The 144,179-nt window shown below is 42.6% G+C and overlaps 5 protein-coding genes across 8 annotated transcripts; 2 read left to right on the plus strand and 3 right to left on the minus strand.

The window, feature by feature from the left end:
* Positions 1-432: 432 nt before the first annotated feature.
* Positions 433-7,610, minus strand: apool (apolipoprotein O-like). 2 transcript variants are annotated; one of them, XM_030739323.1, is made up of 10 exons: positions 7,512-7,610; positions 6,766-6,864; positions 6,565-6,690; positions 5,981-6,035; positions 5,588-5,686; positions 3,676-3,767; positions 3,481-3,591; positions 2,859-3,081; positions 2,504-2,716; positions 433-1,107 (listed from the first exon to the last, which is right to left on the minus strand). In XM_030739323.1, the coding sequence occupies exons 1-10, from the start codon at positions 7,521-7,523 to the stop codon at positions 1,019-1,021; spliced, it is 1,119 nt and encodes a 372-aa protein (XP_030595183.1). In that variant the 5' UTR covers positions 7,524-7,610; the 3' UTR covers positions 433-1,018. The 2 variants fall into 2 exon arrangements, with proteins under 2 accessions (XP_030595183.1, XP_030595182.1); XM_030739322.1 differs by having other exon boundaries at positions 2,504-2,719.
* Positions 7,611-8,500: 890 nt separating this feature from the next.
* Positions 8,501-71,729, minus strand: LOC115787289 (connector enhancer of kinase suppressor of ras 2). 2 transcript variants are annotated; one of them, XM_030739917.1, is made up of 24 exons: positions 71,666-71,729; positions 58,892-59,055; positions 51,656-51,858; positions 51,348-51,435; positions 50,207-50,248; positions 45,399-45,518; positions 43,682-43,741; positions 43,459-43,527; positions 37,781-37,927; positions 30,125-30,252; positions 29,803-30,014; positions 26,834-26,920; positions 25,876-26,084; positions 21,749-21,786; positions 21,604-21,646; positions 18,784-18,832; positions 18,407-18,579; positions 16,955-17,028; positions 16,758-16,829; positions 14,774-14,844; positions 14,550-14,650; positions 13,260-14,013; positions 11,672-11,934; positions 8,501-11,552 (listed from the first exon to the last, which is right to left on the minus strand). In XM_030739917.1, exons 1-24 carry the CDS (start codon positions 71,727-71,729, stop codon positions 11,343-11,345), a joined length of 3,441 nt encoding a protein of 1,146 aa, XP_030595777.1. In that variant the 3' UTR covers positions 8,501-11,342. The 2 variants fall into 2 exon arrangements, with proteins under 2 accessions (XP_030595777.1, XP_030595778.1); XM_030739918.1 differs by having other exon boundaries at positions 11,343-11,552; positions 13,260-13,857.
* Positions 71,730-73,497: 1,768 nt separating this feature from the next.
* On the plus strand, positions 73,498-81,739 carry hdx (highly divergent homeobox). The gene is made up of 11 exons (XM_030740222.1): positions 73,498-73,668; positions 76,471-76,632; positions 76,911-77,057; positions 77,324-78,478; positions 78,557-78,613; positions 78,714-78,860; positions 79,569-79,767; positions 79,846-79,925; positions 80,797-80,898; positions 81,058-81,180; positions 81,263-81,739. The coding sequence occupies exons 2-11, from the start codon at positions 76,567-76,569 to the stop codon at positions 81,521-81,523; spliced, it is 2,337 nt and encodes a 778-aa protein (XP_030596082.1). The 5' UTR covers positions 73,498-73,668; positions 76,471-76,566; the 3' UTR covers positions 81,524-81,739.
* Positions 81,740-82,423: 684 nt separating this feature from the next.
* Positions 82,424-99,988, plus strand: rps6kal (ribosomal protein S6 kinase a, like). 2 transcript variants are annotated; one of them, XM_030740223.1, is made up of 22 exons: positions 82,424-82,824; positions 85,297-85,356; positions 85,456-85,572; positions 85,655-85,736; positions 85,848-85,928; positions 87,881-87,960; positions 88,708-88,814; positions 89,768-89,805; positions 90,839-90,981; positions 91,112-91,182; positions 91,294-91,382; positions 91,567-91,631; positions 92,050-92,152; positions 92,326-92,450; positions 93,294-93,416; positions 94,205-94,294; positions 94,380-94,538; positions 94,619-94,780; positions 94,913-94,989; positions 95,241-95,358; positions 95,549-95,689; positions 98,667-99,988. In XM_030740223.1, exons 1-22 carry the CDS (start codon positions 82,798-82,800, stop codon positions 98,790-98,792), a joined length of 2,184 nt encoding a protein of 727 aa, XP_030596083.1. In that variant the 5' UTR covers positions 82,424-82,797; the 3' UTR covers positions 98,793-99,988. The 2 variants fall into 2 exon arrangements, with proteins under 2 accessions (XP_030596083.1, XP_030596084.1); XM_030740224.1 differs by lacking the exon at positions 82,424-82,824 and adding an exon at positions 82,978-83,110.
* A 6,316-nt stretch (positions 99,989-106,304) lies between these two features.
* On the minus strand, positions 106,305-108,565 carry LOC115787021 (POU domain, class 3, transcription factor 4). Its single transcript, XM_030739581.1, has one exon. The coding sequence runs from the start codon at positions 108,511-108,513 to the stop codon at positions 107,425-107,427; it is 1,089 nt and encodes a 362-aa protein (XP_030595441.1). The 5' UTR covers positions 108,514-108,565; the 3' UTR covers positions 106,305-107,424.
* Positions 108,566-144,179: the final 35,614 nt, after the last annotated feature.

Consider the following 144,179-nt stretch of genomic DNA (forward strand, 5'->3'; position numbering starts at 1 on the left):
ATGGGATAATATCTCTACCACAGATTTTGCCATACACCACCAGAGTATTAGAGATTGTAACAAAGCTTATTAACGAGCTATTAAGTAAATTCTGGGCATCTGTTGTTTTGCACCACTTTTGATGTAGGATTAGCAGGTGATAAATGTGACCTACTGTGTAATTTTAAACAGACTTGTGAGTGTCATCCATGTTTTGCCAAACAGACTTCACAAGTTGTTGTTTCTCAGTGGCAAATAATCAGTGTGAAACGTCTGCGGTTCTCTCACTATGTGGAGCATCTGCCTTTAGAGAGAGGGGGCCGGTGTAACGGTCCCCTTTAAAAGAAAATTCTTGCTTCACATGGTGCAGATGAGTGCTCATGCTTAGCTTAGCTGCTCATTACATGATGACTAAAACTGCCGTAATCAGTAGCAGACAAGACCCAACATGAATTCATGAAAAATATAAATTTATTCTGAGTTCCATAGTTAACGAGTGAAGACAATTTCCCGTGTTGCAAAGCGAAACAGCACTTGTCCATCTTGTAATCATCACCAGCACATGTGCAGATTTTTCAGTTCACTGACGCACTGGGATAAATTACAATAAATAAAAGCAACCTGCATTCGCGACTGTGAAAGTTGTAGCACAAAAGGCGGTATTTGTCAAATGACACTGAAAAAAAAATTTCACAATCTGCCATTTGGGATGTAAAAGCTTGTAGTAGTAAATCGTAGTGGGTGGTTTTTTTTTCAATTTTTTTCCAGTTTTCTGTCCCACGCAAGCTGATTCAGTTATGTGTGCCCAAATTCACTGCCTCGCTGCTGTAATGCAAATGAACTGGGATGTTTTCTGTGGAAACAACTGATGTGGGCAGACGAAATGAGAATGGAAATGTTGATTAAAGTCTTTCTATCTGCGATTGCTTGCAAAATGGCCTATTTACAACGCGTAATGACAGAGCATTTGTCAATTAGAATGAAATATGAGATGGCAGTGTGTGGGAATGAGGCTTCTCCTGCGGCTGGCAGCGGTGTCTCAGCTTCGCGTGCTGTACAGGTCTTCATCCTCGGGGCTGGATTGGCCGAAGTCCATGAGAGAAGGGTCAGGCTTGAAACTGGAGCCCTCTGCAGGGCGGCAAGAGAAATGCAAAGCACAGAAATATTAGTACAACACCCAAACACAGAAAAACAGGACATTTCTCCCTAAAAGAAAATTACCCAGATTCCAGGTGATCCAGAAAAGTGCAAATAATCTAAACTGTGTGTTTAATCTTTTCCAATTCTGACATTAGATCATAATAATTTGGTAACATAAGAATCTTTTGAACAATATGGTACAAAGATGTGAAAATTCCTATGAACTGCTAACCGAGTGTTTATGGAAAGTGGACTGGCTCTTATATACCTGACCTCCAAAACATAGCTGGTAAAATACTAACGAATTTAACCCACATCTCATCTCCCAACCAGCCCTACTGGGACGATAAATATGTTACATCCTTCAAGCATTTCAAAGTTGCTCCGGGTGCTACCTTGTCGAAGACATCTGCAGCAACGTACAACAGGAAATGTATTTTCTAGGCAAAAACACAGATCCTCTTACTATGATTTTACTGGAGAAAATAGTATTATGCAATATGATATCACTTCTTGGTAAAACTGGCTTTCTGTTCAACTTAAAGGCAGACTGGGTCGACTGTAACTGCAGCCTTTGCAACTGCAATTCTTTTTAAAATGCATATTCCCCATACTGAGTGCTACAAGTTCTGTTACATCAGACTGATCTCTGTTCTTTGACATCACTTTGTGGAGAGTGAGTGAGTCAAGCCTCAATAAAGTCAAACGCTGTACAGAGAAATTCTCCAAAAGGCGACATAAGCTGTGCTGAAAGATGAGATGTTAAGAGCTAAACTGTCCTAAGACCAGAAATATATAACATAACAATAATAACAACAACTTCGTAGAACACAAGCCCCAAAATGAGTAAGTGCTCGCATTCTGGTAACCACATAATTCTCAGAAGAGGTCTAGTGTGTGAGCGTCAGGAAGTCGAGGCTCTTCACTACGTTTTCAGGTCACTGAGGATTTTTTAAGGGGACATTTGTTTGTGCTTCTGCATGTCTACTGAACATATGTAAACTCCCAAACGAGTGCAGTAATACATGTGCAGCAAGTGTTAACAGTACAACCATTAACAGATTTTTGCAGCGGGCTGTTGAGAGGTGGTGATGGTGTGAGTGCTGTGGCTGGTGTCTCATCCACAGCAGGAACTTGTAGCTGGCTATCTGAATCAGCTAATTCAACAAGTGACACTTTAGAGAAATCTAAATGCAAAAGTTTGCAGCACGCATTAAGTGTAGAGAAAGAGCTGTGCAGTGATTTGTACATCACTGCACTCTGCTGTACGTTACATTACATGGGCATCAGCGGTAAGTACTTGATGTACTGTGTTTAAGTATGAGATCCTTATTTTTCACCTCTATTTAACCTTCTGCTCTCTGACGTGAAAAATCTTTGGTACCTGCTGGCTCATCTGAGGCCTTTGGAGCAGATGTTACTTCAGAGAAAGAAGCCGACTCGACTGGAACAGCCTCTGCTGTTTCGGGTTCTGCGCTCGCAGGCTTGGATGGGCTCGTGTCCGAGGATACATCCCCCGAGGCTTGTTTTCTATCTGAGGCTTCTTCACCTTCAACGGGGGCTGGCAGTTCCATGGATGGAGGTGCGGATACTTTTTCTACTAACAGAGAATTTGCCAACGGAGCCGGAAAGAGTGGGAATTAAGCCACCACTGTCAACACAAGTCTTTGTGTGATTGTGTGTGAAATGAAGAGATGGAGACAGAGAAACAAGAAGACAGGGATCAATACTGATAATACCTGTGCTGGTCTCTGTGGGGGCCTGGTTGGGGGATATTTCTCTGGTTGTTACGGATGACTCTTCCTCTGTTATGACAGCGACAATGGGCTCATCAGAGATAGGATCAGCTGATTTCACCTCTGTGTCTGAGACTGTAGAGCTCTGGGCTGTGGTGTCTGCAGTGGAACTGGGCTGGGAGATTTCTTCAGCCACTGGAGACTCTGGATTTGGTACTGTAGCTGACTAAAAAAAACATACAGGTTACAAAACTTAAAAAAATGTAATAGTGCACAATGAAAATTTTCAATTTTGAATCTTGAATATTTAAGACCTAATGTTTCAGATTTGTACTCTCACAAAATGTGTAAATCATGTGTGAGGTGCAAAGAGTAAATTCCAGTAACAAACCATGATGAAAGGCAATGTGCTAGGAAAGGAAATTGAATTTAACCTGTTTACGAGACAGAAGGGATTTTTTTTTTCTGAGAAAGTAATACATGTAGAGAAGGGGAAGGCACTGAGTGGAAAGCAAGTTCTATGGGTTTAACTGCTGTTTAGGTTTTAGTCACACAGTAAAACATCTTCATAGTTCTTTCTATTTAAAAACAAGCAGAGATAATGTTTGCTTAAAAGTCCGTTAACCTGTGGCTGTGAACCTGCAGTCTCTTTGGCAACCGGTTCCTTGGAGGCGAGCAGTGAAGACGCTGCAGCACGGCTCCACTGCCCTGCAGCGTAAACCTTCTTCCCCGTCACCTTGGGTGGACAAAACACAACACTAGAAATAAACATTTATAATGCAAATTAACAAGATATCCATGCTCGAAGAAGCAGTGTTACCTTTAACACTGCCACTGCTTGTGCAGGGTAGCACACTGATGCTCCTGCACTCATCAGGCCCAGCGGAATGGCTAACCTCTTGAAACGAGAGCCTGAAATAAAATCGTGCATAGCAGGACAGCGATCAATACAAGTGGGCAGAGGTTAAGTCCTGGAGGCCAGCTACTGAACTGCTATATTCAGAAAGGTCATGTACACACAGTGTGCTGCATATTCAGAGAAACACAACACATAGGTTAACTTAAAGATATTAACATTTTAATGCACTTTAAATGACTCTCTAAGGTGGTAGGAAGAAAGAGGGTAAAACAATAACAAGGAGTGATGAGAAAACTGAAACAGAAACTTATTGTTTTTAATGTGGTTACAACTTTCTTGCAACTCTAGACAATCAATTATAGGTATGTAACTTCAGCGGCTGTGGTCTCTGAATCCTGATCACAGAGAGAATGGGTCACGCTGAGGTTAAATGCACATAAATAGATCTGTAGCATGTGTGTAACTTTTTAGATACTGGGGTAAACCAGATTTGCATGTTTATTAAACATGGAATATCTGTATGCACATTCATATACGCTGTGGCAGGAAAAGTGAGAAGAAATTCTAAAAATGTTCAGCATTTAAAGACAAACTGAAGGTATAATGCATTGTTTCCTGTGCGGTTGTGAGATGAAACACTCTCTTCTGAGACACTAAGGTAACATAAAACTCTTGTTCTTGCCTTTCTGAAATGACTTCATATTTTTTTTTCCTATCTTCAGTAACACAAAGCAAAATATTTAATGGTCGCCTAAGAAAGAAAGCAAAGTCCTGTGATCATTATAGACAGATATCACATCTTAATAATCTGTGACTATTAACAAAACAAGCTGCCCAGAGGTCAGAACCTGCTGGTCAAAGTGTCGAGCCCACTGGATGTTCTTTCAAAGTGAGAACTGTCCTTAATAAATGCTACTGTGACACAGTGACAGAACAGGAGTCGAGTGCTACTCAACACTGCCGTTGTTGAGTTCCAAAACACTTATCATGTGATCATTTAGTGGTTTTGTGGACACACTGAAGAGTAATTTATGGTGTCCATCTGCATACACGTTTCCATTCGGGTGGGGGTGGGGTGAGAGAGAGGTTTTCACCCACCACAGAAACACTCCTGTACAGTCCTCCAAAATCCTAACTGAACATCGCTGGAAGCAGATGATGTATGTGCCTGTTGAATTCTGATTGGTTGACAAGCCTAATAGGGAAGGAACTGATACTGGGAACGGGAGAACCGCGAAAAAAAAAAAAAACTTTAAAAAGCTCAAAAAAATACAGCATTAAAAGTGCAGACAGTGGCTACAGTGGACACTTTTCATTGTTTTAAAACTCGGTTTGACTTCAGCTCTTTGTAGGTTAGAACTTCTCCGTGGGTTACTGACGAATCAACAACAGCGCAAGCAAGAGCGGCCCTCAGACAGGCTGTACCACATACTTCGTACACTCACTTTGGGTTATTTATTCATTTATTTGTTTATTTATTTGTAAGATTACTAGCAAAAAAATGTTTTTGCCATGTCTGTGTTGCTCAAGTATTAAGACATGTTAATTTATCATGTTATTCCTTTGATCTTCATTATATCATTGTATATAGTCAGACGGCAAAAACAGCTGCTCACTGAAAAATGAATAAATACATATATTTATTCTTCTATTTGTCTAGGCAGAGTTTGAAAACAGACATACATACACAGACTATGATCATTACAGTAAGGTGCAATGGTTTTAATGGTCCAGGTCAAATCGGCCCGTGTGCCCCACATGCTGACCAACACACTTTCAAATGTTTTCTTTTATTTAAGGTGAAAAAGTGTTTAAAACGTTGTTCCTTGAAGGCCTAAACTGTTTGTGATGTAGTGATTGAGGGTCATGTTACCTTTCCGTGCCAAGAACATGCCTAGCAGGCCAGCCATGGTGATGGTGCCAAATCTGGGTAGAAAACCCGGAGGAGGGTCTTTCAAGTAATAGAATACATCTGAGGAGTGGATAACAGAGGTCAAGATGCTGACAAATATATTTTCAGCTTCCTGAATTCTATAAAAAAAATTTAAAGTATTGTTCACATTGAGAATAGCAGGAGAAGCCTTAAAAGTGAAACAGCGATTGTGTTGAGAAACCTCCTCAGTCAAAATCATAACTTTAGGGGAAAAGACTGAAATGGAACCATCTATTTCATATCTTGGCACTTTGTAAGCACTGCAAGATTTTTTTTTTTTCCTCAGGGAGGTGCAATATAACTAAGACTGTTGTATGCCTGCTGTTTACTCACCCTCTCCAGCATGGTACAGATCTACACTTCCCCTTTTCACAGAGATACACGCACCCTACAGAGAACAAAGAACAAAACTAAAACCACTACAAAAGATCATCAAGAACACGACTGTCTAGGCAATACTGAAATGGATACATGTGAGTAAGTGCTAAGTCCCACACACACACACACCCTTCCACAGTATCAAACTGTCAAATCTTTTTGCAGCAAACCTCATAATTGTGAAGTTAACCTGCATGAACACAGCTTCCTGTCTCACTCCTAAACTTGCGAGAACCGTTCCTGCACTGAGCTCTTGCAGCATATGCGATCGTGCTCAGTAACCACAGACACGAGGAGCAAAAACAACAGTTTGCCAACTAAACTTGCAGGTGCAAGATAAGAGTTTTTCACTGTATTTAGCTGTCATTCTTTTAAATATGAATTCACATTTCCATTACATACAGGCTTTTCCATTTACATTAAAAGTGCAGAAGAGGATGTGAAAGCATGCGTTAACTCTGCAGAGTGCAGTGACTGTGAATTTGATTTTTTTTTTCCAATGTGCAGCTTAAGAGATACACAAAGCAAAACGTGCATACCTTTACAGCCTTGACAAATGGTAGCACGCTCTCTCTGGCTGTAGTCACTCCACTCTCAAAGACCCCTGGGCTCTCAGGGACAAACGTAGCCTGGTTAGACTGCGGCAGTGGGGTGTAGACATTGAGCTGGGGAGAGGGAGGCAGAGTTAGTGTGTTATTATGAATGACAATTTCCCATACAAGTCATGCATACATACATACCCTTTCTCGAGTAACCAGCCCATCAGTGGGCGCTTCCTTCACAGTGTACACACGGATGGAGGCTATTCCCAGCACAGTCGGGACGGCCACCATTACCACCTATCAAGGAAAAAGTTATACCATAGTGTAGTGCTCATGTGGACTTTCAGTGGAACAATTAACAATAACACCACCATATATTACAAAGTAACACAAAAGCGCTCAAGCACCACCTTCCCAGTGTCTAATATTTATGTGCACTACATTCATGAAGTTTTCAGTATACATAGGGAGTGCACCCCCTTATGTGCAGCTTCTAATGCTGCAGCTGCAGGTTGAGCTGTCATCTGTGGGGTCCATTCGTTTATGTGTAGAGACTGCTTGCAACTAGTTATGCTAACTGCTGTTAACGCTAGCGTTACCTCTACCGGCTGTGTTTGCATTGTAGCTTAATGTGTCTCAGGGCTGACAACTACTGAGGTCTGACAGCTGTCGCACACACGCTCAGGAGGGATTTAACATGCAACATCTGCTCAAACTGTCCTCGCTGTATGTTTTTAGGAGTCATTCAGTGAGGCTAACACGGTACACATAGTTAGCAACGTTACTGTCGTGCAGCATAATAACGCCCGAGAGGTGACAACCGGTACAAGCTAGCATTAGCGGCTCCGGTACACTTGACACCAACACAGGACCTCTTCTTTCATTGAAAATTCATTATTAGAAACACTAAAAACTTTGCCGAAGAGAAAATGTGAGGGATTCACCTTGGCCGCCATGACAGCGTTCTCCCCCGCCTTCTTCTGTGAGCTGACAGCCCCGACCGGCCCCCCAAAATCGCGGTCGGCTACTGCCACCTAATGGACTGACGGGGGGATTACAGTTTGGCTGTGCGGTCCCAGTCATCAGGTATGTTCACGCAGTGCTCTCACACTGTGCGAGCAGGTGACCTTTGTTTTGTAAATTTGCATGCGTGTAATTAAAAAGTAAGATAAGAGATTTTGTTTTTTGCTAATATTTCAAGTCCTGCATGTGGTTTCACATGTAAATGAGTTGTTGTTTATGTTGCTGAGACATTGCCAGCATCAACCCTGGGGCGCCAGTACTTGTGGTGCACCAGAAGCCCCAGGGATTTCTAATGAAGTGAATATGTATAAGAAAATTTGCACACTTATATTTGTGATCATGTCTTCTAAAGGACATGTAGATGTAGTTGTGTTCAATCAAAAATCAGCCTACATACACAAAGTTCTCCAACAGCATACTACAGGTGCACATGCTGTACTGGATTTGATAGGAACGAGTGAGTCTAGAAAAGTCGTCAGACAGTAGCTGATAGCTATCTGATGCATTTCAGCTGTATCTTTCTTTTGCTCTCCCCCTGGACTGTTATCCTGCAGGCAACTAAAGCCTGCTCAAACCTGTTAGGGTAGCAGGGATGCTACAAGCGGACTATGGACCAAGGATGGAAAAGATAAGATGCATGGATGCCATGGGTTGCTTATTCCTTGTGCTCAAAAACAATTTCTGGATATTTGGAGCATAGCATATTACACAGCTTCCTGGTAATGGAAATTAAACCCAAGCTTAACTTGAAACTGTTACTAATTAGAAGACGCAGCAAAACTATTTCAATAAATCAGAGAAAAGGTACGCATTAACCGGACATAGCTCATAGTGCAGAGGATTCAGTTTATTGAAGTCAAAGTTTAACAACTTAGGTTTACAATCTGTATTTTTTGTAATATATATTCATATATATGAAACCAAAAAAGGCTACTTTAGGAAGAATAAATGTCATTTTCTTTCTTCTTTAATATCATCTTTAGTCAGTTTAATGTACAGAATAACAGTAAGCTAATATTATCCTTGAAAAAGAGCAATATGTTCCTTTTTTTAATGTCGCAGTGCAACTTACATCTTACACACCTGTGCAATGTACCATGAGGTGTACACCCCTGAAAGAACACACAGTGGAATCTCCCTTTTCGGCCTGTTTCTGCAGGTTTACACACACAAAGATTTGGGAGGAATAACACAGTCAGTGCCTACAAATGAAAACTCTCAGAACTCCTTAATCTACAGTATGTCACCTGCTCGGCGGAGCAGCGGTTGGAGAAAGAAGACCAACACTACAGATGACAAACAGAGAGAGGTCTGCAGACTAAAACTGTATTGTAACTCTTCTACAGCTGCGTGTGTGCGTGTGTGTGTGTGTGTGTGTGTGTGTGTGTGTGTGTGTGTGTGTGTGTGTGTGTGTGTGTGGAAACACCGGTATAGTCAGTCCTTCGTTGCCAAAGAGAGGATTGGGAGGCACAGGGAAAGTGCTTGCATCATTGAGTTTCTTTGTGTTACTCTCAAATGAATCATTAAAAAAACTAAACAAAAGGAAAAAAAGACATAAGCTATATCTCTGGGGTATGTTTGATATTTCACTACAGTGTGACATGATAAAAAAAAAAAACCCGCACAAGAACAACAGTAAAAAATGAAGAATTAAGTAAAGACAGTGCTGGATGCAGCAGGTGCTACACGTCTCTCAGAGTCCTCGACACTAGGGGGCACCGTTGAGTCCTTGGCCTGATATTGCGGATGAAAATGATTCATCCAAGTTTCACAGACATCACAGACCATTTAGTGCAGAGGTTATGATATCAACTGTATGCTTGGAGGGAATGTCAAATTAGCTTTCATTTTGGAAGCAACTGCAGTGATGTCTCTCGGGTGAGGTGTCAGAAGCTTTTGGGGGCACGTGTCAAGTCTTCTAAGTAAACCAAACATCAAATTGAAACCTCCTGTTTGGATGTCAAAGGAGGATGTGAATTACTTAAAAAAAAAACGCCTCCTTTAATTGTTACGGTACAGTATGTGTCTTCAAATGCTGTTGAATGGAGAGAAAAAAAAGACTCGAAACCTATAACCACATGAATACAAAGTCACCTTTCAACCGTACCTTTGCATGAATCATGCGCTACAGGCAATCGTGAGAAGGAACAAGAAGAAGAAGAGGAGAAAAAAAAAAAAAAAAGGAACACAAATGATCCACAGTATTTTGCCCTGTCCATTCAAATCAGCCCCAGGCCTTTTTTCTCATGCAACACACCACCCAGAGAATGGTCAGCCGTGATGTAAACCAGTAAAGACTGTCAATCAGCTGTCAGTGACGGCGGCTGTTGTCGTTCACCTCCTATTTGTTCAACTGCTAAACACCCTGCATCTACAGAGTGAAGAGGGGGACACTGCAGAACCTTGGCATAGAATACATCATACTTTACATTATATCTATGACACAAAACGTAAATAGATTTTATATATTTTTTCTATGTTTAAATATATTTGTAGACTGTACACAAATCTTTAGAAAATGAGACGGCAAATGCTTTTACCTGATATTCGAACAGCAATGGTAATGAGGCCGATGACACGTAGACCCTGTGATGCAGCCGATGAGATATAGAGATATAGAAAGTGCATTCGTTGTAGTGAGTGACTGAAAAGAACTCTCTAGCTCTTGCATTCACTGTTTAAGGAAAAAAACAACAAGAAAAAACAAACCAAAAAAAAAAAAAAAAAGTTGTTTTGCACCCACACAAATACATCCTCTCCGTCTTCCCTCCGCTACCTCTAGAAGCCTATCACAGTGGTAGTGGAACGCAAACATTTACATCAGTATACACAGCAGTATACACATATACACAAGTCTTTGAGGACTAGAGAGAGAAGTAATTAAGAAAAGAGAAGGTGATGGAGAGAAACAAGAGGAAGAGAGGATGCAAACAGAACTGTACTCTTTCAGAGGAGCCTCCTTCCGCAGATGAAACTGGGGGATTTCTGAACACTTCACACTTCACAGTTTGAAATAGTGCGCATCCTGCCGGCGCAAAAGGCTTCTCAATGCTCGCTTTTGGAACGGATAAACCAACATCGCTGGCTACCTCTCACAGTCTTACACCGAAGTTGCTGCCCTTACTTTCCCCACACTGTCCCGTGAGATCAGGCTGAAATAACAGTGAGGTCCCTGTAACTCGAAAAGAAAAAAAAAAAAGAGAGAGAGAGAGAGAGAGAGAGAAAGGGGGAGAACTGGTGGCTCTGGGTGCAAAGTTCATCAGTACAAAAGTACAGTGCTGTGGTGAAAAGGGTTTTCCTCTGTATTGCTGCTACATAGCTCCCCCTTACCCCTAAAATAAAGCAAAATAGAAAAAAAAAGAAACCCAAGAGAATACAAAGGAACAAATGTGTTAAAAAGTCTCCTTTTTTCCCGTTTTGCTTGACAAGCGTGTGGCATTTATGCTGAGATCCATAGACAAAGGAAGATTAATGCTTTCTGTTCAGGCATGCAATAGGCACCCTGTGGGGTCCTTGGGATTATCAAAAGTTCATACGCGCAGGTCTCAGACGGTTCCCTCTATGATATTTACACATCTTACAATGTGTGTGCATGTATGTGTGTGTGTTTGTGTGAGTGCATGCTCAGAGTCGTGACCAGGAGAGAGGGGTCGGCTAATGTAAAGCTCTGTGATCCTGTGTGTGTGTGTGTGTGTATGTGTGTGTGTGTGTGTGTGTGTGCATCAGTTCAGTCTTTGCTTCTCATCTCTTTCTCACACGTGTGTCTCGATGAAGGAGTGTGTGTGGGTCATGAGAGGGGCGGCCAGCGGGGAGAGGTCGTCCTGGCCGTTGGTGCCGGGGCTGAGCTGGCAGATGTCTGAGTAGAGCTCGCTGTGCCACTGCTTCCATTCTCTGAAGGTCTGGGAGCACAGGCCAGGGTCCTCCAGGAGGGAACAGATTACTGCTAGTTCCGACTCTTTGGCCTGTGGGAGAAAGAAGTGACCGCATGAAATCCTCACACCTTTTTTTATCTGTGTGTGTACATACATAAAAAAACAAAACAAATCGTTGTTGCGTTTGAGACAGAAATTGTCGGCGCTACCTTCAAGGTGCTACGGAGTGCTCGGACCCGGTGCAGCCTGTCGTTGAGCAGGGGGTCCCTGGCTCTCTGGGTGAAGCAGCGTCGGAGCTCCTGCCTGCTACATGGTCTAGGGTCTCCTAAGGCCGTCACGTTGGCTTGCTCCAGGGCCCGATACAACTGCTCTAGCCCATCTAGTGGCTCGGGCTCGCGGCACTCTGACACTCTCCGCTCCCTCCCCTCTGACACTCTCCTCTCTCTGCTCTCCACTCTCAGCTCCCGCAGATCTGAGCAGACAAGCAGCGAGAGTCAGACCGATCGTGTACACCTGACAGTTAGAGAAAAACTACCAAACAAAGTTGCCTGTTGTCCCATGCTCCTCGGGGGCATTCTTGTTTTCATTTTTTACAAGAAAGTCTAGTTTTTATTTTGATTCCAGTTTCTTGAAATGTTTTTTTTTTTTTAAAACACCATTTCAGGTGCATTCACAATACTAGAAATACTCAGTGGGGTTTAGGCAAGAGGCCTGTCTAGCACTGAATGCACTGGAATATTAGCTGTATTATTCGCATGTCGGCACAACGTGCTTTATCCTAGGAAGTTCCCCAAAAAGTTCAGGGCTGCAGTGCATGTGTAAAAACAGCTTAAGGAACAAAAAGCAAAATGCTCTAACACCTGGCCCTATCATCTGGACTTTGACTAAAGCTACTTTCAGCTGCTCCTTTATTCACAAGGGGTCACCACAGCAGGTAGCTCCACATGTTTGATTTAGCAGATTTTTTCCACCAGATGCACTTCTTGATGGAATCCCATAGGGATTTGTGTCTCCTCCTGGGATCAAACCGGGAATCTTTCACTTTTCATAGAGCCTCTTTTATTACTTTTAACTCCTTAATACAAATAAAACATGAAACCACTGAAGACTGAGTTTCTCTTTTGGAGTGTGAATCTTTTGTGGAGGTGTACAGTGGATTTATGCTTTTGTGTTAAGCCTATGCCATAGGTATGATGTAACTGCAAACCCTTTAAAAAAACCCTACGCCATAGACTAATATGCACCTCCCTAGAAATGTAACTACACATGACATCAGCGCAGCTCGCACAGGTATAAATGCTGGCAAATGGAGTTGGACACTTGTGTGCAGTTGTGGTCAGAAGTTGACATCCACTCATTGTGGGCATGAACGTCGTGGTTATTCTGGGCTTTTAATGATTTCTTTGAGCTGTTCTTTTCCCAGGATGCTACGATTGTACAGCGTACATCTTTAATGACTTAAAAAAAAACAAGAACTGGGTGCACAAGTTTGAATTTATTTGGATTTTCTGTAATCCACGCAAGGTTCAAAATATACAATGAGGGCCAAATATATACATACTGATATTTGCTGTACAATCATTCCACCCTGGAACAACAACAGTTTAAAGGAATCATTAAAAGCCCAAAATGACCACGACATTGAAATCACATTTAATTCTAGGGGAATTACTCCCTTTAGTCACAGGCCGTATTATTAAGTGCTACCTTGTGATTATTTTAAATTAAATATATGATCTACATCCTTCATCTAACCGATACAACACTAGAAAAATATGAGCCTTGTAACGTTCTTACCCTCCTCACCCTCAAGCATATCTGCGGCCTGCTCCTCTGCCTCCTCATCTTCACTCCTCTCCTCCATATGAGCAGAGGTGTGTAACAGCTTTCCTGGCATCGGGTCTCTGTTCCTGGGCAGACTCTGGCTCCGCTGCTTGTGGGAGCGTCTGTGCGTGTGGCTGTGTGTGTATGGCCCCCGCTCCAGAGGGAAGGGCCCGTCCCGTTCTCTGTCCCTCTCTGCGGCGTGGTGTCTCCGTACGGGCAGCGTGGCCTGCCTGCGTCTCTCTGGGGACATGCCTTGTCTGCCCAGCCCTCCGTAGAATCCCATTTCTCCAGCCATGCTCCCCATTAAGCCGCCATACTCACTCTCCCCTGGCGCTGTCTGGAGGAAGTGCAGCCCTGCGCTGGTCAGAGGCGTCTCAATGAGGTCCTGCCAGGAGCGGCGTTCACGATGGGAGGAGCGGCAGCCAGATGAGTGGGTACTGGTGCTCCCTGTGCCCGTGCCCATGCCCATCCCATCTCCACGCTGGTCCTCGGCTGAGGAGTGGGAGTGTGTGGACTCGCTGGAGAAATGTCGACCGTGCTTAGGCTCAGGGAAGGGGCTAGAAGAATTAACCTGTGGAGGGAGAGGGGAGGTGGAAGAGACCATCTGTGGAGGAATGGGGGAGGTGGAGGCACTCATTGGTGGAGGGAGTGGGGATGGAGTGGAGCGCATGAGGCTCATGGAGCTCACTGAACGGGGCAACTGGTCATAACTGTGAAGGAGGTTAACCTGAACGGAGCAAGGGTAAGAGAAGTGAGCAGGGATAGATAAAAGGGGTGAAGAGTGATAGGCGAGCACAGATACAAGGAAAGAGTGACCCGCAAAACGAGGAGAAGGAGAAGGTGTGCAAGGGTGGAGAGAGGACAGGAGAAGAACGGAGAGGGAAGTGTGAAGGACAGAAAGAGACCAACAGATGAGAGTAAAAAAGCAATGAGATGGCAGAAGAGTAACTCCGAGAATGACTGATGTGTGTGTTGTGTGGCTTAGTTAAGATATTAATGACACTGGTGCCACTGGATGTAATAAGCACTGGCCATGTCGCCACCTAGAGGTCAGATTGAGTACATGTACTGGCAGCCGAACACAGAGAAGCGATGGTCTTGGCTGCTTACAAAACCCGTTAGGCTCACACTCTGATGTTTTATTAATGCTGAGAGCTCTGGTCTATGCAGATCTGAAAACTGTGGGGCTTTTAAGAATAAAATATTCTATCAGAATGAAACATTGCAAAGGAGATGCAGAGTGTAGTTGAGTGCGTTACTTACTGATGGTGTGCGATGGTAAGTATCACAGAGGGATGAGGGTCCCTCCTGTTTGAGTGTCATGGAGCCATCGACCTCATCTTGATCACTCTCGCTCCAGTAATCTGGCAAGAAGATGAATACATGCGCACACACACACACACACACAAAAACAATGTCAGTAATTCATGCAAAAAAAAAAAAAAAAGTCAGAGTGAATCGTTTCTAGTCTCGTCAATCCATCTCACCTTCATCGGGGCGAGGCACCTTATCATCTGGTGTGTATCCGATAGCAGCTAGCCCCAGCCGGTTCATCCACCTATAGTAAACAAGGAAATTTAAAGGTGATTAACAAAAATAAGGTGAAGCAAGGCATCACAGGATAGATGAGAATATGTGTAGACAGGATGATGAGAAGGAAGGCTGGGTTATACTTGGTAAATGGTAAGTGATGAATAAAAAAAACTTTCCCTCTAAATAATTTAAGTTGTTTCTCTTAACAGCTGATGTCTGTCTAACTGACTCTATTGGCCCAATGAGGGGAGAACGGCTTTGAGATAATAAGTGAGACGGATGCAGAAAGAGAGACAGACAAGAGAGAGAAAGGACCGTTCGCTCTGAATAGTGAGTCTCAGATGCCGTCCTGCCTCCACACTTCCTTCTGTCTGTCTCCATACAGATCCCAGCTCACCCCACGTCTCTCTACAGTCACCTAATAACAAAGTCGTGACTAAGAATAGAGTCCCCGACTTTACAAGAACAGGAAAGCTGTCGAGCTCTACAGCAAGGAGCACCTCCAACAGGAAGTGACATGTGCATTACATTTTTTTTTTTAATGAAAAGACCAAGAAGCAACCTCCGGGGGTGAAAAATGAAAAAAAAAAAAAATGCAGTTACTTGAATGGCCACTTGAGACGTCCTCCTAAAGCAAATAAATCTTCATTAAGTTCCATGTTAAAAATTTTACAGCACAAATAAAATTCTTTACAGTCTGTACAAAATAAAATGTTTTTGGTCTTTATGGCTTATTTCCCCTCTCGTGACAGCTTAAGAGTGGCCAGTTTTTATATAACTCACCTGATTGTTTACTTTATCCGCTTAACCGTGTAAAGCCTGAACCATAAAATAACTGCCAGAAAAAGAGTTTTTTGTTTATTGAACCGTCTGACAAATAAATAATCCTTGAATTAAATATCAATTTGCATGTAGGAGTTGTAATTTGTATCATTTTTTTTGCTACATCTGTCATTTTTGCACAATTTATTGTACATAGTATAGGATCCCAATGTTATAGAAATAAACCTATTATATATTATAACCTCAGCTAAAAATAGTTCCTCAAAATTCAATATTTTTCCTCTTGCTTGATAAAAACTGTAGTGCCAAGCTGTATTTAACCCTTATTATGATATACACTATGTTTAATGTATACTTTGGGATAATCAGTCCGGTGTTATTAGGAAACAGATTTTCTATTGATGGGATTTTATCGTTGCTAGTTTTCAGTGTTAGTTTAATCCTGATTAGGTGTGAATGTGGGCGTGAATAGTTGTCTGTGTCTCTCTGTGTTAGCCCTGCGACAGGCTGGCCACCTGTCCAGGGTGCACCCGGCCTCTCACCCCATGACAGCTGGGATAGGCTCCAGCTGCCCTCCAACCTTGAACTATATTTGGGGTGAAGGTAGATGGATGGAAATTTCCGAGGGAAACAGGAACCTTTTAGAACTACCACGAAGAACCAGGATCTAAATTTAGCTTCACTGTAAGTGCTGCAAAACGCTAACACCCACCTTTTCACACATAACGCCCGAGAAAATGTGCGAAACAACAGTTTCACGCAGGAACTCTGCAGATGAAGTATGGAAGTCAAATATAGCTGATTAATTACTCTCTCCCAATTATCTCCCCATGTCATTGAGGAGAGGTGTGGATAATTAGTGCTCATCAGATAGCACTCCTACAAATCTCTACAATCTAAGTCTCACAAACACACATATGACCCCCACACACACACACACATATACACAAGAGCATTTAACAAAAGAGGGCCAAGTTCATGCCTTATTCATGCTCAGCGTTGTGTTGGTGGGCTGTTGCCTGTGTAAACTTGATTTACTCCATTAAAATATTCATTAAAGGACACGTGACGTCCCCCGTCTCTGACGTTTGTCCACATTGAAAGAAAAAACACACACACACACATTGAGAGACTTACACATTCGCAGTAACTCACCTGTTCATTTCCTCAAGACAATCTGTGGCGAAGAAGAAGCTCTTGATTTTCGGATGACAGGCTTTGAAGGCACTGCAGTCGTCCAGGGAGAAAAAGGACTGATTAGCGTTTTTGCGTATGCGCACAAGGTTTGCGCGCGCTCCCGGCGTGTGGGTGAGCGCAAATGTGCTTGATTAGTAATTTCTGGCGACACTCACAATTTCCGTCTGCACTCTATGGCTCGGTCTATTCTGAACTCGGGGAGGCTGATGAAGCCCTCAGCCTTCTCATCCTGCAGGCAGAGACAGATGGAGAGTGGTGGTACATCATCAACACACGGAACAAAATGTCATGCATACCAATTTTATTTGGGATAGTAATACTGTAGTCAAGCATATGAAAACAACATATGTTGTCTACATTGGCTGGGATAAAGTCCTTTTCCCACTTAACATTAAAAAGATAAGCTATGCCTATCTTAGCCAGAACACTAAGATAAAATCATCTGCATAAATCAACTCATTTACTATTTTTTTTTTCTAGATGAGGTTTGTTTTTTGTTTTTTTTACTGCGAAAACACCAGACATGTGTAACGAACAATTTTTATAACTTAAAATGCAAACTTAAGCTGTAATTTTCAAAAACTTAGGTGCAAATTTAGTAAACAACAAAGTTATAGACAACTATTGACATTAAAATGCAGGCAATGCCTCAGCCACACTATTCACAGAACAATCAGGCATCACAATAAGATGCCACACAAATTATTTGTGCCACTCCAGAGGGGCCCATCGCAGGCCTGACACATCCAGGTGTGTCACTCCTCCCGTTGTACACCTGTACCTGAGTCTTACTTTGGTGGCTTTTTGGCTAGCATTTGCCTTGTCCACAATTAAACAACACACTAAACGCACTACACTACACACTCCAGATGTCACAAATCTCTCAAATTTCAAAAATTGCTACATCAGTCCCACAACTTTCACCTGTTGCTCTCTAGGGTCTACCGAGAAATATCCGATGAGTGTCAGCCGGAGAGGCTTACGTCAACTTTGAACTGAGCTTCAGCTGTGATAAAACAGCACGGACAGACAGACCGTCCACAGCTATCACCTCACAAATCGCTTGTCCGTGTCAGAGCTATTCCTGTGGTCTTGATGCACTTCTGGTTCTGCACGCTGTCTCGCTGTGTCACTTGGCTGCTTGTTTGTTAATTAGGATCCCCATTATCACCTTAGCTGGTTTTGTAGCCAAATGACACATCAACACAACAGTCCAAAGACACGTACACAACAACGCAGCAAAATGAAGCATGGGAACATAATTTGGGCGCAAATGGAGCCTCATAAATAAGAACAAAACAAAACAAAAAAAAAGATGTAAACCCGAACAGAAAATGATTTGTTAAACACTACATTAATACTCTGCAACACTCACGCTTACATGCTGTTAATAACACCTCGTGTGGTGTTTTTGTTTTTATTCAAAATTCTAATCTGGTATCTAATTTGAAAGACAGCCATTATGGTCATTTTTATGTCACAATTTATCTGCTTGAGACTATTTTCCTCTATATGCACCTCTATATCTAGCTGGTGTTCACTAGTTTTGGCAATAATATTGTGTAAAAAGCACATCAGAATGGACACGCTTAAATGGGATGCCTTACATTTTGGTTGGTGTACCAGTAGAGACACGACTCTTTGAGGATAAACCAGTACTTCCTCCATTTTTGGGTGAAGTAGCCTTTAGCGTCCTTCTTTTTCCATAGCCAGCCCTCACAGTCGCCATGGCCCAGGTCCTTACAGGAGATTCTCCTTCGACTGGCACTGGTGAGGGAACCTAGTGAGGGGGAGAAGAAAGACCCAGAATCCTGAAAGTCTGATAAAGAAAATAAGTTAGCATGTAATGGTGTAAGTTGCTAAGGTGGGTGTAAGTTGCTAAGGTTAACAAATTCAATCCAAATGTTACGACTCTTTTGTGGCATACATTCATTATTGCAGTGTGAAGATCCTACACAGGAAGATAAAGGAGAAAAATACCTACCTTTACTTCTCTTTTTGGTTTTCGTTCTTAGAGAGGTGTAATGGAAAGACTAGATGGGGAGAAAAGAAAGACATTAGCTGAGAAAAAACTTGATGGTGCGAAAGTCTGTGGGCATGTAACTGGTCTGTAACACACAGCAAAGCAGCTGGCTCACTTCACAATGTTTAACTGATTTTTACATTTCGTCAGGCAGACACCAAAGAGGATTACAGGCACAGGGCAATCACAATGCTAAAACTACTAGAGAGCAGGAAGTGACCTACAATCTGTAATAACCTGTGTGCCAAAGAGATCAGGGCTGTTCCTTTTTAGGCTTTTATTAATTTAATAAAATACAACCCCTACTCCAAAAAAGTTTAAATTCTGCATAAAATGTAAATAAAAAGAGAACACAATGATTTACAAATCTCATAAACCCATACTTTATTTACAATCCAACATAGAAAACATGTCAACTGTTTCAACATGTTTATAAAAAATGCTGTCTCATTTTGAATTTGATGGCTGCAACACATCTCAAAAAAGTTGGAACGGGGGCAGCAAAAGGCTGGAAAAGTAAGCGGTACTGAAAAGAAACAGCTGGGGGGGACATTTTGCTAATTAAACTAATTAGGTTAACTGGCAGCAGGTCAGTAACAATCTGCAGAAAACTGTGTCTACAAATTGTGTTTGGAGATAATGTTCTTCAAGACTTTCGAATATCTCATTATCTACAGTCTATAATACCATCAAAAGATTTAGAGAATCTGGAGAAATCTCTGTGTGCAAGGGACAAGGCTGAGAATCAATACTGGCTGCCTGTGATCTTCATTAAAAATGCACTGAGGCAAAATGGAAAACTGTTCTGTGGTCAAACAAATCAAACTTTGAAATTCTTTTTGGAAAACACGGACGCTGCATCCCCTGGACTAAAGAGGAGAGGGACCATCCGGCTTGTTATCAGCACTCAGTTCAAAAGCCTGCCTCTCTGAAGGTATGGGGGAACAACATCAGTGCTGAAAGGTCTATACAGGTTTTAAAGCAACATGTGCTCCCATCTAGATGGCATCTTTTTCAGGGAATGCCTTGCATATTTCAGCAAGATAATGCTAACTGCAGCTATTATAGCAGCATGGTTTCACAGTACAAGACTCTGAACCGGCGTGCCTGCAGTGCAGACATTTCACCAACTGAAAACAAAAAATATGATAAAGAAGACCCAGGAATGTTGAGCAGGTAGAATCGTCTATCAGACACGACTGGGACAACACTCCTCCCCCCAAAAAGTCCAGCAGCTGGTCTCCTCATTTCCCAAACAGGGATGTTACACAGTGGTAAACGTGGCCCAGTCCCAACGTTTTGAGATGTGTTGCTGCCATCATATTCAAAGAGAGCTAATATTTTGCTTAAAATGGTACATTTTCTCAGTTTAAACAATAGAGCACATCCGTGTTCTGCTGTGAATAAAATATGGGTTCATGAAGTTTGCAGATCCCTTAACCTTTTGTTGGATTTGGGGTTGTACATCAGAAGTAGATATTTATCACACTTTATTAAAAACGCACACCTGATGGGAACAACCCTCTGATTTTCTGTGTTGACAGTAATGTGTCTTCTCTTTTAAATCAAGTTGCTAGCATGACATTTTGCTCAGCAATGCCTGCTTTGAGCAGGTCCTACACAGCAATATCTAAACCAGTAAACAAAAGCATCCACATAGATTATATCAGCCCACATGGGGCTGTATTGCATAAAACACCTACTCAGGTGTATGCATTTAAGTGTGCCCCTTATAGCTTAAGATTGTAACCTTTCATTTGAGAGCATGAAAATGTTTTATTTCTTCGTTGTGACTCAGATTTAGAAAACCTGAGAGGCAATTTGTGGTGTAGGACAGAATATTTGACATAAATCAGACAGCCACAACAACAATCATCTAACACAGCAATTATAAAGATCATCAGTCCAGGCTTTTAAAGTGCATGCTAATAGCTGTAAACCATGATTTGCATGGAGTAAAATGCTAATCTTTTATATATCTATGCCCCCCCCCCCCCGCCCAAGTATGACACCAAACTCTCCGTGGCTACTGCAGCTAACTGAATTATTGCCTTGAGAATAAATGAGTTTTCTGCTCTTTTGGTTCTGATTCTTGGGTACCTGCACCTCTGACCAGAAGGCAGTGGCTCAAACTCTGAAGCTCAGAGGAGTCAGGATTTATCCATGCAGACCTTTGTCTGCCTTCTCAGTCAGGCTAGTCAGGTATAGGTGTTTAAGGTCAGCCTGCTGCTCCCAAATGATTTTTCCACAGGAATATTCCACATGAAACTGCATCTCTAATGTGAGTGGATTTACTGACTATAGGTGTTACCATTAACACTAGCAAAACTGAATGAGCCTACTGGCTTTTTATTTGTCTGTTTACAGTCAAACAAGCTTAGTCACTGCATACTACAACTCAGAGAGAAAAGGCTGGGGCTAATGACTAAGACAGCTCCCTGTGCCACAATAACCTAAATATGGAAACCAATTTAACTTATCCGACTGTTATCTTTTTATTTAATTATCAGAGTGCTCAACTGATTTAATCTCAGGAATCTCTCCTGCTCCTGTCTGGCTGTATGTTCACCGATTAAGACACAATCGATCTCGATGTAACAGCAGATGTGGTTGCTAGGAGATTGTTGATGAAACTGTAGCTTCATTAAAATGGTGCTGGAGTCAGAATCACTGCACTGAAAAGGCGGCGCTGTTTGAAAAATCCCATCAGAACTAATATGAGTTCATAAAGCATCTTAAGAAATACACAGCCAGTCCCCTTAGCACTCTCTTCTCCCCTACCTTCCTCATGGAGGCGGCTCCTGAGCTTCCTGAGCCAGAGTACCTGCAGACAGAACTCAAAGTCACCACAAGCGACTCTCGCAACCTGCCCCACCAATCACAAGCATGCAGTGAAACTGCTAACCAGCCACAGCCACAAACTCACCTGTCTGTTGTGTCTGCCCTCAGTGTGTCTGCACCTCGCTGAAAAAGAAAAAAAAACTCCATTAAATTACCTCTAAAACCCTACATAATCCTGCACAAATATATACTGTACTGTATAAATTCATGAATTAACTAAAGCTATTACACTAGACCTTTAAAAATGGCTTAAGCAGTATTATATGAAGGATAATGTCTGTCACTCTTTTGTCACGCATTGCTCACCTAACTTAATGTTAATGCTCCTTCTTTTGATGATGATAATATAATTTCCTTAATGCTCACAAATGCCTTATATGACAAATTACTTAACTAATAATGCAAACAAATGAACGGCAAGAAAAATGAACACAATGCAATTACTAGACTGTATAATGTGAAGATAACAGCAGAATAAGGCTTTTCAGCTGACGTTCCAAGAGTTATCAGTACTGCATTCCCTTTTATTTTAATTATTTATTTATTTATTTTTACTAAATTGTTTAATGTTGCAGTTGAGTCTCCAGGCAAACTATCTGTGACTGTGACTGTGTGTTAAACGTACTTTAAGAAGTTTGTATTGCAGTAAAAATCAGATTAAGGTAGCACGACAGGCGATTACTTTGATTACACAAACATTATGTAGGAGTAGGTGATGGATAATAGGCACTGATTTGTGAATGACTAGACATGAATAGCCTGAGCTTATTGTGTAATATTATACTACTGTATATTTCTAACTAACTAGGCAGCTCATTCTCTTGACAGTACTTTAAAGATATAACACATTTTGGGTGAACAAAGGCAGCAGAATTTTAGGCAGGGTTTTAAAAGTCTTCCTTTAAAGAAAGAAGACTTATGAATGTTTGACTATATTTGTTCTTGAAGAAGAGGTCAGAGGTCAAATTTTAAATCTTCCTCTATGTTGACAATACACACCACACTTATAAGAGTCATAGTTTCTAAGTTATAAGGCTTTTTTTTGGTACCAAACAACCGCTTGCTCGTGCTAATGGCCACACCTGCTAGCAAACTGTGATGATAGTGATCCGTTCTGCTGGCTAACAGCTGAAATTCTCAGCTTGGCGTGACGGTACCTCTGCCAGGCACAGCACCGGGTGATCAATCACTAGCTGGAACCCTGTTGTTAACATGACTCCACTCTACATTCCTTCTTTTAAAGAATTACAACATTGTGCTAGAAAGTTTTTGCTGTCTCTCCGACAGGTTTGCTTAGGGTTTTTTTTTTTTCATCCTAATGACGCCCTCCTCCTCTTTGAACCTCATATTGAGAGTTCCAGTGAAAAGCTACCAAATACAAGTTAAACTCTCAGAATCAACTCCAGGTCTTTCATCTGCTTAATTTGTTATGGAATAATGAAGGCAGTGCCCAAATTCTTTTGAACCTCTGAAAAAGGAGGCCTGCGTATAAAAATGTGTAATTCCTAAACAGTTAACGCAGTGCTTTTGTAGAAGCCCTTGAATTAAAGCTGAAGGTGTGCACTTCAATTGCATCTTGACCGTGTAGACCGTGGTGTAGAAAGGCAAATTAATGTGTCAGTGTCCAAACAGTTAGGAGCCTAACTGTAACAATTTAGTTACAACTCATTTTAGTTACAACAAGATAACTTTCCTAAAAAAAAAAAATGAGACTACTCGTGCACAGTTTTGGGTTCTCAAGGGATTGTTTGATCCTGAGCCATAGTGTGAAGAGATCATTAGGAGCATTTGTTGCTGGAGAGCAGGGGCTCAGTCAGGGTTTCATTATCTCATAATCCATGCAGGCTTCCAGGAGATTTTGCAGCACAAATACTGTTGCACGTTCCTTTGCTACTACTACACAAGTGCAAAAGATAGAAAAAGATAGGACACATCACAAATCTTCTAAATGCTCACAATTAAGTTTGTGTGACATTTGCCAAACTGTTGCACTGACAGACAAGAATCAGACAGAGGAAATGAGAAAGATGAAACCCACGGTTCGTTTAGGTTTGTATATGCTTGTTAGTGAAGGACAGTATACTTCATGTACCACCGAACAGATATGAGTCACCACCGCGAGGAACACGCAGCTGAGAGGGTCAGAGAGGGCCGGTGTGAGCTAAGCTGTTAGCTAGCCGTGTATGTGTGTGTGTGTTTGCGTGCGTAGTGTTTTAAGCACAGTCTGTCAGTTGCGCTTGTAATTGGTCTAGCTGATGCTGAGTCATACACCTACTCACAGGGATACGTGCTCCTGTGTGTGCACGAGTGTGTGTGTGTTTATTCAGAATAAACTCCTATTTAGACTCAGGCGTGTCTGAGGAGATGGGGATATTAGGATGAGTTAGGATGAGTCGTGAGATGGCTACCCTGCATACAAATGCCCTCCTTGGATGCCTGTTTGCTTGTGTATAGCTGTGTGCGTGTGAGCATGTGTGTACCGACGTGCGCTTGGGAGATACGTATGAGCTATAGAGGGGAGTGCCTCAGTGTCACTGTCTTTCTCATCACTGGTGATGCTGACAGCCATGCAATAACGCTTATCATTCTCACTCTCCTTTGTGTCCTCTACCTGACATGTACACACACTCACACAACCGACAGTACGTGAGACTGTGCAGACACCATGACCTATCCTACAACCCTTCTCAGAGGCCCAAAATGTCTGAACGCAGTCTGTTAAAAGTATGAAATGTTGCCACTAATAATGAGAACAAGCAATTATATTTAATACATATGATCAGTTTTATGATGTGTTATTCACTGATAATAAAGCGTCAGATACACTCAGTGGGTCCTCTGAAGACTTTTCATTTGCATTTTTAATTCTTGTTGTTTATTTTTGTCTTTTAATTTCTTCTTCTTCATCATCTTATTGTCTAATAATTTCCGTACTTCATAACTAATTTCCACCTGTATTTGGTGTCTGACATTAACCGCAGAGGAGAAAGGCTCTGCTAACATAGAGACATTAAAGTTAAAGAATACCGACTTCCTGATGCTATCATTTGTTTTGTTTTTTTTAATATTAAAAAACTTAAAAGGACCAAGGGACAATAAATTGGTCAGTCTTTCAGTGCTTTTTGTTTTCTTAACGCTGTCTTAGGAAAACCTAGCAATACGACCAGTAATTCTTAATGATGATAAACCTTTAAAATTGGGTCTATCAGTAGTTTAGCTTCTAAAAATGACTCAGTAAACTTAAACTGCTGAACACTATAGTCATTTACTGGGAAATATTTAAACTTGCATAATATTATTGAATGAGTGCCCATGAAGACAGTGTCACAGATACAGTTCATGGTACCTAGGGATACAGACTCATTTTTGAAGGCCATCAATGATTAAATGAACCATAAAAAGCTTTGCTGACCCTACAGGTGATGTTTGTTTCTATCATGTACAACCCTATTTCCAAAAAGTGTTGGAAAATGTCTTTGGAAATACAGAATAGCAATAATTTTATAAATATTTAGACCCTACGTTTAACTGAAAATAGAACAAAGACAGCATATCAAGTGCTCAAACTTGTTTGGTTATTTTTTGAACAATATCTTCTCCTCTTGGAGATGATAGAGCAACGTTGGTTTGCAACATCGTGTCACAGCAAGAGGGGCGTGGGTTCAAATCCACTGGCCAGCTGGGGCCTTTCTGTGTGGTGTTTGCACATAGTCTTCTCCTACAGTCTAAAGACATGCATTTAGGGTTAACTGGTGATTGTAAATTGTGACGTGAATGTGAGGGTGAGTGGTTCTATGTCTCTTTGTATTTGTGTGCAACAGACTGGCGACCTGGCCAGGCTTTTTTGGTGTTGCTGCCTCTTGCCCCTTGAAGCTGGGATAGGCTCCAGCATCAATTTTGAAAGGGGAATGTTTATAAGGTAAAATGGGTGACGCTTTGGACTGCAGGTGAGTTTGCCCCCACTGGTCTTTGGATGCACGCTGTTTTAATAGCTGCAAAATGTGTTTTGGTATTGTCTTCCCGTCAAATGGCATTATCTGGATGACAGCATGTGTTGCTCCAAAACTTGGATTTAGGTGCCTTCACAGATGTGCATGCTGTCCATGCCATGTGCAGTAATGCCCCTCATATTTGTGTCCAGATAGTGGTGCGTCTAATTTACGTGTCCTGTATTTAAAGGCAACAATCTTATTTCAAAGCCGTTGTACTTACAGGCAAAGCTTCAGGTGGCTGGTCTAGGCGCAGGGTGGAGGACAGCATGGAGGGGCTGATGGGAAAGCTAGGGCTGCTGGGATTGCGGCTCTTACGTCGTGAACGTCTGGTGGAGTCCCGCCGGCTTTCTCTACCCGGACCCTCGGGTTCTTCCTCGATCACCAGGATCTTGTCATCACTAAGGTAGCGCAGGAGGGAGTTGTCTGAATCTGTATAGAAGAGGAGGGGGATTGGAGGGACATGGACATTAGACGATGGACGGGATCAATAGACTGGATGACAGAAAGAGAAAAACCATTGGGGGGGGGGGGGGTAGACCCCTGTAGACCCTTACAGATAAAAACCCAGCAGAAAGGGATAAAAGTGCCTCAGAGCTGTTGTATCTGATATGGATCCACAGCTGGGGATAGACATATCTGTTGGCAGTGATTATGTTGATTTGGGAGGCACCACAGTAACTAAATCTTGTTGGTCACAGAAAGTTTTATCCAGATAGATAAGGCATCTTACCTAATTTACACTTAAATATTAGAAAACTAAAAAGTTACAGAGCGAACGAGAAGGAGAGGGAGAAGGAGAAGGGCAGAACCCCAACATTAGTATTGTGCTTTAATATTATTCATAGACTCTCTGATGGCAGAGTTGTGGCTCCCCAGCTGAATACAGATCGAGTCTTGCTGCAAAAAGGTGAAGCTGGGCAAAATCGGTAACATGGAAATATCCACATTTCCAGGGCAGCTGTATAAATGCAGTCGCTTTGCATTTATGTTTATTTTTTCACCCTGTCAGATACATACCTGGTAGATATGTATCTTCACACAACCACACCACCATGGATAACCAGAAAATGAGCTGAAATGTGTTGAGCTGAGTATGGAGCAAAGCACCAATCTGAACAGTGTGCGTTATGTGTGTGAGGGCTGTGTGTTAGCATGTACATGTGTTTGTGTGTGTGTACCTCGGCTCCCTCTTTTGCCCATGCTGGGTTCCTTGGCCTCGGCCATCCAGTTATATTCGGGAGGCATGGAAACGGGTCTGAGGTCACCTGGAAGTACCAATCATCAATCAGATAGTCTGCTGTGGGGGAGGGAGTGGGGGTGGGGTGTTGTGGGGGACGCAGTGACTGAGAGACAGCGTGGGGCATTGCTTGTGGGGCGGACAGGTGAGAGCGAAGATGTGTGCAGGTAGTGGGTTCGGCAGACTCTCGGGAGACTTTCGCAGCTTGCAAGGCGATTGTCAAGTAAGGCCCTATAATTAGACTGAATTTATATTTTCTTGTCACTTAATTGCAGCTTTCCTTCATCAAAGCCAGGTGGATGACTGTGTCAGAAATCACAATGTATTTACTATATAGTTACAGTGTTGTGCAAAAGTCTTGAGCCACCCCTTTTTTCTTTCTATTTTGCTTGCAAGGAACCAGAATTTGTTGGAATTTTTAAAGTGGTCTTGCACAATAGTTCTCCAGGCTTTCTGAAGGTCTTTCAAGTTTTTCTTAGTACTTTGGCTGCTTTTTCACTCATTTGTAGTCCAGTACTTATACCTGGTCATTTTCAGAGGAATGTTTTTTTGTTTGTTAATCCACTTGAAACTGACCTATGAATCATTCAGGCATAAATGTAAAAGGCACCTAACTCAAGGGATGGACCAGTGTTGCGTCTATAAATAACAGGCAACTTAGCAAAGAACCCATTTTAAATTGTGCCTTTAGGCATTTTGTTAGTGTTAGGAGTGGTGGTGGGAATCTTGTCACAATGGATGGAATTTTCGACACAGAAAAGTACCATCAGATTTTGATCCACCATGCAATACCATCTGGAAAGCATCAATCAGCACAGATCAGTGTGGCAATGATCCCAAGCACACTTTCAATGCAGTAAAACTGTACCCAGATAGAAAAACAAACACTATCAGTCATGGATTGGCCTCCCAAGAGCCTGGACCTCAACATTATTGAAGCAGTGTGGCATCATCTTAACAGAGAACAGAACAAAAAGCAGCCAACATCCAAAGAAGAGCTTTGAATGTCCTTCAAGAAGCCTGGAGAACTGTTCCTGAAGACTGCTTAAAGAAATGAGAAGAAAGCTGCCTCAGAGAGTTCAGGCTGTGCTGAAGGATGAAGGTGGTCATCCCAGATATTGACTTTCAAGATTATTTAAATTGTACAAACTCTGTTTTTGCCTTATATTCTGTATTTCTGTTTGTAGTTCGCATGTTTCACTAAATCACTGCACTCCCCATTTTCCTAGCAAAATATAAAGAAATAAGGGCTGGCTCAAGACTTTTGCACAGTACTATACTTTACTATATCTTGCTTTTAGAAAGTCCACCATGGAATGAGGAAAGTTGTCCACAACAAGTAGCCTTCTCTACTACTACTTCTGCTGTTTGTTCCACAATGCAATACATCAGCTTTAATAAATTACCAAAATCTCACTTTACTGTTCACTAATGAATCTGTACTTTGCATAGAAATATGAATGAACAAGGGAATGTTTTTGAACACAGCCTAAAGAAGAAACAATTAAGCCATCTTAATTATATTTATCCCAAATAAAATATCTTAGCATCCACTGAATGAAAATCTTGTCCCAAAAGTTGAATCAAAATGCAAAATGTCCTGTAAAGTTCTGGAACTCATTCAATTCATCAACCTGAGAAACCTTTGCAGCTCTGCTCAGGTGGTTTGCATCAAGTTTTACAGTCCAGGTTTATAGCCTTACCCCGGAGGATGAATTCACCTTGCACAGCCTAGTGATTAACAAAAAAAAAAAAAAAACCCAAAACAAATCAAGGAACTCCTGGTTGCACTTTGAAAACTTGTACTCTAATCAAACGCTGCTAATTGGTCTCTGAGCTGTATCACCAGTCACAATTTTCACCTGTGACAATCCCTGATAGAAGGCCAGTTTGAAGCAAAAGTTGATGTTTCCTCTCTGCACAAGTTGAGGTCCATGGTGAAAGCGCAAAGCGCACAGTGCAAAGGGACAGAATAGAACTCCCACCGGGTGATCTTAAAATAGCAGCAGCACTGGAAGTGGTCCAGAGGTGCACATGAAGATGACTTTGAAATGGAAGCTGGTTAAATTCAACATCCTGGAACTACTTACTTTGGTGATCCCCTCACTTTGCCCTTAGAGATACAGAAAATACTAGCATATTCTACTATAGTGGTAGTATCCACACTGGCATTTAAAATAATCTGTTAGCATGTTGACTCTTTTTGACAATAGTGAAATATATATTGTTGCACTTGAATCTGACATTACTTTCCAAAAAGTAATTCTAAATTCTCAATAGAAAATATTAAAATTCCCAAATGTTATCTTTTTTATTTTTTACAGTGGTACTACTGAATCCGTTATTCCTTCAGTCCTGGAGAAAATTTGTGACACTGTTTTGCTAGGCACAAAGCTACACATTAAACATACAAGGATAATTATTCTTGCATATATAAGCACACAGGGAGTAATGTCTAATGTTGTGAAAGGAGGTTGTCAGCTTCATTTAGCTGCTGCTAAAGAGGATACAGAAAAGCAGCCTTCTGATTCAGTTTCCATGACCCTCATCCTGCGTGTCATATAGCAGTCCCTGGATAGACTTGCAGGAGGGTACATTACAGGATGCTTTGGAAGTGATCTGGAACAATGGTGGACACAGGTGGTGGGGCAGACAGGGAGCTGGAGACAGTTTATTTGGATTGACTATTTGGCGTGTGATTTTGTTTGTTTTTGGCACATGTGCATGCCAGAAAATGACACAAGGGAGCAGAGCCATGAAGCAGGTGATGAACAAACATATAAGGAGGAGCTCTGAGAGAATGGTGAAAAGAAAAGGTGAGAGAACTTGTGGAAGAAACCATGACTTTTTTTCTTTTTTGCATCACAAACACATGCCCGGAGCCATTCCTGCTCACACTCATCATCTTACCATGGGTAGGGGTCTTGTCTCGTCGACGAACCCCGGTATTGCGGCCCCTGTCATAGTCAGGTCCCGGCGGTCCATCTCCTTCCAGCAGGGAGAAGTACTGACCGCTGTCCTGGTCCAGGTAGTAACTGATTGCCTCTGAGCCTTTAGAGCCAGACTGGGAGCTAACGCTGTAGCGGCTGATGTCATCACATGACATCAGACCCATCTCCTCTCTGGGGAGAACAGAGCTGTCATCACCACTGTCATCAGCGCACTCATCACTGCTGTATCATAATAATCAATATAATGGTCATCATCAGGCATCTGCTTGTGTGTATCTGACCTGGTGCTATAGAGTCCGGAGACGGGGGAGAGGATGTAGACATCCTGCATGCTGGGGGCATCCATTTTGGACATGCCCAAAGTTCCACCGGGTGTGGGGGAGGTGCTGGTGGGGCTGGTGGGGACCGGCTGAAGAGAGCAAGCAGAGAGAAAGGAGGAGAGAAAGAGTGTTTTTCAGAGTTCTAATTGGAGGATGGTGAGGGATCTCAGTGCACAACCTGCAGTGAGCGAGCATTAGATCTTTCCCTGCCTCACAGTAAAACAAACAAGCACACAGTTTACGGTCTTACAAGGGAATGGAGCCTTTTATTTGTGATATCCTGCTTGCACTGCACCTGGCGTTTGTTTTAACAGTGAATCGCAAACAAGAGAGTTATTTCCACACCGCTGTCATGTCGTGTATGTTGTTGATTTTTTTCTTTTTTCTTTTTAAATACCTGCCTATCCCAAGTTCAGTCGCTTCACTATTCTGTCATTTTGTCTCAAGCCTCTTCACTCACACAGGGCTCTCCATGTCTGTTCCCATGACAACCCCTCCTCTCCCATGCTCTCTTTGCTCTTCCTCATTTCTCACCCCTCTCTCAATCCCCCCCCCCTCCGTCCCATGCTACAAGAAAAAGAGAGGACAGAGAGAAAGTAGCATAGCCTTCTACCTATGCTTGACTCAAGGACACACACATTCATTTGTCATGAGGTCCTCTGTGAGGACAGGATGCCTCGCTTCTGATGTCACTGCAACTTGGTCCAAATTTTAAACGAATTGTATTTATTCTCAGACAAAACAGCTGGGGCGATAAAACACTTAGCTCATGTCGTCAACTTCTCCCCCGAGGAAGGGGTTTCCGGATTTTGAAAAATTGAGTGTTTTAATGTCGGAGGAGTGCGCTCCATTTTAGAGAGAAGATACAAGTGAGGACAGAATGGATAAACAGATACAGAGCCTGAGCAATGGCAAAGCGGGTAGTGCTCTCATTACGAAAGCCCAGTGTTTCATCATTTCATCAGCGGTGCATTAATCAAATTCATTTCATATTCCAAACTTTCCATCCTCGCACTCCTCTCCTCTCCTCTCCCCGCCCTCGCCTCTATCCCCCGGGCTGCCTCTGTCTTCCTCTCTTTCTCCCGCACAGTCTTCCACTCATAAAGGCAGCTTACAGTAAGACAGCTTCACAATAAATAATGAAGGCGAGCTGGAAAGAGAACGACATGAGAGAGTAAATGAAATAGGACAAAGAGAGAAAGACAGAGGGAATGAGAGAGAGAGAGAGAGAGAGAGAGAGACAATGAGGGAAAGAGGTGGGGGAGCTGCACAGTTTGGTGACTCGAACTGAGTCTGAAAACAGTAATTTAGTGATTACAGCCCACTGCTCCCTGCATGGAAAAGGGATTGGGGGTAGAAATAGGGAGAGATGGGAGTAACACAGCAGGAGAAATTCTAGTCTGTTAAAACAACACTTAAAGCATTTGACCCCCACTGTGTCCACAGTAGACACAGTAGACTACTGTACCTAAGAAGCTGCTGCTAAAACCTTTCCCAGACCAGTATTCCTCACCCCACACGTACACACACACACACACGCTTGACAAAGTAAAGGCCTTAAACGTTTAAGAACGCCATAAATAAGACACTGGGATTCTTTTACTGTTAAGTCCAGTGAGATTTTTGGGTATAGACCTTATTCACCACACACATTTTGGTATGTTGAAGTATAAAAAAAGCAGTCATGGTTTGTGGGTTGTGTCACAGAAAGCCAAGATGGTGTGAAATTATGCAACTCAACTCATCCAGGGTGTCAAACTCTGCTGCTATGTCAGATACCGCTGACATCTGATCGTCAGATACCGCTGACATTTATTTTGTGTCTGTTCCTTGGTTAGAAGTAGACACTAAAACCAAAACACACTGCTCAAAAAAATAAAGGAAACACTCAAATAACACATCCTAGATCTGAATGAATTAAATATTCTCATTGTATACTTTGTTCTGTACAAAGTTGAATGTGCTGACAACAAAATCACACAAAAATCATCAATGGAAATCAAATTTATTAACCAATGGAGGCCTGGATTTGGAGTCACACACAAAATTAAAGTGGAAAAACACACTACAGGCTGATCCAACTTTGATGTAATGTCCTTAAAACAAGTCAAAATGAGGCTCAGTATTGTGTGTGGCCTCCACGTGCCTGTATGACCTCCCTACAATGCCTGGGCATGCTCCTGATGAGGTGGCGGATGGTCTCCTGAGGGATCTCCTCCCAGACCTGGACTAAAGCATCCGCCAACTCCTGGACAGTCTGTGGTGCAATGTGACGTTGGTGGATGGAGCAAGACATGATGTCCCAGATGTGCTCAATCGGATTCAGGTCTGGGGAACGGGCGGGCCAGTCCATAGCTTCATTGCCTTCATCTTGCAGGAACTGCTGACACACTCCTGCCACATGAGGTCTAACATTGTCCTGCATTAGGAGGAACCCAGGGCCAACCGCACCAGCATATGGTCTCACAAGGGGTCTGAGGATCTCATCTTGGTACCTAATGGCAGTCATGCTACCTCTGGCGAGCACATGGAGGGCTGTGCGGCCCTCCAAAGAAATGCCACCCCACACCATTACTGACCCACTGCCAACCGGTCACGCTGAAGGATGTTGCAGGCAGCAGATCGCTCTCCACGGTGTCTCCAGACTCTGTGGGTCTGTCACATGTGCTCAGTGTGAATCTGCTTTTATCTGTGAGGAGCACAGGGCGCCAATGGCGAATTTGCCAATCCTGGTGTTCTCTGGCAAATGCCAAGCGTCCTGCACTGTGTTGGGCTGTGAGCACAACCCCCATCTGTGGACGTCGGGCCCTCATACCATCCGCTTTCTAACTGTTTTTGCAGACACATGCACTTTTGTGGCCTGCTGGAGGTCATTTTGCAGGGCTCTGGCAGTGCTCCTCCTGTTCCTCCTTGCACAAAGGCGGAGGTAGCGGTCCTGCTGCTGGGTTGTTGCCCTCCTACGGCCTCCTCCACGTCTCCTGGTGTACTGGCCTGTCTCCTGGTAGGGACTCCAGCCTCTGGACACTACGCTGACCGACACAGCAAACCTTCTTGCCACAGCTCGCATTGATGTGCCATCCTGGATGAGCTGCACTACCTGAGCCACTTGTGTGGGTTGTAGAGTCCGTCTCATGCTACCACGAGTGTGAAAGCACCACCAATATTCAAAAGTGACCAAAACATCAGCCAGAAAACATAGGTACTGAGAAGTGGTCTGTGGTCCCCACCTGCAGAACCACTCCTTTATTGAGTGTGTCTTGCTAATTGCCAATAATGTCCACCTGTTGTCTATTCCATTTGCACAACAGCATGTGAAATTGATTGTCAATCAGTGTTGCTTCCCAAGTGGACAGTTTGATTTCACAGAAGTTTGATTTACTTGGAGTTATATTGTGTTGTTTAAGTGTTCCCTTTATTTTTTTGAGCAGTGTATATAAACACTTGCCTAGTCTTAAGAAAAGATTGTGGTTTGGCTTAAAATGTGCCGCTTCACAACAGTGCCCATGCAGGTTGAAAAAAATGATGACAACACAGTATGTACACCAAGCAGTCCTTTGTAAAGAGATTGTGGAATGAAGCTGGTCATGTTAAGGCCCAAACCGGGTGAGTCAGGCACTGGCACAAAGACACCCTGTGTGTAATTTGTATATTATGCAATTCAGTGAAAGTCACCGGTGATGTATCAACATATCATTTTTGACAAAAGCCCATTGGATCGAGGGAGATAATGCCATATTGTTTTCAAATGACACATAAACTTTGAACTATTATAGATCTGAATAAGTCTAGAGTAGATTTGAGGGGGTGTCACGATTTCAGGAATGTCTGAAGCATCGTGCCCTGTGGAGCCTTTTGGGGGCATGATGACCTGACCTCGAGTCTTCTATTTAGCATCATCTATTTTGCTCTTTGTGGCAACCTCATGGACTGCTTATTGTGTAGTTTCAGACTGTGCACATCACAGTGTTCTCTTACCTGGAAGGACTTCAAAAGTCCAGAACTGGATGACCGTATCTGCTGCAACACACGTGCTCAGCTCTCTTGACCTTTATCTAAATTACTTACCTAATAAATGCATTTATATTCTATCACATCTGTGCCTCCTGAAAGGTTATTCCTACCCAAGTAATAACCCGGCCCCGAACAACAACAGCAAGTATAGTGGCAAGCTAGTTGTCCTCCAACACTGGGTATGCTGCTATACACTCAAAACGCCAAAGTAGCATGAGGATCCACCTGGAGTTTCCAATATCTTTCCGCTGAGCTTCTCTCTAAGGACGACTCATTGAAAATATCCAGCCTGTCCTTGATCTGCATACGACACAGCCATACAAAACCTTTGCTGTCCACTATTTAGATGAGCCAACTTGATACTAACTACTCTTTATCTCTGTGCCTGTAAACTGCCTAAATAAAAAAAACAGCATTAAGCATTAATATACAATAACAACCGCTCTACCCAAGCAGGACTTTTTAAATTTATTGCACCGACAATAAACAAATTATTCCAATAATCTAATTCTCATTACTAAGTACAGATCTACACTTAAACTTATCTATAATATTTATAGACAAATATAGCCCCTTACAGTCAGCTGAAATAATAAACTTAAAATCATAAGCAGATCTGAGTCACATACCTGATAAAATTATACTGTAAATAACTGCAGCGACCAGTTGCTGGTGTTTAATCCAATAAACCATACTATAGTCCAGAGGGCCAAATTCTTTTGTTGTACTTGATTTCTGACAGATACACTCACCAGCCACTTTATTAGGTACACCTGTTCAACTGCTTGATAATGCAAATAACTAATCAGTCAATCACATGGCAGCAACGCAATGTATTTAGGCATGTAGACATGGTCAAGGCAACTTGCTGAAGTTCAAACCGAGCATCAGAATGGGGAAGAAGGACAATAGAAGACTGGAAAAATGCTTCCTGGTCTTATGAGTCTTGATTTCTGCTGCAACATTCAGATGGTAGAGACAGAATTGGTGTGACACAACGTGAAAGCAGCCAGTTACGTTAGCTTAGCATAAACACTGAAAACAGGGGGTAACGCCACACGGCACAATAACAGACCAGAAGAATGACCTGTGATTATTTAAAAAAAAAAAAAGAAAAAGAAAATCAATAATTGACCTCCCACTCAGCAAGGCAATCAATTAATAGCTTAACTGCCAATACATGTTGCTCAAAATAGTAGGCATTTAGCAAGACTAATGATTCATACATCTAAGCATGTAACAGATTTATGACAACAACATGTCTCACATATGTGATGCTGATGCTGCTCAGTAACACATACATGCTGCAGCAGCCCAAGAGTATCACAGTAATCATCACAGTAATCCTTGTGTTCTTTGTTAAACCCATTTCCAGCATCACTGTAATGACGGTGAATCATCAAATTGCTTTTACTCCTTCCTACTGTTGACAAACTGACGCACATGCAAACACACAGACACACACAGAAAAGAAAGAAAAAGAGAGAGTAAAGGAGACAGATATGTCATTATTTAGCAGAATAAAAGACGTTGCCATGGAGGGATTTGGGCTTGGAATCACGCGATAATGTGCAGAGATAAATTGTTTCCTTTGTGGATTCAGTTATAATCCAGCTGTACATTTGCCACATTTGAGCTAAACTTCACAGCGTTACAATTCATCCTCCAAAACTGGGCTTAGAGGTGTAAGTGTGCATGTGTTCTCTATGTATGTTTGTTTTGGAAGTGTGTGTGTACAGTATGCATCCAAAACCAAGCTTACAGAGTGCAGTGACCCAGTTCCTTCGCCTCTCAAAGGAGCAACGGGTCTGATAACGGGAATCATCTCTCCGCATGCATGCACAAACACGTACAGTAACACACTTGCTTCGACACCCAGATGGACAATCGTGGATACGGCCGAGCTTGGCAATGTGTGCACACCCACCTCTCTCCACCACACACACATGCACACACTTACACACAAACAGGCTGTTTAGCAAGATATTTTGGATTCAGTGAATTATCTCCAGTATTTGCTGAGTAGCAGCTCTTGTTTCAGAGCCAGTGGAGCTGCCTGTAGTTGCTTATGAATAATTAAGAGCTCCAGTCTTTCTGAGAGAGAACAAAACTAAAACACTCCTTTCTTCTCTTCTCCAACAGATATATCTCTGCGCTCTGATCTGGGCCCCTCATGGCGCGTTTATGTCTTAGCAGTCCATGAGCGTAGAATTCCCACAATCCCCTGCTATTAGATAAATATAACAATAAGCTCCTGGTGACAACTTGGGGCTGTGATGACAAGGCAGCAACCTGGAAACGAGAACGGTCCTTTACCTTGTTGAGATCTTTTACCTTGTTTACCGTGCGGTGACGAAGTTGCAGCTGCCTTGATTGCTCTTACACAGTTTTGATGGTTTCTAGACAGAAGCTGCGAGTTCTACGTAAAAACATGCATTTGCATGTGCGCCACTAAATAATGCAATTATAGGCTTACATCCATGTACAAACCACAGTTTGAGGAGAGAATAAAAAGGGGCATTAAAAAACCCTCAAAAAGCCAAAGAGCGGCTGAGCAGTGAGCAGAGATCAAAGCATACATGTAGCATGTAAATGAATTAGTCTGACGCTAAGTTAAAAATAGCAGCCATGGAACACAGGAGCTTGGCAAAACATTGGGCGCTTCACAAAGCACTCAGGCAGCATCAGACTAGCCCTCGCCTCACCCCTCCGTCCGTCTCGGCACAGCTTGTTCTTCCTGTGTGCCTAAATTGCTCAGTGATATTTCTGGGCTGCGAGTGACAGATTAACAAAGTATTTGCCCTTAAGTGAAATGTGTACACCCACTCTGAACTGCAAGACTTCAAACAGGCGTTCCACCTTTAAGATCTACAGTACATTAAAAATTTACTCGCCTTTGAAAATGAGATGTTCTCTGGGGCAAAGGTTGAATGAATCAGGACTAAAGTCTCAATAAATCTGAATGTGAGTGGGAAGGATGGGATGGGCCCTTTGGTGACCCTGCGCTGCCTAAACCCGCTCTCTTGAGCATAAAACTTCAGGCCTCGTTGCACTATTTACATCCTTCACACAAGACTGAAATTAAGTGCAGATTTAATTAGCTAGTTTACCCACCGCTGTTATGATTTTGTATTATCGCTATTTTAAAAAGAAATTTTCTTCTTCAGGTTGAGAATTAGCTGCCTACACATTTGTGAATGGCTTCGAACCGTGCCAGCAATGTGGCAAACAGTAAAAAGATTTGTTGAATGCTCAACAGGAGCACTGATACAAGGTCAGTCAGTGAATAAGTTTCTTTAAAGAAAAAAAAAATATTTGTTTAAAATGCCAGTAGCAGAATGCAGAGTGTGGGCAGTGAAAACAAGAGCTGAGAGTGAGTCAAAGATGGAGGTACTACACAGGTTACTACATGTAAATTTAGGTAGTGTGCAGATAAGGATGCACAAGGCTTTGTAGGAGGGGGTAACACAAGTCTAGATGTCCAACTATCTATTTCTTGCATCCTTGGTCACGCTTTAGATACAGTGATTCTTGAAATTGAGACTAACCATGTGCCTGGTCAGCAAGTGAGGCATTAATGCATCCATGAGTTGCGCCGGTGTTTACCTGCAGGCCCAGTGGTTTCCAGCGGACGTTCCTGAGCAGCGCTGGGGTGGAGCTCAGGGTGTTCTGGGGCCTTTTCTTCAGCGTGAGGATGACTCCACATGGGTCCTCTCTTAGAGCATTCACCAGGTTCTTCAGCTGCCAGCCCACCTGAGAAGCACACATACCAGGCTACCGAAACAACTGCTGTAAACACCTACGCACAATGAATTGGGCTCAACCGAATCTGCTGAGAGAAACCACCACGCACAGCAGCAGTTACCATTACACCTGAGTGCTGCTGCAAACCACCACACATGCTTCTGATACTACTTGTCCAAAACAGTCTTTGTTTCTAAATTTTGTTTCTTGGGCATCTTAAATATATGCTATTTATTTTTGAAAACAAAAGTTCCTTTTACTCTATACACACATTTTCCCTACAAAGAAAGCAAGAATCATCTAACATGCTAACTGCAGGCCTACCTACACAGAGTGTCTCCTAGCTTTCAAAAAGTAACCTCTACCTTGTGAGTTTTGTTAATGTGACTGGTCAAAGTTAGTCAGTGGAACATGACGGATGAGACAGAAGGCTCATCCAGTCATGTGTCTTCCAAGTCAAGTCAACTTTCAGTCCATTTGCTTCCATTTTTCTGTCCATGTTATGCATTTCTTTGGACTGCGGGAGGAAGCTGGAGTATGAGGAAAGATATTTAGTGCATTGTATTTAGTTGAAAGCCTGCATATAATACCACTTTGCTGTAACTGGTTAAAAAATTAGTTGACAGTTCATTATTTAACTTCTAGCTACAATTTGATACTGTCTAATACAGCAACATCTAATCCAAAGGTTAAAAAACTTCAGATATAATGTAGGAAACGTACAAGTTGCAACATCGAGTCTTTGAATACTAAACTTTGTAGCTATTAGTAAAGCAAAACACTGACTATGTACCACAGTGGTTCAGGATCATTGGTCTAAAAAAAGTGTCATATTTAAATAGAGGATTGCTTAGTCAGTATGCTTAGATCTAAGAAATAGAGAGAAAAGAGGGCAAAAGGAGTGCTGACTGCAGTGATTCTGGCCAGCCTGTCTCCAGATCTCGAAGCAGTCGTCAGGCTATTGATTGGCTACACTGGTCTCAGCCGCTGGAAGTGTCCGCAGAGGCCACATACACTCGCACACACACTCAGCCACACACAGAGACAGAACTGCTCTGACCTTATTCCTGATATAATGATGACCTGCCTGTGTCAGCCTGTAGTATCCCCTTTCCTGTTCTCCAGTTTAGAGCTCGGAGTTCAGTCAGTGTTCATCTGCAGGAAGAGCCTGGGCCAAAGTAAGTTACTGCTGTCTGTTCTCTCCTGCCACTTAAACCAAAAACCGGGTATCCCTGGACACACTAAAACCTGCTACCATTTATTTGTGCTATAATTTAGCAATGTGAACTGTTCAACTTAAGTTGAACTCCTTGTGGAAGAGGTAAATATATTTGTCAAACTGAAGTATGGGAACAAATACACAGCTCAAAACAATTAAAGGAACACCTTTAAAATCAGAGTATTGCATCAAGTCAATTAAACTCCTGGGATGTTGATGTGGTCAGTTAAGTAGCAGAGGGGGTTGTTGATCAGTTTCAGCTGCTTTGCTGTTGATAAAATTAACAACAGGTGCACTAGAGGGGCAACATGTGAGACAACCCCCCAAAACAGGAATGGTTTGCCACTGACATTTTCCCCTCCTCATCTTTTCTGACTGTTTTTTCACTAGTTTTGCATTTGGCTAGGGCAGTGCTTCTCAATTATTTTCTGTTACGCCCCCCCTAGCAAGAAGAAAACTATTCGCGCCCCCCACTCCCCACTGTGACTATCCATCTCTGCATAACATTTTATCCTTATTAACATTAAAGAAAAAAGAAAGACATATGGTCAAACTTACAAAGAATAACTTTATTAAATCGTGTTTTAAGTCTGCAACAGAAAAGATTTTAAGTGCATCATTGCCTGAAATTAAAAATAAATAAATCCTTGTTTAAACTGTAAACATGTTTGACCAACTAGACACAGCAAACACACCGGTCTTTCCTCTTCTCCAACTGTAGTGACAGTGAAGCCAAGCGCTAAATACGCTTCGTCGTATTTCCTCGTCTTAGCTTTCGGGTGACTTTCTTTTGTCTCATTATCTTTGTCTCTCTCCGCTTTTCTTTTCATCCCTGTTAAAAACTTTTTCATGTTGGGGGTTGTTATGTTGAATAACGGAGGCTATAGGCAGAACGCAGTCGGAGCTTTCTGTTGACTCAACACTGCTAACCAAGGCAAACCTGTTGTCTTGTAAGTCGTAAAATGTTGCACTGTCGCAAACGTGACAGAAGTAACAATGACAGCACCACTGCCGCCTACTGTACTGGATGCGCAATTACACTTTATACTAATACGGCCCCCCCAAAAAAAGCCTGTTCCCCAGGGTCACACGCGCCCCCCCAGGTATCGCACCGCGCCCCCCAAAGGGGGCGCGCCCCACTATTTGAGAACCACTGGGCTAGGGTCAGTGTCACTATTGGGCCCTGTGCTCACTGCCTGGCACCATGCAGCACGACTAGCATTTGCCATAGAATACCTGAATGGGCAGGTCCACCACTGGCACTATGTGCTTTTCACAGATGAGAGCAGGTTCACCCTGAGCACATGTGACAGACGTAAAAGGGTCTGGAGAAGATCATGCTGCCTATAAGATTGTTCAGTATGACTGGTTTGGTGGTGGGTCAGTGATGGTCTGGGGAGGCATATCCATGGAGGGGTCCACATATGTCTACAGGCTAGACAACGGCACCCTGACTGCCATTAGGCATCGGGGTCAAATCCCTGGACCAACTGTCAGACCTTACATTGGTGCAGTGGGTCATTGGTTCCTCCTGGTACACGGCAATGCCTGGCCTCATGTGGCAAGAGTATGCAGGCAGTTCCTGGAGGATGAAGGGTTTGATACCACTGACTGACCCCCACACTCACCTGACATAGATCCAACATAACATTTCTGGGACATTATGTTTCGGCCCATCTGATGCCGCCAGGTTGCACCTCAGACTGTCCTGGAGCTCAGTGATGCCCTGGTCCAGATCTGGGAGGCGACCCCCCAGTACACCATCCATCGTCTCATTAGGAGCATGCGCCAATGTTGTCATACGAGCATGTGATGGGCATACAAACTACCAAATTCCATTTTAAGTTGCTGCAGTGAAATTTTGGCAAAATGGACTAGCCTGCTGCATCACTTTTTCACTTTGATTTTCGCGGTGTCTTTGAATTCAGCCGTCTATTCGTTGATAATTTTGATTTCCATCAAACAGTGTGGCATCTTTTCATTCTTAACACATTACCCATTCCATATCAGTATAGATATCCAGCATGACTTTTTTCCCATTGAGGTCTGATGTGTTTTCAAAGTGTTCCTTTAATATTTTTGAGCAGTATAGTTCCTGTCATCAGAACTCAAGTCTCTAAAGCTAGCTTTGAATCTCTAGTCAGATTTTTAATCTTTAAGCTCCTGATTTAAATCCTGATTTCTATGTATGCCCACAGAACATTTACCATTTAAGCATTTTACAGAAGGAAAACTTCGGTATGTTCCATCCAAAGCTTTTCATGCCGAACAGATTGCTGCAACTGAGTATCTGTTTAGCATAAAGTGACAACCACACAACAATTAGCAAAGCTTAGCATAATCACCTGGACAGTGGTGGAAAATGGTGGAAACAGGTAACTCAAGTCTGATGAAATGTTAAATAAAACTTTGTACCAGTGCTTCTGAAGTTTAATAATTAGTGCAGTATCTTGTTTGGTGAGGCAAACGCTGCCCCTCTGCTTAGCTATGCTAAGCTAAGCTAATCCTTGTCATGGCTGTAGGTTTGAAGTTGAATGAACTGATAAGGAGGTGGTTCAATTTCCTTATCGAACTCTTGGTAAGGAAGTTAATTTTTATGCTGCAGGGAGGAAAATCCTGAAATAACTAAACTGAAAGTGAGCTGAGTTCGACCTTTATCAAGCTAAACTTTTGTTTCATCCATCATACGATGCTCACCAGCAATGTAATGCACATTAAAAGGAAACACAAAGCCAGTCTTAACCAGCCCAGTTTAGAACTGCTCTCTTATACAAATAGACAGAGAGCAAAGGGAAGCAGGGAGAGACCTACCAAAATAATAGAGCATAAACTGCTGCTGGAGAGGTTTTTTTTTTTGCAAATCCCAGGGGTCTTCATTATTTTCCCAGATGCTATTACCTCCACATAATTATGCTGCCTCTTCAAACAATCAATTTTTTATTTGAGCAAATTCCACATTTTACCTCAGAAGACAAGCTGAGCTGAAAACTCCCAAGTCCTGTTTTGAAGTGGGTCTCCAAAAGGACAAATAAATAAATAAAATAAATAAAACTCATGCATAGACATGAAGCCAGCACTGTTACTTAATAGGCCCACATAATGATTCTATAATGGACTGGAATTTGTATATTCCACATTCACACTAATCTAATTTTTAAATTTGAAGCCTGATGAGATAAACTTATCAACTGCTGTTGACAGTTACAGTTTACTGGTAGTATGTATCCGTCTTTACTCCTTAGCAGCTCAATTTGGGATTGAACAAAGAGCTATGTTGACTGGAGACTTCCCTCTGCTGTCTCTCCCCCCCGCTCCTCTCGTTTTCTTTTTATCCGCTTCCTCTTCTCCCCAAGTCCCTCTTTACCCCCCTCCACACACACACACACACACACACACACACACTCTTCCAGCTCTGCCTCTCCATCTCAGCCTCCCCTGACTGCTTCAGCCCCCTGCCCTACCATACACGCACACACACCTCTGTTTCCCCGCTGCTTATCTCCTACCCCAGAGTGAGGTATCAAAGTGGTGAGGGTCTAGCTGAGGGAGTAATGAAGGGTTGGAGCTGAGAGCCTGGCAGGGAGCGATCTGCACTGTCACCCCGAGGAGAGAGAGAGACAGCGATAACACGCACCTCCCTCACGTGTCAATCAGAAACGCTCCCGAGCCCCTGCATGCATGCTTTCGCATGAGCAGCACCTATTGAGACGTACAAGGAATTTCTTACAGAAAGAAGGCACACAAAAGAGGTCTGCACAGAGACGCAAACCTTTTTTCCACCCCCCTTCAGAAATCTCATATAAACACTGGAACAAATTGTTTGTGCCAGAGCTGACAGTACAGGCAGTAGATAGGCGCGCTCAATCACATGCACTCACAAGGCGTCGTTCCATTTAAAATGGCTGCCCATTTTTGTGCTTTCCTCTGATGTGATGAGTTATAGGCAGAAATATTCATGCATGTAAGTGGAACATGGGCTCACATTTCGAACCGGATGCCTCCTTCAGTTTTTTTTTTGTTTTTTTTTCTGACAATGGAAACAAATTCCAGAAAGAGTGAGCTGATAATCACACTGGTCTGAATAAACTGAAACAACTGTCCCATAATCTGCTCCTGCCTCAGGCCTAATTAGCCTATATAGCAACACAGGCACAGGACAGGAAGCATCATGGTGATAGCAGTGGTGGTGGTGGCAGACATTATGTTCCTTGGCACCTCCGTAACGTAGCACATAATGGAGAACAAAAGGAAACACATGGAAAGGACCTTCCCTGTGATTCTTTATGCCTACAGTGTTGTGCTTGGCAGGCCTTTAACTCACCACTGTCTGGTGGTTGACTTGGATCACCTCATCCCCTGGATGGATCTTCTTACACTGATCTGCTGGAGACTGCAAAGGCAGGAAATGAAGAACAGAAAAAGACAATAGGAACAAATTTAGGAGGGTTACCGAGGCAACTGAATCATTGTTACAGTGGAATGAGAGTCTGTAAATTGGGGTCGGTGGAGTATCAACCTTTAAACGGAGTGAGACAAAAACTCACATTCTCTGTGGTTCCGGTGATAACGTGGAGTCCATCATATGTTGATTTTATATACATCCCCTGAAATGCAACCAAACACAGGCAGGGAGGATTTAGTGTAAGAGTAAGCAGAGAAATACATCACATACACAGTACTGAGCAGTCTCGAGTCGCCTCTGCACCTATTTCCCATTTAAAATGGGAAATAGGTGCAGTGATTTATTGAAATGTGCAAACATACATGGAAATATACATGGAAGTTTATGAGGCAAATAGAGAGTTTGTGCAATTCTGACAAGCTTGAAAGTCAATATTTGGCGTGACCATCTTTAATCTTCAGTACAGTCTGAACTCTCTGAGGCAGCTTTCTTGTCATTTCTTTAACTAGTTTTCAGGAATAGTTCTCCAGGTTTCTTGAAGGGCATTCAAAGCTCTTCTTTGGATGTTGGCTGTATTTTGTTCTGATCCCATAGTGTTTCAATAATGTTGAGGTCCGGGCTCTGGGGAGGCCAATCCATGGCTGATAGTTTTCCATTGTGTGTTTTTGTATCCAGGTATGCTTTCACTGCACTGGCAGTGTTTTGGGGATCATTGTCATGCTGAAAAATGAAGCTGTTGCCAATCAGACTCTTTCCAAATGGTATTGCATTGTGGATCAAAATCTGATGGTACTTTTCTTTGTTCATAATTCCATTAATTTTGTCAAGATCTCCAACACCACTGGCTAAAATGCAGCTCCAAACCATGAGAGAGCCGCCACCATATTTTACAGGTGCTACAGACACTCACTGTTGCACCTCTCTCCTGACCTCCTCCATGCATACTAATGATGATTTGAACCAAAATTTTCAAATTTGGACTCATCACTCCATCGGAGCTATTGCCACTGATCTTCAGTCCAGTTGTTGTGTAATGTGGCATACCTCAACCTTTCCTCCCTGTTTCCCTTCCTTAAGAATGGCTTCTTGACAGCCACCCTTCCACTGAGACCATTTCTGATGAGGTTTCAGTGAACAGCAGTTGAATCAGCTGAAGGGCCAGATGCATCTCTCAGGTCCTGTGTCAGGTCTCTGCTGATTTTTTTTTCTATTTCTTAAGGACATGACTTTCAGATTCTGATGATCTACAGCAGATGATCAGGATCTCAAAGTCATGATCACCTGCTGTACTCTTTTTTTTTTTGCCTGTAAAATTGCACTTTCTTGCCTGTAAATTTGCACTTTCCTCAAATTTAAGGACACACTGCACAACATGCAGAGCTATGCCAAGTCTTTGTTTAATAGTTGTTTGGGAATCACCGTGTTGGTGCAAAAACGACTATTTTATGCCTGTCTTATAACTGTGTTATCTTTGTTATTTTCATGACTTTCATGTTTATATTTTGGTCAGAAAATTGAGAATTTTATACCTGGCTTGGAATCGTCTGCTGTGAAACTTCACTTGTACAGATGGGTGTCATTTTAAAGGAAAAGCTAACACGAAGATTTTGGGTCAGCCAAGAACCACCAAAACACTCAAACCACTGGTCCAAATTCTACAGTCATGGTTGACTGGGCCGGATTTGAGGGCTACAGTGCATGATTCACATCAGTTTTATACTCGCCAAAATGCTAATATTTGCCCCATAATATTTAACGCTGTGAGTAATCCCTCTGACAGTACAACTATCATGTAATCAACTGTTAAAACAGCCTTGGTTTTTATGTTTGAGTGTGTGCATCCTCAAAGAGCTCCTCACCAGGCCTTCATTTGGCATGATGCTGGTAAGGTGGACCACCTCCAGATGGGCAGACTGAGAAACCAGAGAGTCAGACGACAGAGAAATGATGTGGTCGCATATCCCTGCTAAGGTCTTACACTGAAGATGGAGGCAAAGAGAACAGAGAAAATGACAAGAAGAGAGAAAGATGGACAAAAAGAGAGAGACAGAAAGTTATTGAGATTGTTTTTTTGGGCCGCAAGGGATGCTGTGACCTAGCTGGAGGAGGTGAAACAGACATTATTTCATCAGATTGTTCCACATCGCCACTTCCATCAATCCAGCACACAAACTGTTTCCTGTCACAGTCTGTCCACGGGCATGCCCACAAGACACCGTCGCAGACAGAACAACACATCACCCGTACTAGCCAGCCTTAGGTGCCCAGATGACATTTTCTAACATCTAAATTACAGAGCACAGTTTTCATTTGTTTTTAATCAGTAATATTTGCCTTGACATCAACGAAACAAAAAACACACAGATTTTAAAATTGCTGTTTTTTCCCCCACGCTGCACTTACAGCATATTCCTGATACATACAATAGTACCCTATCCAAGCACCTCTGAATAAAAGCATTGCCTCACCTGCCTTTGTTCTAAATAAACCTTGACTGTTTTTCTGGCTATTTGTGTGCTTGGTCACGCACGCGAGTTAATTTATCTTCGGCAACATCTCTGCCTTCTAATCTTAGCTGATTGACTGCAGTGGGTTTACAGACGCTGTTACCCTGCTTATCCTGCCTCATAGCATCTCTGTGTGGCGCACACACACACACACACACACACACACACACACACACACACACACACACACACACACACAAACACACACACGCTGGAATGTAACAGGTATATATGCAAGATAAACTACAGTATGTTTGTGAGCAGCATGGCAGTGATGAACCCCGTATAAAATAATCTTCTGATCTCAGTCCTAATGAGCAATTACCAGATTACGGTTACGAAATGAACAGAAGAGATATTCAGTACACACATATGACACACACACACACACACACGCCATAGCTCACAGCCTATGATTCATTCAGTGTGAAAGAAAAAGGTGGAGAATCTTCAGCGAGCTGGATGTGTGATGCTGTCTCTCATTCTGTCTCTCACACACATACATCCACAAACACCTCCATCTTTATTTTTCCTGAGTCACTTATTTAAAGATTGCCTTGCCTGCTTAGGTTTATGTTTTTACAGTAATATGATATTCTAGTCAGCGTGTGCACCTTACACAATGGGATACCCAGCTCATTTCATGCAGGCACCAAACAACATTTGGAGCTTTAGTCTTAAAAGCAAACAAAGGGGGAAAGTGGAATAAGTCGGGATAAATATGTGGGAGAAAAGCAGAAGCAGTGCCTTTATAATCCCTCCTATACAGCCATGTGAAGCCCCCAGCTGGATACAGCAGCGAGTGACAACATTGTGGCCGTGCTTGTGCTCCTCTTTGATCATTAGAGTAATAGTCCTGACCTGGGATTAACACAGAACAGAGAGACAAAAGGCCAGCCACCAGTGCGGATACTCTCAACTCCTCCAGCTCTGACACACTGGGCCTTGATCTGACACGCCTCCCGAGCATCAGAGCACAGATTATAGGGAAGTTAACTTATGTGGCTGGCTGGCGTGAGATTTAAGAGCAGTCAAACAGAAAGCCAGACACAGTGCACTGCCAAATGGATTAAGCTCTGGCGGAATCCCCATCTTCAACACCACCACCACCACCACGTTTCTTATTCTCATTCTCTCCTTTGCTTTCGTCCTCGTCAACTCGCACCTTCTCTCTCATGCGCACCCCATTTACTTGCTAACACACACACATACAAGTGTGGTTGCATAATGCATCGTCTGCACATGCATGGTCGCACACACACTGCAGCAAGTATCAACCAAGACAGAGTGAAAAATGGAGAGGAGGAGAAGGGAAGACGGAGAGAGAGAGAAGCAGAGAGGCAGGGAGGTGGGAGAGGGAGTCCGGGAGGAAAGGGGAGAAAACAAGAGAAAGAGAAAACACACAACTAGGACAGTCTTATGTAATTCCTCTCATCCTTATGCATGCATGCACAAAAAACACTCACTCATACACACTTCATGCTCCATCAGACACAGACTCACACATATTCATATCTTATAGCTCTTCTTTTCTATCTCCCTCCCTCCCTCACACACACACACACACACACACACACACACACACATACACACACACACACACACACACACACACACACACACACTATCCTTGTCCATCTGATTGCTGCAGGCCGTAGTCTAAAAGAGAACAGAGTAGCAGTGAGTTTTGCATTATTGAGCAGAAGCTGAGAAAGGTACAACTACCACTACAGTAAACAGTCTCTAATCCCCATGCTGGCTATACACTGGAGACTCTTAGATACTGTATGTCTGTCTGAAACAAACTGCATACAGTATAATACTTGAGTAAAATTGTAAATCCAGCTATGTGAAACGACTGCTTTATAAGTCAAATTTCAGACAGAAATTAAAGCAGAATTTAAAGAGGATTTCCTTTTACCGTATTCAAGTATGTGTATGCATTTCTGCATTGTTATGATATGTATCAGTATGTAAGCAGCATTTTATGCTGCTTAAATTGGAATAATTATGTCGTATAATTAAAAAAAATCTACAAAAACTATGAAAATACTTTGTATTTTATAGCATCATGAAAATCTGGAGTGGACTGATTTGAGTACAACAGGCCTGATGCTACTCAGGTCTGTAATATTTACTTACCAAACATATTTATATGAAAACAAGAAACATATCTATCTGTGCTATGACAGCTAGCCACAGACCATACTATCTGAAATAAACATTAGCAAATATAATCATAATCATAACCTAATAAATTTCCATGATTATCATGGTTCTGGTATCAGTGTGCTACAGTTGTGAAGCTGGTATGCTCCAGCGTTGCTGCTGTAGCTACTGCTGTGGTTAGCTGGAACCCATGTCACTGTTTTTGGAAGTGTGGATGAAACTGGCCAGTTGGACAGTTAATTAATCAAGTAATTAATCAACCAATGCTAACGTTAGCTGTCATAGCTATATTATCTTACACATGTTGCACGCTTGCTTGGCTGCTGTCAATTGCTAAGATGCTCTAATTCAAATTTTGAAGAAGCACCTGTAAGCTGAGAACAGCTCCCTTACACTGTAGGGTGAGGCCTGTTGAAGAGGTGAATGATGTCATTGCTCCAGCCAAGAAACAGGTAGCTTTAAGCTTAAGCTGTCACGCAGAAACAAACTAGCTTGTTGCTGGTTATGAGGTGGAGGAGATGCTAGCAGTAACAGCTTACTATACAAGGAGGTAAAGTCAAAATGCTCTGAGATACATGCACAGCAGGCTACACACCAACGTGAACAATATAACTGATATGTGCAAGCTAAATGCAAATTCAAAGTTTGCAATGAAAAACACTCTTAGCAGGTGACTTAACAGATTACTTTTTAAATGTAACTTTTTAAATGTAAGTCCCATTCTGTTTCAAAAACGAGAGCTAAAATGTGTTTGTGTTTGTTGCGTTGTGGGTTTGCATGGGTTAGTTCACCTTCGCTTTATCTTTGCAGAAAACACACAGTAAATAAGAGTCTGCAAGGAAACTGCATCTAAAAACAAACAGCTCCTCCACTCTCTCACTCTTCATGCTGTTTCCCTCTTTCACACATAAACCTCCCACACATAACAGACTTAATCATGTGTAGCCCTTTAGTCTGGCATCAATAGTTGTGTGTGTGTGTGTCTGTGTGCACATGTGGTGCCATTTAAATATTTGAATTTGCCTCATGTCATTGTCCTTTGTCATTATCGGGTCTATAACATCGGAGGTAAATGACAGCTATGTGGCACCTCAGCCGAAAAGCTTAGGGATGACTAATTCTGAACCGTGCAGAGAACATCTAATGCCAACCGTCCAATGGCTTGTTTTGTTTGTAAAAATATGTATTATAGTTGCATATTAACCACTGTACTGAGGGATCATCTAGCTCCAGCATTTTCTTTGCCAAAAGATGTGTAAACATTTTTTTCTGTGAGCTCCCCCTGCTAACATTTCATTTGGTTTCCTCCACCTGACCTTGAATGGCAGCAGGAAGTGTCCCAATCCAACTGTCAACCCAGATCAGACACTGGCTGCTCAATCCGTTTCACACGTGGACGCAGACAGTTCTCCATCATTCACGCACACATTTGCACAGCCATGCACGCACACACACACACACACACACACACACACACATGCCGTGTACGCAGAGGCTTTTAGAAGGCCTCCGGCTCATTTGCACTTTAACATGCACAAATTTGTGCCACACACTCCACTAAAAACAAACAGTACTCTGACATGCGCACACACACACACACACACTTCTAACTGAAGCGTACTCAAACGCACCAGTTTAGCGAGTGCTTTTTTGTGTCACGCAGAATCACTCCAAATGCTTTTATTTCTCAGAATAAGCGCAAACGTCTGCCAGGAGATTTTATCCATGAAAATACTAGATGGCAAGTTTGTGCAATAAGCTAGCTGCTTGGAAATATGTGGATTATCGTGCGTTGCAGCTTCTTGCGTGATGTAACCACATATGTAACAGTGCCACAACAAAGTGAAACCAGTTGAGCTTGAAAGTTCATTCTTGACCCTGAAAATGGGAGCTCGACTTAAAGGCACTCTTTTGTTGCTTCCGGAGCAGTACACGTGACAAAGGCAGACCAACAACTTTGAATCATCGCTGATATTAGAGCAAAAACTTACCACGTGAAGAATTTTATTCTCCGTCTCGTACACCGTGCAATCCTATAGGAAAAGAACAAAGAGGAATACATGAGATGAAGAAAACATCAATGCGAATGTCCGCACTCGAGCTCAAATATCTCTCTCTCTTCCAAATATAACATTCAGGAGAGAAGGGAAATGAGATAAATAAACAGGAAGAAATGGATGGCATGTGGAGAACATGAGCAGTCAGCTGTTTTGTTTCAAACCTTCCGCATCATGTGCGTTACTTTACAGTGGAGACTAACACGGTGGACTGATGAGTTTTAGAGCTACTTTGGTGTGTGGAGCCTCACCAGTCTCCTCTGGATTTATAAAATGACATCATTTGAAGCTGACAGCTTGTTATTTAACAACAGCTGATAGTTAATTTCTTCCCACTGAATCCACCAGATGTGCAAGGTAGCAGTTAATTCATCTGTTTGACGCATTAGTGCGAGCAGTGCTGCCACCTTTGTCTGTCTCGCTGCGCCCTGGCAGCCACATGCTCATTTGGCCCATTGTGGACTTAAGGTGGTCCCTTTCTCTTCGCTCTCCTTTGGCCCTTGTAACAGGGGATGGGTGTTATCTGCTCTGCTCCAGGACTCACTCTGGGCACAAGTACAAACACACTCTCACACACACACTCTAAGCAGGCTCTTACTGGGAGGATATGAATGGGGTCCAAGAGAGCAGGCATAGTTTCTTTCCAAACAATGAGATGGCTGCAGTATCAGAGTGAGTATGCTGGATGTGTGCACATGTGTGTGCAATGTGGTGCATTAACACGAGAAATCGAGCCAGAGGGGAAGCAGGAGGAGGACAGGGAATTATAGGGATGAGAGACCTCTAGTTCACTGTTCAACAGAGCCTAAGTTAGACAAGGGGTGAGGTCTAACAGAGAGTCGATGAGTACGTTGCTTAAGGCTGTTATTGAGAGCCACTCGTCCCATCAGCCATGCTGCAAACAGCCTGGGGCAATGTATGTATGTTGTGCACATGGTCAAATCTATAGAAACCAGCTGTAGGCAACATAAGCTCTATCCATATTGACATTTCCAATAGAGTTACCCCTTCAATTCAAATCATGACCTTTATTGTAATGGATATGGAAACGGCATGAATGTGTGCGTGAAAGCACCTGTTGTACAATGGTGGTTAATTCTAGGCAGAGCTGCACAATGTTGTTCTTCAGTAATGAATACTCTGTCACACTGGCAAATGGAGACCTAAAAAAAAAATGGAGATCATAATCAGATAAATGCATCCACTGTATGTTTCATTTTTATTTATTTGTTTTTACATAGATCTAACAGCTGTGACAGGTGGGAAACTCTACTATAATATATTTGGTTTTATATCATGGTCAGAAGGCTATTAAACCCAGGGATCTAAAGCTCAATACTACTTTGCTTTAACATTCTCAGGTTCATGTGGTATGGCACCCACCTGTCAAGCCAAGCTAGCAGGTTCTTGGCTGCACCAATTAGATCCACCACTGAAGTGAGAAAATCATTGGGTAGCCTTCGGGAAGCTCGCCCATCATAATGGCCGCCCCTCCGTCTGCCGAGGATGAAGTTTTGGAGGTTCTTTGCTGAGGCGTTGAGCTTATGGGATAGAGTCCGGAGGTTCTCAGTCTCTAGGCCATAGTTCTGCAGGACAAACAGAAGCATTCGTTTGGAAAGTAGAATTAAGTATGCTGATGTTCTCATCCATGGCTTAATGTACTGTAGTACTGTTGCAGTTCAGACTTCTGAGAGTATTTTTTTTCCTGAGAATTAGTTTATTCACAGCTCTCTTAAAGTCCATCCATAGCATTTCACTCTGTTTGAGGTCTGGACTTTGACTGGGCCATTGAAACTCCTTCATTTTTTTTCCTTTTTCAGTCATTGTTGTAGATTTGCTGCTGTGCTTGGGATCAGTTTCCTGAAGTTTAGTCAAGCTTTAGCTGTCGGACAGATGGCCTCACATTGGACTCTAGAATACTTTGGTATAAAGAGAAGTTCATGGTCACATACTGGTCATGTGCCCAGATGCTGTGGCTGCAAAACAAGCCATCACTCCTCCACCACCCTGCTTGACAATTGGTATGAGGTGATTGTGCTGATATGCTGTGTTTGGTTCGTGCCAAACGTAGTGCTGTGCATTACAGTCAAACATATCTCATCTTTTGGTCTCATCTGTCTAAAGGACATTGTTCCAGAAGTCTTGTGGTTTGTCAAGATGCAGCTTTACAAACCTAAGCTGTGCTGCCATGTGCTTTTGAGAGAGAAGAGCCTTTGTACTGATAACCCTTCCAAACAAGCCATACTTGTTCAGCCTTTTTCTAATTGTGCTGTCATGAACTTTAACATTTAACATGCTAAATGAAGGCCTGTAGAATCTGAGCTGTAGCACTTTTGATTTTTTGTTTGGCTTTTCTCTTGCTCATACTAGCTGATAATCAGTTAATCAAGTGTATTTGATTAGCAGCACCTGGCTGCTTCTTGTATTCTGAATTCCTGTGGCTGTAAGGGTGTACGGAGTGTACTTAGTTGTTCACTGGGTCACACAGATTCCTGTGAAAACGTCCTTTTCACATGACTGTAGCTAGTGATAGATTAATCTAACTCAAAGACTAAGAGCATTTCTGAAAACATTCAAAGGTTTGTAAATGTATGGTCTACATTTATGAAGAAACATTAAATGTTGAATATTCTTATTCACATAGTATTTATATTGTGTTCTTATAGCATTGTATATTGTATTAGTGTTAACTGCTATATATTGCTATAACAAAGCAATTTCCTGCAAGGGATCAATAAAGTTCTATTCTATTCTATTCTATTCTATTCTAAAAAAACAGCCCAGTTATTTTTGAAATAGACATATTATGACTTGCATTTATTTCTTTTTTTGGATAAAGTATTCATTTTTCCACAAGTTTTAGCTGAACTTGTGTAACGATCATACACAACCAGTTTGAGAGATGAACAAAAATGTGCCTGCTGTGATTTAAACAACAATAATTCTGAGTGGAATGGCCTGAAATTAGAAATACTATCCAGGAATAAATAGTAATAGTTTCATAAAAGAGCCACTGTCTATACTAATAGAGGAACACCAAGTTGGCTGAGTAGCCCATTACTGCACTGTGACCCTTTTGAATAAACAAACACACATACACACATCCACTAATCCACACTGCGCTCAGCATCCCAAGGCACCTCAAGTCATGTCCTCTATGACAGAGCCTGATTCCTGCTGACACAAAGACTACACACACACACACACACACACACACACACACACACACACACACACACACACACACACACACACACACACACACACGCACGCACGCACCTCCTTGTATAGTCAGATGCACAGGCTGAGCTAGACGTATCCATTCCTCCTCTGCCTCTAGATCTATTCTACACAGTCACGACCACAGTGACTACAAAGGATGGAGGGTTTCACAGTGGCAGCAAAGAGAGAGGGAGAAAGAGAGCGATGAGGCAACTGAAGAAGGGAAGAGGCAGAAGACAAGAGGGAGGGGGGGCAGAAAGAGTGCCCAGCTATGCATCTTGTTGAAACTGGGTCATGCATACACTGTGTTCTGGATAATCTCCTGTATTCTGTGTGAATGCAGATGCATGCATGTACACAGAGTGAATGTGTTTGCACAGCTGTAATTAGGCTGTCATATGATTCAGTCTAGAGCTGCGGATTGCTCTTTGCAGGCTACAGAGCGCTGAGATGAAGCAGGGGAATGAAGGCCTGTGAATGACTTTGACTTTGGAGAAAAAGAGAAGTAATTTTTAGCAATGCTTGCATGTGTGTGTGAGAGAGTGTGCGTCAGATCAATACAGTAAGAGAGCGATGCCATTAGAGCACCACCCGTTCCCACCCCCCCTATTCATGTCAATGTGGTTACCATAGCAGCCATGTTTGGAGTGGCCTCTTCGCTATCCTGGTATTTCTGCTATTGTTCATACACTGAGTCACAATCACACATCATTTATGACATGTTTGGGCAAAAGAGGATCTTGACTATATAATTCCGCTGAAGAGTAAAACATTGCTCAGCTGTGGATTCAGGAGACCTCAGCCAAAGCTTGTGCACAGCGCTTACACCAAAATGTAGAATATCTATCAATCATAAAAATATTGATTGTGCCTCTGTTGCTTTCCGCAAGAAGATTTGGCTTCAATGCTCAACTCAGGCAGATGGATTCTCTCAAACGATTGAATTTTAAATTTATACTGCAGGCTTTTTGTATCTCCACAAAATAAGTCCAGCTGCACTTTTCAATTGTTGGGGACCGGATTCAAAACAGCAGTTTTTCCTTGATTTTCAGGGATATCTATTTACACTTTGGGAGTTAAATACATTTTTAAAATAGGGCTGTATATGTGACAGTTCCACAGCACTTGGAAAAGGAAAAGATATAAAAGATCAGACCCTAATAATAAGCAAAGGTAATGTGTCAGGGATGGGCTACCCAAAGATAAAATTTCCTATATGGATAATAAATATTATGGCTAACTTTCAAGTAACTTTGGAGTCACAAGGTAGTACTGACAAAGACCCCAAACTGAAAGAAGTGAGATGAAAGCAAGATTGACTTTGTCAGAATAAAAGCAGGTTTGGAGAGTTAGCAACGAAAACTAACAATAAAAATATCATTAGCTGTTCTAACAAGATGTTGTGAGGTTTCAGAATTTTAAAGTTGCTTGTAAGATATTTGTAATAAGTAAAAAGCTAACTACAATTCCAAAAACTGACCCAAGGTATCAGTGCTTGTAACAAGTCAGAATGACAAGAATAAAGTTTTGTTTGTTGCTTAAAGCTGTTTTTAGGAGTCTTTCCTCTGAGTTTATGAAGTACCTGCAGCATCAGACAGCACCAGGATCCACCCACAAGTGTCTCCAAAGCAAGACAGATAGTTAGACATGTTTACTCATATCATTAATTGGTCTTAATTATTAATTATTCCCCACAAAATCAAGAGTTAGATCAGGACCCAGTACTACCCAAGAGGATAATTATACTATGCATTTTTCTACCTTTTAGACAAGTGAGTTGTCACACATAGTCAGTTTATCGCTGTCTTCGGGATCAGTCCTGAACTCCATCACAACTAAAAGTTGATTGGTTAAGTAAGTCAAAAAAAGAAAGAATTCTTTTTTTTCCCCTTTTTTTTTGATTCTTTAAACTGACTGATGGTTTTTACAGGACAGAAAGGGCAAAGGTTGAGAAGTGCAGGATAAAGGGCGGAGGGGAGGTCTTGGAAAAGTTATAGCACTGGGCCTTTGGTTCCATACTCACAACTAATTTACATCTAATTTATTGCAGTAATCAATAATTTAGTGCAAAAATCTGGCCGGGTTGTAAAAGTTGATTTAATTAACCACTTAAAGCAGAACAGATTCATATACTACAGAATAGATCTTGCTATTAAATGTATTTTTTTTTTTTTTTTTTGCCCAGTTTTAAATTTTTTTTCTGTAGCTTCAATGGCTAGAAGAAGCAATAACTTTATTTTTAAGTTATTTCCAAGCACATCTTACTGAAAATTCACTACACACATAGACTACTTAGTATACATGCTAGGGGCAAAATTTGATTGCACGGGCATAAAAGAAGGGGCTTTTCCACATTTCAAGCGAGACTGAAAGCTCAGTCAGTTCTTGAAACCTGCTCTGATCCAGAGCCACAGAAGCTCCCCCTTTTTAACACCAGGAAGACCAGAGAGACACAACAGTTGAGCCACGGGAGCCAGGTTTATTTTTTCCTTATGACCAATTATATTGCTGACAACAGTGCTTTACCTTTAATTACCCAAATATTCACCATCTGCAGGTACCACAGAGCTACAACACCCAAGGAGTACAGTTATTGATAACATGTTTGAGAGTTGTTTTTCCTGACCAAATATGTTGTTTTAAGACCTGGGTGATGTTTTTTGTGGGAGGCGGGGGTAATGTATTCACAAAACAATTGATGTGATCTGGAAACATGGCAACATTACTGCAAGAGACTGGGCAAGGACTGAGCAGTGGCATGATGAGACATGCTGTACACCTGCCAACAGATTAGCCAGATTTTCTAAACATACCAAAAATGTCGGCTCTAATCTCTCTGCACAGCGTGTGCACAATGAAACCTGTTTGTAGTGTGAGCATTACACTTGTCAGTTTGGATCATACTTTTGCGCTGTTTTTAAATATACTGTAAAAACTGGTAAATGTGGGCTATATTTAAACATGCCTGTCTGCTTTTTCCCCTCAGAGAGTTGATGTATTCCTTGGCCTCATAATTAATGTGTAGCATCAATGCAACTGATTGGAACGACGCCAACCCTATAAAAAGTAAGACCAAAGTTGTAAAAAACTTGCATTATCCTTTTAAAGTACTCACAGCAGTAGTTTTAGTGATTCATGTTGTCTATCTGATACTCAGAACTGAGCAACTGTGTGTGTGCATAAATGTGTGTGTGTATAAATGTGTGTTTTCAGTTTCAGGACGTATGGTGATTGCTACTCTGGACTATCATTCCCATGCTGGAACATTTGAATGAGAAGAGGTGCCGATTAGCACGCACACACAAGGATGTATGCATAGGCAGACACACACACACACACACACACACACACACACACACACACACACACACACACACACACACACACACACACACACACACACACACACACACACACAAACAGCCCCAACTAATCCAGCCATGTGTGCCTGGGAGATAAGGTGCATCCTGCATACTCTTTCTACATTCTCTCTCTCTCTCATTCCCTCTCACCCTTGCTTCCTCTCCCTCACTTTCTCTCTCTGGGAGAGTAGCACCTAATTCCCCCTAATTCTCTAATCCTGAGCAGGGCCACTGCACAGACAGTCAGCAATGACCGAGGAAGTACACACAAAGCAAGACCCAAATGATAGTTGCCCCCCCCCCCCAGTCATTTCTTAAGCCAATATCAATAACTGGTGGAGAAAAATAAACAACAAACTATATGTATATGTACACTTTTGAACCTTTGGGTATTTCTTTACTGGTTACGAAACAAGAAAATTCATGGTCACATCTTAAAGTAACTGGCTTATTTTATGCAATACCCCAATTTTATCACTGATAAAATAATGTTTAATCTGATATCTTTTTTTTGTTTTGTTTTGGGTTTTTTTCTAGAGAAAGCTTTGTTTTATATATCTAAACAAAACCAGAAGGGCCTGTAAGATGCTGGGCTCCTTAAAGTGGCCACACCAGAATGAGCCTCAGTCAAATCTACATATCTTTGCAGGAGGCTTGATGACATGGTGGCCACTTGCAGGTCTTATCGACAAACCCTTTATGTTTAAATTAATTGATTTTGTAGATGTTCTATATGTTGTATGTATTAAAAAATGATGGTTCTTTAATACATAAAATGAAAATAACAAGTACACATACGCTCACCAGTCACCTTATTAGTGACACCTGGCTAGTACAAGATTGAACCCCCTTTTAACTGCGTTAATTCTTCATGGCATAGATTCAGTAATGTGCTGGAAACATTCCTCAGAAATTTTGGTCCATATTGACATGATAGCTTCACACGTTTCTGCAGATTTGTTGGCTGCACTTCCATGATGAGAATGTCCCATTTCACCTCATCCCAGCGGTGTTCTGTTGGATTGCAATTTGGTGACTGTGGAGGCCATTTGAGTGCAGTGAACTTGTTATGTTCAAGAAACCAGTTTGTGACATGGTGTGTTATCCTGCTGGAAACAGCTAACAGACGATTGGTACATTGTGGTCATAATGGGATGAACATGGTCAGCAACTATACTTAGGTAGGCTGTGGTATTTAAATGATGCTCAGTTAGTACTAAGGGGCCCAAAGTGTGCCAAAAAATATCCTCCACACCATTACAGCACCACCACCAGCAGGATGGATCCATGCTTTCATATTGTTTATTTATGTATATAGATACACTATCTAGACAGAAATGTTGGGCCATCTACACATAACACCTACAAGAGCTGCTCAGCCATGGAAACTCATGCCATGAAGCTCCTAATGCACCGTTCTTGAGCTGATGTTCATGCCAGAGGAGGTTTGGAGTGCTGTAGTTATTGAATCAGCGGAGCGCTTCTGACTTTTATTTCACTACATGCCTCAACACTCATCGACCCCCGCTCTGTAACGTGGTCTGCCACTTTGTGGCTGAGTTGCAGTGGTTCCTAAATGCTTCCACTCTGCAACAACACTATTTACACCTGACGTGGAATATCTAGGAAGGAAGAAATTTCACAAACTGACTGGTGTCAACGATGGCATCCTGTCCCAGTACCACACTCAAGTTCAGTGAGCTCTTCAGAGTGATCCATTCTTTCAAAATGTTTCTAAAGGCTGACTGCATGGCTAGGTGCTTGATTTTTTTTTTTTATACACCTTTGCCAAAGGGACTGAAAACATCTGAATTTAAAGATGGAGAGGCATGGCCCTGGCTTTTGTCCATATAGTGTATAGTGTATTTGCGTGAACAAACAGCTGATCAGGTATGCCTAAAAAAGTGTGTATTTCTAAGCTTATTTTGTCTCAACACTAAGACCCACTCATACTATCAACAAAATAACAGCATATCTAGGAGCATATTGACCATCACTCCTTCCAATGTACTATGCTTTAAAATCAGAGGCTGACCAGGGCACAGAGGAGATCAACTGCTTCAAGGATGAGCTCCTGATGTCCTATCCTGGTGACACCCAGCTCCTCCAGCTCCTGATGGGTGATGTGAAGCAGCTGCTCTCCCCCCATCTGCTCCCGCTCGAAACTCTTGATGTACTGCTGGAGACAGTCATCCAGACCTAAGGAGAGTGGAGACAGACACAGATTAGGATATGCTGACATCTATCACTTTGTATAGCGGTATATAGCAAAATATTTGTATTGGCTCAAAACAGCGATTTAGAGGGCTTTCTGCTCAAAGACAAAGTGGGAAAACACAATTAAGAAATATTGTCCCAGACATGACTGAGTGGCACAAGTATGAGTTCCTTTCTCTAGAACGAATCCCAGTTTATTTTGATGCAACACTGGAGTCAGGCATGAAAACATGCAAATTGGGTCTGCCAAATAGAAAGTAAAGATAAACAGCAGCCTAAAGCCAGAGAGCTTTCACTGATCTCTGAGCAACTTACTGGCAGCTAGAAAACACATCTGTTGATACACCTTTTCTGTTTAGAGCTTGATGAAAAAAAAAAATCCTTTTCTTACTACTGCTTTTAACATTTGAGACAATTAAAGATATTTAAGAGTGAAAATAATCTATTTCACACATATTCTGCATAATTAAATTGGAATCCAAAAGATAACGAGGAAGGTGTGAGTAATATATTGACGTATGACTTTCCGCTGCTGCGCCGCGGCTGCCTGCTTTGCAGAGAGCCAATCAGCTGCACAGAGGCGTGGTGGATAAAATTGATCAGTAGGAGCCTCTGGCTTTGAATCAAATGAAGTCAGCAAAAAAAAAGCACATCTCCCCACAGACCTAATGAACAAGCCTGCTCAAAATTGAGCAAACACAGAGCAAAAATCGCACAAGAGTAAGCAAATCCATGCGCGCACACATGGATGGAGCTACAGTGAAACACATAAGGTGCGCTCTGTCCCTCTTCAAACACAATGTGATTACAAGGGCACTCTGAGAGCTACCAAAAACATAACCTCCTTGGTGGAGGTAATGACTGCCGGGTCTTGACGCCTCTATGGATGCCCGTTGTTAAAGCCTAGTGGAGCTGGAAGGAAAACACTGATGCCCGAGGGAAGCAAAGCTTGAGGGCAGACAGTGTGGTAGCACCTTAACAAAGTCACCACATATGCACACTCAGTACACACACTCAAGCAAGATATCTCTTGGTCTGGTATGCCATGGGAGATATCAGGAAAAAAAAAGCCTACTGTTGATCTGTGTGACATGCAGATACAATGTTGTTGCATACAGCACTTTTAAAAGTAACACATTAGAGAGAGCTGCGGCAACACAAGTGAAAACTGTTTAATAGAAAAAGTTCCCCATGGAAAAGCCCCAATGGCCCGCATGTAAGCATGTGTTTCACAAGTAATGATACAATGTTACAATGCTGCAACATGAAAAGCTTTTATCATACCCAGTCTGCACATGATTTATATACATGCATAAAATATACCTTAGAAAACTGGGTGCATATGATGACTCGTTTTCATATAGGCAAATATGACATCATGCAATATTACTTTAGTATATATAATTCTATTTATTTTTCACATAATACAGAATTGAGGTTCTGGTGCTTCTACCAGTTGTGTGTTTCTCTTGCAGGCAAAAGGAAACCTTTTTATTCATATCTTTTAAAAAAAACTGTGTTGTTATGTTATTTATAACATTAAATGCAAAACATCTAATTGACCTTTAACATATAAGGCACTGGCAGGTCAGGTATGTAAAATGTTTTGAACTTGAGTCACTGCTCATTTTTTTTAATATTTTGAATGGAAAATGGGAAATTAAAAAAAATAGAAATACAGTATAAAAAGGCAGAAACAGAGTTTGTGGAATTCTAACGAGCTTGGAAGTCAATATTTGGTGTGACCACCTTTATCCTTCATCACAGCCTGAACTCTCTGAGGTTTCCTGTCATTTCTTTAAGTAGTCTTCAGGAAAAGTTCTCCAGGCTTATTGAAGGACATTCAAAGCTCTTCTTTGGATGTTTCTGCCTTTTTGTTCCCTTCTCTGTCAGGATGATCCCACACTGCTTCAATAAGGCCAATCAATTGGCAGTGTGTTTTGTCATGCTGAAAACATAACCGAAATCTTCTGCATTCATAGTTCCATCAATTTTGATAAGATCTCCAACACCACCGGCTGAAATGCAGCTCCAAACCATGACAGAGCCTCCACCGTGTTTTACAGATGGCTGTAGACACTCACTGTTGTGCCTCTCTCCTGAGATCCTCTGTACATATTGATGATGATTTGAACCAAAACTTTTAAATTTGGATTCATCACTCCATCAGACCTGTTTCCACTGGGTCCGGTTCATGTGTAATTTGGCATACCTCAGCCTCTGTTTCCCTTCCTTAAGAATGACTTCCACTGAGACCATTTCTGATGCAGCAAACAGTAAGTGAACTGAAGGGTCAGATGCATTTCTCAGGTGTCAGGTCCTCGCTGGATTTTTTTCCTGTCTTAAGGATGTGACTTTCAGATAGTGTTCATCTGCTGAAGATAGTTTATTTTTTTAGGTTTGTCACTTCCTTTGTCCTCCACCTGCACAGTTTCTTCACATTTTGTAAGGACACAATGCACATCATGCCAAGATATGCCAAGTTTTCAGCTAAAAGCTCTTTAAGAATCGCTGTGTTGGTGCAAAAATACTATTTCATACCTTTGGCAGTTTTCACAGATTTTAGTTTAGTTAGGTGCCTTTTTTATGCTTGAATGATTCACGGGTCTGTTCATTGCCTTAACAAATAAACAAAAGATTCCTCTGAAAATTGTCAGGAAGGAGGACTGGAATGAAAATGTGTGAAAAAGCAGCCATTGTCCAAAGATTAAATTTGAAAGACCTCCAGAAAGCCTGGAGAACTATTGCTGAAGAGCATTACAAAAATGACAAAAAACTCTTGCTCTTGTTGACAAATTTTTGAGTAAGACCAAGTGCAGTGTTACGTTCTAGTATTATATTCAAATTAGCTTCTTTTCTTTTAATATACCCTGTTCATTGCTGTGGGGAAATAGTCTAGTACAGTCTCATAAATCATTACCAGAGACATGCACAAGTGGACTCGGTCTGCAGTCTCCTTTAGCTGGCCAGCAGATTTAGGAAGAGAGAACATGGAGATAAAGCAGAAAGATGGCCTGAAGCTAATAAATAAGGTGCCTGAATATTTTACTCCTGACCCTCACTATGAGAGGCAGGGGAAGAAAAAAATATGATGTCTATCTCACAGATGGAAGTCTTTATGCCCATAAGAAAGGTGAGCCTTCTGTTCCAAACTAATACCCCCCTATCATTTATTCAGCCACTCCCTCCCTCTCACACTTGTCCTTCCCCCCGTTTCTCCTTCTGAAACAAGGGAACCACTTTTTAATAGGGGCCATCATGATGCAAATGCAATTTCTCGAGATACTTTTTGAATGATGACAGCATAATATCTTCATTGCACATTTAAGATTGTCTGCAAGTGAGAGAAAGCGTTTTAAGCACTTAAGATTATCTCAGCCTGGGATTACATGAAGAAACGGAACAAACTGAGGCGGCTTAAATCCACACAAGACGTGTGGCAAGTTCTCCAAGATGCTTGGATCACCCTCCCTGCCAAGTATCCTGAAAAAAAAAAATGTGTGAATGTACCAAAGAGACTGGAGCAGTTTTAAAGGCAATAGGTGCTTACATCAAATATGGATTGGATTTTTTTTATTTTTTATTCTGCACTGTGAAGCTAATTGATAAATAAAAAAATATTAATGACATTGCTTTTGAAAGCCTACTCACTTTACTTGAAATGTGTAAAGCTTATGCACAGTACTGTAAAATATATAAAGATGTGATGAATAAAGAATCGGCAGTCTGGGCCGACCAAGAGCGCCTCCTCTGGGAAAGCCTCCTGCTATACCACAGTTATAGTATTTCCTGCCTCTGCAACACACACATTTAGATGAAAGCGATTCTGTGCTGACATTCTCACATTGTGAGGGCATATGATTTTTTTTTTTTTCAAATATATGCACTTACACACACTCACGCTCGCATATGCATTAAAATGCACACATACATAAACAGGCACTCATCCGCAGAGTGACACGCAGCTGTTAGCCAATCAGATGAGTCAGAACGCCTCCCCTAGAGGACAAACAGCTGATCTGGGTTCATCTGCTGAGTTCATGTGCCAGCTGGAAATAGCACATGGCGCTCACAAACACTCACACAAACCAGCACTATAGGGGTGAGCTTCCTCAGTGCTGCAACCTCGCCAGATCGTTAATGATATTAAAATGTTGTAGATATTATTAGTCAAGCAGCGCCACAGCAGTTGTTACTGTATCAGAGCAAAGACAGTTACTATTTGTGCCTCTCAAATGCATCCTCACATCAGACAGTCTGAGAAAGAAATATGAAAACTGACCTCACTCTCCTGTGTAGCTCAATAAAAAGGCAAACAAGCCCTGGCGCATGCTGGCAACGGAAATAAACAAAAAAGCTATTTTGAATGTGAGATGTCTTTTGTGGTCATAAACTTGTTCTTATATCCTCTGGGAAATATTCTAAGGAATAAGATATTTTATCATAGTTTATTTATAATTATTCTGCAGTGGGCTCAGGCCACTCGGTATCTCTCCAATAAATGTTGTTTTCCCAGCTACAGTTCAGGAACTGTAGTTGCTGAGTCTGAGCATTGCTTGCAAATCTCTCGTTTCTGCACCTCAGACAACATCTGGTAACAGAAATGTGTCAACTGTCAACAGTCTGATTTCTCAGACAGTTCTGATAGATAGTTGTTGTTTTTTTTTTTCTTCAAATCAAGGCTACTGCCTGCAGCATGACATGAAATGACATCTTAAGTATTCACAACAGCATAAATTCTCCTGTGAAAGGCTGTGAACTAAAGTCTGAGCAGTGCTTTTTCACTTCTGGAGAATCAGAATTATGTTTTTTCTTTTTTTTCTGAATCATTATTGAACTACAGGAATGGGAGGACAGATATGGCACCATTGTTTCTGCATCCAGTTTCAGGCCGTCTTGGAAATATTGTTAGCATTACTGGTACCATCACATTTATGCATATTTAAAGTATATTTCCGTATCACGGTGAGCTTGTTAGTACTGGGCTCTGGATGGTTAGTTATCTTACTGCGTTTCCAGTACAACCATTAAAGCCCTGTGGTGTGACAGGGTTCAGTGGATAAAATGAGTATATCTGTGGGCTCAGATGGTGCTTTGTTTTTTTTTTTCAGCAGAAAAACTTCTTGGAGGCATTGTTATGTCCACTGTTCTCTGTCATGGTCTCGTTGAAAATTCTGGCCACTTTTCAGCACAAAATTCCATCAGTTGCATGAGGGTTTTCTTGTATGCGCTGCCTGGTTTAAATCCCCCGACAACATTTCAGCAGGATTCAAATGTGCCCTTTGACCTTTTGCCATTTCATAACCCTCAATTTGTTCTTTCTGAGCCATTCTTTGGTGGATTTGCGATGTGCTTAGGATCATTATCCTGCCAAATCCTGCCAAACATCTTTGATTCGTCTGTTCAGAGCTCTTTGCTCTTTGCCTATATGTTCACCATAATGTGCAAAAATGCAGGTTTGATCTATTTTTCTTTTGGTTTTTTTGGAGCATGAATGCTTTTCCCCTACTCACCTGTTTACCTGCCCATGATGCCAACAGTTGGGAGAGTAGGCTGCAGCTCTTGGGCTGGATTCACAGTGACGGCCGGTCCCAAATTGGCAGTTGCTTGAAATGACTCTCCTTAAAGTGTAATTATTTATTTCAAATACTTAGGAGATCTTTTTAAATCCTTTCCCAGACTCATAAGCATCAATGCCCTTTTTCTCTAAAGAGAGCTTTTTAAATCTTGGCATGATGGCACAGCACACATCAATAGCAAAGAGAAGACCAAACCCAAGATCTCTGGACTAATTAAGACAGGTTCCACCGTTCACTCAAAATGCTAATTTCCTGTTGTGTTTGAGTATATTACCATTATCAGCAGACACTGCTTCAAAAAATGTCTGCTTGTGTAAATATTTTTCTCTGTACTTATCTTTTTTTTTTTTTTTTCGGCTCTGTTGCCGACAAGGCCATTTTTCTTTCTCTGTCTTAGACGTGCAGTACTCAAAATATTCAGCTGGTCATAAAGCTGAGTAGAGAATATGCAACCTGACAGAGAGAGTTATAAATTACACTTATGTTATTACAACCTTAACTCAAAGGCACTGTTTTGTTTTTGCGTTTATCCAATTTGGGACAAATCCGTTAAATAGCTCTCTATAGGAAACACTGAGGGATCCCCTGATCCTGACCATCGCTGAATCCCAGAGTGCTAAGCCTTGAGCAAGCAATTCATGTTGACAGCTTCATCCACATTTCATGCAGTTCCCTCCAATCTTTTCCTCTTTCCTGGGCAAAAATAAACCCCTCCCGTTCAGAAACACAAGGGTTGCCAGGCAACCAAAACAAGAGAAAGGCCTCGGAGCCGAAGTGAGCGATCAGCAGTCGCTTCCCCTCAAGACCCTGCACTGATGCTAAGCTAAGGATCACACATACACAAACACCGTAGACTGTATATGCCTGTGAGGCCACACACACACACACACACACACACAGTCACAAAAAGACTGTTCTTAGAGCTGAGTATGTCTCAAATTGGAAAAGACCTGCAGAAAACATGTTTTGCTGCCTGGCTGTCAATGTCAGCTGAAATCAGTCAAACCTGTGTTCTTCTGTGAGACAATGTTTAGGTCAGATTGTGGCCTCGGCTAAGAGTGGTGACAAGCACCAAAGACTCCTGTCCTGTTGCCTTACCCTCCAACTGTGAGATTTGAGCTGGTGTAAGTGCATGGGCGAGCGCGAGGAAAAGACAGCTCGCACTAAAAATATTCCTACTGTGAAATATTCATCACATCTTGACAGAATATTCTTATGACTGTGGCATTTTAGCTCCCCTGTATATTTCAAGAGCACCGCGACATCTTCTCTGAAATCCAGCTTGCAGGGAGGTGTCAAGAGGCAATCTCACGGAACAGGGTCAACCAGAAAAGTGCGAGGAGTTCACAGGGAGAGCTTTACTCTGAGGATCTGACCTACCTGAGAAAATCTGAAGTGACTACAGTAATACTGGAAGTATGATTATAAGTTAGCATGAACTTTAGTTTTACTTCTCAAGCGCTGGCTATCCCTGTTCTCACCCATTTAATCCGTTTGTCGCTGTAATTCGAGATGAGAAAAATATGAGAGGAATGCACAGAGCTACAAACTTGCACATCTTTTGACACACATGGTGACATTTAAGCTGCAGCTTTACATCAAAAGTGGATTCAATTACTGTCTGTAAAGGGGGCCCACGTATAACTATGCGCTAACTCAACTCTACTCAGTTTGACATAAAATCTGGAGTCTTTGGTAGATTTGGGAGGTTTTCTAGACCTGGCAACATAATTGTTTTGGCTCAGTCTTAGACTTTCCAATCACAGCAAGAAGTAATTTTGAGCTGATAAAATGTATGCTAAATATCCAGCTCTACACAACAGTCATAAAAAGTTAGCAGCAACAGCAGGTGAACATAGCTGCTAATGAGGAGTTGGTGGAGAACAAAAACAAAGCTAAAATAAGAGTTGCTATTTGACTTACTTTTATTTAGAGCCCAGATGATTTCTAACGTTATGGTGACAGAATGTTGGTGAAAAATAAGCTCACCGTTAGTATGATAATGTACAGTATTTTCCAGAATATAGCTGATCTTTGACAGAGTACCAAATAATGACCAAAACAAATGACTCAGGAAGCATCAAAACTCTGTAATGCTTATGTTTTAAATGTTTTTATGATTCTGAGTCTGTCTAGACCGTTACATTAGAACAAAGTCCTGGCCGCTCTAGACCAACCACTCTAAATGATTGAATATAAACATTTATATTTCAATCAGCTTTTGTGATCGCCAAAGAAAAAATACGGTATTATACTGTAAAAAACAAAAAACAAAAATGTAGTTGCTGTCAAGAGTTTTACCTCAAAGGCATCTTCATCAACAGCAGGCAAATGCTTTTCACAAGGAATGTACAAAGCCTACTGCATTTTTACAGCAAGTTATTACAATTTACTATAAAATGACTTTATAGTACACATTTGCTGAAATGTTTTAGATATATCAAGTGATACTGTTTGTATATTACAACACCTCATATGAAGTCTTGGCCCCTAGGTTGAAAACCTTCATTTGATCCTAAAATGTATAGTTTTAAAACATCAGCCCTGGAACAACAGGTGCAAAATCAATCCAGTAATGCACATGTGAACACACTCACACACACACACACACACACACACACACACACACACACACACACACACACACACACACACACACACACACACACACACACACACACACACACAGGCCCCTCTGTCTGAGCGGCCGGATAGAGCGGGTGCTTTGATATGATGCCCACTGCATCTCCCATTCTATGCACCACTCTGCCATCGCCTCTGTGCTTGCCCTCTCTTTCTCCCATCATGCCCACCGTTCCCCTTGCACGCACCCTCATTTCCTCCCCCATCTTAGGCTCCTCAGCCTTTCTTTCATTTCGCTTTGCGCCTCCCAATTTCTGAATTCATGTCCCTCTCTCTTTTTTCTCTCTATCTGTCTCTACTTGAGGCAACGAAGCAGGCGGGGAAGCTGCTGAGTATATGTGTGTATATATTTGTGAATATGCACATGAGTCTGGATGTGCAACTGGGCATCTGTGTGTGTGTGTTGCTGCTTCCCCATCTTATGACATGTGCTGTGACTCCAGCATGATCAGATCTGGTTTCCATGACTACGGATGCCCCACTTAAAGCTGCTGCTCCAGAGTTTTTGCATCTATACTTGTGTGTCAGCGTGCATGCATCCTTATCATATATTTTACAGTACACGTGCGTTCCACTCAGTGCACGTATGCATCGATGACCGTATGTAGCGCTTGCATTTCAGCATTTCTTTTGTGAGTAATGGAGGACAGGAGGAGTTTCCGCGTGAGTTTTCCCATAATAAGGCGCACTCTTCAATCTTTAATGCAGCTGAAACTACGACAAGCACACAGCCGGAGCCGGGGGGGAAGTGTTCTGCAACACAGACTTCCTTACCATGTCAGCAGGAGACTCAATCAGGAGACACAGTATGGAATGATGCTAAACATGGTCCTTAACACTCCAGGAGACTTAATCTAACACATAAAATTAAGAGCTCTGTTTCAGCAGAGTGCTAAAACGCTGTCCATAAGATGACACTGCTGCACATTTCTAAGTTGGAATTTTCACTTCATCTGAACACAGACATAGTCCAACTCATTCACATCGCTATTAATATTTAGATTGTTCCAATACATTAACACATAGAGAGAGTAAGAGGGATTACTGCAGAAAAAGTGAGCTGCCTTATTCATTCATTTTCCTGTCAATGTATGCATCAGCAGGCTGCCGATACTGTGTGCCTGAAAGCACACAGTGAGCTTGCGAGATACAGCACAGAGAGCAGAAGAGATGTCTGTTTTTTTTTTCCCCCTTTTAAAGCCCAGATTCAACCACGCCATACTTAACGCATCGATTGCGTCTGCACACACCCTAGGAGAGACATCATACGCTCACACGCACATATAGAGGAAACTCCTCCGGTGTGGGTGTTAAAATCAAAACAAATGCTGATGAGTCATCTTTCTGTGAGCCTCACCAGTGTTCTGCTGCTGGAGCAGTCCTTCTACAGCAGCGGGAGATACAGTATAGTCTGCTTTGCCTGCTAGCTAGCTGTGTCAGGTCTTCTTGATAGGGCTGCAGAGTATCACATCTCACCGTCGTGCATCCTTTCATATTAAAGGAATGGGCTGTCGAGGAAAAAGACACGCTGTCCACAGAAGAGCAGAGCTTGTGATTTGGTCTTTATTTGTTTGTTATTTGTTGCGCTGGTAAAGGATGGAGTCACAAAAATGTAGAGCTTTTTCCACTGATTAATGCCCAAATGATCATCCATGCTCATAACAGCTACTAACTTTGTGCATATTTTATTTATTTTAATTGATTTTTATTACAGTATATCTAAACCTCATGTTTCGCAAGTAAAAGTATGCAAATATTTGATTCACATAATTATCTTTAAGGATCTTTTGAGCCTTTTGTGCAACAAACACAACACAAAAGTAACAATCTCATTTTTCCTTCGCTTCTTGCACCAGTCACTGGCTCATCACAACTTTAGGTATTTTTTTGTTTCTCTCACATAAAATGCTACAGAAATAATTTAAAATAACTGTAAACACATTTCGTTCAAAAGTGTTGGTGCTATCCTACAATTACTGTTGTACTCCAGCAAAAAAAAACCCGACAGCATTTATACTATGAAAAAAATGAAACACCTTTGCTTTTCCTCATGCAGAAAAATAGCAATTTATCTAAATGTTTGCTGTCAGCCGCCATGTGTTTGCTAAATGTTCCTTTATTAGCGAGGGGAACTGGGACTTCTAAAGAAGGTCTGAGAGTCACTTCTCTGTTAAAATGGTACAAGGCTACTTGGATCAGCGTGAGAGAGACGAGGCGCTCCCAGCAAAGAGGTTAAATTAAAACCTGTGTGAGCGGGCAGATTAACACTAGCCTTTCACATTTTACTTTATTCACACGAAAATAAGATCTGAGCACAAGCCTGCCACTGAGGGTCTGTGTTTTAAAGGCCTGCAGGAAAAAGGAAGGAGCTTCACAAGAACAGGGGTGACACTGTGAGATGCTGGCAAACATCTATGAAAATGAACCTCTGAGCAGCCGGCTCTTAATGTGAAAGAGGCCAGGATGTGGCTTGTCTTATGAGGAGACCAAGATGAAACAATTCTCCTTCAAAGGTTTGGTGGAAACGTGGACATTTTTCTCTCACCTTACTTCACTAAAGACAAACCTTAAAGTGTTTCAGACTGCCTGAAACTCGCTTGTAACAAAATGTGAAAAATCATGAAGCATAATCATTTGTTCTCATTATTCGGCGGGTGGGTTTGAATCGCGGCACTTTATTTATTTCTCTATTTTTCACACTGAGAGCTTTAGACTGCAGTTGAATATGATGGCTTAATATTGATCACGAGGTGACAGTTGAAATTAGAACTGTCAATTCAACAGTTTCTCACTGATCAAATGTAACCTACGCTACAAGTGGAGGGGTTCATTTGTTTACGCCTGAGAAACTGCAAATAACTTTCACATGCTGGATACCACATGTTTTGTTGGGTGGTGTTGGCAGAGACTGTAAAAGGCAGTAAAAGCTCCAATCACTGCTTGTCTGACTTGTCTTGCTTTTCAATATCCTGAGAGCAATTGTTTCTGTGAGTCATTTATGTACACATTTTTTAATGCGTTCTCCAAGTTGCAAACTCAACCACGTTTGGCCTGCTACTCGTGTAATCTCAAATAAAATTTCAGCTCAGCCTCTCTTAATAAGCGGTGCCGGAGCCAAGCTTTCCAAGTGAACACTCCACGATCAGAGAATGAAGCTGTAACTCCACTGGCTGAGGCTGAGGAGAGCGATTATAAAAGCTGGAACATCATCGTAATCGCTTAATGTAACGCATCCCAAATAATCCCTCTCCATGTATTTTGATGGTTTTTCAGCTACCTTGACTTCTAATCTAAGAGATCAGTGCTTGACTGTCATGAAAGGGAAGTAGTGGTCCTGAAACGCATGCTGGAACATGAAGATCGAGCACATTTATATATTAAATACTGAAACTGGATAAATAATTCAAAGACACATTCACAAGTATCTATTACACTTCTGTAATAGTCTGAGTCATCAAACAAGGAGTGATTAAGTCATCCTCTTAAGTAAGGGATTGCGGACACCCTCCCTTCCCATTTCCATTGTCTGTCAATAGGCCTACCACAGTTTCTCTCACAGCTTTGTAGATGGCCAGAGTGTGTGAGAACAGCACCTACCACCGCCACCAAACACACACAGACACACACACACACACACACAGGCACGCAGCCTGTGTGTGTGTCTGTGTGTGTGTGCACGCACAATTAGGGATTACTCATTCATACTGTCGCTTTGAAGGGACATAACTCGTGCCAGCAAAGCGAGCAGCAAAAAAAAAAAAAAAAAAAAAAAAAACGAGTGTGATCGCTGCGTTTGCCTTATATGGCAGGCGGCATTGCGCTGTCCACGGTGCTGAAACGGGCTGGCATGAGCCACGGGTTGGGGGGTGGGGGGTGGAGTGGAGCGCATGCAGCTAACTACATTAATCATACACGCACGTTGGCACACACACATGCACAGCGAGAGGTGAGATGGGTTTGAGGGCATGTGCCACTGAGGGAAGATGACATATCTTCCACATTCATTGACGAGAGATGTGCCGCCGCCGCTGCTGCCATATATGGCTTGGCTTGCAAGAGATGCGCTCTCAAGCAAGCGAGATGACAGAACGCTAAGTCCCTGTTTCTTGGGGACATCCGTGCTCAAACGCATTTAGTCCCCCTTAGTGACTTTAATCAGTCTCAGAGTAGTCAGGTGCAGCGTACAGGTTTGGTTAAGGAGAACACACATGCACAGAGCGTGGCCCTCTGCTGCTCACCACCACCACCACCACCACCATCATCATCACTATCATCATTCTAACCACAAGTAGCATGAAACGTTTAGAGCATGGTGCAAAAAGAAAGTGGGGGGGGGGGGGGGGGGGGGGGGGGGGTGAATCCAACATTACCTTTCATCCAGTCCAGCACCTGCTTTGGTGTCCATTTACTTATAGGTTCCATAACCAAAGCCATGGTGTCACAGTCTATCCGAGATGAACGGCGCACAACTCAATGCGGGCGACATAAAACGACTTGTCAGTCACATCTGGAAATACAGAGCGGTGGATAAATCTGAGGGAAAAGAAAAGGTTGCCAGGTTTATTCTCTCCATCAGAGCATGGCCGCTTGCAGAAACGGTGAACTGGATGCGGTGGTGCAATCCACGCGCACACACAGACACGCACACACACGCTTTCTCCTCTCCTCTCGTTCCCTCTCTCGCTCTCTCTCACTCTCTCGCTCTCCTTCTCGTGCCTTCCCGCCAGCAGCCCGCGCACTGTGAGGAGTGGATTCGGTGGGCGCACGGGGGATGGAGCGACCCCTCCCCTCTCCTCTTTTCCTCCAGCCCGCCTCGCTGCAGCATCACTGGGGCCACCACTCATAATACAGACCAGGGAATGGTGCAACGAGGATCTCTCGGTCTCCCTCCCTCCCTGCCTTACATGCACATGTACATATACACAAAGGGGCGGGTTGGGGGGGCCTTAATGCAAACTGTAAATAAACAGCAGACCTTGAGGCAGCAACACCCTGATAAATAATATATGAAATGCAGTAGGTTCTACTGAATACAAGAGACACAACATAAGTAGCCTACTTATGGAAATTTTTCAGAAATCATATGTATATATATTTTTTTTCCAGCAAGAAAAGAATTTGTCATCACTGCTTTTGCAATAACATGTCTGCGTGTTGGCAGCTTATGCCACATCACATGGCAAGCAGGTGTAAGATTTTTCTCTTTGCCTCTTTTTTTTTTTTTTTTAAGTTCACACTGTGAGGAAATAAGCATCAACTTGTCAGGCGTTGCTGATCGGTGCATGGGCCCTAGCTGAGAGGAACAGCGCCCCCTGCTGTGCACCTGGTACACAGGTGACGTCATGGATTAAAGCAGCACCCGCTTTCACACATACACCACCAACTACCACCCAATATAGAAAGATAGATTCATAAACATAGTTTGGAGATGAAAGTCATCTTTATTGCTTTTGCAGAATAAAAAAGTAATAATGCAAAATGCTTAAGTGAACCTTCTAAGAGACAGCTAAGAAGTCCTCTGAATTAAAACTTGATTGTCAGTGGTTTATAATATTGGCAGTTGACAGATAAGTTTTTGCTTCATCGTAATTCAAAGGAAAAACAAACACCAACAGTCAGTTCTTCATGTCTTAGCCTGTATGTATATCTTTATGGTTATAGTGTTACCTATAAACTCTGAAAATCAGTTATGCTGTGGTAACTGCTGAGAGTGCACCAGAGCTAATTTTGGATGAGGGTGCTTAAACTTTAAAGTTCTAGCAATATGATAATCAGTAATTCAATCCACAAACACATTTGCTGTATCGTCATTATCACAATCAATACAGTATTTCCATATTTACAAAGCCAGTACCAAACTTGCGAGAGTTACATTGAAAGCTTTATATGCATTAATTCGATATCTCAAATTCTAATATTGAGTAAACTGTATAATAACTAATGAAGAGCTCCAAACACATCTTCAATCAGAATAAGTAGTAACATTTTTGTTTTGCAACAGTTCCTCCTCCAGCTGCGCCTTCACGCAGCGTTTTAGAGGGCAGCTATAGTTACAGATATTTCGACACATGCAGGTGAAGAGGAAACGAGGCATTCCCCACCCAAAGTTTCCACCGCTTCCATGTCTGTGACCTCCTCCTCCAGCAGTCCTGCGAACAAAGTCAACGGTGGGCGGGACTACGGTGCTCAGTTTTCAGCCTGTTCCGAATGTGACAGCGATGATCTCGAGCTCCCATTGGCTCCTGTCTGCAAATACGTCACAATCATGATTAGAATTGATGATCGGACGTTCTGATTTCATTGTCTAGCAAAGGGGACTGGTGAAGAAATCTGCTGAATTTGAACGTTCGTCTGATTTTAACATCAAAAAATGGTATGTAGGAAAGTGATTTTCGTTTTCGCTTCAGGGTATCCCCAAACGTCTTTCAGGCCGGGATCCGCTCGAAGCCGGGGGTCAGCGAGAATGATCCCTCCGCGGTCGGGAAATCACAGATTTGAAGGAAAAGTTTAGCTGCAGCTATCCATTGGGAGAGCTATGCTAATGCTAGCTAACGCTGGCTGGGCTCAGACATGGCCGCTCGGGCCTGCAGGCTAACGTAGGCTGTCTCTGTTGCCATTGTGGAAAAGCGGTTCTTACCCGGTTTGTTTACTCTCTCGTTTTCGACCGCAAAGTTACGGCCCGAGCCTCCCGTGCGGTAAATCCGTGACTGACTCCGCCGTTTCCTGGCATGCCCACAATTTGTTTGCTAATTCTCTCTGTAATGTTTCCATATTGACTGTAGCCATGCGCAGTCAGCCTTTCAAAATAAACCTACCGCCTGCTTATTGGTCGCACAGCGTTCCCGTATGTGACTGTCTTTAGGACAAAACATTTACCAGCTCTGCTTAAAATTTGTTGTTTTTTTTTTTTTACAGTTGTTTTTCCAGCTCTCTGGAAGTCCAGATGTGATGCCCCCCCCCCCTTTTTTTTTACGCGAATCTGAGTACCGCTGTTCTCCTCCTCCATAACCCTGTACTAACGCAGTACAGCATTACTACGAAACTTGTATACAGTTATATATCTAAAAACGCTTACATTTAACGTAGCCCTTTTAACATTTCAATTTGTAACACATTAAAAAAAAGTTAGCTGTGTTGTTTATGATATCACACTGTGTTTTTTTTTTTGCCAAAAAGTCAGGCATAACTTGTAATTAATAAGTAGTTAAATTTGACTTGCGGATTATTCAAGTACTTTGAGTGGTTTACATTTGATAAATACTGCAAAGTATTTTTTTTTTTGTTGCTGAGCACAAATATGCGCTTGCTTGTGAGTAGTATTTTGAGTATTTTCACAATACTAAAATTAAACAACTACTCAAATGAATGGGTAGTGTTACTGTACTGTACTATTATAACTTTGAAGCACTGTGCAACGGTCTTGAGTCACCCTGCATTTCTTTATATTTTGCTTCCAAGGTGCCAGATTTCTTGTAATTGTTCAGCAGTGGTTCTCCAGGCTTTCTGGAGGTCTCAGAGTTTTTCTCTGCTGCTTTTTTCACTCATTTTCAGGCCAGTCCTTGTACTTTTTCAGAGGAATGTTTTGTTGTTGTTTTTGTTTATTTGTTTGTTTGTTAAGCCACTTATCACTGACCTATGAATCATTCAAGTATAAAAAGGCTCCTAACTCAATGGATGAACAAGTGTTCTTTCTACACATACCAGACAACTTAGCAGGTAACCTATTTTAAATTGTTAAATTGTACTTTGCAACCTGCCACAAAAGCACATAATTTGTTCCAGTTTCTTCAGGTGAATTCATGAAAAATGCCAAAGGTAGCACAGTTTGACAGGCATTAAATAGTATTTTTGCAGTAACAAGGTGATTCCCAGAGCGCTATTAGCCAAAAACTTGGCATATCTTTGCACTGTGTGCACTATGTCATAAAAACTTTTGAGGACACTAGATAAATGGGGGACAAAAGATGAAACAGCAGGCTTTAAAAAAGATTAGTATCTGAAAGACAGGTGCTTCAGAAACAGGAAAAAACCCAGCAAAGACCTGACACAGGACCTGAGAGATTAGATTAGATTAGATTAAACTTTATTAATCCCTTTGGGAGGGTTCCATCAGGGAAATTAAAGTTCCAGTAACACTTTTTACATTATAGTCACACAAGCAGAGATATAATTGGAAATATTGTCAGTCAGAAATATACAAGAACGGAGATGGATCTGGCCCTTCATTGATCCATCTAATGTTCAGTGAAGCCTCATCAGAAATGGTCTCAGTGGAAGGGCGGCTGTCAAAAAACCATTATTAATGAAGGGAAACGGAGAAAAGGCTGAGGTATGCTAAATTACACAAGAACTGGACTAAAAATCAGTGACAACAGGTCTGATGGATGATGAATCCAAATTTGACATTTTTGGCTCAAATCATTGTCAGTATGTGCAGAGGAGATCAGGAGAGAGGTACGAGTGAGTGTCCCATGGAGGCTCTCATAGTTTGGAGCTGCATTTCAGCCACACAAAATTGATGGAATCATGAAGACTGAAAAGTACAGTCAGATTTTGATCCACCGTGTAATACCATCTGGAAAGCATCTGATTGACAGTGGCTAAATTTTTCAACAATATAATGATCCCAAACACACTGCCAGTGCAGTAAAAGCATACCTGGATAGAAAAACACACAGTGGAACACTATCAGTCATGGATTGGCCTCCCCAGAGCACAGACCTCAACATTATTGAAGCAGTGCGGCGTCATCTTAACAGAGAACAGAACAAAAAGCAAAGAAGAGCTTTGAATGTCCTTCAAGAAGCCTGGAGAACTATTCCTGAAGACTGCTTAAAGAAATTAGAAGAGAGCTGCCTCAGAGAGTTCAGGCTGTGCTGAAGAATAAAGGCGATCATATCAAATAATGACGTCCAAGATCATTACAATTATACAAACTCTGTTTTTGCTTTATATACTGTATTTTCATGTATGTTTGCACATTTCAATAAATCACTGCACCTATTTCTCATTTTCTAAGCAAAATATAAAGAAAAGGGAGGTGGTTCGAGACTTTTGCACATTACTGCATATAGATGTGTGTTACGATTAAACCGATAACTGAATTCCTCATTTTTTTGGGATCCACACTGCTAAGTGGGGTAATTTTTTGCTGTCTGCTTTGCTTTCTCCTCAGCCACACTACCCAACGACGTGTCGGGTACACTGAGACAAAATGAGTACAAGCAAAATAGTGCAACTGTAGAAACATGGAGGTTTTCCCTTGATCTGCATGGCTGCCCCGTTCCCCTCCAGCAGCAGAATGGATGCGTGGCCACAGAGGCGTGGCCTGCAGACTGTGAGTGCATCAAGAGTTCCGTAACATCTATGAAAAAAATGTCAATGCATGAATTCTGAAAAAAAAAACTGTGAACACAGTACAGATGCTGCGACTGCAGTTGTAAACTTGAGATTGTGACATTTGGGAGCTGATAGAATTACAGTGTGTTTGTGCATTTGATAAGTTAATATTTTTCTTTTTTTTTTCCTCTGGTTTAGGTGAAGAAAAAAACTGCATAATTCTTATTTCAGTGAGCTGTGATTTGAAGTAGTAATTATCTTTATTTTACCCCTAAGATGAACCTGCGGTCAGTATTTACAGCTGAGCAGCAGAGGATCCTGGAACGTTACTATGAGAATGGGATGACCAATCAGAGCAAGTCTTGCTTCCAGCTAATACTGCAGTGTGCTCAGGAGGCCAAATTGGACTTCAGTGTCGTCCGGGTAGGCCCATAAAACGTGCTCTTGTGTGTGAATGTGCAGGAGGAAACTCTGCTCTGATTTATGTTGTGTTTTGTTTTTAATAAGGCATGTTCATGTAATGCAGCAGCAGGTAATCGAGGCAGTGAGTCAGGTCTATGCCGTGTGAGTTCTTTGTCTAGTGCAGAGTCATGAATTATTGTCCTCACTTAGCTGAATTAGTCCCTCTAATGTTTGGCAGAATGTTTTTTTTAAGTGATGTTACTGAGCTGATTGCTCTTTCCCTGCAGACATGGGTTGGCAACAAAAGGCGTAAGCTCGCCTCCAAGGTTCCCCAGAATGGAGGGGTGTCTCATTCCTTATCTAGTCATGGACTAGGTGGGGGGATACTCTCCAATCACACATTAGCCGGAGGTGCTTTGTCCAATCATAGCCTAGCAGTAGGGGCGCTGCTTCCTGCTGATATGGCTGCAGCACGGAGCATCCAGAATCGCGTGCACCTTCTCCCTCCATCCTCGTCCTTCCCTTCTGTCTCATCTACACCTTCCCCTCCTTCATCTTCCTCACCTCTAAGTAGTGGAAGCAACAACAATAATGATGTAATACTGACTGGGATTTACTCTCTGAACTCCGCCTCTCAGTCCCGACCGAGACCCACGGCCCCGCCGTCCCAGTCAGACTCTGAGCTTTCTGCACACGCATCCTCATCTCTGATGAACCAGGTGCTGCAGATCAGGAACAGTTCCACCTCCTCACCCGTCCACTCCAAGTTAGTATCACTTTCTCAGAATCTCCCATCCCTCACATCTGCCTCAGGGCCTTTAGTCTACACTGCAGTCAGAAAAGGTGCTTTATCCCTTGGGGAGGGAGGGATAAGCGCAGGAGCAGGGGTCGTACCTCACAGCTGGACTAGACAGTATGGTACAGCACAAACTCGCCCTTGGTCCTCTTCCTCACCATCCCAGGCTCAGCTTCAGCCCAGACCTCACTCCAACCCACAACCTCAGCCGCCTGCCCCGCAGAAGACTCGGGTCTCCCTGCCAGTACATAACGCCGGCCCCTCCTCTGATCAGACACCTCGTATTCAGCAGGTCTTCACCTTGTCAGAGAAAGGTGATGGGGACCGACTCAGACCTGGACCAACATCAACTCGTAAAAGCCAGGATACCCACAGGCCAGCATCTGTGGACACCAGACATAACTTCTCCATTGCCATGGAAACTGGAGATGAAGAAGATGAGTGGCAAAGGGAAGAGGAGTTGGCAAATATGGCCGCTCAAACACACATCCACAGGGAGCAGACGTCAGTCAGCCCAATTGGGGCTGAAGTGTCTGTCGTGCGAGGAAACCACACACCTCCTATGACGAGCTCCAGACCTGCATTGCTTCAGGGCAGCTACTCCCTCACAGCACAGACCTCACTTACAGGGGAATCCAGCTCACAGGTAGGAGAGTTTTTATTGTTGGCACAGTTGTTCCTTCAAGTGATTCGACTGATTTAACCTGTGTGTCTTGGTGTGCAGACTGCAGTTGGTGTGTCTGCTGCCCCTTGGGTTATCAGCAACTCCAGAAAGAGAACAGTAAGCACTCTGGAGCACCAGATCTATACACACACATAGCATACTGTATTTAAAATCACAGATGTGAGCCATGCAGTCAGACAGATGTTTGTGTTTTCAGCTGCAGGATCGAACCCAGTTCAGCGATGGGGATCTTATCCAGCTGAAGCGCTACTGGGACCGAGGCATGACGAGCCTGGGCTCAGTCTGCAGGGAGAAGATCACTGCTGCAGCAAACCAACTCAGTGTAGACACTGAAATAGTCAAGGTAACCAACTAAACAGGAGAGAAATGTAGCTTAATGTATTCTAGGTTGGCACTGGACTTTTGAAGACTCTACAAAAATAAATAGAGCTTTGAATTGTCTGTTAACTCATTCATGACATTTAGTGAAAATAGCACCATTTAACTTGTCTGAATTCCTGAGAGTTATTAGAAAAGAGTAGAGAACAACTTTTCTAGGTCAGGTTTTCTAACTTACTTGCACAATGTTGTGTAAAAGTCATGCTGTTATATATCAGGGCCACAGCAGGAATGCTGGTAGACTAAATATAGTCCTTTAGTTCTGACTCTGACTACACACATGACCCTCTGCCATCTCACTTACAAGGATATTTATTGCAAGGAATAAAATTTTTGCCTCCAGAGATGGAACAATAAATTAGGACTATATTCAGATCATTGCAAAATAACCTCTTTGGTGGGACTCGTGCAGGTCACCATCTGACCTTGTTTTCTGACTCTGGTGATTGGATTGACGAATTTTAGAAAATCTGAGTACAGTACATTTGTTTAACAGGCACCATTATAGACTGACAATTTTTCAGAAAACCTGGGCAAGGAAATACAATGTAATGGAAATATTTAACTCTCAGGGAGCAGCCAAAAGTACCTACCTACATTACTTCACATTTAACACACTGGACACTTGCTGATACTTACCCCGATCTCCCATCTGTTCTCATCTGATTTACAGACATGGATCAGTAACAGACGGAGGAAGTACCGTCTGATGGGTATTGAAATCCCTCCACCTAAAGGTGGGCCTGCTGTATTCACAACCTCATCCCCGGGAAACCAATCACCAGTGTCCCTCAGCCCTAACGAGGAGCGACTCAGAACCCCTGAAATTGGAGATGACATGAACGATGGTGGCTCTGTGTGCCTGTCTGAGGGTGAGGCTGCTGACACTATGCGCACATTTAAGTACAGACTGCACATCTCGGCATTAATGCAGTGTATCTCAAACCTAGATGGCACCATCGATTCACAACACAGAGATGGAGAAGACGGAAATGATATGTCCAATGCTGCTCCGATGGCCAACAATGTGGTACTTTATTATTTCTTTATTCACTACTTTATTATTTACACCAGATGTAACGGGACTCCAACCTTCCAAAAAGTTCAGCAGTGGTTTTCTCCTTGGAACTCTACTATAGATGCCATTTTTGCCCAGTCTCTGTCTTATCATTGAATCGTGAACTCTGACCTTAACTGAGACAAGTGAGGCCTGCAGTTCTTTAGATGTTGTTCTGGGTTCTTTTGTGATCTCCTGGATGAGTCATCAATGCATGCTTAGAGTAATTTTGATAGGCTGACCAGTTCTGGGAAGGTTCATCACTGTTCCAAGTTTTTTTCCATTTGTGGATAATGGCTCTCACTGTGGTTTGCTGGAGTCCCAATGACTTAGAAATGGCTTTGGAACCTTTTCCAGACTGATAGATGTCAGTGACTTAGTTTCACAGCTGTTTCTTTAGATTAAGGCATGATGTGCTGCTTTTTGAGATCTTTTAGCCTGCTTCACTTTGTCACACAAAGTTCTGTTTAAGTAATTTCTTGATTAAGTATATCTGGCAGTAATCAGGCCTGGGTGTGGTTAGTGAAATTGAACTCGGCTCTCCAAAAAAATGTGGTTAATCACAGTGAACTTATGATTTAACAAGGGGTGGCACCTACTTTTTCACACAGCGCCAGGTTTGGATAGCCCTTAATAAATGAAATCATCATTTAAAAACTGCATTTTGTATTTACTCGGTTTATCTTTGTCTAATATTAAAACATTTAAGTGTGACAAATATGCAAAAAATATACAAATACTTCACAGCACCGTAATCATCGCCTGAATGCTTGAGCATCATTTTTCATTTCCTTTTCACAAAGTTAAAATTGATCTAATCTGTCTGTGTGTGTTTTTTTAACAGAAGATTGAAGTAATTGATGAGGATGAAGATGTCGATGAGGACGATGAGGGTGAATTGGTGGCTTCGGACCTTGAGCAAATGCAGAACCTGCTGGAATTCAAGGTGAAAACACACTGACTGCGACATATTCACCAAACACTGCTCATACTACTTTAGAAGTGCCGGGGATAAAATGCAAGATGGTAAATGTGCTGTAGCATGAATTAAAACGATTTCAAAATCTGAATGAATTATTTGCCTTGTTGAATCTTTCTGTTTCAGCATGAGGAAGTCCAGTTCTTAGAGAATGAGCTAGAGAACCAAAAACAAAAATACCAGGAGCTTGTAAGCTTCACAAAGAGCCTGCTCGATGCTGTGAGGAACAATGACCTGGAGAGGCAGCAGGTATATTCATAGTTTTGCTTCTATAATAAGTGAGAAGAGTTTATTATGAGTGTCTAACCTGAATTGCGCTGTGTGTGATTAGGAACTCATCGCCAGTCTACCTCAGCCTTCAGACCAGGATTGGGACATGACTGTGGACAGAGGAGCCCAGTCTGCTGCCGAGTCAGCAGATGAATCCTCCAACCACGGTAACCTCCAGATGGCCGGCGCGAGCTGCATAGATCCTCAGCTGGTCCAGGCAAACGAAGTCCCGCTGGTCACCATAATCAAAGATGATACTGACGTTACTGAGCCCTCTGCATCAGAGGAGCGACTGCAGGAAGCAATTACAGAACAAGAGTGACTTTCTCCTTCGTGTCATTACACTACACACACGTGTATACAGACGTTTCCTCACTCCAAACAGAAGGTGATTTCAAACTAGAGAGACTATTGGGTCTAACAATTACACAAACGCTCTTGGTAAAGGCGCACTCCACGCCCAGTGCCTGTGGACTGATGCTTCACTATGACTGTTGGGCTTTTTTACTGCATATCATTTGCCTTGAGAGAACAATAAATGACCTCTAACTTAACTGTGTCTCTTTTTTTTCTCTCTCTCTCTCTCTCATTTATTTACTGGATATGAGGAGGAATTGATATCTGGTTCTAATAGACAAGGAAACCTTAAAAATATAACTTTGTAAAAACAATCACAAACTTAAAATTTCAGTGGTTGCGGCTGCAGTTGGGCACAGTGCTACTGGAGCACCATGGATTATAAAATATGGTAACTGACGGTAAATGTTGTATTTGTTAGGAGATTTGTATGTCAGTTGTGACCTACTGTGCCCTGATTTGTACAAGGCAGCATTAGTGGCCAAATATGTATAGGAATAGATACAGAATCTATGCATCTAGTCCCTTACTACACAAACATTTTGAGCTTGTGGGTGGCAGAAAGCTGCAGAGAAAGTGGAGAGCGTTAAGCCTCTTATATGCACTTGAACTAGGGATGGACAGGCTTATGAAACAGTGGCTTTAAAGCATTCAGCTTACACTGTTAAGATCGCAAACTTAGATTTGTTTTCTGCGCTTTAATTTAATCTTTCATCAACGATAAGAAACAAGCAAAAAATAATAAAATAAATAACTCATTGCCTGCCACAGTCACTGACTAACTATTTCGGTCGCAAGCAAATGGTCCTTCAACCGGATGTGTGTATGTCACACACAGCATCAGGTCCCCGCGCCACCACGTCCACTCTCCCTCCTCTCTATCTCGAGACCTGCTGCTTTGGTTTGGACGGGGGAAATCCTTAACTGAATTGCGTCATAAATACGTCAATAAAGTCCCATTCACTGACGATCAGGTACCACGGTAGCCGCCATATTCGCATCTATGGCAGGGTAGCGGTGCTTTCGGCGAGCGTGTGATCCAGTCATCAACATCGGACTGTTCCCCCGCACCGACCCTCCAATCCTATCCCTCAAAGCGGCCCGCGGTTCCACAGCCTGCGTCGGAACGTCAAAGCAGAAAAAGCCGGACTTCCACAGCGGGGGGAAAGACATGCAACGTGGAGCGGGGGTCTAGGTGGACTACGATGCCTTAGACTTAGAGAGGAATCCTGGTACAAGATGGAGGTAAACAGCGTTAGTAGTGAGGTGAGTTGACAAATGCGTGTTTTGCATGTTAATTGCGCTGCGCCGTTTCTGGTTTCGCGGTGTCCCGTTAAGTTAGCTCGCCCTGCTTGGCTCGGCGGAGCTTGAATTCGCGTCACGACCTGCAGCGCACCGTGATGCATGCTAACACGCTAGCTCATGCTAACAGCTGGTTGGATGTTTGTTTTTATTGCTCTGCACTGGTTTTATCACTTTGATACTTACTCGTCCAGTATTTCCCCACGGCTCACCATTCCGCACCGGGACTAGTGTTTTTATCCAATGACAGGTGGCCGGCTCTTATCTTTTTTTATTGTTATTTACACTTCTCAAGAGGAGTTTACCTCCTAGCTAGCTTAGCGCTTGTAGCATTAGCATGTAGTTAGCTTGGTAGCTGCCAGCTTGCAGGCGTGAAAACTTGGAGACAAGTTGGTATCCAACCTCTACCGCTTAAGTAATAAAGGGCTGCTTAAGTGTTTCGCTTGTGTAGTTGGGCAATGCATGATTTCAGCCACGGCAGTTTTGTTTAAAGTTTATCATTGGCTGGGTTAAAGTGCTCACTCGTGTTTACTGCCGAGGGTTGGCTTCTCAGCAGCACTTGTGAATTAGTGATGCTGTTAATAACTTTAAAAATCGGTCTGTGCGCTGCTTTATTCGTTATAATTTGACTTAAAAAGTACACAAGACATTTAACAATAGCCTAACAGATTAATAAAGTGACGCTGTGACTGAAAATGACACAATATGGGGCCGCATTAGTTGTCACCTTCAGACTTCAGATACCTTTTGCAAAGACATCCCGAAACGCAGTTGTGTGACAGCTGTGGAAGGGTTCGGTTTGCTTTTGCAGGGGCTCCATAATAAGGTTTTCGTTTCCAGCTAAGCCAACCTGGCATCCTAAACCTCATTTCTGGGATTCTTTGCAGTCTTTCGCGTCTACAGTCTAAAAAGTCGGTCTGGCAGACTCCTGAGACTGTCGTAAAGGCAACAGAAAGTTACTGAAACGTCCTCTTGTGATCCAATCCGTTCTTCGTTTCTTACACTTTCTGTTAACCTTTCTGTAATAGTTTAATAATAACTTATTCAGTGTCATGGTCCGATTATTATCATGTATGTATGTGAAATGTTTTTCAACTCTTACTGCAGATAAACACCTGAATTTGCTGTTTACTGTAAGCTGCAACTTTCAAGGCTGTAAGATTACAGAAGTACACATCAGCTACCTAAACTGGGCCAGTGGTGATGCTGGTTGCTTTAATCCACATTGTATCAGTTCTCACTCATCATCATCATCATCATCATCATCATAATGATTAATAAAAGTTTATTTATTTTATTTTTGGCCAAACCCTTGTATGCCATATCAGTGTATGTGAAATTATAATATGTAGGACTGTCAGACATCAGATGGCTGAAAAAGGCTGGCCTGGTTGCACTGCGAGTGTAGGCTGCACTCGGTTACAGGCTGTGATGAGCCACAGCAAAGGTGGGAGTGAAAATGCATGTGTGAATTATGACAAGTTCTGCCCTGGCTTTGGCCAGCTCAGATGTTACCCTTCACAGATGCACCAAGGCATTCACTTTCAAGTTTATTCGGTGTTGTTTCGGCCTTTGCAGCATCTATCTTGTCAGAATTAAATATGTTTTTTGTTGTCAGTGTTAATTCTGTAGCACAGAGATATTGGAAAGTGGTTTGCTGGCCTCCGTTCTGTGGATGTACATGAGTGTATGTTGGTGGCTCCACCCACTGAGTGGGTTTGCGTAGTGCTATGACTCATACCCCTCTTCAGAGGCTTGATGGAATTCGACACACACAAACACACTGGACTGAATACATAATGCAGGCAGAGCTTCAGCCCAGAACTGAAATACTCAGACCTGGATAATGTTATTGTGGTCCGTTGTTTGACTTGCGGATGCTGAGATATCCGACATTCCTCTTTTGACAATATCATTAGTGTGTGGCTGTATACAGTGAACAAAAAAGGCTTTTTAAATGCGGTCTGTGGTCGTTTAAAGCATGCATTTACCAGCATCATCAGCTAGAAACCCTAAAAGAATTAGAATCTATTATGTCCTCAAGAGGCTTGAATGCTGGCTGTAACTCCAGCAAATATCTGACTCTTGGAGCCTGTCGGACATGTTGTTTTTGCTCTTGCTAGGGATTAAGCTAGAATGCTAATAATGAAGGGCTTTATAGGGACAGGATAAGGCCTGGACAGCTGGACAGGATTAAAGTATGGACTCCATACTGTTTGACAACACACAGAACTTGAGCAGGAAAAGTGAAAGTGCTGTGTTATTTCGTGTGTGACTCATCTAATTCATCTGTTGAATCTTCCATCATACATGTGGGCGTGCAGCAGCAGCTGCAGTCATAGTCCTGCTCAGCTAAAAACAAGGATGAATAAGCTTTGTGAAAGTGCTTACTGCTGTTGACGACGACTCTGATCAGATTTGTTGCTTTGGCTGCAGGTCAATGGACATCAGATCATGGATGAGCCTATGGAGGAGGGAGAGTCTTTCTCAAACTGTGTAAGTAAAGCTGGGCGTTAAGTCTCGGTGTTTGTGTGCATACAGGGTGACCTACCCGTTGCCTTGTGTGTCTATCTCATTCTGATAATGTCTGTGTAGGATGATGGGACATATAAGGAGATTCCTATCACCCACCATGTAAAAGAAGGCTGTGAGAAAGCTGATCCATCTCAGTTTGAACTGCTAAAAGTCCTCGGCCAGGGCTCTTTCGGCAAGGTGAGAGAACTCGGGAGACCAGCCGAGTGGTTTGTCAGTGCCTGCGCTCGTATCTGTCTGAAATTCTGTCTCCTTCTCTCAGGTATTTCTTGTCAGGAAGATTATGGGTCCAGATGCTGGTCAGTTATATGCAATGAAAGTTCTAAAAAAGGCATCTTTGAAAGGTAATGCCATATTTTTATTCTACATCAGCACTAAACAGCACCAGTATTGTCTGTCCACAGTGCTGAATTTCTTTTTGTATTGCCTCCTTTCTTCCCACTCTATCTCTCCAGTCAGGGACAGAGTTCGCACTAAGATGGAAAGAGACATTTTAGTGGAAGTCAATCATCCCTTCATAGTGAAATTGCACTACGGTAAGAGAAACACGTACATAGTATTATAAATACTGTATATGTGTATTATTATATACAGTTTTGAACATTTAGAGACACTCATCAAGGACATAAGCATCATGGAAATATCAGGCTTTCAGTGATTTCTTTGAGCTGTTTTTCTGGGGCAGAATAATTGCATACATCTGTGAAAGTTAGAAAAAGCAACATATGGTGCACAAATTATTTTATTTTATTTTTTTCATAAAAAAGGGAGAGGCCATTCCAAAAGCTTAACATTAGGCAATTTATCTGTTTCCTAATCAGCATTGCTCTCTTTAAGGGCGTCACTGTCCTATTGGAACATCAAGTTGTGTTTAAGTTTCAAGACTCTAGCTCAGGGGTGGGCAACTCCAGGCCTCGAGGGCTGGTGTCCTGCAGGTTTTAGATGTGTTCCTGAGCCAACACACCTGAATCAAATGGCTGAATTACCTCCTCAGTATGCAGTCAAGTTCTCCAGAATTCTGCTAATGACTTCTATATGTGATTCAGGTGTGTTGGATCAGGAACACATCTAAAACCTGCAGGACACCGGCCCTCGAGGCCTGGAATTGCCCACCCCTGCTCTAGCTGATAGTTTTGAAGTTATGCAGCAGTCCTCCTTAATTCTATCCCCTTTGTGCGATGTACCAGTGAAACTGGTACTGCAGTGCTCTGAGCTGAAAGTTGCACCTTTACTGTTGTGGTAACTGCAGCCAAACAATGTAATTATTGTTTCTTTGCTGGCCAAATAACATTCCTGCAGTGCGTTTTGTTCTTTGTTAGTGTAGTTGAGCTTGAAGGTGTGGATTTCTGGAGCGGGGAGCTTCTTTCTTGAAAGTTAGCCTGTCAGTACATGGCACTGTAAAACATGCATGACAGTAGTTACTGAACCTGGTCTTCCAGCCGCTTCTACTCCATGGCAGGCCTTTGCCTTTTGGTGATTTCTGGATTGTTCCTGAACATCTGAGCCAGCTTCCTGTGAGCTGAGGGTGACGGTGTTGCCATTTTTAACATATACTTCAGAAAATTTCAGAAGAACTAGTCAGGATATATTCGACACTTGTCCTTTTCTCACATTTAGCACAAACAAGGAAAGGTTCTACTTCACATGCATTTAACACTACCGGAAAGACTCAGTGTTGTTTATGCGAGGGCGCTGCCTTGATGGAGCATGCTGAAGGCCGTAAACATGACGCCCACTCGCTAGGTGAATGCACCTGACAGAGAGCTGCGCTGCTCACACATCTGCGTAATTTGACATCAGAGACTTTGTAGTAGGGAGCTATCAGGTTAAAGACCGGCTAATGCCCGGTCTGACCGCATTTGCATTCTCGCACGCAGGTCTGTTGGGTGATGTCTGGAATAGTTCAGGGCTGCAGTGTATGTGTGGAAACTGACAAAGTGGCTACACTTCATTTTAAACTGAGTATCTTAGACAATGAAAGTCTTTAGAAGTGGCTTCAGGAGGCATTCGTGACTCGTGCAGACCCACTGAGCTTCTTGGACTCACCGACTCAATAGCAGTGAGTGACATGAAGCAAACTGCTGAAGTCGATCATGATCACCTACATCATTTTGGAACTTAGAGCAGCACTGAATAATAAGTGGATGTATAATTTTTAAGCATTTATGTATAATTAGAGCCATGTGTTCATATATGTTTTCGCATACTGCTCCAGAAAAACCAGTTCACAGAATTGATTGTTACTGCAACATCAGATTTCCTTCATGTGGATGTAACTGTGTGATCATACAGAATACATTCGGGTTAGGTTTAACATGCGGTAAGCTGCTCACGCGCATGGTGTGTCAGTCAGAAATATCTTTTAACCTTCATTTAACTAGATATTTTTGAATGCTTCGGTTCTTTAACAGGATTTGACACTTGAATATCTCTGATAAATCAGAATACATTTGGCTTGTGGGTAATTTTATTTATCCTGCCTCCACAGCCTTTCAGACAGAAGGGAAACTGTATTTAATACTGGACTTTCTCAGGGGAGGGGATGTATTCACTCGCTTATCCAAAGAGGTAAGCCGACATTCTGTTGTCTTACACGTCATTATGCCTTAAGCTTGTTCTTCTCTTTATTGTGTTTGTTGTTGTTTTATTATTTGAAAAAAAAATTATAGAATGTTCTTTTAAAAAAAAAAAAAATCCCTGTTAGTCTCTGTTTGTGAAAATCAGAGCTAGAGATGCCAAAATGTTAATTTTTAAACCCTAAGGAAATGTAAAGATGACAGTAACAAATGGAACAGGTGCAAGTTGAGTATGCAGGAGTAATTTATTTATTTTAAAAGAGCATAAATATGCCAAGTCATTTGTCTCTAATATCTTCTGTTTGCTTTTTATGCAAATTATGACTTGAATTCCTCGTGGAAACGCAAGTGCTTTTTCTTGGAATCTTTATTCGCCTTTTTTCATCATCAGCTGCTTGTCAGTTAGATTCCCAGCTCAGCTCTTTTCAGATGCTTTCACGGCACTCAAACAATGTGTGATTGTTCTCTAGATAGACCTTTGTTGAAAGCATGTCTCAGAACTAAAGCGATAGCTGCCAGCAGTGTCAGATCAACAGCTTGCTGAATCCTGTAACGTATTTGAAATGTTGATGTTGTTGTGACAATAACAATAATACTCTTTTCTCTGTTTTGGTAACTGAAGCTTAATATTAGGTTGTGGGTTTTTCTTTTGTTTTTTTTGTTTTTTTGTTTCCTTTGCTGCTTCTGAATTTTTCTTCTTTTCAGAGTTCAGAGAGTAAATTTGTCCAGTTCTTATCAGGTTATGTTTACAGAGGAAGATGTGAAATTCTACCTTGCAGAGCTGGCCCTGGCCCTCGACCATCTGCACAACCTGGGCATAGTTTACAGAGATCTCAAGCCAGAGAAGTAAGAATCAGAGACCTCACCTTCCCCTTTTGGCCTCTCATCCCCGCACAAGAGAAGGGAACTGCAAAACTCACTTGCTTTTGGTTTCATTAGAAACATTTTCCAGTACAAAGCCATTTTTATCTTTGATCTATATTTTTACAAGGTATTTATATTTGTTAGGGATGTACCAGTGCAACTTTTTTCTTCTTTTTTTTTTTTTTAAAGTCCTGCCACCTGTTTAGGGACATTAGCTCTGGTTATCAGCTGATATGATTAATGATCTGATACCAGTGTTGAATTAACTCTAATAGACTCAGAATAATTGCTTTTTTTTTTTTTTAACAGCAATAACAAACTTTATTTTATACAACCATGTAAAATAAAATGTGACTAATGAATACATGCACAAATTCAAATAATTTAAGATTTAAAAATGAGCGTGAAATGATAAACATTTCAGCTCAGTTTGAGAGTGTTTACTGCGTGTCGCTCCCGTTTGAGTTTTAGTTTCTCTCCTGTTTTCTTCTTTGTTTCACCTTTTTGCTCGTTCTCACACGCGGAGCGGAGCAGACGAGAGGCTGGTGGCGTAAAATGGACATTTATTGAGTTGACAGCATGCTTAGGTCACTGTAAATGCAATACAATGTTTGCCACTTGTTGGGAGGCTAACATAACAGTTAAAATAGAGAAAGAAGTCATCGGCGAATAAGCGTTCTGATACGGTCGTCATCAAAACGCTCGGCCACCATTTGCTATTAAGTCACAATAAAGTCTGAAAAAGAACTCCAAACGTTCTGAACTTCCTTTGCCTGATCGTCTACTTGAAGCCTTCCAGATGTTTTAAGCACCTCAGCGCTCTCTCACTTTAAGTTAGCATTATGCAGAAAACACATGATGTGAGATGACTTGAATGTAGCCGCTGCGTTAACATTAAAGCTCACCTCTGTGGAAAATCTCTTCTTGTCTTTCAGCATCTTACTTGATGAAGCTGGACACATAAAGTTAACAGGTATGTTTTTCTTTTTTCGTTTTTTTTTTTTTGGCTATAGAGAATCATGAAATAAACTAATATCCAGCTAAACTGTTAAATATGATGTTCATACTTAAAATAATAGATCTGCCACTGCTGTCGGGTGATCGGATCATTCTGTTCTGCCCGCCTGTCTGATTGCATTGATCAGCGGTCTCCCTGCCAAGACGAGGCAGCAGTGGGGTTTAAACATGCGCTCATTAGGGTAGTGCTGTTAAATAATACAGTGTGTGGCCAAAACACACACACACACACACCAAGAGAGACACTGATGTATAATTAAATGATTAAATGATTTTAGTCAACATAAGTGGACGAATGTTATTAAAACATTCATTTAAAAAAAATAAATAAATAAATAATACATTTTAAAGCTTAGGCCTGCAGTCCTACTAGCTCAGCCAGTCTGTTTTTATATCTAAGTATCTCACCCGTCTCTCTAAATATCTCTCCTGTGGCCTCTCCACACACAGCAGAGTTTTCACTGGCAGAGATGCCCGATGTTGCTGTCAAAATCAAACCACCAGTCCGAGATAATCCTCCTGTTTCCTCTCATTTGATGATGATGGATCAGTGTAGCCACTCCTTAATTTCAAAGCATGCAGAGATGCTGCATGAAACTATAATGGGAAAGATTCAATTTATTATGAATCTCATAATAATGATATTAGCTTAATAGATCGATGAAGAAATGAGCTAAAAATTGCCTTGATTGGCGAGCTGTCACCACCCCTTTGATCATCATCGATTCGCGACATCACCGACCATCAGCGCAACTATTTGTCACAAGCTTGTTTTTGTTGTTTTTTTAAAATACATACACTTTTAAATGCTTTGTTTGTTTGTTTTTTTGTTGTTATTTTGCAGTCTTGCCCTTCAACCAACTGTGTAACTTTTTACGTTAGTGTTAAGATTTAACAGTAATAGTTTTATAGTAATGCAATGTAAATAAAACATTTGTAATAAATCTGTAATTTCTTCTAACCTACAACTTTACTATGCTGCTGTACAGACTTTGGTTTGAGTAAAGAGTCGGTAGATGCTGATAAGAAGGCATATTCCTTCTGTGGTACGGTGGAGTATATGGCCCCTGAGGTGGTCAACAGGAGAGGACACACGCAGAGTGCGGACTGGTGGTCTCTAGGAGTACTTATGGTATACAAACTCACACAGACCTATAGACACTTGATTTAAATAAAGTTCATATCTATATAAATTTTTTTATCCATGGCATTTCTATGAAAACGCATGTCCTATGTCTTTTCTTCCCACTGTGTGTTTGCAGTTTGAAATGCTCACAGGGACATTACCGTTCCAAGGGAAAGACCGCAACGAGACTATGAACATGATTCTCAAGTGAGTCATTAAGCAACATCATTAAGCTGCTCAAAGCGTGTCAGGCAAGTTTTGAACAGTGACTTTTCTTGTTGCCCATATTCACCTGTTGCTCCGTTCTCCCTCCTCCAGAGCTAAGTTGGGAATGCCCCAGTTCCTTAGTTTGGAGGCCCAGAGTTTGCTGAGAATGCTGTTTAAACGTAACCCTGCAAACAGACTAGGTAAGGAACAGTGATGCATCACGTCGCATTATTCGCTAAACCTAAAGCTGGTTAACTTTTTGGCATCCTCTTAAACGCTGTGTTGAAATCAACTGAGAGGTTAAAAAATGTGCACGTGCTTGATCTGAAAACAATAAAAGCGAACATGCCGGGTTAACTGAACCAAAGTGATCTGTGTCCTTAGGAGCCGGGCCCGACGGCGTGGAGGAGATCAAACGCCATGCATTCTTTTCTACCATCGACTGGAATGTGAGTGCACACACCAAACACGCAGATCTCACTCCTTTTTTTTTTTTTTTTTTCCTTCTCTTCACACACCCACACGCATACACACACAACTCCCCAGCTTCTGTTGAGGATTCACACCTAACAAACGTTTGGCTTGGTGACTACTGGCCATCAGTCTTGGCCACGGGATCCATGTTTGTGTGTGCGTGAGTCTGGGCAGAGGTCCAATTCTCACTGTGAGTGCACTAATAGCCCTGCATGAGCGTTTAAGAGCCGGCAGCATGCTATTGGCCGGACTGAGCTGTAGAGGGATTTGAGGGGGTTAATCTGGGAGGGGTCTTGGCCTCTATTACACATATGTTCACACACTCCAGATAGCCTGTGATAGTTTGATTTCTCACATGTTTCTGTGTGTGTTCTGCATTTTGTGTACCTGCAGAAACTGTACAGGAGAGAGCTCCAACCCCCGTTCAAGCCTGCAGCAGGTAAACCAGATGACACGTTCTGCTTCGACCCAGAGTTCACTGCTAAAACGCCGAAAGGTACACCTACACACCCGCGCGCGCACACACACACGTTCTGCTCACATGCTTTTGAGATTACAAGCAACAGCTAGTCCTGAAGCCATGGCAACAGCAACTGACTGCAACTGCAAAATGTTACTGGTGTTTACATGTTAGTCTGTTTATATTCTGATTTATTGCGGTTTATTTAGACTCCCCAGGTATCCCGCCCAGTGCTAATGCACACCAGCTCTTCAAAGGCTTCAGTTTTGTTGCGCCGACCCCCATGGATGAGAACAAGAGCTCCCCGCTGCTCAGCATCCTCCCCATAGTTCAGGTGAAAATGCTTTATCTTAACCTTGTATTTGCCCTTCTCTCACTCTTTGCATGTGGTAATTATTACAGTATTGTCTTGCATACATGAGGCTCACGCAGACATTTTTTTTTTTTTCTCTTTTCTGAAGCCATGCACATGAGAAACTGTTTATCTCTAGGAATTTCTAAATGGATACTGACTTATTTTGAATCATACATAAATTTCATAATGCAGAAGCAGCAGTGTACATAACTCATTTGAAAGTAAGGCAGATCAATCATTGGCGTGGTGCTGAGACAGTTGCTTTCTGCTGTCTGTAATTGCAGTGGGAATAGTTTGGATTGGTGGCAGGAGTCTAGGAGCCAAAAAGCGAGAATTATCCTGTAATGGCTGTTCTGTTGCTGACCTACACACAAAGAAACAGGCACATTACTAAGTTGCTTTCACCCTCAAATGTTAATTTGACAGCGGGTTTGCTGCAAAGAGCTGTGTAAATTTAGAGCATTACCACAGACGTTTCACTCTGGTCAGTTTCTTTAAGTTTGGCACAGATGTCCAGATGACCTGCTGAAAATTTGTTTTTCGAAGGTCAAGGTGTGAGATAAAAAGATGAAGCACTCAGTTTTATTTATTTTTATCCAAAGGTCATCTTCACTGACATAATGTTCTTTGTGGGATTCAAATTACCAGGATGCTCTAACATTTGATACACTTTGTCGACTTGCATAGACAAGCTGAAGCGTTACTTGCATCCTTCAGCGTCGCTCGTGAAGGACACGAGGTGATGCTGTGCCGGAACTTTTTTTTTTTTTTTTTAATGTCGCAGAGCACACTGTAAATGTTAATGATTCCTGCCCTTTCCAGTTGCACGGAGGCTCAGCCAAGTTCTCTGACATGTACGAGCTGCAGGAGGACATCGGGGTTGGCTCCTACTCTATTTGTAAACGCTGTGTACACCGAGTCTCTGCCATGGACTATGCTGTGAAGGTAACCAGCTATATTTTCTTATGACTTCTGAACATCTTAAAGAATCAATACCAGAAACACTGTGTTTTCAGGTTGCCTGTTTCTCATGAACGCAGTATCTGTTGATCACGTTGAGGAAATTGCATTTACATTGCAGCACAAATGTGCACTTGGCGTCAAAGACGAACTGTTTTAGAATTTGGTGGTCAAAGTCACTGTGTCCCCAAAACATGTTTTTGGCCAGACCACAAGAATTCCCACAGTAATTATGACAAAATTTAATAAAAATGCCTAATAGGCTAAAATGATTGATTACATTTTATATCCAAAATGTTATAGGTCAGTATAGCTGTGATGTCATTACTCACATTCACATGTGAATGTCAGATGCTTGAATTAGTGACACTGTTTATTCCTTTGGAGCCTCCTTCAAAACCTTCACTGTGTGTATTCTCATGCCTGGACAGGCATGGATATAAACTGCAACTTCTTTGGATTGCAGCGTCATGCGGCTTCAAGTTTAAAGATCGCTAAGCGGCACCGCTGGCGTGTAATCACACATGTGTTGCACCTTTTGGTCGGGCCAGTAAAAGAACAGTTGATACATTTGGCACTGAAAACATTGCAAATGAAATTTGGTTGCTCATGCAACACCAGCAGATGGCAGCACAGCTTCAGAGTTTGCATAAATGCCTTTAGTGTCTCAAAAGTCCCTGATAGTCGTTTAACTGCTGAAAACTACACACACACTCCACAGCTGAGCTTAGTTGTTTGATCATTAATCCTTTGTCTGTTTCTGTGTCACTCAGATTATAGACAAAAGTAAGAGGGACCCCTCTGAAGAGATTGAAATCCTGATGCGATATGGCCAGCACCCCAACATCATCACCCTGAAAGACGTCAGTAACATTTTATGTGTGAGCTTTCCAACACAGTTGAGTTTTGGCAGGTATATTCTGATAGGCTACCCTGTCTCTCTGCCAGGTGTATGATGAGGGCAGGTATGTATACCTGGTAACAGAGCTGATGAAGGGAGGGGAGCTGCTGGATAGAATCCTCAGGCAGAAGTTTTTCTCTGAGAGAGAAGCAAGTGCTGTTCTTTACACCATTACCAAGACTGTTGACTACCTCCACTGCCAAGGGGTGAGAAATCAGTTGGGCTCACATACAAGGCAGAATGAAATTAGAAATCTCTTCTGATATTTTCTCCTTGTCCTCCTCAGGTAGTACACCGAGACCTGAAGCCCAGCAACATCCTGTATATGGACGACTCGGGGAATCCCGACTCCATCAGGATCTGTGACTTTGGATTCGCTAAGCAGCTTCGGGGAGGCAATGGCCTCCTCCTAACCCCCTGTTACACTGCCAACTTTGTGGCACCAGAGGTGAGCAGGAAGCAAGCAGAGGCAAAGTGAGACGTGAGGAGATGGGATTCAGAAACGAGGCAAAAAAAGAGAGCATCTATGATTTGCTTTGTTGATGAATCTAATAGTTTGAACTCCTTTTTGCTTTCGTAGGTACTAATGCGACAAGGTTATGATGCAGCCTGTGATATATGGAGCCTTGGAGTCTTGTTGTATACAATGTTGGCAGGGTAAGACTGCACACAGGAGTGGTTTGGAATTATCAATAGGAAACTGAATTTGAAACATCCCCCCCCCCCCCCCCCCCCCCCAAAAAAAATGCCTTTAAACGAGTTCAGCTATGACTAACTTCACTTGTGCCTTTTGTTTGGGTAAAGCCTCAAACTGGAGGTCAAGTAGTGGATTTTATGGCTAAAGTTAAACACTGCATGTAATATGATAATACATTTCCTAACCTCTGCTTTGTTTCCATCTCTGTCAGGTACACACCGTTCGCTAATGGGCCAAATGACACACCGGAAGAGATTCTTCTCCGGATAGGATCTGGAAAGTTCTCTTTGACAGGTGGCAACTGGGATACTGTGTCAGAGAGCTCGAAGGTACGTACACGGACACTTTGTTCCAGATTGATTTGATTGGGCTTCCTTTTAAAGTGATTTTTGTTTGTGTGTGTCTAATGTTGACAGAGCATTAAACTTTTTTTTTTTTTTTTTTTAATAACAATATGAATTCATAGTGATTTTGTGTCCTCAAACCTTTTGTAAATCTTTATTTGTATTAATATTCCAGGATTTGCTGTCCCATATGCTCCATGTGGACCCTCACCAGCGATACACAGCAGAGCAGGTTCTAAAGCATTCCTGGATCACGTGCAGAGATGCGCTACCACACTTCCAGCTCACACGCCATGATGCACCACACCTGGTCAAAGTGAGTATATCCAACTGTATCCTGCTGACAAAGACATAAATATACAGGAACAATTTAATGATTAGTAACACGTAAACGTGTGTGCTGTCCTTAATACCTGTAAGATTTTCTTGTCTGCATATTATATATATTTCTATATATTGTGTTTGGTGTTCAGTTGGTACAAACACAATCGTGAAGTGACTGATCGTGTGGCTGGAAATATTGTTTTCAAAAGAGAAAGCTGAATATTATCAGACACGTCATTCTTATAAAGGAAGGACATTGTCAATAGAACCTCATTTATAGGTTCCAAACAAAATCACAGCAAGTTCATAATGAACTTTTCTCAGTTAACAACCCTCAGCTCATCACCCAGGTGCACCGAATGAATGAAACTTCCTGTCTCTGCTCATAATTTTGCCCATGTGTGAGATATCGCTGTGACCCGTTGAAGTCCTGGACTGACCCGCATGCATATAAAGTTATATGTAAACACAGAACCACTGAAGTTGGAGTTTAAGGTTTCATGTATGAGGTGATGTGCAGTGGATACAAATTAATTCATGCTCAGATGAGGAGGCTGAGCATGAGTATAAGGAGAGTCAATGTTTTAGTGGTGGCTATTTGTGGAGCCACTGCTGATACTTGTGTATATGGAGGCGCGTGTGTGTGTGTGTGTGTGTGTGTGTGTGTGTGTGTGTGTGTGTGTGTGTGTGGGTGCAAAGTTGGAGCCAAAAGTGTTCGGATCGTGATGTCAGTGGCTTCAGTCAAACAGATTTCCTCCAAAGCTTCAGGATGTTGAGGACTGCTTTTGACCACGTCTATCAACGTATTTCTACCAGACTCTTACAACAAGACACTTTGGTCAGGTCACATTGCAAAAAAAAAAATCAGACCTGTATCTGATTTGGGTCTGAATACAGTCTTAGAGCACCTACAGACAAGGTCATAATAATGATGTTATCTATAAAATGCTTAATATATGAGAGAAAATCTGTAGATAAAGCTTAATAACATTAACACATAATGTGTGGATTCATACATGCACATGTATCTAGCCAAAATGTTTAAAGTACTCCTATGAACTATAGTATTTATGAAAAGGCCAACTTGGAAAAATAAATTTTCAGCAGATGTTTTAAAACAAACCATAGATTAAGCAGCTCTGGTATATTGTAGGAGTGTTTTCCAAGTTTAGGAGCCATCTCTGGATTTAAGACATAAACCAGATGTGGGTCTAAGGCAAATGATTGGGGAGATCAATCATTTCTGCCCTTATTCTGCTAGAATGAGGATGCTCCAATTTGGTTGGATACACAGGGGCAGGCCAGGTTGTCTGGGCAGCGTCTGTGCTAAGCACTTGACCCAGCTGAGTTGACCTCTTAATCTCAGAGAGCAGCAGCTCTATGAAAGGCCAGCCACCATGCACAGGATTTTGCTTCTGACTCTTTTTTTTATTTTTTTTTATTTTATTTTTTTTTTTTGCACTTCCTGATCCGGTGATAATGTCACCATTAAGGGATGGACCAGATTAGCAGCAGGTTTCAGTGCTAAAATCTGAGAATTCTTTGTTAATCCTTAAGTCTCCAGACTGCTCAGTTAACATGAGGTAGGTGGAAGTGCACCATGAACTCTGCTGATTGCATTATAATTCTGCCTAATATCTAACTTCTCTGACCTTTTTGAATAATTAAGCACCTTTTCTGTGTGGATACAGTTAGTGGTAGTCAGCTGCAGAAACACTGGATGTGGTGTGAAGGACTCGTAGAATCTATGTCTGAGTAACTGCCTGCCTTGTTTTTATTTTTGCTTGCCAAAATAAATATACAAATAATTTGATGTAGATAGCAGAGGGTTGACAGGAAATGAGAGGAACGAGCTAAAAGAGGAGGAGGAGAGGTTAACGAAGGGCACTTCTGAAACACTTTTCAGCCTTTCAGGCCTTTGAGTCACATTTCAAGCAAAAATGGCCAATATTTGATACTTTTTGTCAGCCTCCTCTTTTTTTTTTTTTTCTTTTTGAATTAAATATTAGTATACTCACATACAAATAAGAGTATTCTAAATATATTTTGCTTTTGGCTAGTTTGCCAGATAAATAAATAGACTGTATGTGAAAGATGGAAAGAGGCCAATGAGCCATCGCCTTATTGCTTTGTGGACTACATTTCACACGTTTGGCATTTTGGTGGTCTGTATTTTAAATGAATGCTTACCATATTTGGACAAGAGGGTACATCTGGGGAGTTGTCAGCTAATGCTAGCTTGGTTACCTTGGCTGGCAAGGCGCATCCAGTAATTACTGTGACATTGGCGGGATGTCAACTTTAGCTAGGAAAGCTAGCGTTAAAATATAATGTGCTTATGAAAACTGAACAGAATAAAACTGATAAACAACGTGAAGCAGCAGCCGCCTTTCACTCAAACTGATCACACCCCTAATAATGCATAACTTCAAGCCCTAAACCAAAAAAGGTTATATATTTTCATTTTTGTCATAAAGAGTGACATTTTAATATGAGAGTCTGTGGAGAGTCACTCACATTTGGAACTCATTCTCAAGTGGCCACTCGAGGAACTGCAGTTGAATTGGCTTGGATAAAACATCTGAATTTCACACACCTGGGGAAATGTGATTGACATGATGAGGAAAATATCTCAGATTTATATTAAATGCAAACCTTTAATTGGCTACTAAAATAATTAGTTGCCCCAGTACCTTTCAGCATTATTGGATCTGCTTCTGTTGCATTATTAAAATAATCGATGACTTTTCCCCCAAATAAGCAGGAGTTTATTTGATGATATCAGCATTACATGAATGGAAGCTTTGATTTATTTGGTACCACCAAGCTGGCCTGTCTCCCTCTTGTAATCTTCTGCTTTAAGGTCGACAATCAAACACACGGCAACAATCTGGTAACGTAGTTATAATGTAGTTGCAGCGTTACAGCCAATTTAACTTTAAAGCCATGTGTCCGCTTTGTTTTATCAGGGAGCGATGGCGGCCACCTACTCAGCGCTGAGCCAGAAGACGAGTCAGCCGGTATTGGAACCTGTGGCAGCATCCAGTTTAGCCCAGAGACGCAGCATGAAGAAACTCACCTCAACAGACATGTAGACCCACTTTGCTCTCCCACCAGTTCCAGTTTTTGATCTCACTGTCAGACCCGTACGCAAACAAAAAAGACGTGAAAACCTTCAAGTCTTGGCCAGTCAGAACTACTGTCTCCCAGGGTTTCTTTTTTTAAAAAAAAATCTATTTATTTGATACACCCAACATCTGCACTCACACCTGGCGTACATACATAGACACACACACACACACACACACACACACTGGACGAGGTTGCGTTGCAGAAGTCAGCCGAAGAGGAACAGCGGAGCCTCGTTTCTGTTACTGCTGGGGAGACAGACTTGTATTTATTTCCACAGCTTCTCATATGCACTTACCCTCCTCGCCTTTCATTCTTTCTTCCTTTTTATGTAAGGAAGAAACGCACCAGCTGATGTTTTCTTTCACTGTGATTGGCTGATTAAAAGCTGCTTTGGTTAAACTGTGCCCACCCCCACCCCCCCCCTCCACACTGCTCTTCATCTTCACTCTGCCATCCTCCTCTTCCTTCATTTGCTTTTGCTCTCTTTAACTTCTTTTCTTCAAAGTGAAGTAATGATTGATGTGTGAGAGTGCTGGCAAGATGATATTGACTGAGGTGCTTTGTAAGAACGTTTCCTTTCTGAGACAAAAAAAAAGAAGAAATATATATATATATATAAAAATATATATTAAAAAAAAAAAAGATGCTGCTTGTAGTGGGTTAAAAGGTTCCTCAGAAACAAAATCACTTACCAGCACTTTTGGTAACAAACGCATGTGTGGACAGATCCTGTATTCCTTTCCCCCTAACGCTCAGTCTGACTCATGTTACTTTGTGATGCTAACAGTGTATCAAAAAGAGGTAAATAAGCTGCAGACGGACAAAAGATAGTTTCTAGATATTGAAGGTGACACAGTGTGGTAACAGGAAAATGTTTGCAGAAATAATATAACTCTATAGAACACAATGAAGATGAAGAGCATGTGGGGGAGCTGTAGGGATTTCTCTGAGGGGGGGATAGGACACACCCTGTCGAACCAGAGGGGCTGAATTTAAAAAAAACAAATAAATGAAAAACAAAAAAACATTTCCATGGATATCTCTTCAAAAGACATTGTGGAAATTGTATGATACTGTATTTATTTCATTTGATTTTTAAGATTCTATTTTTCTTTCAAGTTCTGTATATATTGACATTAAAGATCATTATTGACATGCACCCGCTGTGGTCCGAGCCGGTTTGTTCAGAGTGCTGCTTATTGATGGCAGATTTAACAAACAAAAAGCAATAAACGTTAAAAATGATTCAAACCTGTTCGTGAGTGGAGCAGCTCAGGTATTCCCAAGATGAGTTCACTTCAGTTTGAGTGAGTTAGGATGTGTTTTCTTTCTGATTTCTTGGCTAGAATACTTTAGTAGGGAAAGCAGAACAGCAGTCAGTCATTGGCCACTTTATTGGGTACACCTTGCTACTACTGGGATGGACCCACTCTTCAGAACTCATTCCTCATGGCAAAGATTTCAACAAGTTGCTGGAAACGTTCCTCAGAGATTTTGGTGCGTATTGACACGATAGCGTCTCACAGCTGCTGCAGATTTGTCAGCCGTGATGCCGATCCTCCTGTTCAACAACATCATCTCAAAGGTGCTCTGTTGGATTGCAATCTGGTGACTGTGGATGCCATTTGAGTGCAGTGAATTCATTGTCATATTCAAGAAACCAGTTTGAGATGATTTAAGTGACGTGTTGTCCTGCTGGAAGCAGCCATTAGAAGATGGGTACACTGTGGTCATTAAAGGATGGACATGGTCAGCAGCAATACTCTGACAGGCTTTGGCATTTAAATGGTGCTCAGTTGGTACTAAAGGGCCCAAAGTGTGCCAAGAAAATAACCCCTACACCATCACACCAGCACCAGCAGCCTGAACTGTTGGTACAAGGCAGGATGGATCCATGCTGTTTATACCAAATTCTGACCCTACCATCTGAATGTGACAGCAGAATGGAGACTCATCAGATCAGGCAACATGTTTCCAGTTTTGTGTTGTCCAATTTTGGTGAGTCTGCACAAACTATAGCCTCAGTTTCCTGTTCTTAGCTGACAGGAGTGTCACCTGCTGTAGCCCATCTGCTTCAAAGTTCAACATGTGCATTCAGAGATGCTCTTCTGCGTACCGTGGTTGTAATGAGTCATTTGAGCTACTGTTGATTTCCTATCAGCTTGAAGCAGTTTGGTTATTCTCTGACCTCTGTTTGGTTGATCAGGTCTAAATGCCTACATGCACTGAATTAACGTGTATAAAGGCCTCTCAGTCAGGTGTTATTTAATCTATGGTGGTAAATGTTTCAGTGTTTAGTGGTGCAGCTTCAGATCCAAAGTTGCTCTTTAACAGACTAATATAATCTATAATAGCTTTGGTTAAAGAAAAAAAAAAGTTCTTGGTTTATTTGTTCTGTAACTTATGTGAACAGATTCTTTCAAAATAACTGCCACATCCCAGGCAGCTTCTTTCCCTTTGTTTCCTCCCCCATCAAACATCAGTAAGATGCAGGGAGTTCCAGCCACCACTAGGTGGTATTACCGTCCAGTGCATGGTAAGTTCCACGAGCGCTGAACACATAGCGTCCCATGTTGAATCTGTCCTACCCTTATGTAAATGAACAGTCTCGCCTGCTTCCATTTTGTCTGTCCCCCCTCCACTACCCCACCAGCACCAACTCCCAACCCTGCTCCCCTGAGGATATGAGCTCCTTTAACCAGCGGTGTGTAAAGGAGAAGTGCGCGTCTTTGTGCGTGTCTGCGTGTCAGAGCTGTCACGACCAGACAGCAGAGGATGGAGGTCTAGGCAGATGGATTGAGGCAAGAGCATCAATGCGCGCGCACGCACACACACACACACACACACACACACACGCACACACACTTTGGCCCAGGGACCAGCTGTTGTCCTTTTTCTGCAACTGTCTGAGATGACTCCACGGGCTCCCTCCCTCTCCTGCTCTCTGTCCTGGATTAGATGCATTTTGCAGTCAGCCTGGGAGCTGAGAGGTAAACAGTAGGGCTAATTGCTTTGACATACTGCTCTTTGTTTTGGCCTCCTGGTGCTAATCAACCACTCGGTTAATAAGTCTGCCTGGCAATGAAAACAGCACCGTGTTTAGGCTGGGAGGAAGGAAAAGAAGAAGGAAGAGGAGGAGAGCGGGACAAGACTCTGCTCCGCTGACTTCTACTCCCATAATAAAACGATGCAGTCATATCTGCAGCCCACGTTTGCTCCTCTTCCAGAGTTCCCACAGTGCTGCTGTGGCTGGGTAGCGCCCCGCTCAGGTGTGAATCTATTTATCCTCATTAACGAGCGTCTCCCCAAAGTCGGCCAATTAACACGCTGCTCCTAATGAAGCCATTAGCTGTCAGATGAGGTAGAGGCAGTGCCTGTCACCGGCCCGCTGTGCGTATACGTGTGCGTGCGTGTATCCACTCTTGCTGCTAATAAAAGCAAGAGAATTAATGGAGTGAGCGCGTGTGATAATGAGTTAATGTGGAACAAGCAGGACGAGCAGTGATCAGCCCCCTGTCTCAAATGAAGATATCAGACACAGTGATTTACTCACTCTGCGCCATAAACAGGTCTTTCTTCTCGTGTGTGTGTGTGCACGCGCGCATGTTTGTGGGTTTAACAGACCTGATGGCAGGGAATGTTTCCCCTCTAAACCCGGCACTTTGTACCACTTAATTGTGGGACACGTGTGACCACCCTAACATCACATCAAAATGCGCAGCCTCAAAATGTCAAACTGTACAGTATCGCTTTGTGCTCGTATGCTCCTTAATTGACGGATCGCACAGCAGCAATATAGCTTTAATTGACTGCAAAGACATGAATGGCACAGCCCAGACAGAGAGGAGCAAGCAGATCTCAGAGGCAGCTGTTCTACTGGCACCATTTTTATTATTAATTACTGACCCAGTGTGGAAGTAAAAAAAAAAAAAAAAAAATCACACCAGGGATTCCAGGTTTTTAAAGTGTTTTATCAATGGCTCCACTCGTGAGAAAGTAAGAAAACTCACACTTACAAAAACAAAATTCATTCTTTTGCCAGGAGCAATGAAGCAGTTCTTTTTTTAGACTTTCAGGCTGGGCTCAGTTGTCTGAACCTAAAAGCTGGTCAGGGAACGCCAGAGTTGAGGAGGTGAAACTGATTTCAGGATATATGATTTAATCCCTGTTTGCAGCAGATTCCTCTCTCTTCCTTCCCCCTCATCCACCTTGCTTTCTTCTTCTCTTTCTCTTCTGTCTCCACACCATTTTTTTTCCTTTTTGCTGGAACTGATTCAGAACTGGCTGTCCTCCAAATACATCAGCAATGGCAGGAGGACACCCCCCCACCCCCAACTGATCAGCTGTAAAGTTTGCTCTCTTTCACTGAGAAGTTGCTCCGGTGAAGAAGTAAGAGGCTGATAATGTGGACTAGACCATAATCGCCCTGCAACAAGTGTGAAATGTGCTGCTAAAAAAATATGACTCTAACTTTTGTTTCTAAAGAGTCTCTTACTTCTTCAGGCAGATGGAGAAAAACACCTGAAGCCATCACATGTTAGTAGGTGTTAATGGTGTCCGGCTCCTTTGCACTACCTTCACCTGAGGCCTCTGAGGCTGAAGCACTCGGCCCTAACAGATTTTATTTTAGTACATGACAAAATATTTTATTCTAGTCCGCTGACATCAGGAGTTAATGTGTGTTTGGTATTGAAAATAGCCTTTTTTTAAACCGAATAGTTTGGCTCTCTCTTTGGAAATCTTTACAGATTGTCTCAGAAATTTGGCTCATTCAGGTATAATTATTGTTCCATAAGCATTCACTATAATAATTAACATATCTCTTTTGAAAGGAACTATTTACTGTACTTCTGTTTGTTCCTGTAATGAACACGTTACTATTTTAAACGTATTTAGTCCTTGTAATATTAGTTTTGTGTATTTTTGCTTGTACATTTCAAATCACTTCCAACTTTAGTTTAAAGTTTTAGCAGGAGTGCATGATTTTTATTTATCGTGCAAATCACTGCAATTTTTCTTCAGGATGTTTGGCTTAAGTAAAATAAAAAAATGAGGGGCTGAACTGGTCACATGTGGTTGAATACAACAGTGCAGATATGACTTGGGTTTAAGGTGTCACAAAAAAAAAAAGCACGAGGACCACTGCTGTAAGACAGGGGTAACACAGTGGAAGTCCTGCAGCATGGATCATTTTACACGCTTTAAGTAAAGGAAGAGACAGAAGTGGTGTCCAAAAGTCAAAGAACCACGTGGCAGCCGAGCAGCCGATATTCATTACTCCCGTCCTCTCATGTGGTGATGCTGTTTGGCTCTTCTCTGTGTTCTTGCTACAGCAGATAGACTGCAGCCCTGTGCTTCCCTCCTGTCTAATTAAAGAGAAATGTGATGTCAAACGTCCTTGCTTTAACCTCCTGCATTTTACTGCAAACAGTATATCAGCGCCTTCTGGACTTTTCTGCCTTCCCAGAATCTTTGCAGCACCTAAAGTTACTTTAATCCTGGTGTGCTTCATTCACTTCATTGACCTTCAGGGATTTTATTATTATTATTACTATTATGGGGAAAAATAACACTATTAAAAGCTTTGGAAAACAGTTTATTTAGAAGAATTTGGTGAGCATTGGTTTTGTTCTGTTTTTTCTCTCTTTTTTTTAACACTTTTTGTTTCCATTTTAACTTTCAGCCAAAGTCTTTGAAACAGAATACAGAATAGATTAAAAGAGAACAGAAGGTTGGAGAAGAGATGTAATTATGAAAAAAATAAAATAAAAATAAAATAAGGTGTGAGTCAGCTGCTCCCATTATCCCCTGCAAGTAAACAACTCTGCTCATCCTCCAAAGTGCTGCTTCACAAGTCACTACTCCTGCCTCTCTATTGTCACTCAGTCACTCAGGATCTGATTCAGAAGCTCAATTATCTGCCGGAGCGCGGAGCCGAGCCACCCAACCTGAAGCATTTTGGAAAAAATAATTACCTGAAGTTCATCATTCAATACCTCTGAAGTATGCTTTCATCTTGCACCTGTTATTTCTTTCTTTCTTTATTTTTTACCTCAATGTCCTTTACACATTTTCCCCAAGTCACTCATTTTAAAACTGGTAAGTTATTCATGTGGAGGCATCAGCTACTCTTTAAAAACACATTTGGATGCTGCTGGTAAAGTTTTTTTTTTTTTTTTAACACCCAGGCTGTGCATGAGTTCCACACTGGGGAAAGAGGTGGAAGAGGCTCAAGGATACCGCAGCGCTGCTGTGGACCTTGGCTTGCTTTGCTTATTTGCTCGGCTTCTAGGTTCTTCTTCCTTCCAGGGTCATTTTCCTTCTCCCAGAAACCAGGGATTATTTTGAACTAAAATAGATGGATAGAATCAATCAGCCATGGTTTTACTTTTCTCTTCTTCTACATCACCCCCCCCCACTTCCCCCTCACCTCCACCCTCACACCCTTTTCTCTCTCCCTCTCTTCTCTCTCTCTGTCTCCCCCACCCCCCTCTCAGGGCTGCAGACTGAGGAGATGCATAAATTCAGACACATTAGTATTCCAGTCAGGCTCCCCATTTCAAGGCAAGGCCTAGCACCCTTCCGCCTCTCCTCTCCTCCTCTCTCCCTCTTCCACTCTCCCTCTCCAGATCTATTTTTGAATCATTTAAGTAGTACTGAATGTATCTACTTATTTCCAAACCATCCCTAAATTATTTTGGGGCATTATGATTTTTTTTTTCTTTCTTTTTTTATTTAAAGGAGAGTGCAGCTTTATTTTGCCCTGGCACGGCCAATTATACACAGCCGTAGTCTTTGAAATAAGATTCATCTGCTTCTGATTGTGTGTGTCTGAGTGTGTGTGTGTGTGTGTCTGAATGTGTGTGCGTGTCATTGTGTTTTGCTGTCAGGCCCAGCGGCCCAGGCGATAAATCACGCATGTCTGATTGAGAAGGGCAGAGGGCCCGGACAATAACATTTCAGTGGAACTGCTGGAGAAAGCGTCTCAGTTTGCTGTGAGCCCGGGTCTCTTTGAACCACTGGATATTTTACAGCTGTTAGTTGCAGGGGAATTTTTTTATTTTTTTTTCCAAAAGGTGCCTTTTGACATGACATTGAGGCTGAGTGAAGGTTACGCCGCTTAACAGTATAATTCACTTGGATATAAATGTTTAAATGCAGCATAAAGGGACTGAACTCACGACTTTGCAGAAGAAATCACAAGTTTAGCTTGAACCATTTTCCATACAGAATATTCAACATTATATGTGAGTTTTTAAAAGCATATGCTGAATAAAAGAAAATGCTGTGATTCCTTTAAATTATTGCTTTCACTATTCCAATAATAATAAGAGGAATTTATGATTTGAATCCTGCTTCTAACTTCTGAAAATTCTTATTTTCTTTTTATCAGAAGTTCAGTTCTGTTTTAGACAGTGAGCAGTTGTAGCAAGAAATCGTTTATTCCAACATACATAGTTTATTTCAAAACATAATACAAGCTTTATACTGAAAATAAATAATTACTTGAGCTGTCATTGAAATTTGGAATAAAACCGCCGAAACAGTTCAGTCTTATTGAAAATATTTTTTTTTTGTTTGTTTGCTTTTTCTTTTAAAACACTGCTAATTAAGTGCATGAATAACTAAGATCATTTATTTAAATTAATGACTTCAAAAGGGTAATATATAAAACTGTACAATATTCGAAAAAATACTTAAGAAATAAACCAAATAACAGGAGTATTTAAGATTATAAAATTTCGATAGTGAACGTACATTAAAATTATAGGCAGGTGTATAGCGTTGTCAAACCCCTCTCTCTCTATTCTCGGCTCTTTTTCAGAGTCCACACAGTTTAAATGGTCGAAGATGATTGAAATGAAATCATAAGAAGTGAATGAATAAATAGAGCTGCAACTGCGTGTGGCTGCGTAAGCTACAGGCCACGAGGGAGGAATTTAATCATTAAAAACAAAAGTCCTCCAAGTATTATGTTGATAGGTCTACAACTGGAATGAGGGCCTATGTTTGCATATGCAAAAATATAATAATTACAGATTTGCTACGTTACAAAGTAATGACTGTAAATATGAGGAGAACTAAAGCGTTGGAAAAGCCCGAGGGAAGCGTGAGGTGGAGTGTAAAATGGCCTCTGGTGCTGGTACAAATCAATTAAGAAAAGTGATATTATTATTGGTTTCACGCCGCTGATCGCAGGTACAACGGGAGCACAGCTTGTGTGTGGAAAGCCATAAAAACAAAACATCAGTCCCGTCTTATCATTATTATCGAGCTGATGTAAAAACGGTGACACAAACCAAAGGCGCTGGCAGGTTATTAGGCACATTTTGTATTTATATCCGTGATGTAGAAAGCAAACTGACGGGCTCCAAAAAAGTGATCTGAAATGTGATGGTTGATATGCCGCTATAGAATAATGCCCTCATGACAGAAAAAAAATGACGAAGGCTGAACAGGTATCTCTGTTATTGTTTCAGTGCTGGAGGCATCTGGACGAGTCTGTACCGGGACGGACGCGGAGGCTACAAGGTGCCACCGCGCGTCCAAGCGCTCGAGAGTCTGCGCCGGGGGGGATTCCTCCCGGTGCTTCGGTCAGAGATCATGGCACGAGGAGGCGTCTCCCGCGCTCCCGCTGTGAGAATAGGGTCCCTCGAGGGGTGGCTGCTCTCCGGGCGGCGTCATACGCTTCTCCTTCTGCCGTCGGTTGCAGAACCACACGCGCACCACCTCCTTCTCCAGCTGCAGCGTGTCCGCCAGCGAGGTGATCTCCTGCGCAGAAGGTTTGGGACACTTGAGAAAGTGCGTCTCGAGAACTCCCTTCACGCTGACTTCGATGGATGTCCTCTTCTTCCTCTTCCTCCCCTGAGCTGCTATCTTGTCTATACTGCTAGAGCTGCCTGTGGACGAGTCTGCCTCTTCCAGCCACTTGTTCAGCAGCGGCTTTAGTTTGCACATGTTTTTAAAGCTCAGCTGCAAAGCCTCGAACCTGCAGATAGTAGTTTGGGAAAAGACGTTACCGTACAGCGTGCCCAGAGCCAAACCCACGTCCGCCTGCGTAAAGCCAAGTTTGATTCTCCTCTGTTTGAACTGCTTGGCAAAGTGCTCCAGCTCGTCCGAAGTCGGTGTCTCCTCGTCGGAGTGGTCGTGGCAGTGGTGTCCGCCGAGGTCGCTGTGCTCGGGGCTGAGTGTGTCCCTGAGGCCCGGGTGCATGCCTTGGCCCTGCGGGTTGGGTGGAGGTGTGAGCCCACCGTGGTCCAGCATGCCGTTGACAGTGAAGCCCGTCTGGGAGTAGATGTTGATCTGCTGCCCGCTGGTGATGGAGGAATTGTGGGACACTGGAGTTCCCCAGGCTCCCGGGTGGTTGCCATGGTTGTTGTGATGAGGAGAGTGATGCGCTACGTGCGGAGAGCGGTGATGGATGATGCCGAGCTGCAGGTCCTCTCGGCCTGGTTTGACATCCTGCTGCTCCATGGAGGCCGACCAAGGGCTCCCCTCCGACAGGTTACTTGCCCACTGGTGCCCGAGGGAGTGCCCGTTGCTCTGGACGCTTTGCAGGTAGTCACTCTGGAGGAGTTTCTGGTGTCCTCTGTAGGGGCTAGCAGGCTGCATGGCCTGGCTCTCCGGGTGGATCATGGGACTGGAACTGAGCAGGGTGTAGGGGCTAGAGGCAGCTGTGGCCATGCTGGCTGCTCAACCCCACTAATGCTACTGAAGGGAGGGAGCAGCTCAGCCTCTGACATCTCCCTCTCTCTGGAGGCTCAGCAGCAGCCTGGCAATGACTGACAGCCTCCACCACCACTCACAGTCCGACTGAGATACAGTGACGACACGTCTCCGCCAATGACGGCACAGATCCGAAACCTCCGCCTCTGGCAGCAGAGCTGTGGGTAGGAAAGGGTTACAGGCAGTCGAACCGGAAGTGTGTTGGGAGTGCTGGTCCAGTGGGTCTGGCTGTGGAATGATGTGAGCGTGGAGCGCAGTTCCTGTTTATTAATTAAAGTTTCCAACTGATTTACGCACGAGTTTATTGCTGCTCCTGTCACCCTTGAGCGCGCGCGAAGACTGAGATTAAAGCGCAATGGCATTTCTTGGACGTGCCAGCACTTAATTTAAAAGCATACAATTAAACTAAGAGCAGTTCTCACTGCTAATTATTAACTTAGAGAATATTTCCGCAGGTGTTTGTAGAATTACACGTCTGGAGACAGTGTTTTACGCAAAATTGCTTTACGCACGGGCCATCCATAATCCTTAGCCAATTTGCTTACAAAAATATAACACACATGTATGGCTTTGCTGTTGCAGTCTGACTCTTTGAAATGGGGTATTCATAAAATATTAAAAATTATATATTTCTCTGGCAGATCCAAATGCACATTCTCTCACCTGACACATTTTACTTTCTCCATTTTACACACCTTCATAGACATAAACGTGAGCACAGACAGTAGACACTTATCAGTTCCAGTGTTTAAGAATCTCATCAGGTCTTCTCAGAGTTGAAAAAGATCTGCAAATCAGCGAGCTAACTTAACGGCGTAATTATATTTGCCATTAGAAGGCTGCGTCGCAATCTCCTTATTGGTCTGAAATTCCATTAAATATATTGCTCAAGCTCCCAGGTTAAGCTTGATTTAAATTTGCATACATTTTCATACATTTAGAAGAAATAAAAGAAGGCTGCAGCCACCAGAAAGTCATTAAAGAGCGCCGAGCCGAGCTATACGCTGCTTGTGGAAGACAGAGAAAGGAGGCCGGAGCAGGTGAGCTGACCGCGGGCTAGAGGTGCGGACAGGACCGCTGGAGGGTGGACAGGGCCTCGGTAACCGGAGGCATGACAGACAGGGGCAGTGAGAGGAAGGATGACAGGATATCTGTGCTCTAAACCCTGATATGGTAGATGGTAGATAAGCCTATAGATGGAAGAATAATTAATCAGATATGTTTGTTGTTTGTCCTTATTCTCATTCTGATGTGGTGTTATGCGTAAATTCTTTATGTAGCTTCCTCTTTGAAACTTGGCTGAAAGTGGCTGAATATTTGATGTGAATGGCAGTGTTGTTCTAGTGGCCTAGTTTGCTGAATTGGGTTGCTTAGTTTGGGCTGTTATATGGGGGAAATACCGCGCGGAATTAAATGCAAAATATAAAGTTATTGCTCAGTGTTAGTAGCAACGTTTCAGTAGACCGAGACTCCTGCAGTTTTATACGTGTCATATTCAATGACACGCACCATGAATTGATTTTGGAGGATGTATTCTTCGTTTTAAGGAAAATGGATCTTCAAAAATAAATTAATTGTATGCGAGACGGCAAATTTGAAGAAAATTTGATGTTTCTTTTTTATTTGCTCAAGCAAAAAAAAAAAAAAAGAATAAAAAAATGCGACCGATTTTTTCTTTCTTTCTTGTCTCTTTACAAAGATAAAGTCTGCGGGTTTTTTTGTGGAGCATAAAGCAGACAGGAGTGGGAATTTGAGAGGGGGCTGTATTGCTCTCGATAGTCTAAGTTTCTAAGTGTAACAGATGCTTCTCTAGAAACGCTCCTTGTGCCGATTCCTTTTATTCACATCAACATTTTTCTGCCGTCGAGCGCGTTTCCATAGCGAGGCGAATAAAAGGCAAATCCCCGCTCCGCGCCTCCAATAAAGAGCCCATTCACAGATAACCCGAGCCAGCCCTGCTACACTTACACCACGCAGTATACTGCAGTCTCTCCCTCTCTCTTACTCCGCTGCGCACTACTGCTAAACAACTACAACCAATGAGTTATAATTTCTTTAATTTTGCCTTTGTGAAGCGTTAGTTCGTGGTTGTTCAGTGCGTTTGTTCAGCGGCTTGTTTGTGTTTGCCTGGCGGCTGGAAGCGAGTCTTACCGGTGATTATCTTCTGACTCAGGCTGTTTACTGTACAAGCAGTGAAGAAAATAAATAGATTTGTTCACGACAACTTCATTTAGGCAGGCTAAAAAAAAAATTATAAAGCAAAGAACCGGCTGAACACAAAAATGGATTCAGTTTTCAGAAAGAAAAAAAAAAAAGCAGTGCCCTTCCTCACGTGGCGTGGGCCTGTAAATAAACCCTTATATTTACATGAAAAAAACAAAAGACTCAAAATTAAAAGCAATTAGGATGTTATATTCATTGCCATGTAATTAACATCTCTAATAAACCGCTTGTTTGTTGCAAGTGTGTAACGTGCTGTCATGAGCATTTATAAAATCCAAACATTTGTGCTCAGCTCTGTTGCACTCATGTTGTGAAGTCACTCTGATTACATATATGTTACAGAATAGACCACATGAGAAAACATGGATTCGTTTCGGAGGGTTTGCCTTTAATATCTGCAACTTTGAGGGCTTCATTACATTTTTTCCTTTCTTATAATGAAAAAGTGTTTCGGTTTTGTTGCTATTTTTTTTCTTGCAGGATTTTCCAAAACAACTCAATGCGCAGCTCATAGTCATGGGTATTTTAAATTTTATTTTAGCCTAAATCTTCTCTGTCACAGCATTATGCTGCTGCCTTTATATAAATCAGGCTCAGTCTGGTATTGAGGCAGCTTTGGGTCTCGGGGCGGGACCTGTCACTCGGTGTCATGACCTTCGCAAACTTTCCCCACGAAGCTTAAATCTCTGCTCCTCGCTTATACGAGTCAGTATTTCTTTATTTATCAACTGTAAAATATAAATTATTTTACATCAAAACAAAAGGGAGAAAACGCCTTTCTAATTTTGTAATGTAGTTTTTTTTAGTTTATTTTTCATAAGCAGTTTTATAGTGTTTTTCCTTTGGATTTGCTCACTTTAAAGGAATCCGAATTCATTCCCGTCACCTCCGAGTCCAAACTTGGTTGTGCTCTCATCCCTGACACCCGCGGCACACACACTTTACAAGCTCCCAGACAGAAAAATCGATATTCCCATTAACCCGTGACGTCGCTAATAAAGGACAGTGACACCGTGTTTGGACTGGAGGGGGGGCCTTCACAGAAACCAACCCCAAACTAATTTCGCAGCATTTCGGTGACAAGCCGTTTGTTTTCCATATCAACATGACCAAAAAATAAAAAAAAAAATAAATAAAAAGAGAGAGAAAACGTGCGTTTTTTTTTTAAAGCGCTGGTTTTGACATGGAAGTGTCAGTCAAGGACTGCTTCTTTCCGCGCGCGCGCGCGTGTGTCTGTGTGTGTACAGACATCGGACACACCAGTGAGTGAGTGTAGCCGACGTGCAGCTAAAGCTCATCCCCATGAGAGCACGCCAGTGTAAATGTACATTCATAATGCATGAGGCCCGGTGCGTTTGTTTGGTCTGCACTGCGAGACCCTGGTTCAAGGGGTTAGGCTCAGTGGGTGCGCGCTTCTATATATTGTATGGATGCAGACATCTGTGCATCATAACATAGAGATTTTCAGCAGGTTTAGAATGAAGTCTGTCGAGACTTTTGGGGCAAGAAAAGGTTATGCCATATTCGGATTGGTTTTCCGACAGCGCATTTTACACAGGAAAAGCCCGTTACACTGTCTGTCTTAGGGGCTGGGGGGAATATATATTATAACATATATGGCATGGCATTGGCAATCAATACTTAGCATTGCAGCAACAAAAAATGTGTCAAAATGTGCGCCTCAAATTCAGTCAATTATAAGTAGGATTACATCACACTGCTATGATGTAATCCTACTTTTTGCTCGCTACCAAAGCTTACTTTTATTCTGAAAAATCCCCCCTCTTAATATCAACCCGAAAAGCAACATATTAACACCAAAAAGGAGATTAACAAGGCTGTTCTTGATTCCTTTGAGCTCTAACAATTATTTAGTTTTGGAAGAAGAACAGTGCAGTAAACAGTTTTGGGGGCTCTTATTTGAAATTAGAAATACAATGAAAATAACATCATGCAGATAAGTCCAAATTACAATTTAGCTGCCTCAGTCTATTTGGAATCAGATCAATAGTTATTTTATCTGATATATATAGAGAGATATTTAAAATATAATAGATATTATAAATATAAAATGATGATATGTGCTTTCATCAAATATAATTTCTTAAGTAAGGGTAAAGTAAAATACACAAATGCACGATCCAAATAATGTTTAAATTGCAGAAATCTCTTTAAATTTCAGTCATTTATTCTCTCTGGAGGACTCAAAAAGACACAGTGTCCAGTGAAGACTTTGAATAAAATGTCTAAGGTGTGGATATTAGTATTCCAACTATGATGCAAATCCCAGCGTAAAATTGTTTTTGGGTTTGTAGTTAATTAGAAAATGAATTCAGTCAAAACAACACACAGGCCCGAGGTCAGAGAGTCTTTCAGCTCCTGAAAGCGTCTTCAGTCTTTACACTCGGAGAACAAACACTCTCTGCAAAAGCAACTGTTGGAATATTATTTTTTTACTATCTGTGAGGATTTGAAACGCCCAAACAAAATTGAAACTGTTTGTCCCTCTTGCCTTCTGTCAAACAAAGGCAGCGTTTGTCAAAGAGATTATTCACTGCTCTGTGTGTGCGTGTGCGTGTGTGTGTGTGTGTGTGTGTGTGTGTGTGTGTGTGTGTGTGTGTGTGTGTGTGTGTGTGTGTGTGTGTGTGTGTGTGTGTTACAGGTGCTGTTTCCAGAAGAAGCTAGAATATTGTTCCTGGGTCAGTGAAGGAGCCACAGTTGGTAAAAAAAGAAAAAAAAAATCTACATAGCATTAGCATATGTTAAACTTCAAACTGTTCTCACACACACACACAAACATAAACACAGAGTATCCTTAACAGAGAGCCGTGAAGAAGAGTAGAGAGTCTATAGAAATGTAATATATGCTCTTCAGCCCCCTCTCCAGCTCCTCTTCCACACGCCCCTTCTTCTTCTGCTCCTCTTCTGTGCTGAGAGCAGAGGAGAGCTCGGGGGGCTGAGGCCTCTGATGGCACCAACGATCAGGAGAAAAGGACTTTGGAGCCAAAAAGAGCGATGAGAACGTCTCTGCTGAAGATCTCTCTTTCCTCTCACTGAGCTTTCCTTCAAATCTCACTCAAAAGTCAAACGCAGTCGATGGTTAACGAACGGCCCTGCTGAATTTTATGTAGAATATGAGCAAGTTCTCTGCTGCAGCTAAACAAGCAGCCAGCATACTTTCCCCTGTGGCCCACAAAGCCACACGCACACGCGCACACACACACACACACACACACACACACACACACACACACACACACACACACACACACACACACACACACACACACACACAACACACAGGTCCCCTCTGAAGGAGCAGGCGGAGCCGGCAGTTGCACATCTGCATTTCAAACACAGACTCTCTGGGATTCATTATTAATTAGCCCGCTGAGCCCTGGAGGACTGGTAATGCTGGCATCATACACATACACTCTCTCTCCCTCTCTCTCTCTCTCTCTCTCTCTCTCTCTCACACACACACACACACACACACACACACACACACACACACACTCACACACACACACACTCACACCTCATGACCTCTTTGCCCCCTCTACAGTTGGAATCCTCACCAGCATACATGAGCGTTGCTTTCCTCCCTCCAATAACATCACCTCCCCTGATTTCCCAGCTCAGTGTACGGTAAGGATGATGAATTACAGCAGTAGATGGTCTTATTAAGCAAACCACAGCGTAGCTGTGTTTAAACTACCACATTCAATCCAGTTGTTTATCACAGCAGAGTCCTAAATGACACATGTGACAAGCCACGGAGAGCTGTCCTGGTTCTTATATCACCTCAATAAACAATCCAAAACTCCACTCTGCCTCCGTTTGCCTCATTCTTTGCTATATGTAGGAAACACAAGTTGTGCGTTTTTTTTTGTTGTTGTTGTTTTTTTGTTTTTTTTTGCTCGTCTCTAATTTAGGAGTGTGTATGTGCAGCTCTGCGCATTAACCTCCACCAGCAGCAGACAGAGGCACATCAGAAAGACGCATACGGTGATTATGCATGAGCAATGGTGTCTCCGGGGCCTGCAGAGAGAGAGAGAGAGAGAGAGAGAGAGACATCAAACACATTGCGGCAAGAACGCTCTGTCCACAACACACGTCCCAAGTTGGGGCGACGTAGTTTACAAAAATAAACACGTTAGGGAGAAACAAACACCCCTCTTTTCAGGTTTATAGATTTCAGCCTATTGTGCATCTCTGCTTTGGCCCACGGATGAATTAGTATGCAGGGAGATGATGGTGGAGATCATTCAAGAGTGTCCAATTGTGCAGGGTTTTCTGACATACGTGTCAGGATGGGGTGCTGACTGCTAATATCTGAAAATAGAACATGAAAATCTTTTTATTTTTTTTTAAGTGGGAGGCTTTCTCTCAGCTCCTGAAAATGGAAGAAGATGCTGCAACATGTGTGTTCGTCCATCCATCAGTCCATCATTATGGCTCAGATACCATTACCATTGCCACTGGGGGCTATAAGTGGGCAGACTGTGATCTCCCACTGCACATCATCACCTCTTCAACTGGCTCGCTCAAGGCTATAACCTGGGCCCGGATAGGGCAAGAGGCTCTGGCAGTAATTTGAACATAATTGCATAATTGAGCAGGACTCCACCATCATCAGCTTCTGCCTCTAAAGTCTTACGTTTAGGCCTCACGGTGGCTGAAGCTGCTGCTCAGCTGTCACCTTCTATCTCTATTCAAATTGCATGAGAGGAAATTATACTGCAGCATCCCTGCGAGGGTCAGCGCCTCTTGAACCAACTGGATCTGATTCAGAGCCAGCAGTGGACCTCCATGGAGCACACACACACACACACACACACACACACACACACACACGCTTCCTGGATTTGTAGAGACTGCTGAGTAGCTGTGCAGAACGAGTTGCAGGGGGAAAAGACCACTTCTGGACAACACAGCGGAGCCTTTGTTAGATGTGTAACAGAGAATGTGGGGCAATCGAAAAATCTGCACAAATGTTGTTACAAGTTCGTACACCGAAAGGGAATTCTCGTTCCCGGTTCTGAGCATTCCCCCTCGGCCCAGCTCTTTCCTTCAAAGGAATGTACATATGATTTTTGGTTTCATACCAATTCCACCTGGAGTCTCGAAGGGAAGAATAACAAATATGGGAAACATTTAATCCAGAATAATATGTTTATCCAGAGACCTGTGGACTTGGGGAGGAATGGACCCCCTCTGATGTGGTCTGCTGCCAGTGTGTGTGTGTTTTGGTTGGACGTGTAAGACGGGTGTAGAGACCCTCCACCCCCTGGGGCCAGGAACTTTGGGTGAGGAGGAAGAGAGGCCTAACGCGCTCTCGGATTTCGAAAGTGTGTTTGTGTGTGAGGTTTGTTAGTGTGCATGCGATACAGGATGTGACAAAGTCGGGCAGCAAGTAAGGAGCTGGACTGGATGGCGGTAAAAAACCAGAAGCATCTCAGTTATGCTGCTGCTTCTCGCAGAGAAGTAATGAAAACATAAATTTAAACTTGCTAACCTCCCTCTGAATTTCTGCAAGTGGGGTTAAGTGTAGAGAAAATACTCAAAACTCAAAAGAAGTCCCACAGCCTGAATTTAAAGGAAAAAACTGCTAGATCGCAGCTGTTTTTGTTTGGTTTCTTTTTTTTTTTTCGCATTTTGCAACAAAGTCAGACAGTGCTGGAGGTGTAAACTGTCAAATGATCAACATGTTACCATTCATGACAGTAACAGGTCCTCAGTGTGAAAGAAAACTCTGTGAACAGGCCTAAGATGAAGCTAAAGCAGGAATACAGTTCAAAAACTGTGATGGTTATTAACAATACGAGTAATAAGTTTCCATTTGCTTGTGTAATTGTAGTCTAACCTAACCCGAGCCCCTTCGGTAATTTTACATGTTGGTCCTTGTCTAAAAAGCACATAAATTATGATATCTTGGATCTTGTGACCTCAAAATCTTCATGTGTAAAAAATATAATATAATAATATTTAGAGCAGTCTGATGCATAAGCTTGTTGCTCGTAGGGATTCATATGCTGACTTCATTATTTGAAAGGTTGGCCATGTTTAATATGAGCATCCACCTCTATAAGAGTATATATAGGACATGATAAAAGAAGCAAAAAAAAGAGCTGCCACTTTAATTCGTCCCATTCAGTATGTTTTGCCCTTTTAAGCTGCGTTCAGATAGAAAGTGAGAGATGTTGTGAGCCGGCTCCCAGCACACGGGTGTGGTTTGCATGGCAGGTGAGCCCCTGAATGATCACAGAAATCACGTCTTTCTGTTCTTATCCTCCTTCTCTGTAAGCGTAAAGGCCCTTCGATCAGAGAAAGTGTTTCACTCAACCTAAAACTCACACGGACGCATCCTCCTGTCAGCTTTGTGATGGTTTACTTACAGCCGAGCTCTGCAGCAGAATATTTCATGGGCGTGCCGGCCAGAGCTTTGAAAGGCAGAATAGGTTTGTTCGTCCATCACAAGTCAAACATTGTGCATCTGCCCATAATGATCCCATTGCCATAAAAAGCCACAGCAAGCACTTATATATATCCTATAGACTCTGGAGGGGGGGGGGGGGGGGGGGGGGGGGTGTGCTCATCTTTCCTCTTTGTGAGTCAGGCCCTCTTGGATCTCTCTTACTGATGCGGGTGTGTTGGAGGATCTATAACTGATAGAAATGGCTAAAACTACTAAAAGCATTTCCTTTAAACTCAGGACACTACCGAAGGCTGCTAGTTAAAGTAAATGTTGATGATGCACGAGAATTTGCCTTTACAAACACAAACCCAAAGTGGCATCACCTCTGCCTACTATAAGCATATCAGCATGCCAAAAGTTCTAAATCCGACTCTCGTTCTTTCCTTGCTGATGCCCGCTGAAGGCTCCTTCCCTCTGAATGAAGGTCTTATTGTGGCGATGTCAGCTGTCTCAAGGGCATCCAGAACAAAGAAGCTTTTCAGCCCCCTGCATATCCTCCTCTCATCCTTTACTCTCTCACCTCACTCTCTTTTCTCGCAGACTCTCCCTGTTCATTCTGACTCCCGTATCATGCAAACGTCTCATTTGTTTGCACATTTTCCTCTTTTCTCTCCTCACAACGTTCTCCCCTTGGCGTTCTCCTGTGAGAGGCATAGCTGCCGGTGAGCGCGCACACAGGGGCAGGTTAATGTATATAAAATTATGGACCTGAAATATTAACGGATAAATCCCTTGGCAGGTTCTGTGATATACACCCAGATGTAGCATATTTGTGATTAAGTTTCTACTGTTGTGTGAGCGCATGTGTGTTTCGGTGCTCGCATATATGTCCTGCATGTATCTGTGCCTGGCAGAGTGTGGAGGCAGGAGGAGAGGGATGTACGAAGACAGCAGCAGCTGGTGGAGATACACAGTGTCAAGAGAGCTCACAGAGACAGAGAGAGAGAGAGGACAACAGAGGATGCCTCCTTGGCCGACTGCGTGGGGCGGAGGGGTGGGGGGGTGGGGGACATTGGAGCATAACAAACAGGATCCACCTTTCTGCTTGGCTAATTTTCCCCATTAAAACAGCCCAGCAGGGGCCTCAGCAGTCCACCAGCTGGAACAGAGGTTATTTTAGTGCCTGTCTTTCAGCAGTGTGTGTGTGTGTGTGTGTGTGTGTGTGTGTGTGTGTGTGTGTGTGTGTGTGTGTGTGTGTGTGTGTGTGTGTGCACGCGCGCTACTTGCATCTATTTTGGCGTGTGAATCTGCGGATTGGGGAAGCATAAAGATCTTCCATAGGAACAGTTTCAATACACTGATATTAATTTCCTTCCCTCCAGTCGTGCATAAACAAATAAAACCTTCACAGTTGTCTACTAGGTGTTTTCCTTTTCTCCCTGCTGGGTGTGGTAACTATAATATGTTCACTGCTGATATTGATGCATGTGCCCATATTTGCTCAGTCATCTCTTTATGTGGCTAAAGTCATCAGCCCTCTTTTCCTATGTCTCAGTCAGATCCTAAACTAATCCCCAACCCTGCTACTCTGACAAGAAAATCCCCTGTTTTAATGCATGCACACACACACACTCTGTCTTCTCTGTCTTCACCTCCCTGGCCTCACCCCCCCACCCCAATCACTCAAACACACACACACACACACACACACACACACAAACACACACACACACACACACACACACACACACACACACACACACACACACTTCTGTTTATCGTTCTGTGTACCTGTGCACAGCATCTCTCTAGTCTCTACCTTTTAGTAAAGCATGCTTTGCACACACATTCCCATTAGTAACACTTGTTATGGTGATATCTCCACAGTGCGGTGGCGTTCCTGCAAATTTATACTGTGATGAAATTTCTCCTTTTGTTAACACAAAGTCGATTTGGGCTGCGCACTATCATTACGGAAGAGACTGTCAGGAAATGGTATCCAAATTCTGCTATGGTCCATTTACTGTCAGCAAATATAATCACATAACAGGCGTTTCAGATTTAGGGAAAAATATGTGGCGTTACTAAACCAAAGCATCAGAAACTAACTAACTGCTAGCTGTGTTTCAGAAGGATTGTAGTGGATCTAGATGAGTTGGAATATATTCTGAAACTGTGGAATGAAGTAAAAATGATTAAATTAGTAAAAACACAGTTTGTGCACGCATGCTGACAACTGGAATGGATAAATGTATTTTCCTCACAGTCCAGATTCTCCTCTGTTCTCTAGCAAACTGTTTTGTTTTTTTTTGGAGTTATTAGCCTTCATTAACTTTGAATCCATGACCCTGACTCTTACTGGCTGGGGCTATGGTCTTCCAGCCAATCAAAAGAGTGTTAATATGAATACCTTTCCTATGCTGTACTGACAGCTGGTCATGGCTTCAGCTGCAAGGGAGACTGTATATGCTAGTGGTCTATGAACCAGAGTTTATTGAATTGGAACCTGCCCTTTCCAACCTGATCTATGAAATGACCACAGCCTCTTAAGAATGCATTATGTGGTGGTGACGCTGCAGCAGTTCCAAAAACCAAAGAGCCCATATTTAAAAGTGGAGGGATAAGTTGTAGTGGCCTGACTCAAACATGGCTAACAGTACGGAGACTCGAGTTTGTGTTCCCTTTTTTAGATTTTATGCAAGTATTTGGTTTGGTTTAAGCACTTGGTTGGGATTAGAAAGGCATGACTGTTGTGGTGATGTGAATAGCCGCATGTATAATTTTAACACTTTAATAAAGGTGGTGGTTGTTGAATGGAGCAGGACTGCTCAGCCTCAGGTCAGTGTGGAAGTGGGTGTGAAGAGATCACAGTCATTTCATATTTGTGTGAGACCAGACTTTCTGTTGACTTGATCGGGAGTTAGAACGATAGCTGATAATGTGATTTATTTCTTTTACCATGCAGCCAGAGGTTGGTAGCTCAGCTGTATTCCCAGTTACTAATGATGGAGGTAGAATATTTCCTGATATCAAGTTTTAGCCTGTGGAGGCTAAAAGATAAAATAAGGGATTGCATGCTTCCAATGTCCTGCTTTGCTTTTTGGTACAATATGAGGAAGTGCCATGGCCAAGACTGTGAACACACCAAAACTGAAACGAATATATTTATATATATATTTATATATCTCATTGCGTATGCTTGCATATGCAATGGCAGTAAAGGAATCTTGAATCTTGAATGTGTGTCCTCATCAGGATATGGACTTGTGTTGCCGTGTGGAACTGTAGCCTAAGGTTTATATTGTTAACTAGTGTAGCGCTCCCCGTAAATAGAAATATTAATAGGGGTAGGGCTTTTGGGTTCTTATGCTATATTCACTATGTTTTAACCCTGATTAAGTCAGTGTCAATTTAAGCCTTGGATTTAGGTTACACAGTACCAATAAAACCTTTCGAAACACACTTTTTAAAACTCACCTTTAAGGGTTTCTGTCTCTCCAAGAGTTTTAATCAAAAAACCTGTAAACACACTTTTCAGATGAAATGGTTTCTATTTATCTATAAGCTATAAACAAACACACGGCACTCAAGTTTTAAGAAACAATATGAACAGATTTACTTAAAACTATTAGTTTTGATCAAAAGATAGAAAAAACAAATACAATTACATTAAACGGTCTTCAACATTTAACTGACTCGAACCCCTTTGTATAAAGTCACAACCAATATCATATGTGGGCCCACATACACACACACACACACCTAAAGCCGGCAAACTCAAAATTACTTAAAACCAAATAAAACGTTGCAGGCCTGGTTCGTGGCTAGTGTACGTGGAGGCCCAAAACACAATGGCCGTTTCACTCGTTAATGAGCCAAAATAAATGGGTGGTACCTTAGTATTTTGGTTGCTGGTCTGTAATCCAACAGTCAGGTAATTGCTCTGAAGCAGACCCTTCTCACCTCACCGGCACAGCAGAGTCCACCGTCTCCTCGCTCACCTCGCTTCCAGAACAGGTACAGATGAGGCTCTGTCAATCCTCGAGCAGGGTATTTACTCCGTTCCCGGGCTGAAAACAGTCTTTCCCCTCTCACACAGTTCAACTGGGTTAGTCCAACTATATGCAAACAGTCTGTACACTTGTAGTGTGCTGACTCACTGCTATCAAGCTCGTTAGCTTAGCCGTAGCACACGCGCTAACGCTCGGGCTAACATTAGCATACGGGCCACAGTCATACACAGTCTTTGACAGAAGAATTGGCCATCCCTCTCGTCCTCGCAACAGGAAGAACTTGTGCTCTAACGACAGATTGTCGAGCAGACAGTCCCATAAGAAACACAAGAATCCCCGCTTCTGTGTACTTAGCCTTAAAACTCGCTTCCGTCCTGTTTCGACACACTCGTTCTTAGCTCCTCTCCTTCTCTCTCCCTCTCTTACTCTTGACACTCCCTCTGCCCTCTCTTACTCACGCATTAACCCCATAAATGCTGGTTCAAACAGTTCTTTGTTACACTTCACATTTTTAAAAGATAACCAAACAAACAAATTACAGTATTAAATGTATTTAAACCTTTCATTACATAAATAACAGTTTTTAACTGAAACATTTATATATTAACTGGATTTGAACAATCGCTTTTAAACCAAACCAAACACATTTTCTAACCGGGTTACACCCTCCCCCATCTAAATGGTTTTGATGTCCTCATCAAACAAAATGTACTCAACTTTTAAAATAAGCTCGAGGTAAAGGGTGCATTAGCTACATTCAATTAGCTCTGGCCAATCTTAATGATAACACCTCTATGCACAATGGTGATCGGCTTGTCTTTTGACATACCAGGCTCATCATAAGTTAATCTGATGACTGGTTTCACTGTTCTTTTTGGACGAGCTACAGGTTTGCTAACCATTTCTGGGCTAGAAATTTGAGCTTCACTGTGGCAAGGGTTATCAGACTCTGGATCTCTTTCTTCCTCAGGAACTGAATCTTGATCGCCATCTTCATCCATGCTGTGGGTTTCCTCCTCCCAGCTGTCATCCTGGATGGGGTCTGATGGTCTCGCAGTTTCTCTTTCCTTTTGCAGGATTTCTTTCAGGAGAGTACTGTAATGTTTCTCAGGACCATAATACTCCACATCTGAAGAGGAATCTTCACTCTCCTGCAACTTTTGAAGAATTTCCTGAGCTTCAGGCGAGGCTTTCTTTGATCTCCTGTGTGTCTTAGGTCTTGTCGTTGTTTGGACATGGGAAACGTCCTCAGTCTCTCCCATCGGCATTCTCACCCGTTGTCCAATCGGCAAGAGATGATCACGATGTAGGGTCTTGACTGGTCCTCCTCCATCTTCAGGTTTCACTTTATACACTGGTAGGTTGGGCATCTTCCCCATCACTACATATGGTATAGGACTCCATCGACTCTCCAGCTTATGTTTCCCCCTCAATCCTAAATTTCTCAGCAACACACGGTCACCGATATCCAGTGTCTGGAATCCCACTCTTTTATCACACAGCCTTTTGTTCCTTTCATGTGTCTTATAGGCAGCTTCAGAGGCAAGCTTGTAAGCACTCTGCAAGTCATCTTTCAACTTAGCCACGTAGCGTGAATGGCCACCCTCGGCTTTGCCATCGGGAGAGGTTCCAAAGCACAAGTCTACAGGAAGTCTTGCTTCTCTGCCGAACATTAAAAAATAGGGCGAGTAGCCTGTGGCATCACACTTGGTACTATTGTAAGCGTGAACCAAGTACCCAATGTGTTTGCTCCACTGCCGTTTCTTCTCAGAGCCCAGGGTTCCCAGCATGGATAGAAGAGTTCTGTTGAATCTCTCGGGCTGCGGGTCTCCCTGAGGGTGATACGGTGTGGTCCGTGATTTCCGAATTCCCATCATGTTCAAGAGCTCTTTGATTAACTGACTCTCAAAATCTCTTCCCTGATCGGAATGTATTCTTGCTGGTAGGCCATAATGTATGAAGTATTTGTCCACTAGGATCTTCGCCACTGTCTGTGCTTTTTGATTCCTACTTGGAAAAGCTTGAGCATAGCGTGTAAAGTGGTCAGTCACTACTAATACATTGCTTATGCCTGCGGAATCTGGTTCCAAGGACAGGAAGTCAATGCATACCAGGTCCATTGGTCCACTGCTCGTGATATGATGTAATGGTGCTGCTCGATGACTTGGGGTCTTTCGAGTGATGCACTCTCCGCAGTTCTTTATGTACTGTTCAACATCATGTGCTAGTTTAGGCCAGAAAAACCTGGTCCTCAGCAGGTCTGTAGTTCTGTCTATACCAAGGTGTCCAAGATCATCATGAGTGGCCTTCAGCACAACTCCTCTGAACTCCCTTGGTAAAACGAGTTGAGTGAGTTCTTCTCCAGAAGATCGTTTACTTAATCGGTGGAGTAACCCATCTTTCATCATCAGTTTCCCCATCTCTTTTTTGAAAAAAGACCGTTCTGGACTGGAGTCATTCTCCTTAGACCATTTGCCACCTTTTACTGCTTGGATGACAGATCTCATGACTTCATCCTCTTCCTGAGCTTTTATCAGCTCCTGCTTTGACATTTGTCCTAGTGATTGCAACTCCAGGTGCATTGGGAAAGCGTATATGTCTGGAACACAATCAGGAGAGGCTCCCAACTGGTCCACATATCTTGTCGGATTGCTGGTAGTCCCATGGATGCAGATTCGTTTGCAGATGGACTTCACACCAGTCTGAGGTATGGTCTCCCAATCCTCAGCACTCTCATCAGGCATGTTCCTTGAGAGCAGATCGGCATCTATGTTGTGTCTGCCTGGTCGGTACTGTACCTCAAAGTCATAGGTGGATAAGGCAGAGAGCCATCTGTGCCCTACCGCACTGAGCTTTGCTGTTGAGAGTATGTACGTGAGGGGGTTGTTGTCTGTACGTACCGTGAACTTGGCCCCATACAAATAATCATGGAATTTATCCACGACAGCCCACTTAAGGGACAGAAACTCCAACTGGTGAATGGGGTAGTTCTTCTCTGATGTCGTAAGCTTCCTACTGGCGAAAGCCACAGGCCTCAGACCCTCTCTGTGCTCCTGATAGAGAACTGCTCCAAGCCCTTTTAAGCTGGCATCTACATGCAAGATGTACGGCTTGTTGGGATCTGCAAAAGCCAAGACCGGTGCATGAGTGAGGCAGAAAATAATCTTGTGGAATGCCTCTGTGCAAGACTGATCCCACCTGTCGCCAAATGGCTCAGACGTCTTAAGGTAAGTCTTGGTATGAGCTTTGTCTTGCTTCTTGCCCATCTGGGTTGGGGCATAGCCTTTGGTTAGGTCTGACAACGGCCTGACGATGGCTGCGTAGTTGGCTATGAATCGTCGGTAATAGCCACAGAACCCTAAGAAAGATTGGAGAGCTTTCAGGTGAGTAGGCTGTGGCCAGTTTGTAACTGCTTCTATTTTGGCTGGGTCAGGCGATACACCATCAGCCGATACAATGTGTCCAAGGTATTTTACCTTTGGCTGGCAGAACTGGCATTTGTCGACTGAGATCTTCAGTCCAACTTCTGCCAGACGATCCAGAACTTTCAGGAGTCTCTCCTCATGCTCTTCCAACGTTCTGCCAAATACAATCAGGTCATCAAGGTAGACGAGGACCTCAAGCAGATTCATGTCACCCACCGCCTTCTCCATCAAACGTTGGAAGGTGGCTGGGGCTCCGGTTATCCCTTGTGGCATCCGCTCAAACTGGAAGAACCCCAGTGGGCAGATGAATGCCGTCTTTTCCTTGTCTTCCTCAGCCATTGCTATTTGGTAATAGCCACTCCTTAGATCAAGTACAGAGAACCATTTGCTCCCGTTCATTGAGTCCAGCACATCATCTATGCAAGGTGTTGTGTACTGATCGGGGATGGTTCGGCTGTTCAACAACCGGTAGTCGATACACATCCGTATGGCTCCATTCTTTTTGCGAACAATCACGATCGGAGATGCATAAGGGCTACGGGACTCTTTTATGATGCCAGCACGCAGCAGTTCTCGGAGGTGCTTTCTCACATCTTCTATGTCAGCTGGAGCTAGGCGACGTGAGCGCTCCCTGAACGGCCGTGGATCTGACATCCGGATCGTGTGCTCTACTCCCTTTGCTAGTCCAACATCAAACTCATTTAGAGAGAACACCTGGGACCTTGTCGATAACTTTTGCCGGAGTCTCTCCTTCCACTCCTCCGACACAGGTGAGTCTCCGAAGTTGATCAGATCAGCGTCAAACTCTGTGGCAGCTGACTTGGAAGGAGTGAGAGAAGTGACTTCATCTGTCAGATACATATGTCCAATGACGGTTCCCACGGGTAGGACGGTCTCAGTCAAGGACTCATTCCGAACCCAGATCCTAAAATGGTTAATGTTCACTTCCTCGCTAGGCACTACCATAGGCTGAAGTAGTACACCACCTGGGAGTGGCGCTTCAGGAGAGGCGTCAACCATCAGGATTTCATGGTCGATGTGGTGCTTGTACTCGACTTTGCAGACTGCTCTGCAGTCTCCACCAGGGGGCAGAGTCAGTGGGCCAGGGCCTTGCCATGTCACACAGCCAACATCATCCTCCACTTCAAAGGCTGTCGCCATACCAGGAAGTATTAGCTCTGTGTCTTTACAAGATACTTGTATGCCCAATGTCTGGGTGATGTCAATGCCATTGTCCCTGCATTGCTGCACAAGACGTCTGATGTGACTGGCATTGGTCCCCACAATAACAGGAGTCTGATCTGCAGTTCGAGGCTGGGGGCAAATAAGAGCAAGAACTGTAACAGTCTGGTTGGCTCCAGAAATTTTTGCTGGATATTCGAAATCAACCACCACATACCCACGGTAAGGATAGCTGAGTGTTGATTCACTTAGCCCCCACAGGGCTAGACCAGATACTGGGTGAATTGGGACATCAGACAGGTGAGTTTGATACCAAGACTCAAAGATGATGGTGACTTGAGAGCCACTATCTAGCAAGGCATCACAGGAATTTCCATTTACTTTTACAGGCACTATACTGGGTGGGCCAATCAGACCTTCAGGAATGTCCACCTGCTGTAGTGTGGTAACAGCACTTTTCTTTGCCCCACAGTTAACTTCACTAATGGGGATGTCGCCTTTCCCTTTTGTCACCTTTAAAGCGTGGATTAGCTTTTTGATGACCTTGGCCTGATTTTCAGGGTTTCGACACTTTGTAGCAAAATGTCCATTTTCTCCACAGCGATAGCAGAAATTATCCTCTGACCTTTTCGACTGTGTTTTCTGAGCATGTGTAGCAGGTCCAGAAATCTCCATGGCTGAAACTAAAGCAGGATGTTCTGACTTCTTGTTGTTAGCTTTCTGTTTCAATCGTCTCACTTGTTTTTTTAAGGCCTTCAGCTCCGCATTGGGCCTGTTCTCTGGACCAAAAGATGTACTTACAGGTGTAGCCTCTGTGTACTCATCTCTGACGTGAACTGGTTTGGTTGCTACTGATGCAAACATTGACTTAAGTTCTTTGATTTCAGCCTTTAATTTCTGAATCTCAGTTTGCTTTGTGTCCACTTCAAGATTAGCCTGTACTTGGTGTACTGAGGTGCTGAGCTTCTTTCTGGATGCTTCGTACTCCTCTTCAGTGCGAATCTCAGTCAGAAGCTGCAGAAAGTTTGGTGGTGCTTTTTTCCTTTCTCTCAATCGCAGCTGGATCAGCATTAAGTCTGAGGCAATAGCACCCCTTAGCAGTTGCTCAAGTCGTGCTTTATCCATGTCGCTAGCAGGGAGGCCTCCTTTTTGAATCACCTTAGCTAGTAGCCGCTCTAAACGTTTGAGGAAATCTGATAATTTCTCTCCTTGTTGCTGTTGCATCAATCGGAAGGCAAAATAGAGATCATCCCCAGACTCCGCACTTCCAAACGCACTTTCAAGGGCATCCAAACACTCTTTTGGGGTGGCATCGGGGTTGGCATGCCGCACTGCTTTTATGATTTCTAGCGCGGGCCCTTTTAGGCTTCCCATCAGCCTGCGTCTTTTCTCCCTGTCAGAGCACTCGGACTCCTCCACCATAATCCATGCTTGCTCTAGCCAATGGTCAAACGGTTCCTCACCTGGCGGGGTTGGCAGAGCTCCTGAGAACATGCGTAGTCGGCAATAGCTCCCACCATCAGCTGGTTTTGTGGTCTTCTCCAACAAATCACCAACAACACGAAGGATAGATTCAGTGGAGCTTGTGGGCGGGGATGCACTAGGGCATAAGGATTTTAGGTCCTCCATTGTTTTTCCTTCAGCCTGCAGCAAGCCCTTTAGTTTACTATTAAACGTATCAGCAGCTGCCTCCACTTCTCTTATGATGATAATAGGCCATGCCTCTCCACCATCACTAGGGACCACTTCAGGAGGAACACTCCCTTCCTTAATAGTCTCTCTACTCTCGCACAAGACCATCCGACAATTTAGTCTAGCACAAAAGTTCCTCCCACGGACACGCACCCGTCCAAGTGACTTGATAGTTTGAAGGGTTTCTTCAATGACACTGATCTCCACTTCTTCTGGGACGAAGGTCATCAGCGCATGAGTCTCATCGACACCCTCACCACGGCACCAGCTCTTTAGCTCTGACACTAATTCAGTTTTATCCATTTTATAAATATCTGTAAGTGAGCTTTGCAATTTAGCTTAGACTTAGTTTAGCTGAGAAATCCAAGACTCATCCCAGCGGTGCCTCCATTTTATGTAGCGCTCCCCGTAAATAGAAATATTAATAGGGGTAGGGCTTTTGGGTTCTTATGCTATATTCACTATGTTTTAACCCTGATTAAGTCAGTGTCAATTTAAGCCTTGGATTTAGGTTACACAGTACCAATAAAACCTTTCGAAACACACTTTTTAAAACTCACCTTTAAGGGTTTCTGTCTCTCCAAGAGTTTTAATCAAAAAACCTGTAAACACACTTTTCAGATGAAATGGTTTCTATTTATCTATAAGCTATAAACAAACACACGGCACTCAAGTTTTAAGAAACAATATGAACAGATTTACTTAAAACTATTAGTTTTGATCAAAAGATAGAAAAAACAAATACAATTACATTAAACGGTCTTCAACATTTAACTGACTCGAACCCCTTTGTATAAAGTCACAACCAATATCATATGTGGGCCCACATACACACACACACACACCTAAAGCCGGCAAACTCAAAATTACTTAAAACCAAATAAAACGTTGCAGGCCTGGTTCGTGGCTAGTGTACGTGGAGGCCCAAAACACAATGGCCGTTTCACTCGTTAATGAGCCAAAATAAATGGGTGGTACCTTAGTATTTTGGTTGCTGGTCTGTAATCCAACAGTCAGGTAATTGCTCTGAAGCAGACCCTTCTCACCTCACCGGCACAGCAGAGTCCACCGTCTCCTCGCTCACCTCGCTTCCAGAACAGGTACAGATGAGGCTCTGTCAATCCTCGAGCAGGGTATTTACTCCGTTCCCGGGCTGAAACAGTCTTTCCCCTCTCACACAGTTCAACTGGGTTAGTCCAACTATATGCAAACAGTCTGTACACTTGTAGTGTGCTGACTCACTGCTATCAAGCTCGTTAGCTTAGCCGTAGCACACGCGCTAACGCTCGGGCTAACATTAGCATACGGGCCACAGTCATACACAGTCTTTGACAGAAGAATTGGCCATCCCTCTCGTCCTCGCAACAGGAAGAACTTGTGCTCTAACGACAGATTGTCGAGCAGACAGTCCCATAAGAAACACAAGAATCCCCGCTTCTGTGTACTTAGCCTTAAAACTCGCTTCCGTCCTGTTTCGACACACTCGTTCTTAGCTCCTCTCCTTCTCTCTCCCTCTCTTACTCTTGACACTCCCTCTGCCCTCTCTTACTCACGCATTAACCCCATAAATGCTGGTTCAAACAGTTCTTTGTTACACTTCACATTTTTAAAAGATAACCAAACAAACAAATTACAGTATTAAATGTATTTAAACCTTTCATTACATAAATAACAGTTTTTAACTGAAACATTTATATATTAACTGGATTTGAACAATCGCTTTTAAACCAAACCAAACACATTTTCTAACCGGGTTACACCAGTAATTATGTGACGGTGTGTTTCGCGTCGTTTCAAGGAGCAACACGAGAGTAATGTAACAAGTAGTGTAACAAATGACTTTCTCCAGTGAGTAATTAAGTAACATACTGAATTAGTTTTAAGAAAAGTAATGAGTATTGTGTAACGCATGGCTATTTTTGTGAGTACCCACTCCAACACTCGTCATCATTTGATTTGCTGTGTGGAATCACAAACTGGGATGCAGGTTTGTCAGAACTTTTGCATACATCATAGGAGTTGTATCCATCCATGCTATGGTTTGTTTGGCTTTCAGCCTGTTTGGAAAAAATATATATTTGGTTTTCATGGAAATAGAAGACTTATACAGCATAACATTGTAGATTTTGGTCCTAACTTAAAATTTAAGTAAATGTGTAGCTTTCTGGTATGGGATGCATATTTTCATCTGAGGCAGCTTTAGAGAGGCTTGACGGGTGCTGCCAGGAAGAGTGTACTCTCCAACTGGTGATTTATCCTTCAAGGAAAAAATGAAAACAAAATAATTACATGCACATTCAGAGAAGTTGTAGCTAAGGGTTAATGTATGACCTTGCTGGCCCATTTGTATTTCCCACTGTTGTTTTCCTCACTATAAAACCTTTTACTTATAATCTCTGTATTTTATAGCCTATTAACGCTCATAATAAAAAATACTATCAAGCTGTAACTCAACTAAAAATACAGCATTATTTATATTTAGATGCAATAAATTCATCCTGTCCAGATGATCTTTTAATGCTTAGTAGCCTCCACCTGTAGAAATATGTCACAGCTTATAAGAGATGCATATGTAACCCACCTAAGTCAGTGCATTGTAGGTCTAAAGTTATTTTCTTTGTTTTATGGTGTAGTATCTGTGTTTCACCAGTAGATGGGATGTATGTGCTACTGACACACTTACCGCCATCTTGGAAAAACGTCAGTCCAACGCATTACTGACGGGAGAGAGCACTGAGTACAGAGAGATGAGATCGTGTAAAGAAAAATGTTATTAGAGTGGTAGTTTTTGGCATTTGATGACATACCTGATCCCAAGAGGTACTGAAGAACGAGGATTTGTCCAGTTCTTTTGATTTCTGTTCTCCGGTGAGTGTTGTATATGACTTGTGTATCAGAGTACTGCGATTAGTTAAACCAAGCTAGCGATGCTATGGTGACTTGCGTCACCATACCACAAGTTTTGATGTAATTGTATTTGTCTGCATTATACTGTGAAATGATTACTTAAAACCAATCGGAGAAAGTGTGAAACTATGTGTAGGACAGAACTTGATGACAAGAAATGATCATAAGCAGGCAGTTACACTACCGCATGACATGCTAGTGCTATGTGTGCAACGTGATGCGGTAGTATGACACTGTGTAATGACCTGTAAACTGCTGCATAGATTATTGCAGTTGTGAATGAGTTTTACCAGATCTGGTGTTATTAATTTCTGTCTGAAAAGAGTGATATTGATGTTAATGTTCACCTGCTTGTGCAGGTTGGTTTTTTTGTTTACCTGATTCAAGTTGGGACTGGTTAGATGTGGAGCCACGACTGTGTCCGCGAGCCGCTGACGTACTGGATGCCCTAAAATATCTCCACAGTGGACCCATTCGTATTCCAGCCCTCATCCCAGACAGATAAGCTTGAACCATTGTGCACAAAATCACACTACCCGGGTAGTTTTATATTTTTGGAGCTCTGAGCTATTTTTTTATTATTTTGTGGACATTTTATAATCCATTTTTGGATCCTCTTTTTTTTGGGTAAAAGACTGAAACAAATGTAAAGAAGGATTTAAAGGACAATACATGGTGAATATATAAAGTGTAAGGACTGAATTACAAGAACTGAACTAAACAAAGGGTTGCAGGAAAAGAAAGAAATTATTAATTTTTTTGGTATTCATTTGGTTGTTGAATAAATGCCGGCTTTGTTTACTTACAAGCAATTGTCTGATTTCATCTCACCTATACTCCTCCTTTAGGATCTAGAGTAGTGAGTGCGTGTATTACTGCTTTATACACGTTACATCCATTGCTGTGGCGAGCCAGCCAGGAGGAGTAGGTGGATTTAAAATGAGAAGTTAAAGCTAAATCTATTTTTTTGCCGGTATACATTGCCAGTTTATTTCCTTGTCCAAGTGTTCATATTTTTTTGGGAAACAAAACATTTTATTGCATGCAAACATGGATTTTGAAACAGAGTATGGTATGGATATGAAGAAGTGTGTGTATGTTGAAGGTATTGCCGCATCTGACACAGATGAACAGATTTCTGAGTTCTGTTCAACTTTTGGGCCAGTAAACAAAGTGTTGAGGGTAAGACAAACAGGCCAGAGTTCTGGTGTAAAAGCTTTAGTTGAGTTTCAATCTGAAGAATCAGTTACAAAATTAGCTCCTACCCTCCCACAGCTTTACCCCAGCACTGAGAATACTAATATTATGTGGCGTGTAGATGTAGTCTACAAAGGCAATCGGACCCCTAAGCAGTTCACCCCTGCTGGGTCCTCAGCCTCTTTTGGCCATGGAGACCACCTAAACTCAGATAGTGAAGCAGATTCTGATGACAGCAGAACACCTTTACTGCCCAGAACACGCACTAAAATTGACCTCACAGAACAAGACACCTCTAATTTTGGAACAAAGGCAAAACTTTGGGCAAACATGATTCAGCCAACTACATCGAATGATCAAAAAACTTCAGACAAGGACATTCTTAACCCTCCTGAAGTTCAGAAAATTATTGTAGAGCACGTGATTAAGAATGACAGCTCCAATACACAGAGCCAAAGCTCAAAATGGCTTCGTCCCTTTTCAGGCAAGTTTCCAAAGCCTCCCAATGAGGTTGATTTTGAAACATGGTCCCTCCATGTTGAACTTATGATGCAGGATAACCCAAATGTTGACATGCAACGAAGAAAAATGCTAGAAAGTCTACTCCCACCCGCTTCTGACTTAGTGAGACAGCTTGGTCCATATGCAGCCCCCAGTGAGTATGTCAAACTTCTTGAATCAGCGTATGGACTAGTTGAAGATGGAGAAGAGATCTTTGCACGCTTTCTAAGCACTCACCAGAATGCAGGTGAGAAGGCCTCTGACTTTCTACAGCGACTGCAAGTTCTGCTGACTACAGCCATACAGAGAGGTGGAGTAACACACAAAGACGCTAGCAAGCACTTAATCAGACAATTTCAGCGGGGATGTTGGGATCAGTCCCTACTCCTTGCATTACAATTAGAGCTCAAATCAGACACACCCCCTAAATTTTCAGACTTCTTGTTGCACTTGCGAACAGAAGAAGACAGGAGAGCTGCAAAGCATGATCGTATGCAACGCCATTTAGGGGGCACAAAAACCAAGTCAACTGTAAATGTGCAGCTGGTGCCTGAGACAACTCCCAATTGTGAACCAAGTACTGGTATTCTTCAGACATACATCACACAGACAGAGGACTTAAGGAAACAGGTAGCTGAACTAAAAATGCAGCTTACCAAAAAGAGAGAACAGCGGAAACAGAAAGGTGCTAAAGAAACACACCTAAAGCCTGAACCATCCCCAGTTGGAGTAACTGAGGCTGAAGTCCAGCACATCATGCCTAGACCACGACCAAAAGCATGGTTCTGTTTCAAATGTGGCAATGATGGGCATATTGCTCGTGAATGTGCAAACCCAGCTAACAAGTCATTAGTGGACCAAAAGTACAGAGAGTTAAAGGAGCGGCAGGATGAATGGCAAAACCGTTATGGTCATTTAAACAGGAAAGGGTCGCAGTGGAGGGACTGACTGCACCCAATAAAGAACAATGTCCCTTGTCAACCCAAAATTTCACACCAGCCACTTGTGAAAGTCACTCTGCGACTGAGCTATGTAACAGTAAACTTCCAAAAGGATTAGTAGGGCCGAAGTATATAGCCACAGTGACTATTGAAGGAGTCCAGTGCAGCAGCCTAATCGATTCGGGTTCCCAGGTGACAACCATTTCAAAATCATTTCATGACAACCATCTTGCACACCAGCCCATCTTTCCCATACAAGACCTTTTAGATCTTGAAGGTGCTGGTGGTCAGGAAGTCCCCTACCTGGGATATATCCAAGTCTCGATTGATTTCCCAGAGAATATCACAGGAGCACCAGACAAAGTAGACACACTTGCACTTGTTGTTCCTGACCACAGATCAAATATGCACGTTCCGTTGCTAATAGGCACGAACGTATTGGACCCTCTGTATGAAAGGTATGCACTGACCTTGGATGAGCACATCGCTCACCCACCCAAGCGCAGTCATGAATCCCCTTTAGCCAGACATTTGTATCATAGGTTTAGGATAAACCAGAGACATGGGACTGTTGGCAGTGTCAAGCTGCAAAGCAAAGAGTGTATTAAAATTCCTGCAGGGGAAAGAGCAGTGTTAAATGGATACATAAGAAGGGTCCCAGTAGCAGAGGGTACCACTCTCTTAGTTGAACCTCCTCAGTCAAACTTACCTGCTGGTCTCCTGTTTTGCAGCTACATCATGACAAGTCCATCACGTTCCTCCTTCAAGTTACCTGTCCTTGTCAAAAATGAAACTGCACACGACATCAGAATGCCTGCGGGCTACGTGATAGCAGAGGTCTCACTTCCAAAGGCTGTAACACCACTGCCAGTAAGTGACACTAAGAGTACATCAGATGAATCACCCCACTTCGCACCAAATCTTGCAGCATGCAGTTCAATGCAGACGTCTGATTCTTGTAAACTCACTTTCGATTTCTCTGATTCACCCCTACCGGAGGAGTGGAAGGAGAGAGTTACCAAGAAACTCCATTCAATGTCAGACGTTTTTGCATTGAATGACCTTGATTATGGCCACACCACTGAAGTCAAACACAGAATCAGATTGTCCGACCCTACTCCATTCAAACAAAGGCCTCGGCCAATCCATCCTTCTGACTATGAGGCTGTCAGACTTCACTTGAAAGAGCTCCAAGATGCTAACATTATCCGAGAATCAGAGAGCCCATTTGCTTCTCCTATTGTTGTGGTGAAGAAAAAGAATGGCACCATTAGGTTGTGTGTTGATTACCGCAAGCTAAACAGCCAAACAATCAAGGATGCCTACGCATTGCCTAACATAGAAGAAGCTTTCTCGGTCTTGACAGGTTCTAAATGGTTCTCTATTATGGATCTGAAGTCTGGATATTACCAGGTGGAAGTAGAGGAAGAAGATAAGTGCAAAACTGCTTTTGTGACACCAATGGGATTCTGGGAGTTTAACAGAATGCCCCAGGGGGTTACGAATGCTCCAAGTACCTTTCAAAGGGTCATGGAGAAGTGCATGGGACCCATGAATTTGAGTGAGGTCTTGGTCTTCCTTGACGACCTTATTGTTTTTTCTGCCACACTTGAGGAGCACGAGCAACGGCTCCTAAAAGTACTTGATAGGCTCCGAGAATTTGGCTTAAAGCTGTCACCTGAAAAATGCCAGTTCTTCAGAAAGTCTGTCAAATACCTGGGTCATGTTGTGTCCGAAAAAGGGGTTGAGACAGACCCAGCCAAGATAGCAGCCCTTACCACCTGGCCCAGACCAAATAATATCAAAGAGCTCAAGTCTTTTCTTGGCTTTGCTGGATATTATCGGAGGTTTATAAAAGACTACTCCAAAATTGCAAGACCTCTTAATGACTTAACTGCTGGTCATATGCCACCAAAGAGAAAGTCATTTAACAACACTAAGCCCTCCACCAGTGCAGAGTTCAAGAAACCATTTGATGAGAGATGGACTCCTGCTTGTGAGGATGCTTTTAAGACTCTTATTCAAAAACTCACAACAGCTCCCATTCTTGGATTTGCGGATCCTAAAAAAACATTCATTGTCCACACCGATGCCAGCTTGCATGGTCTTGGTGCAGCATTATATCAGGAGCAAGAGGGCAACTTGAGGGTGATAGCCTATGCAAGCAGAGGACTCTCACGCTGTGAACGGAGATATCCTGCTCACAAACTAGAATTCCTGTCTCTTAAATGGGCCGTCACCGAAAAGTTCTTTGATTATTTGTATGGAGCGCGATTCACAGTGGTGACAGATAACAACCCACTGACGTATATATTGACATCTGCCAAACTTGATGCAGCAGGCCACCGCTGGTTGGCTGCACTCTCCAGCTTTAATTTTAACATCCAGTATAGAGCTGGCAAAAAGAACCAAGACGCAGATGGTCTTTCGAGGCGTCCACACCCACAAGACACTAACATACCTGATATCAGTTCGCAAGATGAAGATGATCGGATCAAAAGGTTCATTGATCAGTTCTTGCAGGATGATAAAGATCCCGTTTTCCCTGCTGAGGCTGTAAAAGCACTGTGTCAGAGGCATGAGCTTAACTCAAGACCTGATGCAGAAACAGAGCTACAGCCACTTGTGCCAGTAGAATGCCTAGCCATTGAGGCATCTGCACTACCTGACATGTTCTGCCAAACAGATATACTTGGATCCTGTACTCTGCCAAAGATGTCTCTTGAAGATTGGGCACGTGAACAGAGACACGATCCGGTTATAAGCCGTGTGATTGACATTGTAAAGGCAGGAAAACGCCTTTCATACAAAAAGAGGCAACATGAAAGTCGAGAGGTTCAGTTGTTGCTGAGAGCAGTGAATCAATTAGTGTTGACTAATGAGGTTCTGTACAGGAAGCGTTTTGATCAGGGTAAACCCTGTTATCAGCTCGTTCTCCCAATGAACTTCAGACACCAAGCCCTTGAACACCTTCATGATGCTGTTGGACATTTGGGTGTTGATAGAACATTGGATCTGATCCGCACCCGGTTCTTTTGGCCCCGTATGGCTCTGGATGTAAACACAAAGATCAAGACCTGTGAAAGGTGTGTGCGAAGAAAAGCACGAGCTGAAAAGAGTGCCCCTCTGGTAAATATTAAAACCAGTCGTCCTTTGGAATTAGTCTGTATGGACTACCTTTCGCTCGAGCCAGACGGAAAAGGAACAAAGAATATATTGGTCATAACTGACCATTTCACTAAATATGCAGTAGCAGTCCCGACAGCAGATCAGAAGGCAAAAACCGTGGCAAAAGCCCTCTGGAACAATTTCTTCATTCATTATGGATTCCCAGAGCGCTTACATAGTGATCAGGGCCGTGACTTTGAGTCCGCTCTCATTAAAGACTTATGTTCGCTGCTCCATGTTAAAAAAACTAGAACTACACCCTACCATCCACGTGGCAATCCCGTGGAGCGGTTTAATCGAACCCTTCTTGAAATGCTGGGAACACTAGAAGAGGGAGACAAAGCTAGGTGGAAAGATTTTGTGCAGCCTCTTGTGCATGCGTACAACTGCACTAAAAATGATACCACCGGCTTTTCCCCCTATCAGCTTATGTTCGGTCGTCAGCCGCGCCTTCCCATAGACATAGCCTTTGGGCTAAACCCAGATCGGTGTAGTAGCGTGTCCCATTCTGAATATGTCAAAAAACTAACAGAAAGCCTAACAGAAAGCTATCGGCTAGCTACAGAGCATAGCCAAAAGCAAGCCTTACAAAACAAAAGAAGGTTTGACAACAAAGTGAGAGAGTCCACTCTGGCTGTAGGTGACAGAGTCCTTGTGAGGAATGTTGGCCTCAGAGGCAAACATAAGATTGCAGATCGCTGGAGTGAGACAATATACTGTGTTGTTAAGCAGATACCGGACTCACCAGTTTATGTTGTTGTCCCCGAGAATGGGAATGGGCCTGAGAGAGTCCTTCATCGGGATTTGCTTTTACCTTGTGGATTTTTGCCATCTACCTTTGAGGAAGTGAACCCTGGTAACTCAAAACCCAAAGTGGTACAAAAAGAGTCCCAGCTTCCTGTTCATTTGGGGTATGAGGAGGAACTGGACCCACCTGATACTGAGGATGGAATTCAGTATTATTCTTCTTATGACCAGCATGAGAGAAACGACACCCAAACAAACTATGAACCAAGAGACCCAGTTTTGGAGGATGCTGGGTTAGCAGAAAATCCAGATTCTGAAATACCACCCCAAACTGCTTTACATGGAGAGAATACACCTGAACAATCAGAAGGTAAAACTGAAAGCACAGGTTCACAGTCATTTTCATTGAACCCTGAGGCTACAATTTTCCAACCAATGCTACCTTCAGAAGTTGAACAAAATGAGCCAACGCCTGTCCATCAAACTATTTTAACTGATGGTAGTCTTCCTGATTCGCCGGTAAATACTCCAAGCGAAAATCATAGTCACTGCAAAGGGGTGGAAAATGGAAAGGAAGATGCCAGTGGAAATGACAGTGGAAATGAGCATGCAGATTTGACACAAAGTGATTGTGACACAGAAACAGAACTAAGAAGATCTTCCAGAGAAAGAGTAGCCCCACGAAGGCTAACCTACCCCACGTTGGGGAACCCATTAGTGACTGTTATGCATTCAATCTTGCAGGGATTAGACCAAGCCCTGACTGACACTTTCAATTTTGACCCAATAGCTATCAACACTTTTTCCCTTTAAAATAGTGCTGTGTGCAACATGCAAGGATGCATGCTGATTTAGGGGGGGAGGATGTAACCCACCTAAGTCAGTGCATTGTAGGTCTAAAGTTATTTTCTTTGTTTTATGGTGTAGTATCTGTGTTTCACCAGTAGATGGGATGTATGTGCTACTGACACACTTACCGCCATCTTGGAAAAACGTCAGTCCAACGCATTACTGACGGGAGAGAGCACTGAGTACAGAGAGATGAGATCGTGTAAAGAAAAATGTTATTAGAGTGGTAGTTTTTGGCATTTGATGACATACCTGATCCCAAGAGGTACTGAAGAACGAGGATTTGTCCAGTTCTTTTGATTTCTGTTCTCCGGTGAGTGTTGTATATGACTTGTGTATCAGAGTACTGCGATTAGTTAAACCAAGCTAGCGATGCTATGGTGACTTGCGTCACCATACCACAAGTTTTGATGTAATTGTATTTGTCTGCATTATACTGTGAAATGATTACTTAAAACCAATCGGAGAAAGTGTGAAACTATGTGTAGGACAGAACTTGATGACAAGAAATGATCATAAGCAGGCAGTTACACTACCGCATGACATGCTAGTGCTATGTGTGCAACGTGATGCGGTAGTATGACACTGTGTAATGACCTGTAAACTGCTGCATAGATTATTGCAGTTGTGAATGAGTTTTACCAGATCTGGTGTTATTAATTTCTGTCTGAAAAGAGTGATATTGATGTTAATGTTCACCTGCTTGTGCAGGTTGGTTTTTTTGTTTACCTGATTCAAGTTGGGACTGGTTAGATGTGGAGCCACGACTGTGTCCGCGAGCCGCTGACGTACTGGATGCCCTAAAATATCTCCACAGTGGACCCATTCGTATTCCAGCCCTCATCCCAGACAGATAAGCTTGAACCATTGTGCACAAATCACACTACCCGGGTAGTTTTATATTTTTGGAGCTCTGAGCTATTTTTTTATTATTTTGTGGACATTTTATAATCCATTTTTGGATCCTCTTTTTTTTGGGTAAAAGACTGAAACAAATGTAAAGAAGGATTTAAAGGACAATACATGGTGAATATATAAAGTGTAAGGACTGAATTACAAGAACTGAACTAAACAAAGGGTTGCAGGAAAAGAAAGAAATTATTAATTTTTTTGGTATTCATTTGGTTGTTGAATAAATGCCGGCTTTGTTTACTTACAAGCAATTGTCTGATTTCATCTCACCTATACTCCTCCTTTAGGATCTAGAGTAGTGAGTGCGTGTATTACTGCTTTATACACGTTACACATAAATCTAACTTTCTAGATTTTTGTGAGCAAAAGGAAGGAATGCATTTCATCTGTGGAATACCTGCTTTACATTTAGGAAGTAAAAAAGGGCTATCTGCATTTACCAGCCAGCAGCGATCAGGTGCAGCAGACCCTAGCATGTGTGTGAACAGCACATGCACACAGATGCATCGCATGCATACACAAACACACACACCGTGTAGGGCAAAACTGACAAATGGCAGTGCAGCAGCTCAGTTAGGTGGTAAATGTGTGTTTAAGGAATGCAGTGTCGCTTGCACGCACAACACTTAGTGGCTGGTCAATGACATAAGATTGATTTGGTTCTCTCTTTCACACACACACAGACACACACACACAGACACACACACACACACACACACACACACACACACACACACACACACACACATAAAGGAATATGAGTGATTTGATTCAGCGCACCTCTCGGCAACCACTCTGCTTTCCATCCTAGTGCCTGAGCAGAATACTAATCACTGGATCACATTACAGAAAGAGGGAAAGAAAAAGGGATGGAGAGACGGGGCGAGAGGAAAAAGAAGCGGAAAAGAGAGTGAAGGGAAAGAAGAAGAAAAAGAAGGAAAAAAAAGGAAAGAGACAGAGAAGAAAAGGAGACATAGAATGGTGAGGATTATATCGGATGACTGAAATACAAAGGTGGGCTCCACAAGCCACGGTGTAGTTTTACATCTACACCTTCCTGTGAGCAGCATGCAAATACTGTGGGGTTAGTGATGAAAAAGTAATGTCACGCGCAGGTGAGAGCAAAGCTAAACAGCAGGGTGGGAAACAGAGATGAGATCAGAGAAAGCCAAAGATTTTTCATCCACCTGACCAAAGTCAACCACAGAAAGGAGCTGGAAATATAAAATCAAAAAAACAAGAGTATCATACGATAAACATGACTACTCCACTGTGCAATATCACTGTTAGTTTCATAGTTTCTGTTATAACTGTACATGAAAGTAATTTGAAATTTAAAGTAAATGACTTTTATTGCATTCAGGATGCATTTAAGGGATTATAATTTCAGTGTAGTTTAGCCTTACCTAGTCTTTGCTTCTGATTAGACATAATATCAAATTCCCGGCTTTTAAAAAGAATAATGCAATTATATGAACATTTGGTTTTGGATCAGTCAAAATTCTGCATAAGTGTACAGAGTAGAAATCTGAGGTAAGTGAGTGCATTCTTTTTATTCTGCTCATACATCATTTTGTTTAGAAGCATTATCATATCTGCTCTGTTCCTGCTCTACTCTGTTATCTGTGATCATAACTGTTGCTTAATTTGGGCATTGCAATTTTATTGAGCAGCACAGTGGTACGGTGGTTAAAACCATCTCCTCACAGTGAGAAGGAATAGGTCCTGGGTTTGTGGAGTTTGCATATTTCCAGTGTGCCCGGGTTTTCTCCGGGTATTCCCGCTTCCTCCCACAGTCCAAACACATGCGTGTTAGGTTAACAAATTAGCCACGAGAACAATTAAACGTGCCACAAACCCACAGACAAACCCACAGAGAATCATCACCTCGTTCCCGCTTTTTTAGCTCTAGCTGTAGATGATTTAGCAGCTAAAGATGCCGACTTTTCCCCCGGGAACTGGTGGAGACCAAAGCTGACCTAAAGCGACTGTTTTTAAACATATTAGTCGCGTCAACTTCTGATTGCATTTTACAGCAGTGTTGCCTACACAGCACGTTACTTTGCTCCCAAGTGGGAAAAAATGAATTATTGCTACTTTAAATATAGTTTACTGATTATAATTGCATGCCATGTTGCTGTATGGTTGCCGCTTTAAGCACAGAGATGTGTTAAAGCCTCAAATAGAAGAAGAATCCATCTGAACAGACCTGAAGGAGGAACCGGTAACAAAGACTTTGAATTTATTGTGGGAAATAATTGTTGGGGGCAATTTTCAGTCAGGAGCGATGGCTTAAATTAAAGTTCATTTTAGACTAATCTCGATTTTCACATGTGCGTTCAGGCAGTGCAGCGTCCATTATTCTTAGCTTTGCACAATACAAATACTCGGACTAAATCTCACACGTCCTCCCTCCCTTCCTTCCCCTGCCTCCCCCCAGCCCCATGCTGAAGCAATTACGTCCAGTGTGTGAGTCTTCTGCAGGCAGTGTGAGGGTGATTGATGATGCTGTCAGCACAGGGAACATGTTTTAACGTCAGAATAATCTCCTTGCTAATATATTACATCCACTGGATAGGGTTCAATCATTACTAATAGCACCACTAAGTTGGTGAGAAGGGAGCTGGTGTTGAGAGCACGTGCCTTTGGGTGTGTGTATGAATTTGTGTGTGTGTGTGTGAGTGTTTGTGTGTGTGTCTCATTAATCAGAGAAGAAATAGAGGCAGGCAAATCTAGTAAGGCCAACCAATAAACAAGTATGCCAGTGCAAGGTGGGAAAAAGCAGCCAGTGAGAGGTGTTTACTTCTTACATAATTACTCACTCATATCCTATAGTCGATGAATCAACTGAGACGCTGTTATTGTGAGTGTGAGCGTCTTACCACCACTTGATATAATATCGTCTTATGAAATGAAAGGGTTGGAAAGAATGGAGCACAAAGGCATCCGATGCTTCAAAAAGAGGCAGCCTTGTGGTGTCTAATCCGTGCTGTCTAATCTCTCAAATTGCTGTGACGTTTGATGAAGGGGATCGGGCTGGTGTGAGAAGAGAAACGGGCCCAGTCAGAGAGAGGGAGTGCGAGTATGTGTGTGTGTGTGTGTTTTTCTCTTCTTTTGCTGATGTGTACAGTACAGATCCAGCTGTGCCCTCCGCTCCTGAACAAATCCTTCTTTAAATACAAGCTGTGTTGTTTACAGCAGTTCCCTGCCTCTAGACACCAACCGCTCTTTGCCTACGCTGCCTCTGTTCATTTGACACTGCCTCCTCTCTCTTATCTGCTCTACGTACTGCTGATCAGATGCACCCTCCCCCACTTTCTATGGCCTGGTAGAAAACGCACATAGTCGCATGTTGCATACACTGACATGCATGCATATATGTGGGAACCAAGGGAAAAAGAAAGAAACAAGAAAGCAAAAAGGCTGTGTGTACGGGAGAGTCTGTGGGGATTGGTGTTATATTCTGCTGGTGTCAGCTGGCTCGTGGCCTGCAGATTAATGTGTGTGTGTGTGTGTGTGCGTGTGTGTGTGTGTGTGTGTGTGTGTGTGTGTGTGTGTGTGTGTGTGTGTGCCTACATGTATATGTGCATAGCACAAACAAAGGGCCCCTCACAAACACCCATAAACAGATTAGCTCGTCTACTGAGAAACAAAGGGTTAAGAGAGAATGCAGATTTCACAGGGAAACGGAGGGAGTTGAGGCTGCGCATCTACGTTTTGGGTTTGGGGTGTGTGTGGGTAAGTGCTGTGTGTGTGTGTGTGTGTGTGTGTGTGTGTGTGTGTGTGTGTTGTGTGTGTGTGTGTGTGTGTGTGTGTGTGTGTGTGTGTGTGTGTGTGTGTGTGTGCGGGTGAGCGGGGCCGGCACGGCGGTGGAGCGTCGTGATCCCTCTCCCTAATACTGTGTGGAGAATCTCCTCGCTGGGCTCAGCTGCCAATTCTCTCCACTGTAACAGTTCCATTCTCCTCCTCAGCTAGTGAAACAATACTGCCGTGCCTTTCTGCGCATCTCCACACAAGAGCCCAGCACTGAGACAGACGCTCACAGCGAACTGAGACACAGCACCAGGACAATAGGCTAAGAACGGTTTTGTTCAGCATTGTGTTGTGCGCTTGTGAAGACAAACAATAAAGAAAGTTCCGAGGGATGGGCGACTTCTTCCTCACTGTTGAAACTTTAAGAGGATGTACAGTTTACAGAAGTGGGAGCTTTGAATTTTGTGTTGAACCTGTGTGTATCACTTGTGTGTGTGTGTGTAAAACTCTACTTAGAAAAAAAAGAACAATTATAGCACCTTATAACATGAAACATCATCCGGGCCTGCATTTAACTGCCAGGAGACTTGCAATTCCCATGGAAAAAAATCATCAAAATCTCATCAAAAGTATATATGTGTTTTTAAAAGCAGCATGAAGATGTAACACACACACACACACACACACACACACACACACACACACACACACACACACACACACACGGTGGACTGTGTATTAGCACATTGGAAGTTCTCCCTCTACTGGTGGCGGCAGATGCTGAGACGTACTGCCCCAGAGGACCACCTCCCAGGAACCTTGAGCCAATCACAACAGCAGAAACAAGCCCTTTATCTACAGGGGCTTATTAAGCTAATTGAATTAGCATGTTGTGGTTTCTGAACCCAAATACGATTAGCCTGTTATTACCATGTTATCAGGGTCCCTTGTTACAGTAACAGCAGGTTACTTTTGGCTGCTACGTTGGTTCTTTTTCCTCTCTGTGTGTCTCTGTCTGCCTAACATATTCCATCTTCCAACATATTCATAAATCAGCGCCTAATCTGTTAAAGACCTGGCACAATTACAGTGTCCTGAAATTCAGAGCTCTCGCGAGTCTCATACCTGTAGAGGCTGCACCTGTGTGTATGTGACAGTCTAGTTTTGTCAACTCACTCTGTGAATACAGTGTATTAAAAGCTGGTCCATATTTTGAATTGACAGTAGAAAAATGCATATGATGTGAGAGGTGTCACATGCAGCGATAAACCTACACACACTTTGAGAGCAGATTCTCTCACATACATGGAGTGTTTTAGCATCTTTGTTTCAGCTCCCTTTTCATGGTATTATGGTCCACAGCTGTGGTTCAGTCTCAACTGTGTTTTCGAGAGATGGCTGTTTTCAGCAAAAGTGCCCAATATAAACCAAAAGTACACTACCCACACAGAGCCAAAGGGCAGACCGACACTGTTAGCAGCTAATGGGTGAACACAGAGTTCCAAGGGCAACATATTGGAACTTTATGGGGGTGGCAGTAAATGAAGCTCCAGACACAGACGCTTGTTGCTCACAAAGCTGTCATCAATGATTGGCCAACTAGCTGTGTCATCTAATCTCAACTACAATACAACAACACAACTCTAATGCCTCTTTTCCACTAGTACCTACTTGTAGCCGGATGGTTTCTAGGTCT

Source organism: Archocentrus centrarchus, chromosome 10 (assembly GCF_007364275.1).
Source record: "Archocentrus centrarchus isolate MPI-CPG fArcCen1 chromosome 10, fArcCen1, whole genome shotgun sequence".
NCBI classification, from domain to species: Eukaryota; Metazoa; Chordata; class Actinopteri; order Cichliformes; family Cichlidae; genus Archocentrus; species Archocentrus centrarchus.

Bases quoted from the DNA above. Each gene is read 5' to 3' on its own strand.
- apool (XM_030739322.1), bottom strand. The intron at 6,691-6,765 runs GTATGTATGTAT...CCCTCTCCCCAG, and splicing joins GGCTGGTTACTCGAGAAAGG to CTCAATGTCTACACCCCACT. The intron at 2,720-2,858 runs GTATTATCAGTA...ATTCTCTGTTAG, and splicing joins CCCCACAGAGACCAGCACAG to TAGAAAAAGTATCCGCACCT.
- LOC115787289 (XM_030739917.1), bottom strand. From the start codon at position 71,729: ATGGCTTTGGTTATGGAACCTATAAGTAAATGGACACCAAAGCAGGTG. The intron at 30,253-37,780 runs GTAAACACCGGC...TGCTCTCTTCAG, and splicing joins GGAAACCACTGGGCCTGCAG to CCGGTCCCCACCAGCCCCAC. The intron at 11,553-11,671 runs GTAGCGCCGACA...TTTCTCCCACAG, and splicing joins CACTCCGTAGCACCTTGAAG to GCCAAAGAGTCGGAACTAGC.
- hdx (XM_030740222.1), top strand. From the start codon at position 76,567: ATGGCTGCCCCGTTCCCCTCCAGCAGCAGAATGGATGCGTGGCCACAG. The intron at 76,633-76,910 runs GTGAGTGCATCA...TTTACCCCTAAG, and splicing joins AGAGGCGTGGCCTGCAGACT to ATGAACCTGCGGTCAGTATT. The intron at 79,926-80,796 runs GTACTTTATTAT...TTTTTTTAACAG, and splicing joins CTCCGATGGCCAACAATGTG to AAGATTGAAGTAATTGATGA.
- rps6kal (XM_030740223.1), top strand. From the start codon at position 82,798: ATGGAGGTAAACAGCGTTAGTAGTGAG. The intron at 85,929-87,880 runs GTAAGAGAAACA...CTGCCTCCACAG, and splicing joins CATAGTGAAATTGCACTACG to CCTTTCAGACAGAAGGGAAA. The intron at 91,383-91,566 runs GTAAGGAACAGT...CTGTGTCCTTAG, and splicing joins TAACCCTGCAAACAGACTAG to GAGCCGGGCCCGACGGCGTG.
- LOC115787021 (XM_030739581.1), bottom strand. From the start codon at position 108,513: ATGGCCACAGCTGCCTCTAGCCCCTACACCCTGCTCAGTTCCAGTCCC.